We start from the raw sequence: 144179 nt of genomic DNA, 5'->3' as shown, positions 1-144179 counted from the left end.
TTATGAAATGATAAAACTATTCATTTCATTATGTATGAGTTAAGTTCTTTTCATTTTAGTTAAAACTAATGTAGATATATAACCGAACCTAACCAACCCTAAAATGGTTAACATAAATTGATTGGAATATGTATGTGGACGCTCAGTTAGTGTTACTGTAATTTATATGGTTAACGTTTGAATGACATAGTTTACCCTCATTGTCACATTTTTTGTTACTATTTCGCTGTTCATTCTCACTCTCTCTGAATCCCGTGGACTAATTGTGCTCTCGAGTGTTTCTTTAAGGTACGGTAACCATAGGCTTTTCACACAATAATTTGCAACTATTTAAGAAGAAACATTTCTAAAGATTATCTAAGTTTCTAATAAATATTCTTTTTCCTAACATACAAGTCAATCACACAGTACCTAACTTCAGTCAGAAACACTTTTCTTACTATATCTCGCAACGTCTTTTGCATATATATCCTATCTTAAAAAATAACAATTTTAATTCATAACTGGCCACCCCCCTCCCCTCCAGAGCTTTCAAGGCCACCAAACGTCATTCCTTTCCCTTAACCTCTCCCAAATTATCTTTTGCACCAATACACAAACTAGGGGGCTTTATTGCTGAGTGGACGTCGCTCCCGACTCGTAATCCTAGCTCATTCGATCCCCCGGTGATGGCACAAACGGAAATCAGCAGAGTTTCTATCATTCTGATGCCCTCTGTTACTTACCAGTAAATATGTAAATGAGCGTTAGACAGCTGTTGCGGGCTGCTTCCTAGGTGTGTGTGTGTGTGGAATTTTTTTTTATTAGTTATTAATAATGGATTGATTGGCAGTTGAGAGGCGGGCCGAAAGAGCAGAGCTCAACCCTCGCAAGCACAACTAGGTGAACACAACTAGATAAATACTAACAAACCACGATCTCGTACAATCCACTACACACACAACCCGACCTCCCCCCCAACTCCCTAAATCACTCTACCTAAGTCATTAAAAAATTAAAACAAATCAATTAATACACCAGAAATACTAACTATAAATAAAGGAACCAAATTTGAGACATACAGCGACTCCAGCGTGGTCTAGTCGGAAGAGAACGTGTTCTCATCTGGATAGATTGCGATCGAGCCTGTCGGAACGGGTGTGTAACTGCAGGGCACAAATATTTGTGTGTCCCCTCCTGTAGCTGCCTCTGTTTCGACAGGTTTCCTGGATAGCTAGAATTGACCTGGCCCTTGGAAAGTGGGGAAGGGGTGAAATCCGTTGGGCCCACGGATGGATACCTTGGATCCATGGACTTAGGGCAGGTCTAATCACCTGGGATTCGAACCCACGGTGGGAATAAGGGAGGAGATATGGGGAGTGGAAGGGGAAGGATGTTTCCTGGAACCAAACCTCACATAAACCCGGACACTCACACACACACACACACCCTCACCCGAACACTCACAGGGGCACTCACACTCACACACACCCATAGACTGTGATAAGGGAGACCATCTGAGGGGACACAGATGGCCTCGTGGACCCACAGGCATAACCGGACACACACGCAATCGGACTCTCACACACTCACAGGGATAAACACACACACAGACACACATCCATAGACACAAACTGTGATAAGGGAGACCATCTGAGGGGACACAGATGGCCTCCTGAACCCACAGGTATATATCAATATTTAAATATACATACATATTTATAAATATAACATATTTTTAAAAAATAAATAAATAAAATAAAATATATATATATATATATATATATATATATATATATATATATATATATATATATATATATATATATATATATATATATATATATATATATATATATATATATATATATGTCGTACCTAGTAGACAGAACGCACTTCTCAGCCTACTATGCAAGGCCCGATTTGCCTAATAAGCCAAGTTTTCCTGAATTAATATATTTTCTCTAATTTTTTTCTTATGAAATGATAAAACTATTCATTTCATTATGTATGAGTTAAGTTCTTTTCATTTTAGTTAAAACTAATGTAGATATATAACCGAACCTAACCAACCCTAAAATGGTTAACATAAATTGATTGGAATATGTATGTGGACGCTCAGTTAGTGTTACTGTAATTTATATGGTTAACGTTTGAATGACATAGTTTACCCTCATTGTCACATTTTTTGTTACTATTTCGCTGTTCATTCTCACTCTCTCTGAATCCCGTGGACTAATTGTGCTCTCGAGTGTTTCTTTAAGGTACGGTAACCATAGGCTTTTCACACAATAATTTGCAACTATTTAAGAAGAAACATTTCTAAAGATTATCTAAGTTTCTAATAAATATTCTTTTTCCTAACATACAAGTCAATCACACAGTACCTAACTTCAGTCAGAAACACTTTTCTTACTATATCTCGCAACGTCTTTTGCATATATATCCTATCTTAAAAAATAACAATTTTAATTCATAACTGGCCACCCCCCTCCCCTCCAGAGCTTTCAAGGCCACCAAACGTCATTCCTTTCCCTTAACCTCTCCCAAATTATCTTTTGCACCAATACACAAACTAGGGGGCTTTATTGCTGAGTGGACGTCGCTCCCGACTCGTAATCCTAGCTCATTCGATCCCCCGGTGATGGCACAAACGGAAATCAGCAGAGTTTCTATCATTCTGATGCCCTCTGTTACTTACCAGTAAATATGTAAATGAGCGTTAGACAGCTGTTGCGGGCTGCTTCCTAGGTGTGTGTGTGTGTGGAATTTTTTTTTATTAGTTATTAATAATGGATTGATTGGCAGTTGAGAGGCGGGCCGAAAGAGCAGAGCTCAACCCTCGCAAGCACAACTAGGTGAACACAACTAGATAAATACTAACAACCACGATCTCGTACAATCCACTACACACACAACCCGACCTCCCCCCCAACTCCCTAAATCACTCTACCTAAGTCATTAAAAAATTAAAACAAATCAATTAATACACCAGAAATACTAACTATAAATAAAGGAACCAAATTTGAGACATACAGCGACTCCAGCGTGGTCTAGTCGGAAGAGAACGTGTTCTCATCTGGATAGATTGCGATCGAGCCTGTCGGAACGGGTGTGTAACTGCAGGGCACAAATATTTGTGTGTCCCCTCCTGTAGCTGCCTCTGTTTCGACAGGTTTCCTGGATAGCTAAAATTGACCTGGCCCTTGGAAAGTGGGGAAGGGGTGAAATCCGTTGGGCCCACGGATGGATACGTTGGATCCATGGACTTAGGGCAGGTCTAATCACCTGGGATTCGAACCCACGGTGGGAATAAGGGAGGAGATATGGGGAGTGGAAGGGGAAGGATGTTTCCTGGAACCAAACCTCATATAAACCCGGACACTCACACACACACACACACCCTCACCCGAACACTCACAGGGGCACTCACACTCACACACACCCATAGACTGTGATAAGGGAGACCATCTGAGGGGACACAGATGGCCTCGTGGACCCACAGGCATAACCGGACACACACGCAATCGGACTCTCACACACTCACACGGACACTCACAGGGATAAACACACACACAGACACACATCCATAGACACAAACTGTGATAAGGGAGACCATCTGAGGGGACACAGATGGCCTCCTGGACCCACAGGTATATATCAATATTTAAATATACATACATATTTATAAATATAACATATTTTTAAAAAATAAATAAATAAAATAAAATATATATATATATATATATATATATATATATATATATATATATATATATATATATATATATATATATATATATATATATATATGTCGTACCTAGTAGCCAGAACGCACTTCTCAGCCTACTATGCAAGGCCCGATTTGCCTAATAAGCCAAGTTTTCCTGAATTAATATATTTTCTCTAATTTTTTTCTTATGAAATGATAAAACTATTCATTTCATTATGTATGAGTTAAGTTCTTTTCATTTTAGTTAAAACTAATGTAGATATATAACCGAACCTAACCAACCCTAAAATGGTTAACATAAATTGATTGGAATATGTATGTGGACGCTCAGTTAGTGTTACTGTAATTTATATGGTTAACGTTTGAATGACATAGTTTACCCTCATTGTCACATTTTTTGTTACTATTTCGCTGTTCATTCTCACTCTCTCTGAATCCCGTGGACTAATTGTGCTCTCGAGTGTTTCTTTAAGGTACGGTAACCATAGGCTTTTCACACAATAATTTGCAACTATTTAAGAAGAAACATTTCTAAAGATTATCTAAGTTTCTAATAAATATTCTTTTTCCTAACATACAAGTCAATCACACAGTACCTAACTTCAGTCAGAAACACTTTTCTTACTATATCTCGCAACGTCTTTTGCATATATATCCTATCTTAAAAAATAACAATTTTAATTCATAACTGGCCACCCCCCTCCCCTCCAGAGCTTTCAAGGCCACCAAACGTCATTCCTTTCCCTTAACCTCTCCCAAATTATCTTTTGCACCAATACACAAACTAGGGGGCTTTATTGCTGAGTGGACGTCGCTCCCGACTCGTAATCCTAGCTCATTCGATCCCCCGGTGATGGCACAAACGGAAATCAGCAGAGTTTCTATCATTCTGATGCCCTCTGTTACTCACCAGTAAATATGTAAATGAGCGTTAGACAGCTGTTGCGGGCTGCTTCCTAGGTGTGTGTGTGTGTGGAATTTTTTTTTATTAGTTATTAATAATGGATTGATTGGCAGTTGAGAGGCGGGCCGAAAGAGCAGAGCTCAACCCTCGCAAGCACAACTAGGTGAACACAACTAGATAAATACTAACAAACCACGATCTCGTACAATCCACTACACACACAACCCGACCTCCCCCCCAACTCCCTAAATCACTCTACCTAAGTCATTAAAAAATTAAAACAAATCAATTAATACACCAAAAATACTAACTATAAATAAAGGAACCAAATTTGAGACATACAGCGACTCCAGCGTGGTCTAGTCGGAAGAGAACGTGTTCTCATCTGGATAGATTGCGATCGAGCCTGTCGGAACGGGTGTGTAACTGCAGGGCACAAATATTTGTGTGTCCCCTCCTGTAGCTGCCTCTGTTTCGACAGGTTTCCTGGATAGCTAGAATTGACCTGGCCCTTGGAAAGTGGGGAAGGGGTGAAATCCGTTGGGCCCACGGATGGATACCTTGGATCCATGGACTTAGGGCAGGTCTAATCACCTGGGATTCGAACCCACGGTGGGAATAAGGGAGGAGATATGGGGAGTGGAAGGGGAAGGATGTTTCCTGGAACCAAACCTCACATAAACCCGGACACTCACACACACACACACACCCTCACCCGAACACTCACAGGGGCACTCACACTCACACACACCCATAGACTGTGATAAGGGAGACCATCTGAGGGGACACAGATGGCCTCGTGGACCCACAGGCATAACCGGACACACACGCAATCGGACTCTCACACACTCACAGGGATAAACACACACACAGACACACATCCATAGACACAAACTGTGATAAGGGAGACCATCTGAGGGGACACAGATGGCCTCCTGAACCCACAGGTATATATCAATATTTAAATATACATACATATTTATAAATATAACATATTTTTAAAAAATAAATAAATAAAATAAAATATATATATATATATATATATATATATATATATATATATATATATATATATATATATATATATATATATATATATGTCGTACCTAGTAGCCAGAACTCACTTCTCAGCCTACTATTCAAGGCCCGATTTGCCTAATAAGCCAAGTTTTCCTGAATTAATATATTTACTATAATTTTTTTCTTATGAAATGATAAAGCAACCCTTTTCTCTATGTATGAGGTCATTTTTTTTTTATTGGAGTTAAAATTAACGTAGATATATGACCGAACCTAACCAACCCTACCTAACCTAACCTAACCTATATTTATAGGTAAGGTTAGGTTAGGTAGCGAAAAAAAGCTAGGTTAGGTTAGGTTAGGTAGGTTCGGTAGACGAAAAAAACATTAATTCATGAAAACTTGGCTTATTAGGCAAATCGGGCCTTGAATAGTAGGCTGAGAAGTGCGTTCTGGCTATTAGGTACGACATATATATATATATATATATATATATATATATATATATATATATATATATATATATATATATATATATATATATATATATATATATATATATATGTCGTACCTAGTAGACAGAACGCACTTCTCAGCCTACTATGCAAGGCCCGATTTGCCTAATAAGCCAAGTTTTCCTGAATTAATATATTTTCTCTAATTTTTTTCTTATGAAATGATAAAACTACTCATTTCATTATGTATGAGTTAAGTTCTTTTCATTTTAGTTAAAACTAATGTAGATATATAACCGAACCTAACCAACCCTAAAATGGTTAACATAAATTGATTGGAATATGTATGTGGACGCTCAGTTAGTGTTACTGTAATTTATATGGTTAACGTTTGAATGACATAGTTTACCCTCATTGTCACATTTTTTGTTACTATTTCGCTGTTCATTCTCACTCTCTCTGAATCCCGTGGACTAATTGTGCTCTCGAGTGTTTCTTTAAGGTACGGTAACCATAGGCTTTTCACACAATAATTTGCAACTATTTAAGAAGAAACATTTCTAAAGATTATCTAAGTTTCTAATAAATATTCTTTTTCCTAACATACAAGTCAATCACACAGTACCTAACTTCAGTCAGAAACACTTTTCTTACTATATCTCGCAACGTCTTTTGCATATATATCCTATCTTAAAAAATAACAATTTTAATTCATAACTGGCCACCCCCCTCCCCTCCAGAGCTTTCAAGGCCACCAAACGTCATTCCTTTCCCTTAACCTCTCCCAAATTATCTTTTGCACCAATACACAAACTAGGGGGCTTTATTGCTAAGTGGACGTCGCTCCCGACTCGTAATCCTAGCTCATTCGATCCCCCGGTGATGGCACAAACGGAAATCAGCAGAGTTTCTATCATTCTGATGCCCTCTGTTACTTACCAGTAAATATGTAAATGAGCGTTAGACAGCTGTTGCGGGCTGCTTCCTAGGTGTGTGTGTGTGTCTGTGTGTGTGTGGAATTTTTTTTATTAGTTATTAATAATGGATTGATTGGCAGTTGAGAGGCGGGCCGAAAGAGCAGAGCTCAACCCTCGCAAGCACAACTAGGTGAACACAACTAGATAAGTACTAACAAACCACGATCTCGTACAATCCACTACACACACAACCCGACCTCCCCCCCAACTCCCTAAATCACTCTACCTAAGTCATTAAAAAATTAAAACAAATCAATTAATACACCAAAAATACTAACTATAAATAAAGGAACCAAATTTGAGACATACAGCGACTCCAGCGTGGTCTAGTCGGAAGAGAACGTGTTCTCATCTGGATAGATTGCGATCGAGCCTGTCGGAACGGGTGTGTAACTGCAGGGCACAAATATTTGTGTGTCCCCTCCTGTAGCTGCCTCTGTTTCGACAGGTTTCCTGGATAGCTAGAATTGACCTGGCCCTTGGAAAGTGGGGAAGGGGTGAAATCCGTTGGGCCCACGGATGGATACCTTGGATCCATGGACTTAGGGCAGGTCTAATCACCTGGGATTCGAACCCACGGTGGGAATAAGGGAGGAGATATGGGGAGTGGAAGGGGAAGGATGTTTCCTGGAACCATACCTCACATAAACCCGGACACTCACACACACACACACGCCCTCACCCGAACACTCACAGGGGCACTCACACTCACACACACCCATAGACTGTGATAAGGGAGACCATCTGAGGGGACACAGATGGCCTCGTGGACCCACAGGCATAACCGGACACACACGCAATCGGACTCTCACACACTCACACGGACACTCACAGGGATAAACACACACACAGACACACATCCATAGACACAAACTGTGATAAGGGAGACCATCTGAGGGGACACAGATGGCCTCCTGAACCCACAGGTATATATCAATATTTAAATATACATACATATTTATAAATATAACATATTTTTAAAAAATAAATAAATAAAATAAAATATATATATATATATATATATATATATATATATATATATATATATATATATATATGTCGTACCTAGTAGCCAGAACGCACTTCTCAGCCTACTATGCAAGGCCCGATTTGCCTAATAAGCCAAGTTTTCCTGAATTAATATATTTTCTCTAATTTTTTTCTTATGAAATGATAAAACTATTCATTTCATTATGTATGAGTTAAGTTCTTTTCATTTTAGTTAAAACTAATGTAGATATATAACCGAACCTAACCAACCCTAAAATGGTTAACATAAATTGATTGGAATATGTATGTGGACGCTCAGTTAGTGTTACTGTAATTTATATGGTTAACGTTTGAATGACATAGTTTACCCTCATTGTCACATTTTTTGTTACTATTTCGCTGTTCATTCTCACTCTCTCTGAATCCCGTGGACTAATTGTGCTCTCGAGTGTTTCTTTAAGGTACGGTAACCATAGGCTTTTCACACAATAATTTGCAACTATTTAAGAAGAAACATTTCTAAAGATTATCTAAGTTTCTAATAAATATTCTTTTTCCTAACATACAAGTCAATCACACAGTACCTAACTTCAGTCAGAAACACTTTTCTTACTATATCTCGCAACGTCTTTTGCATATATATCCTATCTTAAAAAATAACAATTTTAATTCATAACTGGCCACCCCCCTCCCCTCCAGAGCTTTCAAGGCCACCAAACGTCATTCCTTTCCCTTAACCTCTCCCAAATTATCTTTTGCACCAATACACAAACTAGGGGGCTTTATTGCTGAGTGGACGTCGCTCCCGACTCGTAATCCTAGCTCATTCGATCCCCCGGTGATGGCACAAACGGAAATCAGCAGAGTTTCTATCATTCTGATGCCCTCTGTTACTTACCAGTAAATATGTAAATGAGCGTTAGACAGCTGTTGCGGGCTGCTTCCTAGGTGTGTGTGTGTGTGGAATTTTTTTTTATTAGTTATTAATAATGGATTGATTGGCAGTTGAGAGGCGGGCCGAAAGAGCAGAGCTCAACCCTCGCAAGCACAACTAGGTGAACACAACTAGATAAATACTAACAAACCACGGTCTCGTACAATCCACTACACACACAACGCGACCTCCCCCCCAACTCCCTAAATCACTCTACCTAAGTCATTAAAAAATTAAAACAAATCAATTAATACACCAAAAATACTAACTATAAATAAAGGAACCAAATTTGAGACATACAGCGACTCCAGCGTGGTCTAGTCGGAAGAGAACGTGTTCTCATCTGGATAGATTGCGATCGAGCCTGTCGGAACGGGTGTGTAACTGCAGGGCACAAATATTTGTGTGTCCCCTCCTGTAGCTGCCTCTGTTTCGACAGGTTTCCTGGATAGCTAGAATTGACCTGGCCCTTGGAAAGTGGGGAAGGGGTGAAATCCGTTGGGCCCACGGATGGATACCTTGGATCCATGGACTTAGGGCAGGTCTAATCACCTGGGATTCGAACCCACGGTGGGAATAAGGGAGGAGATATGGGGAGTGGAAGGGGAAGGATGTTTCCTGGAACCAAACCTCACATAAACCCGGACACTCACACACACACACACACCCTCACCCGAACACTCACAGGGGCACTCACACTCACACACACCCATAGACTGTGATAAGGGAGACCATCTGAGGGGACACAGATGGCCTCGTGGACCCACAGGCATAACCGGACACACACGCAATCGGACTCTCACACACTCACACGGACACTCACAGGGATAAACACACACACAGACACACATCCATAGACACAAACTGTGATAAGGGAGACCATCTGAGGGGACACAGATGGCCTCCTGAACCCACAGGTATATATCAATATTTAAATATACATACATATTTATAAATATAACATATTTTTAAAAAATAAATAAATAAAATAAAATATATATATATATATATATATATATATATATATATATATATATATATATATATATATATATATATATATATATATATATATGTCGTACCTAGTAGCCAGAACGCACTTCTCAGCCTACTATGCAAGGCCCGATTTGCCTAATAAGCCAAGTTTTCCTGAATTAATATATTTTCTCTAATTTTTTTCTTATGAAATGATAAAACTATTCATTTCATTATGTATGAGTTAAGTTCTTTTCATTTTAGTTAAAACTAATGTAGATATATAACCGAACCTAACCAACCCTAAAATGGTTAACATAAATTGATTGGAATATGTATGTGGACGCTCAGTTAGTGTTACTGTAATTTATATGGTTAACGTTTGAATGACATAGTTTACCCTCATTGTCACATTTTTTGTTACTATTTCGCTGTTCATTCTCACTCTCTCTGAATCCCGTGGACTAATTGTGCTCTCGAGTGTTTCTTTAAGGTACGGTAACCATAGGCTTTTCACACAATAATTTGCAACTATTTAAGAAGAAACATTTCTAAAGATTATCTAAGTTTCTAATAAATATTCTTTTTCCTAACATACAAGTCAATCACACAGTACCTAACTTCAGTCAGAAACACTTTTCTTACTATATCTCGCAACGTCTTTTGCATATATATCCTATCTTAAAAAATAACAATTTTAATTCATAACTGGCCACCCCCCTCCCCTCCAGAGCTTTCAAGGCCACCAAACGTCATTCCTTTCCCTTAACCTCTCCCAAATTATCTTTTGCACCAATACACAAACTAGGGGGCTTTATTGCTGAGTGGACGTCGCTCCCGACTCGTAATCCTAGCTCATTCGATCCCCCGGTGATGGCACAAACGGAAATCAGCAGAGTTTCTATCATTCTGATGCCCTCTGTTACTTACCAGTAAATATGTAAATGAGCGTTAGACAGCTGTTGCGGGCTGCTTCCTAGGTGTGTGTGTGTGTGGAATTTTTTTTTATTAGTTATTAATAATGGATTGATTGGCAGTTGAGAGGCGGGCCGAAAGAGCAGAGCTCAACCCTCGCAAGCACAACTAGGTGAACACAACTAGATAAATACTAACAAACCACGATCTCGTACAATCCACTACACACACAACCCGACCTCCCCCCCAACTCCCTAAATCACTCTACCTAAGTCATTAAAAAATTAAAACAAATCAATTAATACACCAGAAATACTAACTATAAATAAAGGAACCAAATTTGAGACATACAGCGACTCCAGCGTGGTCTAGTCGGAAGAGAACGTGTTCTCATCTGGATAGATTGCGATCGAGCCTGTCGGAACGGGTGTGTAACTGCAGGGCACAAATATTTGTGTGTCCCCTCCTGTAGCTGCCTCTGTTTCGACAGGTTTCCTGGATAGCTAGAATTGACCTGGCCCTTGGAAAGTGGGGAAGGGGTGAAATCCGTTGGGCCCACGGATGGATACCTTGGATCCATGGACTTAGGGCAGGTCTAATCACCTGGGATTCGAACCCACGGTGGGAATAAGGGAGGAGATATGGGGAGTGGAAGGGGAAGGATGTTTCCTGGAACCAAACCTCACATAAACCCGGACACTCACACACACACACACACCCTCACCCGAACACTCACAGGGGCACTCACACTCACACACACCCATAGACTGTGATAAGGGAGACCATCTGAGGGGACACAGATGGCCTCGTGGACCCACAGGCATAACCGGACACACACGCAATCGGACTCTCACACACTCACACGGACACTCACAGGGATAAACACACACACAGACACACATCCATAGACACAAACTGTGATAAGGGAGACCATCTGAGGGGACACAGATGGCCTCCTGGACCCACAGGTATATATCAATATTTAAATATACATACATATTTATAAATATAACATATTTTTAAAAAATAAATAAATAAAATAAAATATATATATATATATATATATATATATATATATATATATATATATATGTCGTACCTAATAGCCAGAACGCACTTCTCAGCCTACTATTCAAGGCCCGATTTGCCTAATAAGACAAGTTTTCATGAATTAATGTTTTTTCGTCTACCTAACCTACCTAACCTAACCTAACCTAGCTTTTTTTGGCTACCTAACCTAACCTTACCTATAAATATAGGTTAGGTTAGGTTAGGTAGGGTTGGTTAGGTTCGGTCACATATCTACGTTAATTTTAACTCCCATAAAAAAAAATTGACCTCATACATAGAGAAAAGGGTTGCTTTATCATTTCATAAGAAAAAAATTATAGTAAATATATTAATTCAGGAAAACTTGGCTTATTAGGCAAATCGGGCCATGAATAGTAGGCTGAGAAGAGAGTTCTGGCTACTAGGTACGACATATATATATATATATATATATATATATATATATGTCGTACCTAGTAGCCAGAACGCACTTCTCAGCCTACTATGCAAGGCCCGATTTGCCTAATAAGCCAAGTTTTCCTGAATTAATATATTTTCTCTAATTTTTTTCTTATGAAATGATAAAACTATTCATTTCATTATGTATGAGTTAAGTTCTTTTCATTTTAGTTAAAACTAATGTAGATATATAACCAAACCTAACCAACCCTAAAATGGTTAACATAAATTGATTGGAATATGTATGTGGACGCTCAGTTAGTGTTACTATAATTTATATGGTTAACGTTTGAATGACATAGTTTACCCTCATTGTCACACTTTTTGTTACTATTTCGCTGTTCATTCTCACTCTCTCTGAATCCCGTGGACTAATTGTGCTCTCGAGTGTTTCTTTAAGGTACGGTAACCATAGGCTTTTCACACAATAATTTGCAACTATTTAAGAAGAAACATTTCTAAAGATTATCTAAGTTTCTAATAAATATTCTTTTTCCTAACATACAAGTCAATCACACAGTACCTAACTTCAGTCAGAAACACTTTTCTTACTATATCTCGCAACGTCTTTTGCATATATATCCTATCTTAAAAAATAACAATTTTAATTCATAACTGGCCACCCCCCTCCCCTCCAGAGCTTTCAAGGCCACCAAACGTCATTCCTTTCCCTTAACCTCTCCCAAATTATCTTTTGCACCAATACACAAACTAGGGGGCTTTATTGCTGAGTGGACGTCGCTCCCGACTCGTAATCCTAGCTCATTCGATCCCCTGGTGATGGCACAAACGGAAATCAGCAGAGTTTCTATCATTCTGATGCCCTCTGTTACTTACCAGTAAATATGTAAATGAGCGTTAGACAGCTGTTGCGGGCTGCTTCCTAGGTGTGTGTGTGTGTGGAATTTTTTTTTATTAGTTATTAATAATGGATTGATTGGCAGTTGAGAGGCGGGCCGAAAGAGCAGAGCTCAACCCTCGCAAGCACAACTAGGTGAACACAACTAGATAAATACTAACAAACCACGATCTCGTACAATCCACTACACACACAACCCGACCTCCCCCCCAACTCCCTAAATCACTCTACCTAAGTCATTAAAAAATTAAAACAAATCAATTAATACACCAAAAATACTAACTATAAATAAAGGAACCAAATTTGAGACATACAGCGACTCCAGCGTGGTCTAGTCGGAAGAGAACGTGTTCTCATCTGGATAGATTGCGATCGAGCCTGTCGGAACGGGTGTGTAACTGCAGGGCACAAATATTTGTGTGTCCCCTCCTGTAGCTGCCTCTGTTTCGACAGGTTTCCTGGATAGCTAGAATTGACCTGGCCCTTGGAAAGTGGGGAAGGGGTGAAATCCGTTGGGCCCACGGATGGATACCTTGGATCCATGGACTTAGGGCAGGTCTAATCACCTGGGATTCGAACCCACGGTGGGAATAAGGGAGGAGATATGGGGAGTGGAAGGGGAAGGATGTTTCCTGGAACCAAACCTCACATAAACCCGGACACTCACACACACACACACACCCTCACCCGAACACTCACAGGGGCACTCACACTCACACACACCCATAGACTGTGATAAGGGAGACCATCTGAGGGGACACAGATGGCCTCGTGGACCCACAGGCATAACCGGACACACACGCAATCGGACTCTCACACACTCACACGGACACTCACAGGGATAAACACACACACAGACACACATCCATAGACACAAACTGTGATAAGGGAGACCATCTGAGGGGACACAGATGGCCTCCTGGACCCACAGGTATATATCAATATTTAAATATACATACATATTTATAAATATAACATATTTTTAAAAAATAAATAAATAAAATAAAATATATATATATATATATATATATATATATATATATATATATATATATATATATGTCGTACCTAGTAGCCAGAACGCACTTCTCAGCCTCCTATGCAAGGCCCGATTTGCCTAATAAGCCAAGTTTTCCTGAATTAATATATTTTCTCTAATTTTTTTCTTATGAAATGATAAAACTATTCATTTCATTATGTATGAGTTAAGTTCTTTTCATTTTAGTTAAAACTAATGTAGATATATAACCGAACCTAACCAACCCTAAAATGGTTAACATAAATTGATTGGAATATGTATGTGGACGCTCAGTTAGTGTTACTGTAATTTATATGGTTAACGTTTGAATGACATAGTTTACCCTCATTGTCACATTTTTTGTTACTATTTCGCTGTTCATTCTCACTCTCTCTGAATCCCGTGGACTAATTGTGCTCTCGAGTGTTTCTTTAAGGTACGGTAACCATAGGCTTTTCACACAATAATTTGCAACTATTTAAGAAGAAACATTTCTAAAGATTATCTAAGTTTCTAATAAATATTCTTTTTCCTAACATACAAGTCAATCACACAGTACCTAACTTCAGTCAGAAACACTTTTCTTACTATATCTCGCAACGTCTTTTGCATATATATCCTATCTTAAAAAATAACAATTTTAATTCATAACTGGCCACCCCCCTCCCCTCCAGAGCTTTCAAGGCCACCAAACGTCATTCCTTTCCCTTAACCTCTCCCAAATTATCTTTTGCACCAATACACAAACTAGGGGGCTTTATTGCTGAGTGGACGTCGCTCCCGACTCGTAATCCTAGCTCATTCGATCCCCCGGTGATGGCACAAACGGAAATCAGCAGAGTTTCTATCATTCTGATGCCCTCTGTTACTTACCAGTAAATATGTAAATGAGCGTTAGACAGCTGTTGCGGGCTGCTTCCTAGGTGTGTGTGTGTGTCTGTGTGTGTGTGGAATTTTTTTTATTAGTTATTAATAATGGATTGATTGGCAGTTGAGAGGCGGGCCGAAAGAGCAGAGCTCAACCCTCGCAAGCACAACTAGGTGAACACAACTAGATAAATACTAACAAACCACGATCTCGTACAATCCACTACACACACAACCCGACCTCCCCCCCAACTCCCTAAATCACTCTACCTAAGTCATTAAAAAATTAAAACAAATCAATTAATACACCAAAAATACTAACTATAAATAAAGGAACCAAATTTGAGACATACAGCGACTCCAGCGTGGTCAAGTCGGAAGAGAACGTGTTCTCATCTGGATAGATTGCGATCGAGCCTGTCGGAACGGGTGTGTAACTGCAGGGCACAAATATTTGTGTGTCCCCTCCTGTAGCTGCCTCTGTTTCGACAGGTTTCCTGGATAGCTAGAATTGACCTGGCCCTTGGAAAGTGGGGAAGGGGTGAAATCCGTTGGGCCCACGGATGGATACCTTGGATCCATGGACTTAGGACAGGTCTAATCACCTGGGATTCGAACCCACGGTGGGAATAAGGGAGGAGATATGGGGAGTGGAAGGGGAAGGATGTTTCCTGGAACCAAACCTCACATAAACCCGGACACTCACACACACACACACGCCCTCACACGAACACTCACAGGGGCACTCACACTCACACACACCCATAGACTGTGATAAGGGAGACCATCTGAGGGGACACAGATGGCCTCGTGGACCCACAGGCATAACCGGACACACACGCAATCGGACTTTCACACACTCACACGGACACTCACAGGGATAAACACACACACAGACACACATCCATAGACACAAACTGTGATAAGGGAGACCATCTGAGGGGACACAGATGGCCTCCTGGACCCACAGGTATATATCAATATTTAAATATACATACATATTTATAAATATAACATATTTTTAAAAAATAAATAAATAAAATAAAATATATATATATATATATATATATATATATATATATATATATATATATATATATATATATATATATATATATATATATATATATATATATGTCGTACCTAGTAGCCAGAACTCACTTCTCAGCCTACTATGCAAGGCCCGATTTGCCTAATAAGCCAAGTTTTCATGAATTAATGTTTTTGCGTCTACCTAACCTACCTAACCTAAACTAACCTAGCTTTTTTTGGCTACCTAACCTAACCTTACCTATATATATAGGTTAGGTTAGGTTAGGTAGGGTTGGTTAGGTTCGGTCATATATCTACGTTAATTTTAACTCCAATAAAAAAAATTGACCTCATACATAGTGAAAAGTTTAGGTGTATCATTTCATAAGAAAAAAATTATAGTAAATATATTAATTCATGAAAACTTGGCTTATTAGGCAAATCGGGCCTTGAATAGTAGGCTGAGAAGTGAGTTCTGGCTACTAGGTACGACATATATATATATATATATATATGTCGTACCTAATAGCCAGAACGCACTTCTCAGCCTACTATTCAAGGCCCGATTTGCCTAATAAGCCAAGTTTTCATGAATTAATGCTTTTTCGTCTACCTAACCTACCTAACCTAACCTAACCTAGCTTTTTTTGGCTACCTAACCTAACCTTACCTATAAATATAGGTTAGGTTAGGTTAGGTAGGGTTGGTTAGGTTCGGTCATATATCTACGTCAATTTTAACTCCAATAAAAAGAAATTGACCTCATACATAGAGAAAAGGGTTGCTTTATCATTTCATAAGAAAAAAATTATAGTAAATATATTAATTCAGGAAAACTTGGCTTATTAGGCAAATTGGGCCTTGAATAGTAGGCTGAGAAGTGAGTTCTGGCTACTAGGTACGACATATATATATATATATATATATATATATATGTCGTACCTAGTAGCCAGAACTCACTTCTCAGCCTACTATTCAAGGCCCGATTTGCCTAATAAGCCAAGTTTTCCTGAATTAATATATTTACTATAATTTTTTTCTTATGAAATGATAAAGCTACCTTTTCTCTATGTATGAGGTCAATTTTTTTTTATTGGAGTTAAAATTAACGTAGATATATGACAGAACCTAACCAACCCTACCTAACCTAACCTAACCTATATATATAGGTAAGGTTAGGTTAGGTAGCCAAAAAAAGCTAGGTTAGGTTAGGTTAGGTAGGTTAGGTAGACGAAAAAACATTAATTCATGAAAACTTGGCTTATTAGGCAAATCGGGCCTTGAATAGTTGGCTGAGAAGTGCGTTCTGGCTATTAGGTACGACATATATATATATATATATATATATATATATATATATATATATATATATATATATATATATATCGTACCTAGTAGCCAATACGCACTTCTCAGCCTACTATGCAAGGCCCGATTTGCCTAATAAGCCAAGTTTTCCTGAATTAATATATTTTCTCTAATTTTTTTCTTATGAAATGATAAAACTATTCATTTCATTATGTATGAGTTAAGTTCTTTTCATTTTAGTTAAAACTAATGTAGATATATAACCGAACCTAACCAACCCTAAAATGGTTAACATAAATTGATTGGAATATGTATGTGGACGCTCAGTTAGTGTTACTGTAATTTATATGGTTAACGTTTGAATGACATAGTTTACCCTCATTGTCACATTTTTTGTTACTATTTCGCTGTTCATTCTCACTCTCTCTGAATCCCGTGGACTAATTGTGCTCTCGAGTGTTTGTTCAAGGTACGGTAACCATAGGCTTTTAACACAATAATTTGCAACTATTTAAGAAGAAACATTTCTAAAGATTATCTAAGTTTCTAATAAATATTCTTTTTCCTAACATACAAGTCAATCACACAGTACCTAACTTCAGTCAGAAACACTTTTCTTACTATATCTCGCAACGTCTTTTGCATATATATCCTATCTTAAAAAATAACAATTTTAATTCATAACTGGCCACCCCCCTCCCCTCCAGAGCTTTCAAGGCCACCAAACGTCATTCCTTTCCCTTAACCTCTCCCAAATTATCTTTTGCACCAATACACAAACTAGGGGGCTTTATTGCTGAGTGGACGTCGCTCCCGACTCGTAATCCTAGCTCATTCGATCCCCCGGTGATGGCACAAACGGAAATCAGCAGAGTTTCTATCATTCTGATGCCCTCTGTTACTTACCAGTAAATATGTAAATGAGCGTTAGACAGCTGTTGCGGGCTGCTTCCTAGGTGTGTGTGTGTGGAATTTTTTTTTTATTAGTTATTAATAATGGATTGATTGGCAGTTGAGAGGCGGGCCGAAAGAGCAGAGCTCAACCCTCGCAAGCACAACTAGGTGAACACAACTAGATAAATACTAACAAACCACGATCTCGTACAATCCACTACACACACAACCCGACCTCCCCCCCAACTCCCTAAATCACTCTACCTAAGTCATTAAAAAATTAAAACAAATCAATTAATACACCAGAAATACTAACTATAAATAAAGGAACCAAATTTGAGACATACAGCGACTCCAGCGTGGTCTAGTCGGAAGAGAACGTGTTCTCATCTGGATAGATTGCGATCGAGCCTGTCGGAACGGGTGTGTAACTGCAGGGCACAAATATTTGTGTGTCCCCTCCTGTAGCTGCCTCTGTTTCGACAGGTTTCCTGGATAGCTAGAATTGACCTGGCCCTTGGAAAGTGGGGAAGGGGTGAAATCCGTTGGGCCCACGGATGGATACCTTGGATCCATGGACTTAGGGCAGGTCTAATCACCTGGGATTCGAACCCACGGTGGGAATAAGGGAGGAGATATGGGGAGTGGAAGGGGAAGGATGTTTCCTGGAACCAAACCTCACATAAACCCGGACACTCACACACACACACACACCCTCACCCGACCACTCACAGGGGCACTCACACTCACACACACCCATAGACTGTGATAAGGGAGACCATCTGAGGGGACACAGATGGCCTCGTGGACCCACAGGCATAACCGGACACACACGCAATCGGACTCTCACACACTCACACGGACACTCACAGGGATAAACACACACACAGACACACATCCATAGACACAAACTGTGATAAGGGAGACCATCTGAGGGGACACAGATGGCCTCCTGGACCCACAGGCATAACCGGACACACACGCAATCGGACTTTCACACACTCACACGGACACTCACAGGGATAAACACACACACAGACACACATCCATAGACACAAACTGTGATAAGGGAGACCATCTGAGGGGACACAGATGGCCTCCTGGACCCACAGGTATATATCAATATTTAAATATACATACATATTTATAAATATAACATATTTTTAAAAAATGAATAAATAAAATAAAATATATATATATATATATATATATATATATATATATATATATATATATATATATATATATATATATATATATATATATATATATATATATATATATATATATATATATATATATGTCGTACCTAGTAGCCAGAACTCACTTCTCAGCCTACTATGCAAGGCCCGATTTGCCTAATAAGCCAAGTTTTCATGAATTAATGTTTTTGCGTCTACCTAACCTACCTAACCTAAACTAACCTAGCTTTTTTTGGCTACCTAACCTAACCTTACCTATATATATAGGTTAGGTTAGGTTAGGTAGGGTTGGTTAGGTTCGGTCATATATCTACGTTAATTTTAACTCCAATAAAAAAAATTGACCTCATACATAGTGAAAAGGGTAGCTGTATCATTTCATAAGAAAAAAATTATAGTAAATATATTAATTCATGAAAACTTGGCTTATTAGGCAAATCGGGCCTTGAATAGTAGGCTGAGAAGTGAGTTCTGGCTACTAGGTACGACATATATATATATATATATATATATATATATATATATATATATATATATATATATATATATATATATATATATATATATATATATATATATATATATATATATATATCGTACCTAGTAGCCAGAACGCACTTCTCAGCCTACTATGCAAGGCCCGATTTGCCTAATAAGCCAAGTTTTCCTGAATTAATATATTTTCTCTAATTTTTTTCTTATGAAATGATAAAACTATTCATTTCATTATGTATGAGTTAAGTTCTTTTCATTTTAGTTAAAACTAATGTAGATATATAACCGAACCTAACCAACCCTAAAATGGTTAACATAAATTGATTGGAATATGTATGTGGACGCTCAGTTAGTGTTACTGTAATTTATATGGTTAACGTTTGAATGACATAGTTTACCCTCATTGTCACATTTTTTGTTACTATTTCGCTGTTCATTCTCACTCTCTCTGAATCCCGTGGACTAATTGTGCTCTCGAGTGTTTGTTCAAGGTACGGTAACCATAGGCTTTTCACACAATAATTTGCAACTATTTAAGAAGAAACATTTCTAAAGATTATCTAAGTTTCTAATAAATATTCTTTTTCCTAACATACAAGTCAATCACACAGTACCTAACTTCAGTCAGAAACACTTTTCTTACTATATCTCGCAACGTCTTTTGCATATATATCCTATCTTAAAAAATAACAATTTTAATTCATAACTGGCCACCCCCCTCCCCTCCAGAGCTTTCAAGGCCACCAAACGTCATTCCTTTCCCTTAACCTCTCCCAAATTATCTTTTGCACCAATACACAAACTAGGGGGCTTTATTGCTGAGTGGACGTCGCTCCCGACTCGTAATCCTAGCTCATTCGATCCCCCGGTGATGGCACAAACGGAAATCAGCAGAGTTTCTATCATTCTGATGCCCTCTGTTACTTACCAGTAAATATGTAAATGAGCGTTAGACAGCTGTTGCGGGCTGCTTCCTAGGTGTGTGTGTGTGTCTGTGTGTGTGTGAAATTTTTTTTTATTAGTTATTAATAATGGATTGATTGGCAGTTGAGAGGCGGGCCGAAAGAGCAGAGCTCAACCCTCGCAAGCACAACTAGGTGAACACAACTAGATAAATACTAACAAACCACGATCTCGTACAATCCACTACACACACAACCCGACCTCCCCCCCCAACTCCCTAAATCACTCTACCTAAGTCATTAAAAAATTAAAACAAATCAATTAATACACCAAAAATACTAACTATAAATAAAGGAACCAAATTTGAGACATACAGCGACTCCAGCGTGGTCTAGTCGGAAGAGAACGTGTTCTCATCTGGATAGATTGCGATCGAGCCTGTCGGAACGGGTGTGTAACTGCAGGGCACAAATATTTGTGTGTCCCCTCCTGTAGCTGCCTCTGTTTCGACAGGTTTCCTGGATAGCTAGAATTGACCTGGCCCATGGAAAGTGGGGAAGGGGTGAAATCCGTTGGGCCCACGGATGGATACCTTGGATCCATGGACTTAGGGCAGGTCTAATCACCTGGGAATCGAACCCACGGTGGGAATAAGGGAGGAGATATGGGGAGTGGAAGGGGAAGGATGTTTCCTGGAACCAAACCTCACATAAACCCGGACACTCACACACACACACACCCTCACCCGAACACTCTCAGGGGCACTCACACTCACACACACCCATAGACTGTGATAAGGGAGACCATCTGAGGGGACACAGATGGCCTCGTGGACCCACAGGCATAACCGGACACACACGCAATCGGACTCTCACACACTCACACGGACACTCACAGGGATAAACACACACACAGACACACATCCATAGACACAAACTGTGATAAGGGAGACCATCTGAGGGGACACAGATGGCCTCCTGGACCCACAGGTATATATCAATATTTAAATATACATACATATTTATAAATATAACATATTTTTAAAAAATAAATAAATAAAATAAAATATATATATATATATATATATATATATATATATATATATATATATATATATATATATATATATATATATATATATATATGTCGTACCTAGTAGCCAGAACGCACTTCTCAGCCTACTATGCAAGGCCCGATTTGCCTAATAAGCCAAGTTTTCCTGAATTAATATATTTTCTCTAATTTTTTTCTTATGAAATGATAAAACTATTCATTTCATTATGTATGAGTTAAGTTCTTTTCATTTTAGTTAAAACTAATGTAGATATATAACCGAACCTAACCAACCCTAAAATGGTTAACATAAATTGATTGGAATATGTATGTGGACGCTCAGTTAGTGTTACTGTAATTTATATGGTTAACGTTTGAATGACATAGTTTACCCTCATTGTCACATTTTTTGTTACTATTTCGCTGTTCATTCTCACTCTCTCTGAATCCCGTGGACTAATTGTGCTCTCGAGTGTTTGTTCAAGGTACGGTAACCATAGGCTTTTCACACAATAATTTGCAACTATTTAAGAAGAAACATTTCTAAAGATTATCTAAGTTTCTAATAAATATTCTTTTTCCTAACATACAAGTCAATCACACAGTACCTAACTTCAGTCAGAAACACTTTTCTTACTATATCTCGCAACGTCTTTTGCATATATATCCTATCTTAAAAAATAACAATTTTAATTCATAACTGGCAACCCCCCTCCCCTCCAGAGCTTTCAAGGCCACCAAACGTCATTCCTTTCCCTTAACCTCTCCCAAATTATCTTTTGCACCAATACACAAACTAGGGGGCTTTATTGCTGAGTGGACGTCGCTCCCGACTCGTAATCCTAGCTCATTCGATCCCCCGGTGATGGCACAAACGGAAATCAGCAGAGTTTCTATCATTCTGATGCCCTCTGTTACTTACCAGTAAATATGTAAATGAGCGTTAGACAGCTGTTGCGGGCTGCTTCCTAGGTGTGTGTGTGTGTCTGTGTGTGTGTGAAATTTTTTTTTATTAGTTATTAATAATGGATTGATTGGCAGTTGAGAGGCGGGCCGAAAGAGCAGAGCTCAACCCTCGCAAGCACAACTAGGTGAACACAACTAGATAAATACTAACAAACCACGATCTCGTACAATCCACTACACACACAACCCGACCTCCCCCCCCAACTCCCTAAATCACTCTACCTAAGTCATTAAAAAATTAAAACAAATCAATTAATACACCAAAAATACTAACTATAAATAAAGGAACCAAATTTGAGACATACAGCGACTCCAGCGTGGTCTAGTCGGAAGAGAACGTGTTCTCATCTGGATAGATTGCGATCGAGCCTGTCGGAACGGGTGTGTAACTGCAGGGCACAAATATTTGTGTGTCCCCTCCTGTAGCTGCCTCTGTTTCGACAGGTTTCCTGGATAGCTAGAATTGACCTGGCCCATGGAAAGTGGGGAAGGGGTGAAATCCGTTGGGCCCACGGATGGATACCTTGGATCCATGGACTTAGGGCAGGTCTAATCACCTGGGAATCGAACCCACGGTGGGAATAAGGGAGGAGATATGGGGAGTGGAAGGGGAAGGATGTTTCCTGGAACCAAACCTCACATAAACCCGGACACTCACACACACACACACCCTCACCCGAACACTCTCAGGGGCACTCACACTCACACACACCCATAGACTGTGATAAGGGAGACCATCTGAGGGGACACAGATGGCCTCGTGGACCCACAGGCATAACCGGACACACACGCAATCGGACTCTCACACACTCACACGGACACTCACAGGGATAAACACACACACAGACACACATCCATAGACACAAACTGTGATAAGGGAGACCATCTGAGGGGACACAGATGGCCTCCTGGACCCACAGGTATATATCAATATTTAAATATACATACATATTTATAAATATAACATATTTTTAAAAAATAAATAAATAAAATAAAATATATATATATATATATATATATATATATATATATATATATATATATATATATATATATATATATATATATATATATGTCGTACCTAGTAGCCAGAACGCACTTCTCAGCCTACTATGCAAGGCCCGATTTGCCTAATAAGCCAAGTTTTCCTGAATTAATATATTTTCTCTAATTTTTTTCTTATGAAATGATAAAACTATTCATTTCATTATGTATGAGTTAAGTTCTTTTCATTTTAGTTAAAACTAATGTAGATATATAACCGAACCTAACCAACCCTAAAATGGTTAACATAAATTGATTGGAATATGTATGTGGACGCTCAGTTAGTGTTACTGTAATTTATATGGTTAACGTTTGAATGACATAGTTTACCCTCATTGTCACATTTTTTGTTACTATTTCGCTGTTCATTCTCACTCTCTCTGAATCCCGTGGACTAATTGTGCTCTCGAGTGTTTGTTCAAGGTACGGTAACCATAGGCTTTTCACACAATAATTTGCAACTATTTAAGAAGAAACATTTCTAAAGATTATCTAAGTTTCTAATAAATATTCTTTTTCCTAACATACAAGTCAATCACACAGTACCTAACTTCAGTCAGAAACACTTTTCTTACTATATCTCGCAACGTCTTTTGCATATATATCCTATCTTAAAAAATAACAATTTTAATTCATAACTGGCCACCCCCCTCCCCTCCAGAGCTTTCAAGGCCACCAAACGTCATTCCTTTCCCTTAACCTCTCCCAAATTATCTTTTGCACCAATACACAAACTAGGGGGCTTTATTGCTGAGTGGACGTCGCTCCCGACTCGTAATCCTAGCTCATTCGATCCCCCGGTGATGGCACAAACGGAAATCAGCAGAGTTTCTATCATTCTGATGCCCTCTGTTACTTACCAGTAAATATGTAAATGAGCGTTAGACAGCTGTTGCGGGCTGCTTCCTAGGTGTGTGTGTGTGTCTGTGTGTGTGTGAAATTTTTTTTTATTAGTTATTAATAATGGATTGATTGGCAGTTGAGAGGCGGGCCGAAAGAGCAGAGCTCAACCCTCGCAAGCACAACTAGGTGAACACAACTAGATAAATACTAACAAACCACGATCTCGTACAATCCACTACACACACAACCCGACCTCCCCCCCCAACTCCCTAAATCACTCTACCTAAGTCATTAAAAAATTAAAACAAATCAATTAATACACCAAAAATACTAACTATAAATAAAGGAACCAAATTTGAGACATACAGCGACTCCAGCGTGGTCTAGTCGGAAGAGAACGTGTTCTCATCTGGATAGATTGCGATCGAGCCTGTCGGAACGGGTGTGTAACTGCAGGGCACAAATATTTGTGTGTCCCCTCCTGTAGCTGCCTCTGTTTCGACAGGTTTCCTGGATAGCTAGAATTGACCTGGCCCTTGGAAAGTGGGGAAGGGGTGAAATCCGTTGGGCCCACGGATGGATACCTTGGATCCATGGACTTAGGGCAGGTCTAATCACCTGGGAATCGAACCCACGGTGGGAATAAGGGAGGAGATATGGGGAGTGGAAGGGGAAGGATGTTTCCTGGAACCAAACCTCACATAAACCCGGACACTCACACACACACACACCCTCACCCGAACACTCTCAGGGGCACTCACACTCACACACACCCATAGACTGTGATAAGGGAGACCATCTGAGGGGACACAGATGGCCTCGTGGACCCACAGGCATAACCGGACACACACGCAATCGGACTCTCACACACTCACACGGACACTCACAGGGATAAACACACACACAGACACACATCCATAGACACAAACTGTGATAAGGGAGACCATCTGAGGGGACACAGATGGCCTCCTGGACCCACAGGTATATATCAATATTTAAATATACATACATATTTATAAATATAACATATTTTTAAAAAATAAATAAATAAAATAAAATATATATATATATATATATATATATATATATATATATATATATATATATATATATATATATATATATATATATATATATATATATATATGTCGTACCTAGTAGCCAGAACGCACTTCTCAGCCTACTATGCAAGGCCCGATTTGCCTAATAAGCCAAGTTTTCCTGAATTAATATATTTTCTCTAATTTTTTTCTTATGAAATGATAAAACTATTCATTTCATTATGTATGAGTTAAGTTCTTTTCATTTTAGTTAAAACTAATGTAGATATATAACCGAACCTAACCAACCCTAAAATGGTTAACATAAATTGATTGGAATATGTATGTGGACGCTCAGTTAGTGTTACTGTAATTTATATGGTTAACGTTTGAATGACATAGTTTACCCTCATTGTCACATTTTTTGTTACTATTTCGCTGTTCATTCTCACTCTCTCTGAATCCCGTGGACTAATTGTGCTCTCGAGTGTTTGTTCAAGGTACGGTAACCATAGGCTTTTCACACAATAATTTGCAACTATTCAAGAAGAAACATTTCTAAAGATTATCTAAGTTTCTAATAAATATTCTTTTTCCTAACATACAAGTCAATCACACAGTACCTAACTTCAGTCAGAAACACTTTTCTTACTATATCTCGCAACGTCTTTTGCATATATATCCTATCTTAAAAAATAACAATTTTAATTCATAACTGGCAACCCCCCTCCCCTCCAGAGCTTTCAAGGCCACCAAACGTCATTCCTTTCCCTTAACCTCTCCCAAATTATCTTTTGCACCAATACACAAACTAGGGGGCTTTATTGCTGAGTGGACGTCGCTCCCGACTCGTAATCCTAGCTCATTCGATCCCCCGGTGATGGCACAAACGGAAATCAGCAGAGTTTCTATCATTCTGATGCCCTCTGTTACTTACCAGTAAATATGTAAATGAGCGTTAGACAGCTGTTGCGGGCTGCTTCCTAGGTGTGTGTGTGTGTGGAATTTTTTTTTATTAGTTATTAATAATGGATTGATTGGCAGTTGAGAGGCGGGCCGAAAGAGCAGAGCTCAACCCTCGCAAGCACAACTAGGTGAACACAACTAGATAAATACTAACAAACCACGATCTCGTACAATCCACTACACACACAACCCGACCTCCCCCCCAACTCCCTAAATCACTCTACCTAAGTCATTAAAAAATTAAAACAAATCAATTAATACACCAGAAATACTAACTATAAATAAAGGAACCAAATTTGAGACATACAGCGACTCCAGCGTGGTCTAGTCGGAAGAGAACGTGTTCTCATCTGGATAGATTGCGATCGAGCCTGTCGGAACGGGTGTGTAACTGCAGGGCACAAATATTTGTGTGTCCCCTCCTGTAGCTGCCTCTGTTTCGACAGGTTTCCTGGATAGCTAGAATTGACCTGGCCCTTGGAAAGTGGGGAAGGGGTGAAATCCGTTGGGCCCACGGATGGATACCTTGGATCCATGGACTTAGGGCAGGTCTAATCACCTGGGATTCGAACCCACGGTGGGAATAAGGGAGGAGATATGGGGAGTGGAAGGGGAAGGATGTTTCCTGGAACCAAACCTCACATAAACCCGGACACTCACACACACACACACACCCTCACCCGAACACTCACAGGGGCACTCACACTCACACACACCCATAGACTGTGATAAGGGAGACCATCTGAGGGGACACAGATGGCCTCGTGGACCCACAGGCATAACCGGACACACACGCAATCGGACTCTCACACACTCACACGGACACTCACAGGGATAAACACACACACAGACACACATCCATAGACACAAACTGTGATAAGGGAGACCATCTGAGGGGACACAGATGGCCTCCTGGACCCACAGGCATAACCGGACACACACGCAATCGGACTTTCACACACTCACACGGACACTCACAGGGATAAACACACACACAGACACACATCCATAGACACAAACTGTGATAAGGGAGACCATCTGAGGGGACACAGATGGCCTCCTGGACCCACAGGTATATATCAATATTTAAATATACATACATATTTATAAATATAACATATTTTTAAAAAATAAATAAATAAAATAAAATATATATATATATATATATATATATATATATATATATATATATATATATATATATATATATATATATATATATATATATATATATATATATGTCGTACCTAGTAGCCAGAACTCACTTCTCAGCCTACTATGCAAGGCCCGATTTGCCTAATAAGCCAAGTTTTCATGAATTAATGTTTTTGCGTCTACCTAACCTACCTAACCTAAACTAACCTAGCTTTTTTTGGCTACCTAACCTAACCTTACCTATATATATAGGTTAGGTTAGGTTAGGTAGGGTTGGTTAGGTTCGGTCATATATCTACGTTAATTTTAACTCCAATAAAAAAAATTGACCTCATACATAGTGAAAAGGGTAGCTGTATCATTTCATAAGAAAAAAATTATAGTAAACATATTAATTCATGAAAACTTGGCTTATTAGGCAAATCGGGCCTTGAATAGTAGGCTGAGAAGTGAGTTCTGGCTACTAGGTACGACATATATATATATATATATATATATATATATATATATATATATATATATATATATATATATATATATATATATATATATATATATATATATATATATATATATAACTGAAAACTCACACCCCAGAAGTGACTCGAACCCATACTCCCAGAAGCAACGCATCTGGTATGTACAAGACGCCTTAATCCACTTGACCATCACGACCGGACATAATGAGGTGATAGCCGAGGCTATATGAACCACCCCACCGCCGGCACTCGGATAGTTATCTTGGGCATAGCATTTTACCAAATCACCTCATTCTTTGGGGCACACGTGAGGAACACAAATGCGAACAAGCCTGAATGGTCCCCAGGACATATGCAACTGAAAACTCACACCCCAGAAGTGACTCGAACCCATACTCCCAGAAGCAACGCATCTGGTATGTACAAGACGCCTTAATCCACTTGACCATCACGACCGGACATAATGAGGTGATAGCCGAGGCTATATGAACCACCCCACCGCCGGCACTCGGATAGTTATCTTGGGCATAGCATTTTACCAAATCACCTCATTCTTTGGGGCACACGTGAGGAACACAAATGCGAACAAGCCTGAATGGTCCCCAGGACATATGCAACTGAAAACTCACACCCCAGAAGTGACTCGAACCCATACTCCCAGAAGCAACGCATCTGGTATGTACAAGACGCCTTAATCCACTTGACCATCACGACCGGACATAATGAGGTGATAGCCGAGGCTATATGAACCACCCCACCGCCGGCACTCGGATAGTTATCTTGGGCATAGCATTTTACCAAATCACCTCATTCTTTGGGGCACACGTGAGGAACACAAATGCGAACAAGCCTGAATGGTCCCCAGGACCATTCAGGTCCATTCAGGTGATGGTCAAGTGGATTAAGGCGTCTTGTACATACCAGATGCGTTGCTTCTGGGAGTATGGGTTCGAGTCACTTCTGGGGTGTGAGTTTTCAGTTGCATATGTCCTGGGGACCATTCAGGCTTGTTCGCATTTGTGTTCCTCACGTGTGCCCCAAAGAATGAGGTGATTTGGTAAAATGCTATGCCCAAGATAACTATCCGAGTGCCGGCGGGGGGGTGGTTCATATAGCCTCGGCTATCACCTCATTATGTCCGGTCGTGATGGTCAAGTGGATTAAGGCGTCTTGTACATACCAGATGCGTTGCTTCTGGGAGTATGGGTTCGAGTCACTTCTGGGGTGTGAGTTTTCAGTTGCATATGTCCTGGGGACCATTCAGGCTTGTTCGCATTTGTGTTCCTCACGTGTGCCCCAAAGAATGAGGTGATTTGGTAAAATGCTATGCCCAAGATAACTATCCGAGTGCCGGCGGTGGGGTGGTTCATATAGCCTCGGCTATCACCTCATTATGTCCGGTCGTGATGGTCAAGTGGATTAAGGCGTCTTGTACATACCAGATGCGTTGCTTCTGGGAGTATGGGTTCGAGTCACTTCTGGGGTGTGAGTTTTCAGTTGCATATGTCCTGGGGACCATTCAGGCTTGTTCGCATTTGTGTTCCTCACGTGTGCCCCAAAGAATGAGGTGATTTGGTAAAATGCTATGCCCAAGATAACTATCCGAGTGCCGGCGGTGGGGTGGTTCATATAGCCTCGGCTATCACCTCATTATGTCCGGTCGTGATGGTCAAGTGGATTAAGGCGTCTTGTACATACCAGATGCGTTGCTTCTGGGAGTATGGGTTCGAGTCACTTCTGGGGTGTGAGTTTTCAGTTGCATATGTCCTGGTGACCATTCAGGCTTGTTCGCATTTGTGTTCCTCACGTGTGCCCCAAAGAATGAGGTGATTTGGTAAAATGCTATGCCCAAGATAACTATCCGAGTGCCGGCGGTGGGGTGGTTCATATAGCCTCGGCTATCACCTCATTATGTCCGGTCGTGATGGTCAAGTGGATTAAGGCGTCTTGTACATACCAGATGCGTTGCTTCTGGGAGTATGGGTTCGAGTCACTTCTGGGGTGTGAGTTTTCAGTTGCATATGTCCTGGGGACCATTCAGGCTTGTTCGCATTTGTGTTCCTCACGTGTGCCCCAAAGAATGAGGTGATTTGGTAAAATGCTATGCCCAAGATAACTATCCGAGTGCCGGCGGTGGGGTGGTTCATATAGCCTCGGCTATCACCTCATTATGTCCGGTCGTGATGGTCAAGTGGATTAAGGCGTCTTGTACATACCAGATGCGTTGCTTCTGGGAGTATGGGTTCGAGTCACTTCTGGGGTGTGAGTTTTCAGTTGCATATGTCCTGGGGACCATTCAGGCTTGTTCGCATTTGTGTTCCTCACGTGTGCCCCAAAGAATGAGGTGATTTGGTAAAATGCTATGCCCAAGATAACTATCCGAGTGCCGGCGGTGGGGTGGTTCATATAGCCTCGGCTATCACCTCATTATGTCCGGTCGTGATGGTCAAGTGGATTAAGGCGTCTTGTACATACCAGATGCGTTGCTTCTGGGAGTATGGGTTCGAGTCACTTCTGGGGTGTGAGTTTTCAGTTGCATATGTCCTGGGGACCATTCAGGCTTGTTCGCATATATATATATATATATATATATATATATATATATATATATATATATATATATATATATATATATATATATATGTCGTACCTAGTAGCCAGAACGCACTTCTCAGCCTACTATGCAAGGCCCGATTTGCCTAATAAGCCAAGTTTTCCTGAATTAATATATTTTCTCTAATTTTTTTCTTATGAAATGATAAAACTATTCATTTCATTATGTATGAGTTAAGTTCTTTTCATTTTAGTTAAAACTAATGTAGATATATAACCGAACCTAACCAACCCTAAAATGGTTAACATAAATTGATTGGAATATGTATGTGGACGCTCAGTTAGTGTTACTGTAATTTATATGGTTAACGTTTGAATGACATAGTTTACCCTCATTGTCACATTTTTTGTTACTATTTCGCTGTTCATTCTCACTCTCTCTGAATCCCGTGGACTAATTGTGCTCTCGAGTGTTTGTTCAAGGTACGGTAACCATAGGCTTTTCACACAATAATTTGCAACTATTTAAGAAGAAACATTTCTAAAGATTATCTAAGTTTCTAATAAATATTCTTTTTCCTAACATACAAGTCAATCACACAGTACCTAACTTCAGTCAGAAACACTTTTCTTACTATATCTCGTAACGTCTTTTGCATATATATCCTATCTTAAAAAATAACAATTTTAATTCATAACTGGCAACCCCCCTCCCCTCCAGAGCTTTCAAGGCCACCAAACGTCATTCCTTTCCCTTAACCTCTCCCAAATTATCTTTTGCACCAATACACAAACTAGGGGGCTTTATTGCTGAGTGGACGTCGCTCCCGACTCGTAATCCTAGCTCATTCGATCCCCCGGTGATGGCACAAACGGAAATCAGCAGAGTTTCTATCATTCTGATGCCCTCTGTTACTTACCAGTAAATATGTAAATGAGCGTTAGACAGCTGTTGCGGGCTGCTTCCTAGGTGTGTGTGTGTGTCTGTGTGTGTGTGAATTTTTTTTTTATTAGTTATTAATAATGGATTGATTGGCAGTTGAGAGGCGGGCCGAAAGAGCAGAGCTCAACCCTCGCAAGCACAACTAGGTGAACACAACTAGATAAATACTAACAAACCACGATCTCGTACAATCCACTACACACACAACCCGACCTCCCCCCCAACTCCCTAAATCACTCTACCTAAGTCATTAAAAAATTAAAACAAATCAATTAATACACCAAAAATACTAACTATAAATAAAGGAACCAAATTTGAGACATACAGCGACTCCAGCGTGGTCTAGTCGGAAGAGAACGTGTTCTCATCTGGATAGATTGCGATCGAGCCTGTCGAAACGGGTGTGTAACTGCAGGGCACAAATATTTGTGTGTCCCCTCCTGTAGCTGCCTCTGTTTCGACAGGTTTCCTGGATAGCTAGAATTGACCTGGCCCTTGGAAAGTGGGGAAGGGGTGAAATCCGTTGGGCCCACGGATGGATACCTTGGATCCATGGACTTAGGGCAGGTCTAATCACCTGGGAATCGAACCCACGGTGGGAATAAGGGAGGAGATATGGGGAGTGGAAGGGGAAAGATGTTTCCTGGAACCAAACCTCACATAAACCCGGACACTCACACACACACACACCCTCACCCGAACACTCTCAGGGGCACTCACACTCACACACACCCATAGACTGTGATAAGGGAGACCATCTGAGGGGACACAGATGGCCTCGTGGACCCACAGGCATAACCGGACACACACGCAATCGGACTCTCACACACTCACACGGACACTCACAGGGATAAACACACACACAGACACACATCCATAGACACAAACTGTGATAAGGGAGACCATCTGAGGGGACACAGATGGCCTCCTGGACCCACAGGTATATATCAATATTTAAATATACATACATATTTATAAATATAACATATTTTTAAAAAATAAATAAATAAAATAAAATATATATATATATATATATATATATATATATATATATATATATATATATATATATATATATATATATATATATATATATATATATATATATATGTCGTACCTAGTAGCCAGAACGCACTTCTCAGCCTACTATGCAAGGCCCGATTTGCCTAATAAGCCAAGTTTTCCTGAATTAATATATTTTCTCTAATTTTTTTCTTATGAAATGATAAAACTATTCATTTCATTATGTATGAGTTAAGTTCTTTTCATTTTAGTTAAAACTAATGTAGATATATAACCGAACCTAACCAACCCTAAAATGGTTAACATAAATTGATTGGAATATGTATGTGGACGCTCAGTTAGTGTTACTGTAATTTATATGGTTAACGTTTGAATGACATAGTTTACCCTCATTGTCACATTTTTTGTTACTATTTCGCTGTTCATTCTCACTCTCTCTGAATCCCGTGGACTAATTGTGCTCTCGAGTGTTTGTTCAAGGTACGGTAACCATAGGCTTTTCACACAATAATTTGCAACTATTTAAGAAGAAACATTTCTAAAGATTATCTAAGTTTCTAATAAATATTCTTTTTCCTAACATACAAGTCAATCACACAGTACCTAACTTCAGTCAGAAACACTTTTCTTACTATATCTCGCAACGTCTTTTGCATATATATCCTATCTTAAAAAATAACAATTTTAATTCATAACTGGCAACCCCCCTCCCCTCCAGAGCTTTCAAGGCCACCAAACGTCATTCCTTTCCCTTAACCTCTCCCAAATTATCTTTTGCACCAATACACAAACTAGGGGGCTTTATTGCTGAGTGGACGTCGCTCCCGACTCGTAATCCTAGCTCATTCGATCCCCCGGTGATGGCACAAACGGAAATCAGCAGAGTTTCTATCATTCTGATGCCCTCTGTTACTTACCAGTAAATATGTAAATGAGCGTTAGACACCTGTTGCGGGCTGCTTCCTAGGTGTGTGTGTGTGTGGAATTTTTTTTTATTAGTTATTAATAATGGATTGATTGGCAGTTGAGAGGCGGGCCGAAAGAGCAGAGCTCAACCCTCGCAAGCACAACTAGGTGAACACAACTAGATAAATACTAACAAACCACGATCTCGTACAATCCACTACACACACAACCCGACCTCCCCCCCAACTCCCTAAATCACTCTACCTAAGTCATTAAAAAATTAAAACAAATCAATTAATACACCAGAAATACTAACTATAAATAAAGGAACCAAATTTGAGACATACAGCGACTCCAGCGTGGTCTAGTCGGAAGAGAACGTGTTCTCATCTGGATAGATTGCGATCGAGCCTGTCGGAACGGGTGTGTAACTGCAGGGCACAAATATTTGTGTGTCCCCTCCTGTAGCTGCCTCTGTTTCGACAGGTTTCCTGGATAGCTAGAATTGACCTGGCCCTTGGAAAGTGGGGAAGGGGTGAAATCCGTTGGGCCCACGGATGGATACCTTGGATCCATGGACTTAGGGCAGGTCTAATCACCTGGGATTCGAACCCACGGTGGGAATAAGGGAGGAGATATGGGGAGTGGAAGGGGGAAGGATGTTTCCTGGAACCAAACCTCACATAAACCCGGACACTCACACACACACACACACCCTCACCCGAACACTCACAGGGGCACTCACACTCACACACACCCATAGACTGTGATAAGGGAGACCATCTGAGGGGACACAGATGGCCTCGTGGACCCACAGGCATAACCGGACACACACGCAATCGGACTCTCACACACTCACACGGACACTCACAGGGATAAACACACACACAGACACACATCCATAGACACAAACTGTGATAAGGGAGACCATCTGAGGGGACACAGATGGCCTCCTGGACCCACAGGTATATATCAATATTTAAATATACATACATATTTATAAATATAACATATTTTTAAAAAATAAATAAATAAAATAAAATATATATATATATATATATATATATATATATATATATATATATATATATATATATATATATATATATATATATATATATATATATATATATATATATATATATATATATATATATATATATATGTCGTACCTAGTAGCCAGAACGCACTTCTCAGCCTACTATGCAAGGCCCGATTTGCCTAATAAGCCAAGTTTTCATGAATTAATTGTTTTTCGGCTACCTAACCTACCTAACCTAACCTAACCTAACGTTTTCGGCTACCTAACCTAACTTAACCTATAAAGATAGGTTAGGTTAGGTTAGGTAGGGTTGATTAGGTTCGGTCATATATCTACGTTAATTTTAACTCCAATAAAAAAAAATGAACTCATACATAATGAAATGGGTAGGTTTATCATTTCATAAGAAAAAAATTAGAGAAAATATATTAATTCATGAAAACTTGGCTTATTAGGCAAATCGGGCCTTGCATAGTAGGCTAAGAAGTGCGTTCTGGCTACTAGGTACGACATATATATATATATATATATATATTTATATATATATATATATATATATATATATATATATATATATATATATATATATATATATATATATATGTCGTACCTAGTAGCCAGAACTCACTTCTCAGCCTACTATGCAAGGCCCGATTTGCCTAATAAGCCAAGTTTTCATGAATTAATGTTTTTGCGTCTACCTAACCTACCTAACCTAAACTAACCTAGCTTTTTTTGGCTACCTAACCTAACCTTACCTATATATATAGGTTAGGTTAGGTTAGGTAGGGTTGGTTAGGTTCGGTCATATATCTACGTTAATTTTAACTCCAATAAAAAAAATTGACCTCATACATAGTGAAAAGGGTAGCTTTATCATTTCATAAGAAAAAAATTATAGTAAATATATTAATTCATGAAAACTTGGCTTATTAGGCAAATCGGGCCTTGAATAGTAGGCTGAAAAGTGAGTTCTGGCTACTAGGTACGACATATATATATATATATATATATATATATATATATATATATATATATATATATATATATATATATATATATATATATATATATATATATATATATATGTCGTACCTAGTAGCCAGAACGCACTTCTCAGCCTACTATGCAAGGCCCGATTTGCCTAATAAGCCAAGTTTTCCTGAATTAATATATTTTCTCTAATTTTTTTCTTATGAAATGATAAAACTATTCATTTCATTATGTATGAGTTAAGTTCTTTTCATTTTAGTTAAAACTAATGTAGATATATAACCGAACCTAACCAACCCTAAAATGGTTAACATAAATTGATTGGAATATGTATGTGGACGCTCAGTTAGTGTTACTGTAATTTATATGGTTAACGTTTGAATGACATAGTTTACCCTCATTGTCACATTTTTTGTTACTATTTCGCTGTTCATTCTCACTCTCTCTGAATCCCGTGGACTAATTGTGCTCTCGAGTGTTTGTTCAAGGTACGGTAACCATAGGCTTTTCACACAATAATTTGCAACTATTTAAGAAGAAACATTTCTAAAGATTATCTAAGTTTCTAATAAATATTCTTTTTCCTAACATACAAGTCAATCACACAGTACCTAACTTCAGTCAGAAACACTTTTCTTACTATATCTCGCAACGTCTTTTGCATATATATCCTATCTTAAAAAATAACAATTTTAATTCATAACTGGCCACCCCCCTCCCCTCCAGAGCTTTCAAGGCCACCAAACGTCATTCCTTTCCCTTAACCTCTCCCAAATTATCTTTTGCACCAATACACAAACTAGGGGGCTTTATTGCTGAGTGGACGTCGCTCCCGACTCGTAATCCTAGCTCATTCGATCCCCCGGTGATGGCACAAACGGAAATCAGCAGAGTTTCTATCATTCTGATGCCCTCTGTTACTTACCAGTAAATATGTAAATGAGCGTTAGACAGCTGTTGCGGGCTGCTTCCTAGGTGTGTGTGTGTGTGGAATTTTTTTTTATTAGTTATTAATAATGGATTGATTGGCAGTTGAGAGGCGGGCCGAAAGAGCAGAGCTCAACCCTCGCAAGCACAACTAGGTGAACACAACTAGATAAATACTAACAAACCACGATCTCGTACAATCCACTACACACACAACCCGACCTCCCCCCCAACTCCCTAAATCACTCTACCTAAGTCATTAAAAAATTAAAACAAATCAATTAATACACCAGAAATACTAACTATAAATAAAGGAACCAAATTTGAGACATACAGCGACTCCAGCGTGGTCTAGTCGGAAGAGAACGTGTTCTCATCTGGATAGATTGCGATCGAGCCTGTCGGAACGGGTGTGTAACTGCAGGGCACAAATATTTGTGTGTCCCCTCCTGTAGCTGCCTCTGTTTCGACAGGTTTCCTGGATAGCTAGAATTGACCTGGCCCTTGGAAAGTGGGGAAGGGGTGAAATCCGTTGGGCCCACGGATGGATACCTTGGATCCATGGACTTAGGGCAGGTCTAATCACCTGGGATTCGAACCCACGGTGGGAATAAGGGAGGAGATATGGGGAGTGGAAGGGGGAAGGATGTTTCCTGGAACCAAACCTCACATAAACCCGGACACTCACACACACACACACACCCTCACCCGAACACTCACAGGGGCACTCACACTCACACACACCCATAGACTGTGATAAGGGAGACCATCTGAGGGGACACAGATGGCCTCGTGGACCCACAGGCATAACCGGACACACACGCAATCGGACTCTCACACACTCACACGGACACTCACAGGGATAAACACACACACAGACACACATCCATAGACACAAACTGTGATAAGGGAGACCATCTGAGGGGACACAGATGGCCTCCTGGACCCACAGGTATATATCAATATTTAAATATACATACATATTTATAAATATAACATATTTTTAAAAAATAAATAAATAAAATAAAATATATATATATATATATATATATATATATATATATATATATATATATATATGTCGTACCTAGTAGCCAGAACGCACTTCTCAGCCTACTATGCAAAGCCCGATTTGCCTAATAAGCCAAGTTTTCATGAACTAATTGTTTTTCGACTACCTAACCTACCTAACCTAACCTAACCTAACTTTTTCGGCTACCTAACCTAACCTAACCTATAAAGATAGGTTAGGTTAGGTTAGGTAGGGTTGGTTAGGTTCGGTCATATATCTACGTTAATTTTAACTAAAATAAAAAAAAATTGACCTCATACATAATGAAACGGGTAGCTTTATCTTTTCATAAGAAAAAAATTAGAGAAAATATATTAATTCAGGAAAACTTGGCTTATTAGGCAAATTTGGCCTTGCATAGTAGGCTGACAAGTGCGTTCTGGCTACTAGGTACGACATATATATATATATATATATATATATATATATATATATATATATATATATATATATATATATATATATATATATATATATATATATATATATATATATATATATGTCGTACCTAGTAGCCAGAACGCACTTCTCAGCCTACTATGCAAGGCCCGATTTGCCTAATAAGCCAAGTTTTCCTGAATTAATATATTTTCTCTAATTTTTTTCTTATGAAATGATAATAGATATATCTACATTAGTTTTAACTAAAATGAAAAGAACTTAACTCATACATAATGAAATGAATAGCTTTATCTTTTCATAAGAAAAAAATTAGAGAAAATATATTAATTCAGGAAAACTTGGCTTATTAGGCAAATTTGGCCTTGCATAGTAGGCTGACAAGTGCGTTCTGGCTACTAGGTACGACATATATATATATATATATATATATATATATATATATATATATATATATATATATATATATATATATATATATATATATATATATATATATATATATATATATATGTCGTACCTAGTAGCCAGAACGCACTTCTCAGCCTACTATGCAAGGCCCGATTTGCCTAATAAGCCAAGTTTTCCTGAATTAATATATTTTCTCTAATTTTTTTCTTATGAAATGATAAAACTATTCATTTCATTATGTATGAGTTAAGTTCTTTTCATTTTAGTTAAAACTAATGTAGATATATAACCGAACTTAACCAACCCTAAAACGGTTAACATAAATTGATTGGAATATGTATGTGGACGCTCAGTTAGTGTTACTGTAATTTATATGGTTAACGTTTGAATGACATAGTTTACCCTCATTGTCACATTTTTTGTTACTATTTCGCTGTTCATTCTCACTCTCTCTGAATCCCGTGGACTAATTGTGCTCTCGAGTGTTTCTTTAAGGTACGGTAACCATAGGCTTTTCACACAATAATTTGCAACTATTTAAGAAGAAACATTTCTAAAGATTATCTAAGTTTCTAATAAATATTCTTTTTCCTAACATACAAGTCAATCACACAGTACCTAACTTCAGTCAGAAACACTTTTCTTACTATATCTCGCAACGTCTTTTGCATATATATCCTATCTTAAAAAATAACAATTTTAATTCATAACTGGCCACCCCCCTCCCCTCCAGAGCTTTCAAGGCCACCAAACGTCATTCCTTTCCCTTAACCTCTCCCAAATTATCTTTTGCACCAATACACAAACTAGGGGGCTTTATTGCTGAGTGGACGTCGCTCCCGACTCGTAATCCTAGCTCATTCGATCCCCCGGTGATGGCACAAACGGAAATCAGCAGAGTTTCTATCATTCTGATGCCCTCTGTTACTTACCAGTAAATATGTAAATGAGCGTTAGACAGCTGTTGCGGGCTGCTTCCTAGGTGTGTGTGTGTGTCTGTGTGTGTGTGGAATTTTTTTTATTAGTTATTAATAATGGATTGATTGGCAGTTGAGAGGCGGGCCGAAAGAGCAGAGCTCAACCCTCGCAAGCACAACTAGGTGAACACAACTAGATAAATACTAACAAACCACGATCTCGTACAATCCACTACACACACAACCCGACCTCCCCCCCAACTCCCTAAATCACTCTACCTAAGTCATTAAAAAATTAAAACAAATCAATTAATACACCAAAAATACTAACTATAAATAAAGGAACCAAATTTGAGACATACAGCGACTCCAGCGTGGTCTACTCGGAAGAGAACGTGTTCTCATCTGGATAGATTGCGATCGAGCCTGTCGGAACGGGTGTGTAACTGCAGGGCACAAATATTTGTGTGTCCCCTCCTGTAGCTGCCTCTGTTTCGACAGGTTTCCTGGATAGCTAGAATTGACCTGGCCCTTGGAAAGTGGGGAAGGGGTGAAATCCGTTGGGCCCACGGATGGATACCTTGGATCCATGGACTTAGGGCAGGTCTAATCACCTGGGATTCGAACCCACGGTGGGAATAAGGGAGGAGATATGGGGAGTGGAAGGGGAAGGATGTTTCCTGGAACCAAAACTCACATAAACCCGGACACTCACACACACACACACGCCCTCACACGTACACTCACAGGGGCACTCACACTCACACACACCCATAGACTGTGATAAGGGAGACCATCTGAGGGGACACAGATGGCCTCGTGGACCCACAGGCATAACCGGACACACACGCAATCTGACTTTCACACACTCACACGGACACTCACAGGGATAAACACACACACAGACACACATCCATAGACACAAACTGTGATAAGGGAGACCATCTGAGGGGACACAGATGGCCTCCTGGACCCACAGGTATATATCAATATTTAAATATACATACATATTTATAAATATAACATATTTTTAAAAAATAAATAAATAAAATAAAATATATATATATATATATATATATATATATATATATATATATATATATATATATATATATATATATATATGTCGTACCTAGTAGCCAGAACGCACTTCTCAGCCTACTATGCAAGGCCCGATTTGCCTAATAAGCCAAGTTTTCATGAATTAATTGTTTTTCGGCTACCTAACCTACCTAACCTAACCTAACCTAACGTTTTCGGCTACCTAACCTACCTAACCTAACCTAACCTAACGTTTTCGGCTACCTAACCTAACCTAACCTATAAAGATAGGTTAGGTTAGGTTAGGTAGGGTTGATTAGGTTCGGTCATATATCTACGTTAATTTTAACTCCAATAAAAAAAAATGAACTCATACATAATGAAATGGGTAGGTTTATCATTTCATAAGAAAAAAATTAGAGAAAATATATTAATTCAGGAAAACTTGGCTTATTAGGCAAATCGGGCCTTGCATAGTAGGCTGAGAAGTGCGTTCTGGCTACTAGGTACGACATATATATATATATATATATATATATATATATATATATATATATATATATATATATATATATATATATATATATATATATGTCGTACCTAGTAGCCAGAACTCACTTCTCAGCCTACTATGCAAGGCCCGATTTGCCTAATAAGCCAAGTTTTCATGAATTAATGTTTTTGCGTCTACCTAACCTACCTAACCTAAACTAACCTAGCTTTTTTTGGCTACCTAACCTAACCTTACCTATATATATAGGTTAGGTTAGGTTAGGTAGGGTTGGTTAGGTTCGGTCATATATCTACGTTAATTTTAACTCCAATAAAAAAAATTGACCTCATACATAGTGAAAAGGGTAGCTTTATCATTTCATAAGAAAAAAATTATAGTAAATATATTAATTCATGAAAACTTGGCTTATTAGGCAAATCGGGCCTTGAATAGTAGGCTGAAAAGTGAGTTCTGGCTACTAGGTACGACATATATATATATATATATATATATATATATATATATATATATATATATATATATATATATATATATATATATATATATATATATATATATATATATATGTCGTACCTAGTAGCCAGAACGCACTTCTCAGCCTACTATGCAAGGCCCGATTTGCCTAATAAGCCAAGTTTTCCTGAATTAATATATTTTCTCTAATTTTTTTCTTATGAAATGATAAAACTATTCATTTCATTATGTATGAGTTAAGTTCTTTTCATTTTAGTTAAAACTAATGTAGATATATAACCGAACCTAACCAACCCTAAAATGGTTAACATAAATTGATTGGAATATGTATGTGGACGCTCAGTTAGTGTTACTGTAATTTATATGGTTAACGTTTGAATGACATAGTTTACCCTCATTGTCACATTTTTTGTTACTATTTCGCTGTTCATTCTCACTCTCTCTGAATCCCGTGGACTAATTGTGCTCTCGAGTGTTTGTTCAAGGTACGGTAACCATAGGCTTTTCACACAATAATTTGCAACTATTTAAGAAGAAACATTTCTAAAGATTATCTAAGTTTCTAATAAATATTCTTTTTCCTAACATACAAGTCAATCACACAGTACCTAACTTCAGTCAGAAACACTTTTCTTACTATATCTCGCAACGTCTTTTGCATATATATCCTATCTTAAAAAATAACAATTTTAATTCATAACTGGCCACCCCCCTCCCCTCCAGAGCTTTCAAGGCCACCAAACGTCATTCCTTTCCCTTAACCTCTCCCAAATTATCTTTTGCACCAATACACAAACTAGGGGGCTTTATTGCTGAGTGGACGTCGCTCCCGACTCGTAATCCTAGCTCATTCGATCCCCCGGTGATGGCACAAACGGAAATCAGCAGAGTTTCTATCATTCTGATGCCCTCTGTTACTTACCAGTAAATATGTAAATGAGCGTTAGACAGCTGTTGCGGGCTGCTTCCTAGGTGTGTGTGTGTGTGGAATTTTTTTTTATTAGTTATTAATAATGGATTGATTGGCAGTTGAGAGGCGGGCCGAAAGAGCAGAGCTCAACCCTCGCAAGCACAACTAGGTGAACACAACTAGATAAATACTAACAAACCACGATCTCGTACAATCCACTACACACACAACCCGACCTCCCCCCCAACTCCCTAAATCACTCTACCTAAGTCATTAAAAAATTAAAACAAATCAATTAATACACCAGAAATACTAACTATAAATAAAGGAACCAAATTTGAGACATACAGCGACTCCAGCGTGGTCTAGTCGGAAGAGAACGTGTTCTCATCTGGATAGATTGCGATCGAGCCTGTCGGAACGGGTGTGTAACTGCAGGGCACAAATATTTGTGTGTCCCCTCCTGTAGCTGCCTCTGTTTCGACAGGTTTCCTGGATAGCTAGAATTGACCTGGCCCTTGGAAAGTGGGGAAGGGGTGAAATCCGTTGGGCCCACGGATGGATACCTTGGATCCATGGACTTAGGGCAGGTCTAATCACCTGGGATTCGAACCCACGGTGGGAATAAGGGAGGAGATATGGGGAGTGGAAGGGGGAAGGATGTTTCCTGGAACCAAACCTCACATAAACCCGGACACTCACACACACACACACACCCTCACCCGAACACTCACAGGGGCACTCACACTCACACACACCCATAGACTGTGATAAGGGAGACCATCTGAGGGGACACAGATGGCCTCGTGGACCCACAGGCATAACCGGACACACACGCAATCGGACTCTCACACACTCACACGGACACTCACAGGGATAAACACACACACAGACACACATCCATAGACACAAACTGTGATAAGGGAGACCATCTGAGGGGACACAGATGGCCTCCTGGACCCACAGGTATATATCAATATTTAAATATACATACATATTTATAAATATAACATATTTTTAAAAAATAAATAAATAAAATAAAATATATATATATATATATATATATATATATATATATATATATATATATATTTATATATGTCGTACCTAGTAGCCAGAACGCACTTCTCAGCCTACTATGCAAAGCCCGATTTGCCTAATAAGCCAAGTTTTCATGAACTAATTGTTTTTCGACTACCTAACCTACCTAACCTAACCTAACCTAACTTTTTCGGCTACCTAACCTAACCTAACCTATAAAGATAGGTTAGGTTAGGTTAGGTAGGGTTGGTTAGGTTCGGTCATATATCTACGTTAATTTTAACTAAAATAAAAAAAAATTGACCTCATACATAATGAAACGGGTAGCTTTATCTTTTCATAAGAAAAAAATTAGAGAAAATATATTAATTCAGGAAAACTTGGCTTATTAGGCAAATTTGGCCTTGCATAGTAGGCTGACAAGTGCGTTCTGGCTACTAGGTACGACATATATATATATATATATATATATATATATATATATATATATATATATATATATATATATATATATATATATATATATGTCGTACCTAGTAGCCAGAACGCACTTCTCAGCCTACTATGCAAGGCCCGATTTGCCTAATAAGCCAAGTTTTCCTGAATTAATATATTTTCTCTAATTTTTTTCTTATGAAATGATAATAGATATATCTACATTAGTTTTAACTAAAATGAAAAGAACTTAACTCATACATAATGAAATGAATAGCTTTATCTTTTCATAAGAAAAAAATTAGAGAAAATATATTAATTCAGGAAAACTTGGCTTATTAGGCAAATTTGGCCTTGCATAGTAGGCTGACAAGTGCGTTCTGGCTACTAGGTACGACATATATATATATATATATATATATATATATATATATATATATATATATATATATATATATATATATATATATATATATATATATATATATATGTCGTACCTAGTAGCCAGAACGCACTTCTCAGCCTACTATGCAAGGCCCGATTTGCCTAATAAGCCAAGTTTTCCTGAATTAATATATTTTCTCTAATTTTTTTCTTATGAAATGATAAAACTATTCATTTCATTATGTATGAGTTAAGTTCTTTTCATTTTAGTTAAAACTAATGTAGATATATAACCGAACTTAACCAACCCTAAAACGGTTAACATAAATTGATTGGAATATGTATGTGGACGCTCAGTTAGTGTTACTGTAATTTATATGGTTAACGTTTGAATGACATAGTTTACCCTCATTGTCACATTTTTTGTTACTATTTCGCTGTTCATTCTCACTCTCTCTGAATCCCGTGGACTAATTGTGCTCTCGAGTGTTTCTTTAAGGTACGGTAACCATAGGCTTTTCACACAATAATTTGCAACTATTTAAGAAGAAACATTTCTAAAGATTATCTAAGTTTCTAATAAATATTCTTTTTCCTAACATACAAGTCAATCACACAGTACCTAACTTCAGTCAGAAACACTTTTCTTACTATATCTCGCAACGTCTTTTGCATATATATCCTATCTTAAAAAATAACAATTTTAATTCATAACTGGCCACCCCCCTCCCCTCCAGAGCTTTCAAGGCCACCAAACGTCATTCCTTTCCCTTAACCTCTCCCAAATTATCTTTTGCACCAATACACAAACTAGGGGGCTTTATTGCTGAGTGGACGTCGCTCCCGACTCGTAATCCTAGCTCATTCGATCCCCCGGTGATGGCACAAACGGAAATCAGCAGAGTTTCTATCATTCTGATGCCCTCTGTTACTTACCAGTAAATATGTAAATGAGCGTTAGACAGCTGTTGCGGGCTGCTTCCTAGGTGTGTGTGTGTGTCTGTGTGTGTGTGGAATTTTTTTTATTAGTTATTAATAATGGATTGATTGGCAGTTGAGAGGCGGGCCGAAAGAGCAGAGCTCAACCCTCGCAAGCACAACTAGGTGAACACAACTAGATAAATACTAACAAACCACGATCTCGTACAATCCACTACACACACAACCCGACCTCCCCCCCAACTCCCTAAATCACTCTACCTAAGTCATTAAAAAATTAAAACAAATCAATTAATACACCAAAAATACTAACTATAAATAAAGGAACCAAATTTGAGACATACAGCGACTCCAGCGTGGTCTACTCGGAAGAGAACGTGTTCTCATCTGGATAGATTGCGATCGAGCCTGTCGGAACGGGTGTGTAACTGCAGGGCACAAATATTTGTGTGTCCCCTCCTGTAGCTGCCTCTGTTTCGACAGGTTTCCTGGATAGCTAGAATTGACCTGGCCCTTGGAAAGTGGGGAAGGGGTGAAATCCGTTGGGCCCACGGATGGATACCTTGGATCCATGGACTTAGGGCAGGTCTAATCACCTGGGATTCGAACCCACGGTGGGAATAAGGGAGGAGATATGGGGAGTGGAAGGGGAAGGATGTTTCCTGGAACCAAAACTCACATAAACCCGGACACTCACACACACACACACGCCCTCACACGTACACTCACAGGGGCACTCACACTCACACACACCCATAGACTGTGATAAGGGAGACCATCTGAGGGGACACAGATGGCCTCGTGGACCCACAGGCATAACCGGACACACACGCAATCTGACTTTCACACACTCACACGGACACTCACAGGGATAAACACACACACAGACACACATCCATAGACACAAACTGTGATAAGGGAGACCATCTGAGGGGACACAGATGGCCTCCTGGACCCACAGGTATATATCAATATTTAAATATACATACATATTTATAAATATAACATATTTTTAAAAAATAAATAAATAAAATAAAATATATATATATATATATATATATATATATATATATATATATATATATATATATATATATATATATGTCGTACCTAGTAGCCAGAACGCACTTCTCAGCCTACTATGCAAGGCCCGATTTGCCTAATAAGCCAAGTTTTCATGAATTAATTGTTTTTCGGCTACCTAACCTACCTAACCTAACCTAACCTAACGTTTTCGGCTACCTAACCTACCTAACCTAACCTAACCTAACGTTTTCGGCTACCTAACCTAACCTAACCTATAAAGATAGGTTAGGTTAGGTTAGGTAGGGTTGATTAGGTTCGGTCATATATCTACGTTAATTTTAACTCCAATAAAAAAAAATGAACTCATACATAATGAAATGGGTAGGTTTATCATTTCATAAGAAAAAAATTAGAGAAAATATATTAATTCAGGAAAACTTGGCTTATTAGGCAAATCGGGCCTTGCATAGTAGGCTGAGAAGTGCGTTCTGGCTACTAGGTACGACATATATATATATATATATATATATATATATGTCGTACCTAGTAGCCAGAACTCACTTCTCAGCCTACTATTCAAGGCCCGATTTGCCTAATAAGCCAAGTTTTCCTGAATTAATATATTTACTATAATTTTTTTCTTATGAAATGATAAAGCAACCCTTTTCTCTATGTATGAGGTCAATTTTTTTTATTGGAGTTAAAATTAACGTAGATATATGACCGAACCTAACCAACCCTACCTAACCTAACCTAACCTATATTTATAGGTAAGGTTAGGTTAGGTAGCCAAAAAAAGCTAGGTTAGGTTAGGTTAGGTAGGTTAGGTAGACGAAAAAACATTAATTCATGAAAACTTGGCTTATTAGGCAAATCGGGCCTTGAATAGTAGGCTGAGAAGTGCGTTCTGGCTATTAGGTACGACATATATATATATATATATATATATATATATATATATATATATATATATATATATGTCGTACCTAGTAGCCAGAACTCACTTCTCAGCCTACTATGCAAGGCCCGATTTGCCTAATAAGCCAAGTTTTCATGAATTAATGTTTTTGCGTCTACCTAACCTACCTAACCTAAACTAACCTAGCTTTTTTTGGCTACCTAACCTAACCTTACCTATATATATAGGTTAGGTTAGGTTAGGTAGGGTTGGTTAGGTTCGGTCATATATCTACGTTAATTTTAACTCCAATAAAAAAAATTGACCTCATACATAGTGAAAAGGGTAGCTTTATCATTTCATAAGAAAAAAATTATAGTAAATATATTAATTCATGAAAACTTGGCTTATTAGGCAAATCGGGCCTTGAATAGTAGGCTGAAAAGTGAGTTCTGGCTACTAGGTACGACATATATATATATATATATATATATATATATATATATATATATATATATATATATATATATATATATATATATATATATATATATATATATATATATATGTCGTACCTAGTAGCCAGAACGCACTTCTCAGCCTACTATGCAAGGCCCGATTTGCCTAATAAGCCAAGTTTTCCTGAATTAATATATTTTCTCTAATTTTTTTCTTATGAAATGATAAAACTATTCATTTCATTATGTATGAGTTAAGTTCTTTTCATTTTAGTTAAAACTAATGTAGATATATAACCGAACCTAACCAACCCTAAAATGGTTAACATAAATTGATTGGAATATGTATGTGGACGCTCAGTTAGTGTTACTGTAATTTATATGGTTAACGTTTGAATGACATAGTTTACCCTCATTGTCACATTTTTTGTTACTATTTCGCTGTTCATTCTCACTCTCTCTGAATCCCGTGGACTAATTGTGCTCTCGAGTGTTTGTTCAAGGTACGGTAACCATAGGCTTTTCACACAATAATTTGCAACTATTTAAGAAGAAACATTTCTAAAGATTATCTAAGTTTCTAATAAATATTCTTTTTCCTAACATACAAGTCAATCACACAGTACCTAACTTCAGTCAGAAACACTTTTCTTACTATATCTCGCAACGTCTTTTGCATATATATCCTATCTTAAAAAATAACAATTTTAATTCATAACTGGCCACCCCCCTCCCCTCCAGAGCTTTCAAGGCCACCAAACGTCATTCCTTTCCCTTAACCTCTCCCAAATTATCTTTTGCACCAATACACAAACTAGGGGGCTTTATTGCTGAGTGGACGTCGCTCCCGACTCGTAATCCTAGCTCATTCGATCCCCCGGTGATGGCACAAACGGAAATCAGCAGAGTTTCTATCATTCTGATGCCCTCTGTTACTTACCAGTAAATATGTAAATGAGCGTTAGACAGCTGTTGCGGGCTGCTTCCTAGGTGTGTGTGTGTGTGGAATTTTTTTTTATTAGTTATTAATAATGGATTGATTGGCAGTTGAGAGGCGGGCCGAAAGAGCAGAGCTCAACCCTCGCAAGCACAACTAGGTGAACACAACTAGATAAATACTAACAAACCACGATCTCGTACAATCCACTACACACACAACCCGACCTCCCCCCCAACTCCCTAAATCACTCTACCTAAGTCATTAAAAAATTAAAACAAATCAATTAATACACCAGAAATACTAACTATAAATAAAGGGACCAAATTTGAGACATACAGCGACTCCAGCGTGGTCTAGTCGGAAGAGAACGTGTTCTCATCTGGATAGATTGCGATCGAGCCTGTCGGAACGGGTGTGTAACTGCAGGGCACAAATATTTGTGTGTCCCCTCCTGTAGCTGCCTCTGTTTCGACAGGTTTCCTGGATAGCTAGAATTGACCTGGCCCTTGGAAAGTGGGGAAGGGGTGAAATCCGTTGGGCCCACGGATGGATACCTTGGATCCATGGACTTAGGGCAGGTCTAATCACCTGGGATTCGAACCCACGATGGGAATAAGGGAGGAGATATGGGGAGTGGAAGGGGAAGGATGTTTCCTGGAACCAAACCTCACATAAACCCGGACACTCACACACACACACACACCCTCACCCGAACACTCACAGGGGCACTCACACTCACACACACCCATAGACTGTGATAAGGGAGACCATCTGAGGGGACACAGATGGCCTCGTGGACCCACAGGCATAACCGGACACACACGCAATCGGACTCTCACACACTCACACGGACACTCACAGGGATAAACACACACACAGACACACATCCATAGACACAAACTGTGATAAGGGAGACCATCTGAGGGGACACAGATGGCCTCCTGGACCCACAGGCATAACCGGACACACACGCAATCGGACTTTCACACACTCACACGGACACTCACAGGGATAAACACACACACAGACACACATCCATAGACACAAACTGTGATAAGGGAGACCATCTGAGGGGACACAGATGGCCTCCTGGACCCACAGGTATATATCAATATTTAAATATACATACATATTTATAAATATAACATATTTTTAAAAAATAAATAAATAAAATAAAATATATATATATATATATATATATATATATATATATATATATATATATATATATATATATATATATATATATATATATATATATATATATATATATATATATATATATATATATATATGTCGTACCTAGTAGCCAGAACTCACTTCTCAGCCCACTATGCAAGGCCCGATTTGCCTAATAAGCCAAGTTTTCATGAATTAATGTTTTTGCGTCTACCTAACCTACCTAACCTAAACTAACCTAGCTTTTTTTGGCTACCTAACCTAACCTTACCTATATATATAGGTTAGGTTAGGTTAGGTAGGGTTGGTTAGGTTCGGTCATATATCTACGTTAATTTTAACTCCAATAAAAAAAATTGACCTCATACATAGTGAAAAGGGTAGCTGTATCATTTCATAAGAAAAAAATTATAGTAAATATATTAATTCATGAAAACTTGGCTTATTAGGCAAATCGGGCCTTGAATAGTAGGCTGAGAAGTGAGTTCTGGCTACTAGGTACGACATATATATATATATATATATATATATATATATATATATATATATATATATATATATATATATATATATATATATATGTCGTACCTAGTAGCCAGAACGCACTTCTCAGCCTACTATGCAAGGCCCAATTTGCCTAATAAGCCAAGTTTTCATGAATTAATATATTTTCTCTAATTTTTTTCTTATGAAATAATAAAGCTACCCATTTCATTATGTATAAGGTCAATTTTTTGTTATTGGAGTTAAAATTAACGTAGGTATATGACCGAACCTAAGCAACCCTACCTAACCTAACCTAACCTATCTCTATAGGTTAGGTTAGGTTAGGTAGCCGAAAAAGTTAGGTTAGGTTAGGTTAGGTAGGTTAGGTAGTCGAAAAACAATTAATTCATGAAAACTTGGCTTATTAGGCAAATTGGGCCTTGCATAGTAGGCCTAGAAGTGCATTCTGGCTACTAGGTACGACATATATATATATATATATATATATATATATATCGAGTCACTTCTGGGTTGTTCGCATATATATATATATATATATATATATATATATATATATATATATATATATATATATATATATATATATATATATATATATATGTCGTACCTAATAGCCAGAACGCACTTCTCAGCCTACTATTCAAGGCCCGATTTGCCTAATAAGCCAAGTTTTCATGAATTAATGTTTTTTCGTCTACCTAACCTACCTAACCTAACCTAACCTAGCTTTTTTTGGCTACCTAACCTAACCTTACCTATAAATATAGGTTAGGTTAGGTTAGGTAGGGTTGGTTAGGTTCGGTCATATATCTACGTTAATTTTAACTCCAATAAAAAAAAATTGACCTCATACATAGAGAAAAGGGTTGCTTTATCATTTCATAAGAAAAAAATTATAGTAAATATATTAATTCAGGAAAACTTGGCTTATTAGGCAAATCGGGCCTTGAATAGTAGGCTGAGAAGTGAGTTCTGGCTACTAGGTACGACATATATATATATATATATATATATATATATATATATATATATATATATATATATATATATATATATATATATATATGTCGTACCTAGTAGCCAGAACGCACTTCTCAGCCTACTATGCAAGGCCCGATTTGCCTAATAAGCCAAGTTTTCCTGAATTAATATATTTTCTCTAATTTTTTTCTTATGAAATGATAAAACTATTCATTTCATTATGTATGAGTTAAGTTCTTTTCATTTTAGTTAAAACTAATGTAGATATATAACCGAACCTAACCAACCCTAAAATGGTTAACATAAATTGATTGGAATATGTATGTGGACGCTCAGTTAGTGTTACTGTAATTTATATGGTTAACGTTTGAATGACATAGTTTACCCTCATTGTCACATTTTTTGTTACTATTTCGCTGTTCATTCTCACTCTCTCTGAATCCCGTGGACTAATTGTGCTCTCGAGTGTTTGTTCAAGGTACGGTAACCATAGGCTTTTCACACAATAATTTGCAACTATTTAAGAAGAAACATTTCTAAAGATTATCTAAGTTTCTAATAAATATTCTTTTTCCTAACATACAAGTCAATCACACAGTACCTAACTTCAGTCAGAAACACTTTTCTTACTATATCTCGCAACGTCTTTTGCATATATATCCTATCTTAAAAAATAACAATTTTAATTCATAACTGGCAACCCCCCTCCCCTCCAGAGCTTTCAAGGCCACCAAACGTCATTCCTTTCCCTTAACCTCTCCCAAATTATCTTTTGCACCAATACACAAACTAGGGGGCTTTATTGCTGAGTGGACGTCGCTCCCGACTCGTAATCCTAGCTCATTCGATCCCCCGGTGATGGCACAAACGGAAATCAGCAGAGTTTCTATCATTCTGATGCCCTCTGTTACTTACCAGTAAATATGTAAATGAGCGTTAGACAGCTGTTGCGGGCTGCTTCCTAGGTGTGTGTGTGTGTGGAATTTTTATTTATTAGTTATTAATAATGGATTGATTGGCAGTTGAGAGGCGGGCCGAAAGAGCAGAGCTCAACCCTCGCAAGCACAACTAGGTGAACACAACTAGATAAATACTAACAAACCACGATCTCGTACAATCCACTACACACACAACCCGACCTCCCCCCCAACTCCCTAAATCACTCTACCTAAGTCATTAAAAAATTAAAACAAATCAATTAATACACCAGAAATACTAACTATAAATAAAGGAACCAAATTTGAGACATACAGCGACTCCAGCGTGGTCTAGTCGGAAGAGAACGTGTTCTCATCTGGATAGATTGCGATCGAGCCTGTCGGAACGGGTGTGTAACTGCAGGGCACAAATATTTGTGTGTCCCCTCCTGTAGCTGCCTCTGTTTCGACAGGTTTCCTGGATAGCTAGAATTGACCTGGCCCTTGGAAAGTGGGGAAGGGGTGAAATCCGTTGGGCCCACGGATGGATACCTTGGATCCATGGACTTAGGGCAGGTCTAATCACCTGGGAATCGAACCCACGGTGGGAATAAGGGAGGAGATATGGGGAGTGGAAGGGGAAGGATGTTTCCTGGAACCAAACCTCACATAAACCCGGACACTCACACACACACACACCCTCACCCGAACACTCACAGGGGCACTCACACTCACACACACCCATAGACTGTGATAAGGGAGACCATCTGAGGGGACACAGATGGCCTCGTGGACCCACAGGCATAACCGGACACACACGCAATCGGACTCTCACACACTCACACGGACACTCACAGGGATAAACACACACACAGACACACATCCATAGACACAAACTGTGATAAGGGAGACCATCTGAGGGGACACAGATGGCCTCCTGGACCCACAGGTATATATCAATATTTAAATATACATAGATATTTATAAATATAAGATTTTTAAAAAATAAATAAATAAAATAAAATATATATATATATATATATATATATATATATATATATATATATATATATATATATATATATATATATATATATATATATATATATATATATATGTCGTACCTAGTAGCCAGAACGCACTTCTCAGCCTACTATGCAAGGCCCGATTTGCCTAATAAGCCAAGTTTTCCTGAATTAATATATTTTCTCTAATTTTTTTCTTATGAAATGATAAAACTATTCATTTCATTATGTATGAGTTAAGTTCTTTTCATTTTAGTTAAAACTAATGTAGATATATAACCGAACCTAACCAACCCTAAAATGGTTAACATAAATTGATTGGAATATGTATGTGGACGCTCAGTTAGTGTTACTGTAATTTATATGGTTAACGTTTGAATGACATAGTTTACCCTCATTGTCACATTTTTTGTTACTATTTCGCTGTTCATTCTCACTCTCTCTGAATCCCGTGGATTAATTGTGCTCTCGAGTGTTTGTTCAAGGTACGGTAACCATAGGCTTTTCACACAATAATTTGCAACTATTTAAGAAGAAACATTTCTAAAGATTATCTAAGTTTCTAATAAATATTCTTTTTCCTAACATACAAGTCAATCACACAGTACCTAACTTCAGTCAGAAATACTTTTCTTACTATATCTCGCAACGTCTTTTGCATATATATCCTATCTTAAAAAATAACAATTTTAATTCATAACTGGCAACCCCCCTCCCCTCCAGAGCTTTCAAGGCCACCAAACGTCATTCCTTTCCCTTAACCTCTCCCAAATTATCTTTTGCACCAATACACAAACTAGGGGGCTTTATTGCTGAGTGGACGTCGCTCCCGACTCGTAATCCTAGCTCATTCGATCCCCCGGTGATGGCACAAACGGAAATCAGCAGAGTTTCTATCATTCTGATGCCCTCTGTTACTTACCAGTAAATATGTAAATGAGCGTTAGACAGCTGTTGCGGGCTGCTTCCTAGGTGTGTGTGTGTGTCTGTGTGTGTGTGAAATTTTTTTTTATTAGTTATTAATAATGGATTGATTGGCAGTTGAGAGGCGGGCCGAAAGAGCAGAGCTCAACCCTCGCAAGCACAACTAGGTGAACACAACTAGATAAATACTAACAAACCACGATCTCGTACAATCCACTACACACACAACCCGACCTCCCCCCCCAACTCCCTAAATCACTCTACCTAAGTCATTAAAAAATTAAAACAAATCAATTAATACACCAAAAATACTAACTATAAATAAAGGAACCAAATTTGAGACATACAGCGACTCCAGCGTGGTCTAGTCGGAAGAGAACGTGTTCTCATCTGGATAGATTGCGATCGAGCCTGTCGGAACGGGTGTGTAACTGCAGGGCACAAATATTTGTGTGTCCCCTCCTGTAGCTGCCTCTGTTTCGACAGGTTTCCTGGATAGCTAGAATTGACCTGGCCCTTGGAAAGTGGGGAAGGGGTGAAATCCGTTGGGCCCACGGATGGATACCTTGGATCCATGGACTTAGGGCAGGTCTAATCACCTGGGAATCGAACCCACGGTGGGAATAAGGGAGGAGATATGGGGAGTGGAAGGGGAAGGATGTTTCCTAGAACCAAACCTCACATAAACCCGGACACTCACACACACACACACCCTCACCCGAACACTCACAGGGGCACTCACACTCACACACACCCATAGACTGTGATAAGGGAGACCATCTGAGGGGACACAGATGGCCTCGTGGACCCACAGGCATAACCGGACACACACGCAATCGGACTCTCACACACTCACACGGACACTCACAGGGATAAACACACACACAGACACACATCCATAGACACAAACTGTGATAAGGGAGACCATCTGAGGGGACACAGATGGCCTCCTGGACCCACAGGTATATATCAATATTTAAATATACATACATATTTATAAATATAACATATTTTTAAAAAATAAATAAATAAAATAATATATATATATATATATATATATATATATATATATATATATATATATATATATATATATATATATATATATATATATATATATATATATATATATATATATATATATGTCGTACCTAGTAGCCAGAACGCACTTCTCAGCCTACTATGCAAGGCCCGATTTGCCTAATAAGCCAAGTTTTCCTGAATTAATATATTTTCTCTAATTTTTTTCTTATGAAATGATAAAACTATTCATTTCATTATGTATGAGTTAAGTTCTTTTCATTTTAGTTAAAACTAATGTAGATATATAACCGAACCTAACCAACCCTAAAATGGTTAACATAAATTGATTGGAATATGTATGTGGACGCTCAGTTAGTGTTACTGTAATTTATATGGATAACGTTTGAATGACATAGTTTACCCTCATTGTCACATTTTTTGTTACTATTTCGCTGTTCATTCTCACTCTCTCTGAATCCCGTGGACTAATTGTGCTCTCGAGTGTTTGTTCAAGGTACGGTAACCATAGGCTTTTCACACAATAATTTGCAACTATTTAAGAAGAAACATTTCTAAAGATTATCTAATTTTCTAATAAATATTCTTTTTCCTAACATACAAGTCAATCACACAGTACCTAACTTCAGTCAGAAACACTTTTCTTACTATATCTCGCAACGTCTTTTGCATATATATCCTATCTTAAAAAATAACAATTTTAATTCATAACTGGCAACCCCCCTCCCCTCCAGAGCTTTCAAGGCCACCAAACGTCATTCCTTTCCCTTAACCTCTCCCAAATTATCTTTTGCACCAATACACAAACTAGGGGGCTTTATTGCTGAGTGGACGTCGCTCCCGACTCGTAATCCTAGCTCATTCGATCCCCCGGTGATGGCACAAACGGAAATCAGCAGAGTTTCTATCATTCTGATGCCCTCTGTTACTTACCAGTAAATATGTAAATGAGCGTTAGACAGCTGTTGCGGGCTGCTTCCTAGGTGTGTGTGTGTGTCTGTGTGTGTGTGAAATTTTTTTTTATTAGTTATTAATAATGGATTGATTGGCAGTTGAGAGGCGGGCCGAAAGAGCAGAGCTCAACCCTCGCAAGCACAACTAGGTGAACACAACTAGATAAATACTAACAAACCACGATCTCGTACAATCCACTACACACACAACCCGACCTCCCCCCCCAACTCCCTAAATCACTCTACCTAAGTCATTAAAAAATTAAAACAAATCAATTAATACACCAAAAATACTAACTATAAATAAAGGAACCAAATTTGAGACATACAGCGACTCCAGCGTGGTCTAGTCGGAAGAGAACGTGTTCTCATCTGGATAGATTGCGATCGAGCCTGTCGGAACGGGTGTGTAACTGCAGGGCACAAATATTTGTGTGTCCCCTCCTGTAGCTGCCTCTGTTTCGACAGGTTTCCTGGATAGCTAGAATTGACCTGGCCCTTGGAAAGTGGGGAAGGGGTGAAATCCGTTGGGCCCACGGATGGATACCTTGGATCCATGGACTTAGGGCAGGTCTAATCACCTGGGAATCGAACCCACGGTGGGAATAAGGGAGGAGATATGGGGAGTGGAAGGGGAAGGATGTTTCCTGGAACCAAACCTCACATAAACCCGGACACTCACACACACACACACCCTCACCCGAACACTCACAGGGGCACTCACACTCACACACACCCATAGACTGTGATAAGGGAGACCATCTGAGGGGACACAGATGGCCTCGTGGACCCACAGGCATAACCGGACACACACGCAATCGGACTCTCACACACTCACACGGACACTCACAGGGATAAACACACACACAGACACACATCCATAGACACAAACTGTGATAAGGGAGACCATCTGAGGGGACACAGATGGCCTCCTGGACCCACAGGTATATATCAATATTTAAATATACATACATATTTATAAATATAACATTTTTAAAAAATAAATAAATAAAATAAAATATATATATATATATATATATATATATATATATATATATATATATATATATATATATATATATATATATATATATATATGTCGTACCTAGTAGCCAGAACGCACTTCTCAGCCTACTATGCAAGGCCCGATTTGCCTAATAAGCCAAGTTTTCCTGAATTAATATATTTTCTCTAATTTTTTTCTTATGAAATGATAAAACTATTCATTTCATTATGTATGAGTTAAGTTCTTTTCATTTTAGTTAAAACTAATGTAGATATATAACCGAACCTAACCAACCCTAAAATGGTTAACATAAATTGATTGGAATATGTATGTGGACGCTCAGTTAGTGTTACTGTAATTTATATGGTTAACGTTTGAATGACATAGTTTACCCTCATTGTCACATTTTTTGTTACTATTTCGCTGTTCATTCTCACTCTCTCTGAATCCCGTGGATTAATTGTGCTCTCGAGTGTTTGTTCAAGGTACGGTAACCATAGGCTTTTCACACAATAATTTGCAACTATTTAAGAAGAAACATTTCTAAAGATTATCTAAGTTTCTAATAAATATTCTTTTTCCTAACATACAAGTCAATCACACAGTACCTAACTTCAGTCAGAAATACTTTTCTTACTATATCTCGCAACGTCTTTTGCATATATATCCTATCTTAAAAAATAACAATTTTAATTCATAACTGGCAACCCCCCTCCCCTCCAGAGCTTTCAAGGCCACCAAACGTCATTCCTTTCCCTTAACCTCTCCCAAATTATCTTTTGCACCAATACACAAACTAGGGGGCTTTATTGCTGAGTGGACGTCGCTCCCGACTCGTAATCCTAGCTCATTCGATCCCCCGGTGATGGCACAAACGGAAATCAGCAGAGTTTCTATCATTCTGATGCCCTCTGTTACTTACCAGTAAATATGTAAATGAGCGTTAGACAGCTGTTGCGGGCTGCTTCCTAGGTGTGTGTGTGTGTCTGTGTGTGTGTGAAATTTTTTTTTATTAGTTATTAATAATGGATTGATTGGCAGTTGAGAGGCGGGCCGAAAGAGCAGAGCTCAACCCTCGCAAGCACAACTAGGTGAACACAACTAGATAAATACTAACAAACCACGATCTCGTACAATCCACTACACACACAACCCGACCTCCCCCCCCAACTCCCTAAATCACTCTACCTAAGTCATTAAAAAATTAAAACAAATCAATTAATACACCAAAAATACTAACTATAAATAAAGGAACCAAATTTGAGACATACAGCGACTCCAGCGTGGTCTAGTCGGAAGAGAACGTGTTCTCATCTGGATAGATTGCGATCGAGCCTGTCGGAACGGGTGTGTAACTGCAGGGCACAAATATTTGTGTGTCCCCTCCTGTAGCTGCCTCTGTTTCGACAGGTTTCCTGGATAGCTAGAATTGACCTGGCCCTTGGAAAGTGGGGAAGGGGTGAAATCCGTTGGGCCCACGGATGGATACCTTGGATCCATGGACTTAGGGCAGGTCTAATCACCTGGGAATCGAACCCACGGTGGGAATAAGGGAGGAGATATGGGGAGTGGAAGGGGAAGGATGTTTCCTAGAACCAAACCTCACATAAACCCGGACACTCACACACACACACACCCTCACCCGAACACTCACAGGGGCACTCACACTCACACACACCCATAGACTGTGATAAGGGAGACCATCTGAGGGGACACAGATGGCCTCGTGGACCCACAGGCATAACCGGACACACACGCAATCGGACTCTCACACACTCACACGGACACTCACAGGGATAAACACACACACAGACACACATCCATAGACACAAACTGTGATAAGGGAGACCATCTGAGGGGACACAGATGGCCTCCTGGACCCACAGGTATATATCAATATTTAAATATACATACATATTTATAAATATAACATATTTTTAAAAAATAAATAAATAAAATAATATATATATATATATATATATATATATATATATATATATATATATATATATATATATATATATATATATATATATATATATATATATGTCGTACCTAGTAGCCAGAACGCACTTCTCAGCCTACTATGCAAGGCCCGATTTGCCTAATAAGCCAAGTTTTCCTGAATTAATATATTTTCTCTAATTTTTTTCTTATGAAATGATAAAACTATTCATTTCATTATGTATGAGTTAAGTTCTTTTCATTTTAGTTAAAACTAATGTAGATATATAACCGAACCTAACCAACCCTAAAATGGTTAACATAAATTGATTGGAATATGTATGTGGACGCTCAGTTAGTGTTACTGTAATTTATATGGATAACGTTTGAATGACATAGTTTACCCTCATTGTCACATTTTTTGTTACTATTTCGCTGTTCATTCTCACTCTCTCTGAATCCCGTGGACTAATTGTGCTCTCGAGTGTTTGTTCAAGGTACGGTAACCATAGGCTTTTCACACAATAATTTGCAACTATTTAAGAAGAAACATTTCTAAAGATTATCTAATTTTCTAATAAATATTCTTTTTCCTAACATACAAGTCAATCACACAGTACCTAACTTCAGTCAGAAACACTTTTCTTACTATATCTCGCAACGTCTTTTGCATATATATCCTATCTTAAAAAATAACAATTTTAATTCATAACTGGCAACCCCCCTCCCCTCCAGAGCTTTCAAGGCCACCAAACGTCATTCCTTTCCCTTAACCTCTCCCAAATTATCTTTTGCACCAATACACAAACTAGGGGGCTTTATTGCTGAGTGGACGTCGCTCCCGACTCGTAATCCTAGCTCATTCGATCCCCCGGTGATGGCACAAACGGAAATCAGCAGAGTTTCTATCATTCTGATGCCCTCTGTTACTTACCAGTAAATATGTAAATGAGCGTTAGACAGCTGTTGCGGGCTGCTTCCTAGGTGTGTGTGTGTGTCTGTGTGTGTGTGAAATTTTTTTTTATTAGTTATTAATAATGGATTGATTGGCAGTTGAGAGGCGGGCCGAAAGAGCAGAGCTCAACCCTCGCAAGCACAACTAGGTGAACACAACTAGATAAATACTAACAAACCACGATCTCGTACAATCCACTACACACACAACCCGACCTCCCCCCCCAACTCCCTAAATCACTCTACCTAAGTCATTAAAAAATTAAAACAAATCAATTAATACACCAAAAATACTAACTATAAATAAAGGAACCAAATTTGAGACATACAGCGACTCCAGCGTGGTCTAGTCGGAAGAGAACGTGTTCTCATCTGGATAGATTGCGATCGAGCCTGTCGGAACGGGTGTGTAACTGCAGGGCACAAATATTTGTGTGTCCCCTCCTGTAGCTGCCTCTGTTTCGACAGGTTTCCTGGATAGCTAGAATTGACCTGGCCCTTGGAAAGTGGGGAAGGGGTGAAATCCGTTGGGCCCACGGATGGATACCTTGGATCCATGGACTTAGGGCAGGTCTAATCACCTGGGAATCGAACCCACGGTGGGAATAAGGGAGGAGATATGGGGAGTGGAAGGGGAAGGATGTTTCCTGGAACCAAACCTCACATAAACCCGGACACTCACACACACACACACCCTCACCCGAACACTCACAGGGGCACTCACACTCACACACACCCATAGACTGTGATAAGGGAGACCATCTGAGGGGACACAGATGGCCTCGTGGACCCACAGGCATAACCGGACACACACGCAATCGGACTCTCACACACTCACACGGACACTCACAGGGATAAACACACACACAGACACACATCCATAGACACAAACTGTGATAAGGGAGACCATCTGAGGGGACACAGATGGCCTCCTGGACCCACAGGTATATATCAATATTTAAATATACATACATATTTATAAATATAACATATTTTTAAAAAATAAATAAATAAAATAAAATATATATATATATATATATATATATATATATATATATATATATATATATATATATATATATATATATATATATATATATATATATATATATATATATATATATATATATATATATATATATATATATATGTCGTACCTAGTAGCCAGAACTCACTTCTCAGCCTACTATTCAAGGCCCGATTTGCCTAATAAGCCAAGTTTTCCTGAATTAATATATTTACTATAATTTTTTTCTTATGAAATGATAAAGCAACCCTTTTCTCTATGTATGAGGTCAATTTTTTTTATTGGAGTTAAAATTAACGTAGATATATGACCGAACCTAACCAACCCTACCTAACCTAACCTAACCTATATTTATAGGTAAGGTTAGGTTAGGTAGCCAAAAAAAGCTAGGTTAGGTTAGGTTAGGTAGGTTAGGTAGACGAAAAAACATTAATTCATGAAAACTTGGCTTATTAGGCAAATCGGGCCTTGAATAGTAGGCTGAGAAGTGCGTTCTGGCTATTAGGTACGACATATATATATATATATATATATATATATATATATATATATGTCGTACCTAGTAGCCAGAACGCACTTCTCAGCCTACTATGCAAGGCCCGATTTGCCTAATAAGCCAAGTTTTCCTGAATTAATATATTTTCTCTAATTTTTTTCTTATGAAATGATAAAACTATTCATTTCATTATGTATGAGTTAAGTTCTTTTCATTTTAGTTAAAACTAATGTAGATATATAACCGAACCTAACCAACCCTAAAATGGTTAACATAAATTGATTGGAATATGTATGTGGACGCTCAGTTAGTGTTACTGTAATTTATATGGTTAACGTTTGAATGACATAGTTTACCCTCATTGTCACATTTTTTGTTACTATTTCGCTGTTCATTCTCACTCTCTCTGAATCCCGTGGATTAATTGTGCTCTCGAGTGTTTGTTCAAGGTACGGTAACCATAGGCTTTTCACACAATAATTTGCAACTATTTAAGAAGAAACATTTCTAAAGATTATCTAAGTTTCTAATAAATATTCTTTTTCCTAACATACAAGTCAATCACACAGTACCTAACTTCAGTCAGAAATACTTTTCTTACTATATCTCGCAACGTCTTTTGCATATATATCCTATCTTAAAAAATAACAATTTTAATTCATAACTGGCAACCCCCCTCCCCTCCAGAGCTTTCAAGGCCACCAAACGTCATTCCTTTCCCTTAACCTCTCCCAAATTATCTTTTGCACCAATACACAAACTAGGGGGCTTTATTGCTGAGTGGACGTCGCTCCCGACTCGTAATCCTAGCTCATTCGATCCCCCGGTGATGGCACAAACGGAAATCAGCAGAGTTTCTATCATTCTGATGCCCTCTGTTACTTACCAGTAAATATGTAAATGAGCGTTAGACAGCTGTTGCGGGCTGCTTCCTAGGTGTGTGTGTGTGTCTGTGTGTGTGTGAAATTTTTTTTTATTAGTTATTAATAATAAATTGATTGGCAGTTGAGAGGCGGGCCGAAAGAGCAGAGCTCAACCCTCGCAAGCACAACTAGGTGAACACAACTAGATAAATACTAACAAACCACGATCTCGTACAATCCACTACACACACAACCCGACCTCCCCCCCCAACTCCCTAAATCACTCTACCTAAGTCATTAAAAAATTAAAACAAATCAATTAATACACCAAAAATACTAACTATAAATAAAGGAACCAAATTTGAGACATACAGCGACTCCAGCGTGGTCTAGTCGGAAGAGAACGTGTTCTCATCTGGATAGATTGCGATCGAGCCTGTCGGAACGGGTGTGTAACTGCAGGGCACAAATATTTGTGTGTCTCCTCCTGTAGCTGCCTCTGTTTCGACAGGTTTCCTGGATAGCTAGAATTGACCTGGCACTTGGAAAGTGGGGAAGGGGTGAAATCCGTTGGGCCCACGGATGGATACCTTGGATCCATGGACTTAGGGCAGGTCTAATCACCTGGGAATCGAACCCACGGTGGGAATAAGGGAGGAGATATGGGGAGTGGAAGGGGAAGGATGTTTCCTGGAACCAAACCTCACATAAACCCGGACACTCACACACACACACACCCTCACCCGAACACTCACAGGGGCACTCACACTCACACACACCCATAGACTGTGATAAGGGAGACTATCTGAGGGGACACAGATGGCCTCGTGGACCCACAGGCATAACCGGACACACACGCAATCGGACTCTCACACACTCACACGGACACTCACAGGGATAAACACACACACAGACACACATCCATAGACACAAACTGTGATAAGGGAGACCATCTGAGGGGACACAGATGGCCTCCTGGACCCACAGGTATATATCAATATTTAAATATACATACATATTTATAAATATAACATATTTTTAAAAAATAAATAAATAAAATAAAATATATATATATATATATATATATATATATATATATATATATATATATATATATATATATATATATATATATATATATGTCGTACCTAGTAGCCAGAACGTAATTCTCAGCCTACTATGCAAGGCCCGATTTGCCTAATAAGCCAAGTTTTCATGAATTAATTGTTTTTCGACTACCTAACCTACCTAACCTAACCTAACCTAACTTTTTCGGCTACCTAACCTAACCTAACCTAAAAAGATAGGTTAGGTTAGGTTAGGTAGGGTTGGTTAGGTTCGGTCATATATCTACGTTAATTTTAACTCCAATAAAAAAAAATTGACCTCATACATAATGAAATGAGTAGCTTTATCATTTCATAAGAAAAAAATTAGAGAAAATATATTAATTCATGAAAACTTGGCTTAGTAGGCAAATCGGGCCTTGCATAGTAGGCTGAGAAGTGCGTTCTGGCTATTAGGTACGACATATATATATATATATATATATATATATATATATATATATATATATATATATATATATATATATATATATATATATATATGTCGTACCTAGTAGCCAGAACGCACTTCTCAGCCTACTATGCAAGGCCCGATTTGCCTAATAAGCCAAGTTTTCCTGAATTAATATATTTTCTCTAATTTTTTTCTTATGAAATGATAAAACTATTCATTTCATTATGTATGAGTTAAGTTCTTTTCATTTTAGTTAAAACTAATGTAGATATATAACCGAACCTAACCAACCCTAAAATGGTTAACATAAATTGATTGGAATATGTATGTGGACGCTCAGTTAGTGTTACTGTAATTTATATGGTTAACGTTTGAATGACATAGTTTACCCTCATTGTCACATTTTTTGTTACTATTTCGCTGTTCATTCTCACTCTCTCTGAATCCCGTGGACTAATTGTGCTCTCGAGTGTTTGTTCAAGGTACGGTAACCATAGGCTTTTCACACAATAATTTGCAACTATTTAAGAAGAAACATTTCTAAAGATTATCTAAGTTTCTAATAAATATTCTTTTTCCTAACATACAAGTCAATCACACAGTACCTAACTTCAGTCAGAAACACTTTTCTTACTATATCTCGCAACGTCTTTTGCATATATATCCTATCTTAAAAAATAACAATTTTAATTCATAACTGGCAACCCCCCTCCCCTCCAGAGCTTTCAAGGCCACCAAACGTCATTCCTTTCCCTTAACCTCTCCCAAATTATCTTTTGCACCAATACACAAACTAGGGGGCTTTATTGCTGAGTGGACGTCGCTCCCGACTCGTAATCCTAGCTCATTCGATCCCCCGGTGATGGCACAAACGGAAATCAGCAGAGTTTCTATCATTCTGATGCCCTCTGTTACTTACCAGTAAATATGTAAATGAGCGTTAGACAGCTGTTGCGGGCTGCTTCCTAGGTGTGTGTGTGTGTCTGTGTGTGTGTGAAATTTTTTTTTATTAGTTATTAATAATGGATTGATTGGCAGTTGAGAGGCGGGCCGAAAGAGCAGAGCTCAACCCTCGCAAGCACAACTAGGTGAACACAACTAGATAAATACTAACAAACCACGATCTCGTACAATCCACTACACACACAACCCGACCTCCCCCCCCAACTCCCTAAATCACTCTACCTAAGTCATTAAAAAATTAAAACAAATCAATTAATACACCAAAAATACTAACTATAAATAAAGGAACCAAATTTGAGACATACAGCGACTCCAGCGTGGTCTAGTCGGAAGAGAACGTGTTCTCATCTGGATAGATTGCGATCGAGCCTGTCGGAACGGGTGTGTAACTGCAGGGCACAAATATTTGTGTGTCCCCTCCTGTAGCTGCCTCTGTTTCGACAGGTTTCCTGGATAGCTAGAATTGACCTGGCCCTTGGAAAGTGGGGAAGGGGTGAAATCCGTTGGGCCCACGGATGGATACCTTGGATCCATGGACTTAGGGCAGGTCTAATCACCTGGGAATCGAACCCACGGTGGGAATAAGGGAGGAGATATGGGGAGTGGAAGGGGAAGGATGTTTCCTGGAACCAAACCTCACATAAACCCGGACACTCACACACACACACACCCTCACCCGAACACTCACAGGGGCACTCACACTCACACACACCCATAGACTGTGATAAGGGAGACCATCTGAGGGGACACAGATGGCCTCGTGGACCCACAGGCATAACCGGACACACACGCAATCGGACTCTCACACACTCACACGGACACTCACAGGGATAAACACACACACAGACACACATCCATAGACACAAACTGTGATAAGGGAGACCATCTGAGGGGACACAGATGGCCTCCTGGACCCACAGGTATATATCAATATTTAAATATACATGCATATTTATAAATATAACATATTTTTAAAAAATAAATAAATAAAATAAAATATATATATATATATATATATATATATATATATATATATATATATATGTCGTACCTAGTAGCCAGAACTCACTTCTCAGCCTACTATTCAAGGCCCGATTTGCCTAATAAGCCAAGTTTTCCTGAATTAATATATTTACTATAATTTTTTTCTTATGAAATGATAAAGCAACCCTTTTCTCTATGTATGAGGTCAATTTTTTTTTATTGGAGTTAAAATTAACGTAGATATATGACCGAACCTAACCAACCCTACCTAACCTAACCTAACCTATATTTATAGGTAAGGTTAGGTTAGGTAGCCAAAAAAAGCTAGGTTAGGTTAGGTTAGGTAGGTTAGGTAGACGAAAAAACATTAATTCATGAAAACTTGGCTTATTAGGCAAATCGGGCCTTGAATAGTAGGCTGAGAAGTGCGTTCTGGCTATTAGGTACGACATATATATATATATATATATATATATATATATATATATATATATGTCGTACCTAGTAGCCAGAACGCACTTCTCAGCCTACTATGCAAGGCCCGATTTGCCTAATAAGCCAAGTTTTCCTGAATTAATATATTTTCTCTAATTTTTTTCTTATGAAATGATAAAACTATTCATTTCATTATGTATGAGTTAAGTTCTTTTCATTTTAGTTAAAACTAATGTAGATATATAACCGAACCTAACCAACCCTAAAATGGTTAACATAAATTGATTGGAATATGTATGTGGACGCTCAGTTAGTGTTACTGTAATTTATATGGTTAACGTTTGAATGACATAGTTTACCCTCATTGTCACATTTTTTGTTACTATTTCGCTGTTCATTCTCACTCTCTCTGAATCCCGTGGATTAATTGTGCTCTCGAGTGTTTGTTCAAGGTACGGTAACCATAGGCTTTTCACACAATAATTTGCAACTATTTAAGAAGAAACATTTCTAAAGATTATCTAAGTTTCTAATAAATATTCTTTTTCCTAACATACAAGTCAATCACACAGTACCTAACTTCAGTCAGAAATACTTTTCTTACTATATCTCGCAACGTCTTTTGCATATATATCCTATCTTAAAAAATAACAATTTTAATTCATAACTGGCAACCCCCCTCCCCTCCAGAGCTTTCAAGGCCACCAAACGTCATTCCTTTCCCTTAACCTCTCCCAAATTATCTTTTGCACCAATACACAAACTAGGGGGCTTTATTGCTGAGTGGACGTCGCTCCCGACTCGTAATCCTAGCTCATTCGATCCCCCGGTGATGGCACAAACGGAAATCAGCAGAGTTTCTATCATTCTGATGCCCTCTGTTACTTACCAGTAAATATGTAAATGAGCGTTAGACAGCTGTTGCGGGCTGCTTCCTAGGTGTGTGTGTGTGTCTGTGTGTGTGTGAAATTTTTTTTTATTAGTTATTAATAATGGATTGATTGGCAGTTGAGAGGCGGGCCGAAAGAGCAGAGCTCAACCCTCGCAAGCACAACTAGGTGAACACAACTAGATAAATACTAACAAACCACGATCTCGTACAATCCACTACACACACAACCCGACCTCCCCCCCCAACTCCCTAAATCACTCTACCTAAGTCATTAAAAAATTAAAACAAATCAATTAATACACCAAAAATACTAACTATAAATAAAGGAACCAAATTTGAGACATACAGCGACTCCAGCGTGGTCTAGTCGGAAGAGAACGTGTTCTCATCTGGATAGATTGCGATCGAGCCTGTCGGAACGGGTGTGTAACTGCAGGGCACAAATATTTGTGTGTCCCCTCCTGTAGCTGCCTCTGTTTCGACAGGTTTCCTGGATAGCTAGAATTGACCTGGCCCTTGGAAAGTGGGGAAGGGGTGAAATCCGTTGGGCCCACGGATGGATACCTTGGATCCATGGACTTAGGGCAGGTCTAATCACCTGGGAATCGAACCCACGGTGGGAATAAGGGAGGAGATATGGGGAGTGGAAGGGGAAGGATGTTTCCTGGAACCAAACCTCACATAAACCCGGACACTCACACACACACACACCCTCACCCGAACACTCACAGGGGCACTCACACTCACACACACCCATAGACTGTGATAAGGGAGACCATCTGAGGGGACACAGATGGCCTCGTGGACCCACAGGCATAACCGGACACACACGCAATCGGACTCTCACACACTCACACGGACACTCACAGGGATAAACACACACACAGACACACATCCATAGACACAAACTGTGATAAGGGAGACCATCTGAGGGGACACAGATGGCCTCCTGGACCCACAGGTATATATCAATATTTAAATATACATACATATTTATAAATATAACATATTTTTAAAAAATAAATAAATAAAATAAAATATATATATATATATATATATATATATATATATATATATATATATATATATATATATATATATATATATATATATATATATATATATATATATATATATATATATATATATATATGTCGTACCTAGTAGCCAGAACTCACTTCTCAGCCTACTATTCAAGGCCCGATTTGCCTAATAAGCCAAGTTTTCCTGAATTAATATATTTACTATAATTTTTTTCTTATGAAATGATAAAGCAACCCTTTTCTCTATGTATGAGGTCAATTTTTTTTATTGGAGTTAAAATTAACGTAGATATATGACCGAACCTAACCAACCCTACCTAACCTAACCTAACCTATATTTATAGGTAAGGTTAGGTTAGGTAGCCAAAAAAAGCTAGGTTAGGTTAGGTTAGGTAGGTTAGGTAGACGAAAAAACATTAATTCATGAAAACTTGGCTTATTAGGCAAATCGGGCCTTGAATAGTAGGCTGAGAAGTGCGTTCTGGCTATTAGGTACGACATATATATATATATATATATATATATATATATATATATGTCGTACCTAGTAGCCAGAACGCACTTCTCAGCCTACTATGCAAGGCCCGATTTGCCTAATAAGCCAAGTTTTCCTGAATTAATATATTTTCTCTAATTTTTTTCTTATGAAATGATAAAACTATTCATTTCATTATGTATGAGTTAAGTTCTTTTCATTTTAGTTAAAACTAATGTAGATATATAACCGAACCTAACCAACCCTAAAATGGTTAACATAAATTGATTGGAATATGTATGTGGACGCTCAGTTAGTGTTACTGTAATTTATATGGTTAACGTTTGAATGACATAGTTTACCCTCATTGTCACATTTTTTGTTACTATTTCGCTGTTCATTCTCACTCTCTCTGAATCCCGTGGATTAATTGTGCTCTCGAGTGTTTGTTCAAGGTACGGTAACCATAGGCTTTTCACACAATAATTTGCAACTATTTAAGAAGAAACATTTCTAAAGATTATCTAAGTTTCTAATAAATATTCTTTTTCCTAACATACAAGTCAATCACACAGTACCTAACTTCAGTCAGAAATACTTTTCTTACTATATCTCGCAACGTCTTTTGCATATATATCCTATCTTAAAAAATAACAATTTTAATTCATAACTGGCAACCCCCCTCCCCTCCAGAGCTTTCAAGGCCACCAAACGTCATTCCTTTCCCTTAACCTCTCCCAAATTATCTTTTGCACCAATACACAAACTAGGGGGCTTTATTGCTGAGTGGACGTCGCTCCCGACTCGTAATCCTAGCTCATTCGATCCCCCGGTGATGGCACAAACGGAAATCAGCAGAGTTTCTATCATTCTGATGCCCTCTGTTACTTACCAGTAAATATGTAAATGAGCGTTAGACAGCTGTTGCGGGCTGCTTCCTAGGTGTGTGTGTGTGTCTGTGTGTGTGTGAAATTTTTTTTTATTAGTTATTAATAATAAATTGATTGGCAGTTGAGAGGCGGGCCGAAAGAGCAGAGCTCAACCCTCGCAAGCACAACTAGGTGAACACAACTAGATAAATACTAACAAACCACGATCTCGTACAATCCACTACACACACAACCCGACCTCCCCCCCCAACTCCCTAAATCACTCTACCTAAGTCATTAAAAAATTAAAACAAATCAATTAATACACCAAAAATACTAACTATAAATAAAGGAACCAAATTTGAGACATACAGCGACTCCAGCGTGGTCTAGTCGGAAGAGAACGTGTTCTCATCTGGATAGATTGCGATCGAGCCTGTCGGAACGGGTGTGTAACTGCAGGGCACAAATATTTGTGTGTCTCCTCCTGTAGCTGCCTCTGTTTCGACAGGTTTCCTGGATAGCTAGAATTGACCTGGCACTTGGAAAGTGGGGAAGGGGTGAAATCCGTTGGGCCCACGGATGGATACCTTGGATCCATGGACTTAGGGCAGGTCTAATCACCTGGGAATCGAACCCACGGTGGGAATAAGGGAGGAGATATGGGGAGTGGAAGGGGAAGGATGTTTCCTGGAACCAAACCTCACATAAACCCGGACACTCACACACACACACACCCTCACCCGAACACTCACAGGGGCACTCACACTCACACACACCCATAGACTGTGATAAGGGAGACTATCTGAGGGGACACAGATGGCCTCGTGGACCCACAGGCATAACCGGACACACACGCAATCGGACTCTCACACACTCACACGGACACTCACAGGGATAAACACACACACAGACACACATCCATAGACACAAACTGTGATAAGGGAGACCATCTGAGGGGACACAGATGGCCTCCTGGACCCACAGGTATATATCAATATTTAAATATACATACATATTTATAAATATAACATATTTTTAAAAAATAAATAAATAAAATAAAATATATATATATATATATATATATATATATATATATATATATATATATATATATATATATATATATATATATATATATGTCGTACCTAGTAGCCAGAACGTAATTCTCAGCCTACTATGCAAGGCCCGATTTGCCTAATAAGCCAAGTTTTCATGAATTAATTGTTTTTCGACTACCTAACCTACCTAACCTAACCTAACCTAACTTTTTCGGCTACCTAACCTAACCTAACCTAAAAAGATAGGTTAGGTTAGGTTAGGTAGGGTTGGTTAGGTTCGGTCATATATCTACGTTAATTTTAACTCCAATAAAAAAAAATTGACCTCATACATAATGAAATGAGTAGCTTTATCATTTCATAAGAAAAAAATTAGAGAAAATATATTAATTCATGAAAACTTGGCTTAGTAGGCAAATCGGGCCTTGCATAGTAGGCTGAGAAGTGCGTTCTGGCTATTAGGTACGACATATATATATATATATATATATATATATATATATATATATATATATATATATATATATATATATATATATATATATATATATATATATATATGTCGTACCTAGTAGCCAGAACGCACTTCTCAGCCTACTATGCAAGGCCCGATTTGCCTAATAAGCCAAGTTTTCCTGAATTAATATATTTTCTCTAATTTTTTTCTTATGAAATGATAAAACTATTCATTTCATTATGTATGAGTTAAGTTCTTTTCATTTTAGTTAAAACTAATGTAGATATATAACCGAACCTAACCAACCCTAAAATGGTTAACATAAATTGATTGGAATATGTATGTGGACGCTCAGTTAGTGTTACTGTAATTTATATGGTTAACGTTTGAATGACATAGTTTACCCTCATTGTCACATTTTTTGTTACTATTTCGCTGTTCATTCTCACTCTCTCTGAATCCCGTGGACTAATTGTGCTCTCGAGTGTTTGTTCAAGGTACGGTAACCATAGGCTTTTCACACAATAATTTGCAACTATTTAAGAAGAAACATTTCTAAAGATTATCTAAGTTTCTAATAAATATTCTTTTTCCTAACATACAAGTCAATCACACAGTACCTAACTTCAGTCAGAAACACTTTTCTTACTATATCTCGCAACGTCTTTTGCATATATATCCTATCTTAAAAAATAACAATTTTAATTCATAACTGGCAACCCCCCTCCCCTCCAGAGCTTTCAAGGCCACCAAACGTCATTCCTTTCCCTTAACCTCTCCCAAATTATCTTTTGCACCAATACACAAACTAGGGGGCTTTATTGCTGAGTGGACGTCGCTCCCGACTCGTAATCCTAGCTCATTCGATCCCCCGGTGATGGCACAAACGGAAATCAGCAGAGTTTCTATCATTCTGATGCCCTCTGTTACTTACCAGTAAATATGTAAATGAGCGTTAGACAGCTGTTGCGGGCTGCTTCCTAGGTGTGTGTGTGTGTCTGTGTGTGTGTGAAATTTTTTTTTATTAGTTATTAATAATGGATTGATTGGCAGTTGAGAGGCGGGCCGAAAGAGCAGAGCTCAACCCTCGCAAGCACAACTAGGTGAACACAACTAGATAAATACTAACAAACCACGATCTCGTACAATCCACTACACACACAACCCGACCTCCCCCCCCAACTCCCTAAATCACTCTACCTAAGTCATTAAAAAATTAAAACAAATCAATTAATACACCAAAAATACTAACTATAAATAAAGGAACCAAATTTGAGACATACAGCGACTCCAGCGTGGTCTAGTCGGAAGAGAACGTGTTCTCATCTGGATAGATTGCGATCGAGCCTGTCGGAACGGGTGTGTAACTGCAGGGCACAAATATTTGTGTGTCCCCTCCTGTAGCTGCCTCTGTTTCGACAGGTTTCCTGGATAGCTAGAATTGACCTGGCCCTTGGAAAGTGGGGAAGGGGTGAAATCCGTTGGGCCCACGGATGGATACCTTGGATCCATGGACTTAGGGCAGGTCTAATCACCTGGGAATCGAACCCACGGTGGGAATAAGGGAGGAGATATGGGGAGTGGAAGGGGAAGGATGTTTCCTGGAACCAAACCTCACATAAACCCGGACACTCACACACACACACACCCTCACCCGAACACTCACAGGGGCACTCACACTCACACACACCCATAGACTGTGATAAGGGAGACCATCTGAGGGGACACAGATGGCCTCGTGGACCCACAGGCATAACCGGACACACACGCAATCGGACTCTCACACACTCACACGGACACTCACAGGGATAAACACACACACAGACACACATCCATAGACACAAACTGTGATAAGGGAGACCATCTGAGGGGACACAGATGGCCTCCTGGACCCACAGGTATATATCAATATTTAAATATACATGCATATTTATAAATATAACATATTTTTAAAAAATAAATAAATAAAATAAAATATATATATATATATATATATATATATATATATATATATATATATGTCGTACCTAGTAGCCAGAACTCACTTCTCAGCCTACTATTCAAGGCCCGATTTGCCTAATAAGCCAAGTTTTCCTGAATTAATATATTTACTATAATTTTTTTCTTATGAAATGATAAAGCAACCCTTTTCTCTATGTATGAGGTCAATTTTTTTTTATTGGAGTTAAAATTAACGTAGATATATGACCGAACCTAACCAACCCTACCTAACCTAACCTAACCTATATTTATAGGTAAGGTTAGGTTAGGTAGCCAAAAAAAGCTAGGTTAGGTTAGGTTAGGTAGGTTAGGTAGACGAAAAAACATTAATTCATGAAAACTTGGCTTATTAGGCAAATCGGGCCTTGAATAGTAGGCTGAGAAGTGCGTTCTGGCTATTAGGTACGACATATATATATATATATATATATATATATATATATATATATATATGTCGTACCTAGTAGCCAGAACGCACTTCTCAGCCTACTATGCAAGGCCCGATTTGCCTAATAAGCCAAGTTTTCCTGAATTAATATATTTTCTCTAATTTTTTTCTTATGAAATGATAAAACTATTCATTTCATTATGTATGAGTTAAGTTCTTTTCATTTTAGTTAAAACTAATGTAGATATATAACCGAACCTAACCAACCCTAAAATGGTTAACATAAATTGATTGGAATATGTATGTGGACGCTCAGTTAGTGTTACTGTAATTTATATGGTTAACGTTTGAATGACATAGTTTACCCTCATTGTCACATTTTTTGTTACTATTTCGCTGTTCATTCTCACTCTCTCTGAATCCCGTGGATTAATTGTGCTCTCGAGTGTTTGTTCAAGGTACGGTAACCATAGGCTTTTCACACAATAATTTGCAACTATTTAAGAAGAAACATTTCTAAAGATTATCTAAGTTTCTAATAAATATTCTTTTTCCTAACATACAAGTCAATCACACAGTACCTAACTTCAGTCAGAAATACTTTTCTTACTATATCTCGCAACGTCTTTTGCATATATATCCTATCTTAAAAAATAACAATTTTAATTCATAACTGGCAACCCCCCTCCCCTCCAGAGCTTTCAAGGCCACCAAACGTCATTCCTTTCCCTTAACCTCTCCCAAATTATCTTTTGCACCAATACACAAACTAGGGGGCTTTATTGCTGAGTGGACGTCGCTCCCGACTCGTAATCCTAGCTCATTCGATCCCCCGGTGATGGCACAAACGGAAATCAGCAGAGTTTCTATCATTCTGATGCCCTCTGTTACTTACCAGTAAATATGTAAATGAGCGTTAGACAGCTGTTGCGGGCTGCTTCCTAGGTGTGTGTGTGTGTCTGTGTGTGTGTGAAATTTTTTTTTATTAGTTATTAATAATAAATTGATTGGCAGTTGAGAGGCGGGCCGAAAGAGCAGAGCTCAACCCTCGCAAGCACAACTAGGTGAACACAACTAGATAAATACTAACAAACCACGATCTCGTACAATCCACTACACACACAACCCGACCTCCCCCCCCAACTCCCTAAATCACTCTACCTAAGTCATTAAAAAATTAAAACAAATCAATTAATACACCAAAAATACTAACTATAAATAAAGGAACCAAATTTGAGACATACAGCGACTCCAGCGTGGTCTAGTCGGAAGAGAACGTGTTCTCATCTGGATAGATTGCGATCGAGCCTGTCGGAACGGGTGTGTAACTGCAAGGCACAAATATTTGTGTGTCTCCTCCTGTAGCTGCCTCTGTTTCGACAGGTTTCCTGGATAGCTAGAATTGACCTGGCACTTGGAAAGTGGGGAAGGGGTGAAATCCGTTGGGCCCACGGATGGATACCTTGGATCCATGGACTTAGGGCAGGTCTAATCACCTGGGAATCGAACCCACGGTGGGAATAAGGGAGGAGATATGGGGAGTGGAAGGGGAAGGATGTTTCCTGGAACCAAACCTCACATAAACCCGGACACTCACACACACACACACCCTCACCCGAACACTCACAGGGGCACTCACACTCACACACACCCATAGACTGTGATAAGGGAGACTATCTGAGGGGACACAGATGGCCTCGTGGACCCACAGGCATAACCGGACACACACGCAATCGGACTCTCACACACTCACACGGACACTCACAGGGATAAACACACACACAGACACACATCCATAGACACAAACTGTGATAAGGGAGACCATCTGAGGGGACACAGATGGCCTCCTGGACCCACAGGTATATATCAATATTTAAATATACATACATATTTATAAATATAACATATTTTTAAAAAATAAATAAATAAAATAAAATATATATATATATATATATATATATATATATATATATATATATATATATATATATATATATATATATATATATATATATATATGTCGTACCTAGTAGCCAGAACGTAATTCTCAGCCTACTATGCAAGGCCCGATTTGCCTAATAAGCCAAGTTTTCATGAATTAATTGTTTTTCGACTACCTAACCTACCTAACCTAACCTAACCTAACTTTTTCGGCTACCTAACCTAACCTAACCTAAAAAGATAGGTTAGGTTAGGTTAGGTAGGGTTGGTTAGGTTCGGTCATATATCTACGTTAATTTTAACTCCAATAAAAAAAAATTGACCTCATACATAATGAAATGAGTAGCTTTATCATTTCATAAGAAAAAAATTAGAGAAAATATATTAATTCATGAAAACTTGGCTTAGTAGGCAAATCGGGCCTTGCATAGTAGGCTGAGAAGTGCGTTCTGGCTATTAGGTACGACATATATATATATATATATATATATATATATATATATATATATATATATATATATATATATATATATATATATATATATATATATATGTCGTACCTAGTAGCCAGAACGCACTTCTCAGCCTACTATGCAAGGCCCGATTTGCCTAATAAGCCAAGTTTTCCTGAATTAATATATTTTCTCTAATTTTTTTCTTATGAAATGATAAAACTATTCATTTCATTATGTATGAGTTAAGTTCTTTTCATTTTAGTTAAAACTAATGTAGATATATAACCGAACCTAACCAACCCTAAAATGGTTAACATAAATTGATTGGAATATGTATGTGGACGCTCAGTTAGTGTTACTGTAATTTATATGGTTAACGTTTGAATGACATAGTTTACCCTCATTGTCACATTTTTTGTTACTATTTCGCTGTTCATTCTCACTCTCTCTGAATCCCGTGGACTAATTGTGCTCTCGAGTGTTTGTTCAAGGTACGGTAACCATAGGCTTTTCACACAATAATTTGCAACTATTTAAGAAGAAACATTTCTAAAGATTATCTAAGTTTCTAATAAATATTCTTTTTCCTAACATACAAGTCAATCACACAGTACCTAACTTCAGTCAGAAACACTTTTCTTACTATATCTCGCAACGTCTTTTGCATATATATCCTATCTTAAAAAATAACAATTTTAATTCATAACTGGCAACCCCCCTCCCCTCCAGAGCTTTCAAGGCCACCAAACGTCATTCCTTTCCCTTAACCTCTCCCAAATTATCTTTTGCACCAATACACAAACTAGGGGGCTTTATTGCTGAGTGGACGTCGCTCCCGACTCGTAATCCTAGCTCATTCGATCCCCCGGTGATGGCACAAACGGAAATCAGCAGAGTTTCTATCATTCTGATGCCCTCTGTTACTTACCAGTAAATATGTAAATGAGCGTTAGACAGCTGTTGCGGGCTGCTTCCTAGGTGTGTGTGTGTGTCTGTGTGTGTGTGAAATTTTTTTTTATTAGTTATTAATAATGGATTGATTGGCAGTTGAGAGGCGGGCCGAAAGAGCAGAGCTCAACCCTCGCAAGCACAACTAGGTGAACACAACTAGATAAATACTAACAAACCACGATCTCGTACAATCCACTACACACACAACCCGACCTCCCCCCCCCAACTCCCTAAATCACTCTACCTAAGTCATTAAAAAATTAAAACAAATCAATTAATACACCAAAAATACTAACTATAAATAAAGGAACCAAATTTGAGACATACAGCGACTCCAGCGTGGTCTAGTCGGAAGAGAACGTGTTCTCATCTGGATAGATTGCGATCGAGCCTGTCGGAACGGGTGTGTAACTGCAGGGCACAAATATTTGTGTGTCCCCTCCTGTAGCTGCCTCTGTTTCGACAGGTTTCCTGGATAGCTAGAATTGACCTGGCCCTTGGAAAGTGGGGAAGGGGTGAAATCCGTTGGGCCCACGGATGGATACCTTGGATCCATGGACTTAGGGCAGGTCTAATCACCTGGGAATCGAACCCACGGTGGGAATAAGGGAGGAGATATGGGGAGTGGAAGGGGAAGGATGTTTCCTGGAACCAAACCTCACATAAACCCGGACACTCACACACACACACACCCTCACCCGAACACTCACAGGGGCACTCACACTCACACACACCCATAGACTGTGATAAGGGAGACCATCTGAGGGGACACAGATGGCCTCGTGGACCCACAGGCATAACCGGACACACACGCAATCGGACTCTCACACACTCACACGGACACTCACAGGGATAAACACACACACAGACACACATCCATAGACACAAACTGTGATAAGGGAGACCATCTGAGGGGACACAGATGGCCTCCTGGACCCACAGGTATATATCAATATTTAAATATACATACATATTTATAAATATAACATATTTTTAAAAAATAAATAAATAAAATAAAATATATATATATATATATATATATATAACTGAAAACTCACACCCCAGAAGTGACTCGAACCCATACTCCCACAACTGGTATGTACAGGGACGCCTTAATCCGCTTGACCATCACGACCGGACATAAGGAAGTGATAGCCGAGGCTATATGAACCACTTCCCCGCCGGCACTCGGATGGTAATCTTGGGCATAGCATTTTATCAAATCACCTCATTCTTTGGGGAACACGTGAGGAACACAAATGCAAACAAGCCTGAATGGTCCCCAGGACTATATACAACTGAAAACTCACACCCCAGAAGTGACTCGAACCCATACTCCCACAACTGGTATGTACAGGGACGCCTTAATCCGCTTGACCATCACGACCGGACATAAGGAAGTGATAGCCGAGGCTATATGAACCACTTCCCCGCCGGCACTCGGATGGTAATCTTGGGCATAGCATTTTATCAAATCACCTCATTCTTTGGGGCACACGTGAGGAACACAAATGCAAACAAGCCTGAATGGTCCCCAGGACTATATACAACTGAAAACTCACACCCCAGAAGTGACTCGAACCCATACTCCCACAACTGGTATGTACAGGGACGCCTTAATCCGCTTGACCATCACGACCGGACATAAGGAAGTGATAGCCGAGGCTATATGAACCACTTCCCCGCCGGCACTCGGATGGTAATCTTGGGCATAGCATTTTATCAAATCACCTCATTCTTTGGGGCACACGTGAGGAACACAAATGCAAACAAGCCTGAATGGTCCCCAGGACTATATACAACTGAAAACTCACACCCCAGAAGTGACTCGAACCCATACTCCCACAACTGGTATGTACAGGGACGCCTTAATCCGCTTGACCATCACGACCGGACATAAGGAAGTGATAGCCGAGGCTATATGAACCACTTCCCCGCCGGCACTCGGATGGTAATCTTGGGCATAGCATTTTATCAAATCACCTCATTCTTTGGGGCACACGTGAGGAACACAAATGCAAACAAGCCTGAATGGTCCCCAGGACTATATACAACTGAAAACTCACATTATGCCCAAGATTACCATCCGAGTGCCGGCGGGGAAGTGGTTCATATAGCCTCGGCTATCACTTCCTTATGTCCGGTCGTGATGGTCAAGCGGATTAAGGCGTCCCTGTACATACCAGTTGTGGGAGTATGGGTTCGAGTCACTTCTGGGGTGTGAGTTTTCAGTTGTATATAGTCCTGGGGACCATTCAGGCTTGTTTGCATTTGTGTTCCTCACGTGTGCCCCAAAGAATGAGGTGATTTGATAAAATGCTATGCCCAAGATTACCATCCGAGTGCCGGCGGGGAAGTGGTTCATATAGCCTCGGCTATCACTTCCTTATGTCCGGTCGTGATGGTCAAGCGGATTAAGGCGTCCCTGTACATACCAGTTGTGGGAGTATGGGTTCGAGTCACTTCTGGGGTGTGAGTTTTCAGTTGTATATAGTCCTGGGGACCATTCAGGCTTGTTTGCATATATATATATATATATATATATATATATATATATATATATATATATATATATATATATATATATATATATATATATATATATATATATATATATATGTCGTACCTAGTAGCCAGAACGCACTTCTCAGCCTACTATGCAAGGCCCGATTTGCCTAATAAGCCAAGTTTTCCTGAATTAATATATTTTCTCTAATTTTTTTCTTATGAAATGATAAAACTATTCATTTCATTATGTATGAGTTAAGTTCTTTTCATTTTAGTTAAAACTAATGTAGATATATAACCGAACCTAACCAACCCTAAAATGGTTAACATAAATTGATTGGAATATGTATGTGGACGCTCAGTTAGTGTTACTGTAATTTATATGGTTAACGTTTGAATGACATAGTTTACCCTCATTGTCACATTTTTTGTTACTATTTCGCTGTTCATTCTCACTCTCTTTGAATCCCGTGGACTAATTGTGCTCTCGAGTGTTTGTTTAAGGTACGGTAACCATAGGCTTTTCACACAATAATTTGCAACTATTTAAGAAGAAACATTTCTAAAGATTATCTAAGTTTCTAATAAATATTCTTTTTCCTAACATACAAGTCAATCACACAGTACCTAACTTCAGTCAGAAACACTTTTCTTAGTATATCTCGCAACGTCTTTTGCATATATATCCTATCTTAAAAAATAACAATTTTAATTCATAACTGGCAACCCCCCTCCCCTCCAGAGCTTTCAAGGCCACCAAACGTCATTCCTTTCCCTTAACCTCTCCCAAATTTTCTTTTGCACCAATACACAAACTAGGGGGCTTTATTGCTGAGTGGACGTCGCTCCCGACTCGTAATCCTAGCTCATTCGATCCCCCGGTGATGGCACAAACGGAAATCAGCAGAGTTTCTATCATTCTGATGCCCTCTGTTACTTACCAGTAAATATGTAAATGAGCGTTAGACAGCTGTTGCGGGCTGCTTCCTAGGTGTGTGTGTGTGTCTGTGTGTGTGTGGAATTTTTTTTATTAGTTATTAATAATGGATTGATTGGCAGTTGAGAGGCGGGCCGAAAGAGCAGAGCTCAACCCTCGCAAGCACAACTAGGTGAACACAACTAGATAAATACTAACAAACCACGATCTCGTACAATCCACTACACACACAACCCGACCTCCCCCCCAACTCCCTAAATCACTCTACCTAAGTCATTAAAAAATTAAAACAAATCAATTAATACACCAAAAATACTAACTATAAATAAAGGAACCAAATTTGAGACATACAGCGACTCCAGCGTGGTCTAGTCGGAAGAGAACGTGTTCTCATCTGGATAGATTGCGATCGAGCCTGTCGGAACGGGTGTGTAACTGCAGGGCACAAATATTTGTGTGTCCCCTCCTGTAGCTGCCTCTGTTTCGACAGGTTTCCAGGATAGCTAGAATTGACCTGGCCCTTGGAAAGTGGGGAAGGGGTGAAATCCGTTGGGCCCACGGATGGATACCTTGGATCCATGGACTTAGGGCAGGCCTAATCACCTGGGATTCGAACCCACGGTGGGAATAAGGGAGGAGATATGGGGAGTGGAAGGGGAAGGATGTTTCCAGGAACCAAACCTCACATAAACCCGGACACTCACACACACACACACGCCCTCACACGAACACTCACAGGGGCACTCACACTCACACACACCCATAGACTGTGATAAGGGAGACCATCTGAGGGGACACAGATGGCCTCGTGGACCCACAGGCATAGCCGGACACACACGCAATCGGACTCTCACACACTCACACGGACACTCACAGGGATAAACACACACACAGACACACATCCATAGACACAAACTGTGATAAGGGAGACCATCTGAGGGGACACAGATGGCCTCCTGGACCCACAGGTATATATCAATATTTAAATATACATACATATTTATAACATATTAATAACATATTTTTAAAAAATAAATAAATAAAATAAAAAAAATATATATATATATATATATATATATATATATATATATATATATATATATATATATATATATATATATATATATATATATATATATATATATATGTCGTACCTAGTAGCCAGAACTCACTTCTCAGCCTACTATGCAAGGCCCGATTTGCCTAATAAGCCAAGTTTTCATGAATTAATGTTTTTGCGTCTACCTAACCTACCTAACCTAAACTAACCTAGCTTTTTTTGGCTACCTAACCTAACCTAACCTATATATATAGGTTAGGTTAGGTTAGGTAGGGTTGGTTAGGTTCGGTCATATATCTACATTAATTTTAACTCCAATAAAAAAAATTGACCTCATACATAGTGAAAAGGGTAGCTTTATCATTTCATAAGAAAAAAATTATAGTAAATATATTAATTCATGAAAACTTGGCTTATTAGGCAAATCGGGCCTTGAATAGTAGGCTGAGAAGTGAGTTCTGGCTACTAGGTACGACATATATATATATATATATATATATATATATATATATATATATATATATATATATATATATATATATATATATATATATATATATATATATATATGTCGTACCTAGTAGCCAGAACGCACTTCTCAGCCTACTATGCAAGGCCCGATTTGCCTAATAAGCCAAGTTTTCCTGAATTAATATATTTTCTCTAATTTTTTTCTTATGAAATGATAAAACTATTCATTTCATTAAGTATGAGTTAAGTTCTTTTCATTTTAGTTAAAACTAATGTAGATATATAACCGAACCTAACCAACCCTAAAATGGTTAACATAAATTGATTGGAATATGTATGTGGACGCTCAGTTAGTGTTACTGTAATTTATATGGTTAACGTTTGAATGACATAGTTTACCCTCATTGTCACATTTTTTGTTACTATTTCGCTGTTCATTCTCACTCTCTCTGAATCCCGTGGACTAATTGTGCTCTCGAGTGTTTGTTCAAGGTACGGTAACCATAGGCTTTTCACACAATAATTTGCAACTATTTAAGAAGAAACATTTCTAAAGATTATCTAAGTTTCTAATAAATATTCTTTTTCCTAACATACAAGTCAATCACACAGTACCTAACTTCAGTCAGAAACACTTTTCTTACTATATCTCGCAACGTCTTTTGCATATATATCCTATCTTAAAAAATAACAATTTTAATTCATAACTGGCAACCCCCCTCCCCTCCAGAGCTTTCAAGGCCACCAAACGTCATTCCTTTCCCTTAACCTCTCCCAAATTATCTTTTGCACCAATACACAAACTAGGGGGCTTTATTGCTGAGTGGACGTCGCTCCCGACTCGTAATCCTAGCTCATTCGATCCCCCGGTGATGGCACAAACGGAAATCAGCAGAGTTTCTATCATTCTGATGCCCTCTGTTACTTACCAGTAAATATGTAAATGAGCGTTAGACAGCTGTTGCGGGCTGCTTCCTAGGTGTGTGTGTGTGTCTGTGTGTGTGTGAAATTTTTTTTATTAGTTATTAATAATGGATTGATTGGCAGTTGAGAGGCGGGCCGAAAGAGCAGAGCTCAACCCTCGCAAGCACAACTAGGTGAACACAACTAGATAAATACTAACAAACCACGATCTCGTACAATCCACTACACACACAAACCCGACCTCCCCCCCCAACTCCCTAAATCACTCTACCTAAGTCATTAAAAAATTAAAACAAATCAATTAATACACCAAAAATACTAACTATAAATAAAGGAACCAAATTTGAGACATACAGCGACTCCAGCGTGGTCTAGTCGGAAGAGAACGTGTTCTCATCTGGATAGATTGCGATCGAGCCTGTCGGAACGGGTGTGTAACTGCAGGGCACAAATATTTGTGTGTCCCCTCCTGTAGCTGCCTCTGTTTCGACAGGTTTCCTGGATAGCTAGAATTGACCTGGCCCTTGGAAAGTGGGAAAGGGGTGAAATCCGTTGGGCCCACGGATGGATACCTTGGATCCATGGACTTAGGGCAGGTCTAATCACCTGGGAATCGAACCCACGGTGGGAATAAGGGAGGAGATATGGGGAGTGGAAGGGGAAGGATGTTTCCTGGAACCAAACCTCACATAAACCCGGACACTCACACACACACACACCCTCACTCGAACACTCACAGGGGCACTCACACTCACACACACCCATAGACTGTGATAAGGGAGACCATCTGAGGGGACACAGATGGCCTCGTGGACCCACAGGCATAACCGGACACACACGCAATCGGACTCTCACACACTCACACGGACACTCACAGGGATAAACACACACACAGACACACATCTGTAATCTGTACACCTGTTGATTGACGGTTGAGAGGCGGGACCAAAGAGCCAGAGCTCAACCCCCGCAAACACAACTAGGTGAGTACAACTAGGTGAGTACATCCATAGACACAAACTGTGATAAGGGAGACCATCTGAGGGGACACAGATGGCCTCCTGGACCCACAGGTATATATCAATATTTAAATATACATACATATTTATAAATATAACATATTTTTAAAAAATAAATAAATAAAATAAAATATATATATATATATATATATATATATATATATATATATATATATATATATATATATATATATATATATGTCGTACCTAGTAGCCAGAACGCACTTCTCAGCCTACTATGCAAGGCCCGATTTGCCTAATAAGCCAAGTTTTCCTGAATTAATATATTTTCTCTAATTTTTTTCTTATGAAATGATAAAACTATTCATTTCATTATGTATGAGTTAAGTTCTTTTCATTTTAGTTAAAACTAATGTAGATATATAACCGAACCTAACCAACCCTAAAATGGTTAACATAAATTGATTGGAATATGTATGTGGACGCTCAGTTAGTGTTACTGTAATTTATATGGTTAACGTTTGAATGACATAGTTTACCCTCATTGTCACATTTTTTGTTACTATTTCGCTGTTCATTCTCACTCTCTCTGAATCCCGTGGACTAATTGTGCTCTCGAGTGTTTGTTTAAGGTACGGTAACCATAGGCTTTTCACACAATAATTTGCAACTATTTAAGAAGAAACATTTCTAAAGATTATCTAAGTTTCTAATAAATATTCTTTTTCCTAACATACAAGTCAATCACACAGTACCTAACTTCAGTCAGAAACACTTTTCTTAGTATATCTCGCAACGTCTTTTGCATATATATCCTATCTTAAAAAATAACAATTTTAATTCATAACTGGCAACCCCCCTCCCCTCCAGAGCTTTCAAGGCCACCAAACGTCATTCCTTTCCCTTAACCTCTCCCAAATTTTCTTTTGCACCAATACACAAACTAGGGGGCTTTATTGCTGAGTGGACGTCGCTCCCGACTCGTAATCCTAGCTCATTCGATCCCCCGGTGATGGCACAAACGGAAATCAGCAGAGTTTCTATCATTCTGATGCCCTCTGTTACTTACCAGTAAATATGTAAATGAGCGTTAGACAGCTGTTGCGGGCTGCTTCCTAGGTGTGTGTGTGTGTCTGTGTGTGTGTGGAATTTTTTTTATTAGTTATTAATAATGGATTGATTGGCAGTTGAGAGGCGGGCCGAAAGAGCAGAGCTCAACCCTCGCAAGCACAACTAGGTGAACACAACTAGATAAATACTAACAAACCACGATCTCGTACAATCCACTACACACACAACCCGACCTCCCCCCCAACTCCCTAAATCACTCTACCTAAGTCATTAAAAAATTAAAACAAATCAATTAATACACCAAAAATACTAACTATAAATAAAGGAACCAAATTTGAGACATACAGCGACTCCAGCGTGGTCTAGTCGGAAGAGAACGTGTTCTCATCTGGATAGATTGCGATCGAGCCTGTCGGAACGGGTGTGTAACTGCAGGGCACAAATATTTGTGTGTCCCCTCCTGTAGCTGCCTCTGTTTCGACAGGTTTCCTGGATAGCTAGAATTGACCTGGCCCTTGGAAAGTGGGGAAGGGGTGAAATCCGTTGGGCCCACGGATGGATACCTTGGATCCATGGACTTAGGGCAGGCCTAATCACCTGGGATTCGAACCCACGGTGGGAATAAGGGAGGAGATATGGGGAGTGGAAGGGGAAGGATGTTTCCAGGAACCAAACCTCACATAAACCCGGACACTCACACACACACACACGCCCTCACACGAACACTCACAGGGGCACTCACACTCACACACACCCATAGACTGTGATAAGGGAGACCATCTGAGGGGACACAGATGGCCTCGTGGACCCACAGGCATAGCCGGACACACACGCAATCGGACTCTCACACACTCACACGGACACTCACAGGGATAAACACACACACAGACACACATCCATAGACACAAACTGTGATAAGGGAGACCATCTGAGGGGACACAGATGGCCTCCTGGACCCACAGGTATATATCAATATTTAAATATACATACATATTTATAAATATAACATATTTTTAAAAAATAAATAAATAAAATAAAATATATATATATATATATATATATATATATATATATATATATATATATATATATATATATATATATGTCGTACCTAGTAGCCAGAACTCACTTCTCAGCCTACTATGCAAGGCCCGATTTGCCTAATAAGCCAAGTTTTCATGAATTAATGTTTTTGCGTCTACCTAACCTACCTAACCTAAACTAACCTAGCTTTTTTTGGCTACCTAACCTAACCTTACCTATATATATAGGTTAGGTTAGGTTAGGTAGGGTTGGTTAGGTTCGGTCATATATCTACATTAATTTTAACTCCAATAAAAAAAATTGACCTCATACATAGTGAAAAGGGTAGCTTTATCATTTCATAAGAAAAAAATTATAGTAAATATATTAATTCATGAAAACTTGGCTTATTAGGCAAATCGGGCCTTGAATAGTAGGCTGAGAAGTGAGTTCTGGCTACTAGGTACGACATATATATATATATATATATATATATATATATATATATATATATATATATATATATATATATATATATATATATGTCGTACCTAGTAGCCAGAACGCACTTCTCAGCCTACTATGCAAGGCCCGATTTGCCTAATAAGCCAAGTTTTCCTGAATTAATATATTTTCTCTAATTTTTTTCTTATGAAATGATAAAACTATTCATTTCATTATGTATGAGTTAAGTTCTTTTCATTTTAGTTAAAACTAATGTAGATATATAACCGAACCTAACCAACCCTAAAATGGTTAACATAAATTGATTGGAATATGTATGTGGACGCTCAGTTAGTGTTACTGTAATTTATATGGTTAACGTTTGAATGACATAGTTTACCCTCATTGTCACATTTTTTGTTACTATTTCGCTGTTCATTCTCACTCTCTCTGAATCCCGTGGACTAATTGTGCTCTCGAGTGTTTGTTCAAGGTACGGTAACCATAGGCTTTTCACACAATAATTTGCAACTATTTAAGAAGAAACATTTCTAAAGATTATCTAAGTTTCTAATAAATATTCTTTTTCCTAACATACAAGTCAATCACACAGTACCTAACTTCAGTCAGAAACACTTTTCTTACTATATCTCGCAACGTCTTTTGCATATATATCCTATCTTAAAAAATAACAATTTTAATTCATAACTGGCAACCCCCCTCCCCTCCAGAGCTTTCAAGGCCACCAAACGTCATTCCTTTCCCTTAACCTCTCCCAAATTATCTTTTGCACCAATACACAAACTAGGGGGCTTTATTGCTGAGTGGACGTCGCTCCCGACTCGTAATCCTAGCTCATTCGATCCCCCGGTGATGGCACAAACGGAAATCAGCAGAGTTTCTATCATTCTGATGCCCTCTGTTACTTACCAGTAAATATGTAAATGAGCGTTAGACAGCTGTTGCGGGCTGCTTCCTAGGTGTGTGTGTGTGTCTGTGTGTGTGTGAAATTTTTTTTATTAGTTATTAATAATGGATTGATTGGCAGTTGAGAGGCGGGCCGAAAGAGCAGAGCTCAACCCTCGCAAGCACAACTAGGTGAACACAACTAGATAAATACTAACAAACCACGATCTCGTACAATCCACTACACACACAACCCGACCTCCCCCCCCCAACTCCCTAAATCACTCTACCTAAGTCATTAAAAAATTAAAACAAATCAATTAATACACCAAAAATACTAACTATAAATAAAGGAACCAAATTTGAGACATACAGCGACTCCAGCGTGGTCTAGTCGGAAGAGAACGTGTTCTCATCTGGATAGATTGCGATCGAGCCTGTCGGAACGGGTGTGTAACTGCAGGGCACAAATATTTGTGTGTCCCCTCCTGTAGCTGCCTCTGTTTCGACAGGTTTCCTGGATAGCTAGAATTGACCTGGCCCTTGGAAAGTGGGGAAGGGGTGAAATCCGTTGGGCCCACGGATGGATACCTTGGATCCATGGACTTAGGGCAGGTCTAATCACCTGGGAATCGAACCCACGGTGGGAATAAGGGAGGAGATATGGGGAGTGGAAGGGGAAGGATGTTTCCTGGAACCAAACCTCACATAAACCCGGACACTCACACACACACACACCCTCACCCGAACACTCACAGGGGCACTCACACTCACACACACCCATAGACTGTGATAAGGGAGACCATCTGAGGGGACACAGATGGCCTCGTGGACCCACAGGCATAACCGGACACACACGCAATCGGACTCTCACACACTCACACGGACACTCACAGGGATAAACACACACACAGACACACATCTGTAATCTGTACACCTGTTGATTGACGGTTGAGAGGCGGGACCAAAGAGCCAGAGCTCAACCCCCGCAAACACAACTAGGTGAGTACAACTAGGTGAGTACATCCATAGACACAAACTGTGATAAGGGAGACCATCTGAGGGGACACAGATGGCCTCCTGGACCCACAGGTATATATCAATATTTAAATATACATACATATTTATAAATATAACATATTTTTAAAAAATAAATAAATAAAATAAAATATATATATATATATATATATATATATATATATATATATATATATATATATATATATATATATATATATATATATATATATATATATATATATATATATATATATATATGTCGTACCTAGTAGCCAGAACGCACTTCTCAGCCTACTATGCAAGGCCCGATTTGCCTAATAAGCCAAGTTTTCCTGAATTAATATATTTTCTCTAATTTTTTTCTTATGAAATGATAAAACTATTCATTTCATTATGTATGAGTTAAGTTCTTTTCATTTTAGTTAAAACTAATGTAGATATATAACCGAACCTAACCAACCCTAAAATGGTTAACATAAATTGATTGGAATATGTATGTGGACGCTCAGTTAGTGTTACTGTAATTTATATGGTTAACGTTTGAATGACATAGTTTACCCTCATTGTCACATTTTTTGTTACTATTTCGCTGTTCATTCTCACTCTCTTTGAATCCCGTGGACTAATTGTGCTCTCGAGTGTTTGTTTAAGGTACGGTAACCATAGGCTTTTCACACAATAATTTGCAACTATTTAAGAAGAAACATTTCTAAAGATTATCTAAGTTTCTAATAAATATTCTTTTTCCTAACATACAAGTCAATCACACAGTACCTAACTTCAGTCAGAAACACTTTTCTTAGTATATCTCGCAACGTCTTTTGCATATATATCCTATCTTAAAGGAGATGGTCTCCACACGGACACTCACAGGGATAAACACACACACAGACACACATCCATAGACACAAACTGTGATAAGGGAGACCATCTGAGGGGACACAGATGGCCTCCTGGACCCACAGGTATATATCAATATTTAAATATACATACATATTTATAAATATAACATATTTTTAAAAAATAAATAAATAAAATAAAATATATATATATATATATATATATATATATATATATATATATATATATATATATATATATATATATATATTTATATATATATATATATATATATATATATATATATATATATATATATATATATATATATATATATATATATATATATATATATATATATATATATATATATATGTCGTACCTAGTAGCCAGAACGCACTTCTCAGCCTACTATGCAGTAGTAGGGAGTAAGTGCCACAGGCAACTTTTTTTTTGGGGGAGAGGACCCCTGTGGGATGTAAGCGCCACAGGCAACTTTTTTTTTCTGGCCAGAGGACCCCTGTGGGGTGTAAGCGCCACAGGCAACTTTTTTTTTTTTCTGGAAATTCGTGTGTAGCGCCTTAGGGTTTTCAGGTGAATTTGGGGAGTCACAGATTTGGAATTAGGGAATTCTTATAATGAAAAATAATGGCATACGAGTTTGTTAAAGTTCTTATGAGAAAAATAATTTCCGAGACTTAGAAGTTTGTTAAGGCCTTATGGGAGAAATAGCAATCTGTCGTCTCACCTGTGTTTACTTTAGACGTCAGCCAGACGCGGCCTTCAGGTCACCTCGGTAATCGTATCTTATCTTCTCCATAATAATATCTCGACCGTCCCTCCTCTCTCGCTCTCTCCTCCTCCTATTTCCTTACAACTATTTTCAGAGTTTCAAATAATCATAGAAGTTTATTTATATGTTTATGACCGAATTTGTAAAAGGACCATTTTCAGAGAATATTGTCTTAGATGTTTTGTTAAGGAAAACAGACAACTTATCCATAACATTTAGTTTTATATCCATTTACGGCTATTTCATCTGTAAAGACCAAATTGAACAGAGCCCAGTTTTAAGCTCATATTTCATCAGAGTCCAGTTCTTGATCGAAATTCATCAGAGTCCACTTTGAGAGCAAAATTCGTCAGAGTCTACTTTGTGAGCAAAATTAGTCAGAGACAGTATTTAGCTCATATTTCATCAGAGTCCAATTATCAACAGAAATTCGCCAGAGTCTACTTTGAGATCAAATTAGTCAGAGACAGTTTTAGCTCATATTTCATCAGAGTCCATTTTATACCTAAAAATGAACAGAGTCCACTTTGTGAGCAAAATTAGTCAGAGACAGTTTTAAGCTCATATTTCATCAGAGTCCAATTTATACCTAAAAATGAACAGAGTCTACTTTGAGAGCAAATTTCATCAGTGTCCTGTAATCTGAGAAAATTTGACAGAGTCCATTTTATACCCAATTTTCGGCAGAGTCCAGTTTATGCTCAAATTCGCCAGAGTCTACTTTAATAGCAAAATTCATCAGAGTCCAGTTTTCTAGCAAATTTCATCAGTGTCCTGTAATCTGTGAAAATTTGACAGAGTCCAGTTCTTGATCGAAATTCATCAGAGTCCAGTTTTCTAGCAAAATTCGCCAGAGTCTACTTTGTGCCAAAATATTCAGAGTCCAGTTCATGATCGAAATTAATCAGAGTCCAATTAAAGACCCAAATTTGACAGAGACCACATTTTCGCTACTAACAGTCCAATCCCCCTGAAATTTTAAACAGTCATATTTCAGACGTAGTAAATAAGATCAAGTCAGTTACAGAGCTCCAGCTCTTGTCCCCCTGTATTTGCATATTTTCTCTATATTCAGCTGTGTTCTTCACATTTTTTCCATGTTTTCTGTGTTCATTCCATGTTCTATAAATGTTCACAGCAAGCTCAGTTCAAATTTTTTCTGCCATTTTTCCCCGTATGTTCACTATGTTCTTTGTCATATTTTCATGTGCATCATATGTTCTCTGTATAACTTTTTATACTCAATATTCATGTTCTCAATGTTCTTAGCTTGTTCTTCACATGTTCAGTGTTCATTCTTTGTATTCCCTATGTTCCTTATCATGTCTTCATATTCTCTATAAGTTCATATTCCCTGCTTGTTCACTCTATTCATCAACTTTTTCTTACATGTTTTCTGTGTTCACCGTATGTTCACTGTGTTCATTCCCTTACTTAACCTCATTTTTTTTATGTTCTTTGTTTCTTCCATTCACTAACTAGTTCTTTGTCAAATAATAGCATCAGCAATACAGTTCCCTCAACAATTTTAGTCACCAAGTTTTATTTTCAAAACTATATCAAAGTAATTCTCGTTGTCAACTTAATAGTTCTACCAACCCCGTTCTTAAACAAATCTACACTTTATTCAGTTCCAAATTTACAAAAGACAAACCTTTCTTGTAACTTCTTAACTAAAAATCTTTCGCCAATCAACTAAAAACATAGTCACTTTCCTCATTTCTCAACTAACTTATTATCCAATCAACCAAAAATTGTCAAAGGAATCTTTCCAACACTGTTCATAACTAAACTTATTCCCTAGTCATCAGAAAATAACCATGTTCTTCATGTTTCATTGTCATTTCATAACTAAAAAAATCTTTCGCCAATCAACTAAAACATAGTCACTTTCGTCATTTCTCAACTAAACTTATTATCCAGTCAACTAAAAATAGTCAGAAATAGCCTCGTTCAACAATGTTCTTAACTAAAACAACCTTTCTCTTAGCTAAAAATTGTCAAAGGAAACTTTTTTCAGCACTTTCTTAACAGGCGCTATGTTTCATCAAGAAAAAATTGTCAAAGGAAACTTTCCAAAACTGTTCATAACTAGTTTTTATCCATCGTCAATCAACTAAAATAATAACTTTCATCATTTCTTAACTAAACATATTCCCCATTCATCAGAAAATAACCGTGTTCATCATGTTTCATTGTCATTTCATAACTAAAATTATCTGCCAATCATCAGAAAAAGTCACTTTCATCATTTCTTAACTAAACTTATTCCCCAGTCATCAGAAAATAACCGTGTTCTTCATGTTTCATTGTCATTTCTTATCTAAAAATTATCCGCCAATCATCAGAAAAAGTCATGTTCATCATGTTTTGTCTTTTGCTCAACTAAAAGTATTCATCGGTCAACTAAAAATAGTCTCGTTCATCATTTCGTAACAACCATTATGTTTTCGTCAAATAAGAAAATATAGTCACAGATATCTATCATCGTCATTCTTAACTGACATTTTATACTTTGTTGAGCACTAAAATAGCCACTTTCGTCATGTCTTGTCTTTTTCCATAACTAAAAGTATTCATCGGTCAACTAAAAAATAGTTACTTCATCATGTTTCCTTGTCATTTCTTAACTGAAATATCACTTCTCTCATTTTAAAATAGTCAGAAATAGCCTCGTTCAACACTGTTCTTAACTAAAGTAACCTTTCACTTCGCTAGAATAGTCATATTCATCGTTGTTCCTAACTAAATTATAAGTCGTTAAGTAAGAAATATAGTCAAAGACACTCTTCGAGACATCAAGGACTTACTCAAAGACATCAAAGTTGCACTCAAAGACATCCTTTTCATTCATCAGAGAAACTTTCTAAGACGTCTTTGTTCATCAAAGTTAATCTCTTGTCCACAAAGTTATTCTGAGCTATCAAAATTATTCTCAAAGACATCAAATGTTATTCACAGAGTCATCAAAGTTACTTTGTAACTCACTTTGTCCACAAAGTTATTCTGAGCTATCAAACTTGTTCTCAAAGTCATCAAATGTTATTCACAGAGTCATCAAAGTTATTTTGTAACTCACTTTGTTCATAAAAGTTATTCTCAGTCATGTTATGTTATTCTCTAACTCACTTCCATTCATCAAAGACATTCTCTAACTCCTCAAAGTTAATCTCTAAGACAACAAAGTCTTTCTCAGAGCTAACAAACTTGTTCTCAAAGTCATCAAAGTTATTCTAAGACATCATCTTTCATCAAAGATATTCTCATCAAAGTATCTTGATGAGAATACTGAGATAGTATACTGAGATAGATACTGAGATAGTATCTCAGTATCTTTGATGACTTTGAAGTCATCAAAGTTACTTTTCATTACATCAAAGACGCATTCAAATACTACCCATGTTCTCAGAAGTCATTCTCAAAGGCATCAAAGTTATTCTCAGAGTTAACAAAGGTAATCTCTAACTCACTCTCAGTCATCAAAGTTAATCCAAGAGACGTCAAAGTTAATCCAAGACATCATCTTTCATCAAAGATATTCTCTCTAAGCCATCAATGTTCTTCTCTAAGACATCAAAGTTATTCTCTATGTCATCAAAAAGTTATTCTCTGAGCTAACAAAATACTACTCATGTTCTCAAAGACATTCTCCAATTCATCAATCTTGTTTCAAAGACATCAAAGTTAATCTCAGAGTTATCCAAAGACATTCTCAAAGTCATCTAAAGTTATTCTCTAAGACATCAAAGTTATTCTAAGAGTTATCCAAAGTTATTCTCAGTCATGTTATGTTATTCTCTAACTCACTTCCATTCATCAAAGACATTCTCTAAGCCCTCAAAGTTATTCCCAGAGTCATCAAAAAGTTATTCTTCAAAACATAAAATTTGCTCTGTAAGATATCTTCGTTCATCAAACTTATTCTCAGAGATATCTAAAGTTATTCTCAGAACAATCAAAAGTTATTCTAAGACAACAAAGTCTTTCTCAGAGTCATCAAAGTTATTCTCAGAGTCACCTTTGTTATTCAAAGAAGCCTTCTGAGACATCCTCGTTCAACAAAAACTGTCCTCAGAGCCATCAAAAAGTTAAATACAGTCGTCAAAGTTATTCTCTAAGTATCTTTTCGTTCATCAGAGAAGCTTTCTAAGACATCTTTGTTCATCCAAGTTATTCTCAGAGACATCTAAAGTTAATCTTGCTCATCAAAGTTGTTCTCTAAGACATAAAAGTTATTCTCAGAGTCATCAAAGTGATCTCTAACTCACCTTCGTTCATTAGAGAAACTTTCCAATCCATATTCTTTGACCAGAGGTATTCTCAGAGTCATCAAAGCGATCTCTAATTCACCTTTGTTCTCCCAAAGTTGTTCTCTAAGACACCTTCATTCATCAAAGAAACTCTCCTTCTTCCATCATGTTATTCTTTAAGACATCTTCAGTCATAAAATTTTCTCTCCAAAATGTAACTAGTTCAGCTTTTCATACCAAACCTGCATTTCTGTTAAAACATATTTTCTTAGTTGCTTTACCCTAAAACTGTTCTCTGAACTACACTGTTCAAACCTACGTAACCTATCCTCTCCACCCAATGTTACTTAGTTAACGTAACGTTCCTAAACCTAGCTTTACCTATCCTAACATACCTTACCTTACCTATCTTACCTAACTTTACCTATCCTAACATAACTTACCTTACCTTCCCTAACTTAACCTAACTTTACCTATCCTAACTTAACTTGCCTTTCATAACCTAACTTTACCTATCCTAACATAACTTACCTTACCTTCCCTATCTTACCTAACTTTACCTATCCTAACATAACTTACCTTACCTTCCCTAACTTAACCTAACTTTACCTATCCTAACTTAACTTACCTTTCATAACCTAACTTTACCTAACATAACTTACCTTACCTTCCCTATCTTACCTAACTTTACCTATCCTAACATAACTTACCTTACCTTCCCTAACTTAACCTAACTTTACCTATCCTAACTTAACTTACCTTTCATAACCTAACTTTACCTAACATAACTTACCTTACCTTCCCTAACTTAACCTAACTTTACCTATCCTAACTTAACTTACCTAACTTATTCTGCTTAACATAACTTACCTTACCTTCCCTATCTTACCTAACTTTACCTATCCTATCCTAACCTAACTTGTCTTACCTAACTTAATCTTACTTTCCCAAACTGATGTATCCTAACTTATCTAGTCCAACCAGACATGATCTAACTTAAGTATTCCTTCTTGTCTTTGTGTTTCGTCAATCATTGTCTCATATTCATTTACTCATTTCATTAGTTAATTTCTCAAATGGTCACTTTTGCATTTCAAGTGCTATTTGTTAGAGATTGGATATTTAAGCATTTCAAAGAATTTTTGTTATATATGGGCATTTACTCATTTCAAGGGATAATTTCTCAAATGGACGTTTTTGCATTTCAAGTGTTATTTGTTTAAGATTGGGTATTTAACCATTTCAAAGGATTTTGTTATATATGGGAACTTACTCGTTTCAAGGGCTAATTTCTCAAATGGTCATTTTTGCAGATCAAGGGTTATTTGTTAAAGTTCATCAAGTTGCCCATAAGTTGTATTAGTAGGTTCTATCTTATGTTCTTATTCCCCAACCCCTTAACCTAACCTCTTGTAATCTTAGTGTATTTAGTAGGTTCTATCTTATGTTCTTATTCCCCAACCCCTTAACCTAACCTCTTGTAATCGTAGTGTATTTGGTAGGTTCTATCATATGTTCTTATTCCCCAACCCTTTAACCTAACCTTTCAGATGTAGTTTTGTTTCTCCTTTTTGTATATTTTTACCCAAACCATCTTTCCTTCTTTACTTTGATTCTCCTACTCCTTCTAACCCTCCTTTTCTATCTCTCTCCCTTATTCTCTCTTTTCCTCCCCCTCTCTCTCCCTCATTTGCTCAAATGCTCTCTTGTTTCTCAAATTCAAGTCTTAGTTCCCCCATGCCCACACTCTCTCTCTCATTCTCTCTTCTTTGGTCCCATTTTCTTCCGCCCCCTCTCTCTTACTCCTTGCTCTTCTTTCATGCTCTCACTCCCTTGAGCTCTTGTTTCTCAATTTCAAGTCTTAGTAGATCTGATTCTTTACTATTGTAATTTTTTATTATTACTATGATAAAGAATGAACTTATATGTGAAAACAAAGTAAAGAAGGAAAGAAGGTTTGGGTAAAAATATACAAAAAGGAAAAACAAAACTACATCTGAAAGGTTAGGAAACGGATAATATATTCAACAAACTACATCTGAAAGGTTAGGTTAAAGGGTTGGGGAATAAGAACATATGATAGAACCTACCAAATACACTACGATTACAAGAGGTTAGGTTAAGGGGTTGGGGAATAAGAACATAAGATAGAACCTACTAAATACACTAAGATTACAAGAGGTTAGGTTAAGGGGTTGGGGAATAAGAACATAAGATAGAACCTACTAATACAACTTATGGGCAACTTGATGAACTTTAACAAATAACTCTTGATCTGCAAAAATGACCATTTGAGAAATTAGCCCTTGAAACGAGTAAGTTCCCATATATAACAAAATCCTTTGAAATGGTTAAATACCCAATCTTAAACAAATAACACTTGAAATGCAAAAACGTCCATTTGAGAAATTATCCCTTGAAATGAGTAAATGCCCATATATAACAAAAATTCTTTGAAATGCTTAAATATCCAATCTCTAACAAATAGCACTTGAAATGCAAAAGTGACCATTTGAGAAATTAACTAATGAAATGAGTAAATGAATATGAGACAATGATTGACGAAACACAAAGACAAGAAGGAATACTTAAGTTAGATCATGTCTGGTTGGACTAGATAAGTTAGGATACATCAGTTTGGGAAAGTAAGATTAAGTTAGGTAAGACAAGTTAGGTTAGGATAGGATAGGTAAAGTTAGGTAAGATAGGGAAGGTAAGGTAAGTTATGTTAAGCAGAATAAGTTAGGTAAGTTAAGTTAGGATAGGTAAAGTTAGGTTAAGTTAGGGAAGGTAAGGTAAGTTATGTTAGGTAAAGTTAGGTTATGAAAGGTAAGTTAAGTTAGGATAGGTAAAGTTAGGTTAAGTTAGGGAAGGTAAGGTAAGTTATGTTAGGATAGGTAAAGTTAGGTAAGATAGGGAAGGTAAGGTAAGTTATGTTAGGTAAAGTTAGGTTATGAAAGGTAAGTTAAGTTAGGATAGGTAAAGTTAGGTTAAGTTAGGGAAGGTAAGGTAAGTTATGTTAGGATAGGTAAAGTTAGGTAAGATAGGGAAGGTAAGGTAAGTTATGTTAGGATAGGTAAAGTTAGGTTATGAAAGGCAAGTTAAGTTAGGATAGGTAAAGTTAGGTTAAGTTAGGGAAGGTAAGGTAAGTTATGTTAGGATAGGTAAAGTTAGGTAAGATAGGTAAGGTAAGGTATGTTAGGATAGGTAAAGCTAGGTTTAGGAACGTTACGTTAACTAAGTAACATTGGGTGGAGAGGATAGGTTACGTAGGTTTGAACAGTGTAGTTCAGAGAACAGTTTTAGGGTAAAGCAACTAAGAAAATATGTTTTAACAGAAATGCAGGTTTGGTATGAAAAGCTGAACTAGTTACATTTTGGAGAGAAAATTTTATGACTGAAGATGTCTTAAAGAATAACATGATGGAAGAAGGAGAGTTTCTTTGATGAATGAAGGTGTCTTAGAGAACAACTTTGGGAGAACAAAGGTGAATTAGAGATCGCTTTGATGACTCTGAGAATACCTCTGGTCAACGAATATGGATTGGAAAGTTTCTCTAATGAACGAAGGTGAGTTAGAGATCACTTTGATGACTCTGAGAATAACTTTTATGTCTTAGAGAACAACTTTGATGAGCAAGATTAACTTTAGATGTCTCTGAGAATAACTTGGATGAACAAAGATGTCTTAGAAAGCTTCTCTGATGAACGAAAAGATACTTAGAGAATAACTTTGACGACTGTATTTAACTTTTTGATGGCTCTGAGGACAGTTTTTGTTGAACGAGGATGTCTCAGAAGGCTTCTTTGAATAACAAAGGTGACACTGAGAATAACTTTGATGACTCTGAGAAAGACTTTGTTGTCTTAGAATAACTTTTGATTGTTCTGAGAATAACTTTAGATATCTCTGAGAATAAGTTTGATGAACGAAGATATCTTACAGAGCAAATTTTATGTTTTGAAGAATAACTTTTTGATGACTCTGGGAATAACTTTGAGGGCTTAGAGAATGTCTTTGATGAATGGAAGTGAGTTAGAGAATAACATAACATGACTGAGAATAACTTTGGATAACTCTTAGAATAACTTTGATGTCTTAGAGAATAACTTTAGATGACTTTGAGAATGTCTTTGGATAACTCTGAGATTAACTTTGATGTCTTTGAAACAAGATTGATGAATTGGAGAATGTCTTTGAGAACATGAGTAGTATTTTGTTAGCTCAGAGAATAACTTTTTGATGACATAGAGAATAACTTTGATGTCTTAGAGAAGAACATTGATGGCTTAGAGAGAATATCTTTGATGAAAGATGATGTCTTGGATTAACTTTGACGTCTCTTGGATTAACTTTGATGACTGAGAGTGAGTTAGAGATTACCTTTGTTAACTCTGAGAATAACTTTGATGCCTTTGAGAATGACTTCTGAGAACATGGGTAGTATTTGAATGCGTCTTTGATGTAATGAAAAGTAACTTTGATGACTTAGAGAGAATATCTTTGATGAAAGATGATGTCTTAGAATAACTTTGATGACTTTGAGAACAAGTTTGTTAGCTCTGAGAAAGACTTTGTTGTCTTAGAGATTAACTTTGAGGAGTTAGAGAATGTCTTTGATGAATGGAAGTGAGTTAGAGAATAACATAACATGACTGAGAATAACTTTTATGAACAAAGTGAGTTACAAAATAACTTTGATGACTCTGTGAATAACATTTGATGACTTTGAGAACAAGTTTGATAGCTCAGAATAACTTTGTGGACAAAGTGAGTTACAAAGTAACTTTGATGACTCTGTGAATAACATTTGATGTCTTTGAGAATAATTTTGATAGCTCAGAATAACTTTGTGGACAAGAGATTAACTTTGATGAACAAAGACGTCTTAGAAAGTTTCTCTGATGAATGAAAAGGATGTCTTTGAGTGCAACTTTGATGTCTTTGAGTAAGTCCTTGATGTCTCGAAGAGTGTCTTTGACTATATTTCTTACTTAACGACTTATAATTTAGTTAGGAACAACGATGAATATGACTATTCTAGCGAAGTGAAAGGTTACTTTAGTTAAGAACAGTGTTGAACGAGGCTATTTCTGACTATTTTAAAATGAGAGAAGTGATATTTCAGTTAAGAAATGACAAGGAAACATGATGAAGTAACTATTTTTTAGTTGACCGATGAATACTTTTAGTTATGGAAAAAGACAAGACATGACGAAAGTGGCTATTTTAGTGCTCAACAAAGTATAAAATGTCAGTTAAGAATGACGATGATAGATATCTGTGACTATATTTTCTTATTTGACGAAAACATAATGGTTGTTACGAAATGATGAACGAGACTATTTTTAGTTGACCGATGAATACTTTTAGTTGAGCAAAAGACAAAACATGATGAACATGACTTTTTCTGATGATTGGCGGATAATTTTTAGATAAGAAATGACAATGAAACATGAAGAACACGGTTATTTTCTGATGACTGGGGAATAAGTTTAGTTAAGAAATGATGAAAGTGACTTTTTCTGATGATTGGCAGATAATTTTAGTTATGAAATGACAATGAAACATGATGAACACGGTTATTTTCTGATGAATGGGGAATATGTTTAGTTAAGAAATGATGAAAGTTATTATTTTAGTTGATTGACGATGGATAAAAACTAGTTATGAACAGTTTTGGAAAGTTTCCTTTGACAATTTTTTCTTGATGAAACATAGCGCCTGTTAAGAAAGTGCTGAAAAAAGTTTCCTTTGACAATTTTTAGCTAAGAGAAAGGTTGTTTTAGTTAAGAACATTGTTGAACGAGGCTATTTCTGACTATTTTTAGTTGACTGGATAATAAGTTTAGTTGAGAAATGACGAAAGTGACTATGTTTTAGTTGATTGGCGAAAGATTTTTTTAGTTATGAAATGACAATGAAACATGAAGAACATGGTTATTTTCTGATGACTAGGGAATAAGTTTAGTTATGAACAGTGTTGGAAAGATTCCTTTGACAATTTTTGGTTGATTGGATAATAAGTTAGTTGAGAAATGAGGAAAGTGACTATGTTTTTAGTTGATTGGCGAAAGATTTTTAGTTAAGAAGTTACAAGAAAGGTTTGTCTTTTGTAAATTTGGAACTGAATAAAGTGTAGATTTGTTTAAGAACGGGGTTGGTAGAACTATTAAGTTGACAACGAGAATTACTTTGATATAGTTTTGAAAATAAAACTTGGTGACTAAAATTGTTGAGGGAACTGTATTGCTGATGCTATTATTTGACAAAGAACTAGTTAGTGAATGGAAGAAACAAAGAACATAAAAAAAATGAGGTTAAGTAAGGGAATGAACACAGTGAACATACGGTGAACACAGAAAACATGTAAGAAAAAGTTGATGAATAGAGTGAACAAGCAGGGAATATGAACTTATAGAGAATATGAAGACATGATAAGGAACATAGGGAATACAAAGAATGAACACTGAACATGTGAAGAACAAGCTAAGAACATTGAGAACATGAATATTGAGTATAAAAAGTTATACAGAGAACATATGATGCACATGAAAATATGACAAAGAACATAGTGAACATACGGGGAAAAATGGCAGAAAAAATTTGAACTGAGCTTGCTGTGAACATTTATAGAACATGGAATGAACACAGAAAACATGGAAAAAATGTGAAGAACACAGCTGAATATAGAGAAAATATGCAAATACAGGGGGACAAGAGCTGGAGCTCTGTAACTGACTTGATCTTATTTACTACGTCTGAAATATGACTGTTTAAAATTTCAGGGGGATTGGACTGTTAGTAGCGAAAATGTGGTCTCTGTCAAATTTGGGTCTTTAATTGGACTCTGATTAATTTCGATCATGAACTGGACTCTGAATATTTTGGCACAAAGTAGACTCTGGCGAATTTTGCTAGAAAACTGGACTCTGATGAATTTCGATCAAGAACTGGACTCTGTCAAATTTTCACAGATTACAGGACACTGATGAAATTTGCTAGAAAACTGGACTCTGATGAATTTTGCTATTAAAGTAGACTCTGGCGAATTTGAGCATAAACTGGACTCTGCCGAAAATTGGGTATAAAATGGACTCTGTCAAATTTTCTCAGATTACAGGACACTGATGAAATTTGCTCTCAAAGTAGACTCTGTTCATTTTTAGGTATAAATTGGACTCTGATGAAATATGAGCTTAAAACTGTCTCTGACTAATTTTGCTCACAAAGTGGACTCTGTTCATTTTTAGGTATAAAATGGACTCTGATGAAATATGAGCTAAAACTGTCTCTGACTAATTTAATCTCAAAGTAGACTCTGGCGAATTTCTGTTGATAATTGGACTCTGATGAAATATGAGCTAAATACTGTCTCTGACTAATTTTGCTCACAAAGTAGACTCTGACGAATTTTGCTCTCAAAGTGGACTCTGATGAATTTCGATCAAGAACTGGACTCTGATGAAATATGAGCTTAAAACTGGGCTCTGTTCAATTTGGTCTTTACAGATGAAATAGCCGTAAATGGATATAAAACTAAATGTTATGGATAAGTTGTCTGTTTTCCTTAACAAAACATCTAAGACAATATTCTCTGAAAATGGTCCTTTTACAAATTCGGTCATAAACATATAAATAAACTTCTATGATTATTTGAAACTCTGAAAATAGTTGTAAGGAAATAGGAGGAGGAGAGAGCGAGAGAGGAGGGACGGTCGAGATATTATTATGGAGAAGATAAGATACGATTACCGAGGTGACCTGAAGGCCGCGTCTGGCTGACGTCTAAAGTAAACACAGGTGAGACGACAGATTGCTATTTCTCCCACAAGGCCTTAACAAACTTCTAAGTCTCGGAAATTATTTTTCTCATAAGAACTTTAACAAACTCGTATGCCATTATTTTTCATTATAAGAATTCCCTAATTCCAAATCTGTGACTCCCCAAATTCACCTGAAAACCCTAAGGCGCTACACACGAATTTCCAGAAAAAAAAAAAAAGTTGCCTGTGGCGCTTACACCCCACAGGGGTCCTCTGGCCAGAAAAAAAAAGTTGCCTGTGGCGCTTACATCCCACAGGGGTCCTCTCCCCAAAAAAAAAAGTTGCCTGTGGCACTTACTCCCTACTACTCTATGCAAGGCCCGATTTGCCTAATAAGCCAAGTTTTCCTGAATTAATATATTTTCTCTAATTTTTTTCTTATGAAATGATAAAACTATTCATTTCATTATGTATGAGTTAAGTTCTTTTCATTTTAGTTAAAACGAATGTAGATATATAACCGAACCTAACCAACCCTAAAATGGTTAACATAAATTGATTGGAATATGTATGTGGACGCTCAGTTAGTGTTACTGTAATTTATATGGTTAACGTTTGAATGACATAGTTTACCCTCATTGTCACATTTTTTGTTACTATTTCGCTGTTCATTCTCACTCTCTCTGAATCCCGTGGACTAATTGTGCTCTCGAGTGTTTGTTCAAGGTACGGTAACCATAGGCTTTTCACACAATAATTTGCAACTATTTAAGAAGAAACATTTCTAAAGATTATCTAAGTTTCTAATAAATATTCTTTTTCCTAACATACAAGTCAATCACACAGTACCTAACTTCAGTCAGAAACACTTTTCTTACTATATCTCGCAACGTCTTTTGCATATATATCCTATCTTAAAAAATAACAATTTTAATTCATAACTGGCAACCCCCCTCCCCTCCAGAGCTTTCAAGGCCACCAAACGTCATTCCTTTCCCTTAACCTCTCCCAAATTATCTTTTGCACCAATACACAAACTAGGGGGCTTTATTGCTGAGTGGATGTCGCTCCCGACTCGTAATCCTAGCTCATTCGATCCCCCGGTGATGGCACAAACGGAAATCAGCAGAGTTTCTATCATTCTGATGCCCTCTGTTACTTACCAGTAAATATGTAAATGAGCGTTAGACAGCTGTTGCGGGCTGCTTCCTAGGTGTGTGTGTGTGTCTGTGTGTGTGTGAAATTTTTTTTTATTAGTTATTAATAATGGATTGATTGGCAGTTGAGAGGCGGGCCGAAAGAGCAGAGCTCAACCCTCGCAAGCACAACTAGGTGAACACAACTAGATAAATACTAACAAACCACGATCTCGTACAATCCACTACACACACAACCCGACCTCCCCCCCCCAACTCCCTAAATCACTCTACCTAAGTCATTAAAAAATTAAAACAAATCAATTAATACACCAAAAATACTAACTATAAATAAAGGAACCAAATTTGAGACATACAGCGACTCCAGCGTGGTCTAGTCGGAAGAGAACGTGTTCTCATCTGGATAGATTGCGATCGAGCCTGTCGGAACGGGTGTGTAACTGCAGGGCACAAATATTTGTGTGTCCCCTCCTGTAGCTGCCTCTGTTTCGACAGGTTTCCTGGATAGCTAGAATTGACCTGGCCCTTGGAAAGTGGGGAAGGGGTGAAATCCGTTGGGCCCACGGATGGATACCTTGGATCCATGGACTTAGGGCAGGTCTAATCACCTGGGAATCGAACCCACGGTGGGAATAAGGGAGGAGATATGGGGAGTGGAAGGGGAAGGATGTTTCCTGGAACCAAACCTCACATAAACCCGGACACTCACACACACACACACCCTCACCCGAACACTCACAGGGGCACTCACACTCACACACACCCATAGACTGTGATAAGGGAGACCATCTGAGGGGACACAGATGGCCTCGTGGACCCACAGGCATAACCGGACACACACGCAATCGGACTCTCACACACTCACACGGACACTCACAGGGATAAACACACACACAGACACACATCCATAGACACAAACTGTGATAAGGGAGACCATCTGAGGGGACACAGATGGCCTCCTGGACCCACAGGTATATATCAATATTTAAATATACATACATATTTATAAATATAACATATTTTTAAAAAATAAATAAATAAAATAAAATATATATATATATATATATATATATATATATATATATATATATATATATATATATATATATATATATACATATATATATATATATATATATATATATATATATATATATATATATATATGTCGTACCTAGTAGCCAGAACTCACTTCTCAGCCTACTATGCGAGGCCCGATTTGCCTAATAAGCCAAGTTTTACTGAATTAATATATTTTCTCTAATTTTTTTCTTATGAAATGATAAAGCTACCCATTTCATTATGTATGAGGTCAATTTTTTTTTATTGGAGTTAAAATTAACGTAGATATATGACCGAACCTAACCAACCCTACCTAACCTAACCTAACCTATCTTTATAGGTTAGTTTAGGTTAGGTAGCCGAAAACTTTAGGTTAGGTTAGGTTAGGTAGGTTAGGTTGTCTAAAAAACATTAATTCATGAAAACTAGGCTTATTAGGCAAATCGGGCCATGCATAGTAGGCTGAGAAGTGAGTTCTGGCTACTAGGTACGACATATATATATATATATATATATATATATATATGTCGTACCTAGTAGCCAGAACGCACTTCTCAGCCTACTATGCAAGGCCCGATTTGCCTAATAAGCCAATTTTTCATCAATTAATATATTTTCTCAAATTTTTTTCTTATGAAATGATAAAGCCACCCATTTCTTTATGTATGAGGTCAATTTTTTTTTATTGGAGTTAAAATTAACGTAGATATATGACCGAACCTAACCAACCCTACCTAACCTAACCTAACCTATCTTTATAGGTTAGGTTAGGTTAGGTAGCCGAAAAAGTTAGGTTAGGTTAGGTTAGGTATGTTAGGTAGTCGAAAAAACATTAATTCATGAAAACTTGGCTTATTAGGCAAATCGGGCCTTGCATAGTAGGCTGAGAAGTGCGTTCTGGCTAATAGGTACGACATATATATATATATATATATATATATATATATATATATATATATATATATATGTCGTACCTAGTAGCCAGAACGCACTTCTCAGCCTACTATGCAAGGCCCGATTTGCCTAATAAGCCAAGTTTTCCTGAATTAATATATTTTCTCTAATTTTTTTCTTATGAAATGATAAAACTATTCATTTCATTATGTATGAGTTAAGTTCTTTTCATTTTAGTTAAAACTAATGTAGATATATAACCGAACCTAACCAACCCTAAAATGGTTAACATAAATTGATTGGAATATGTATGTGGACGCTCAGTTAGTGTTACTGTAATTTATATGGTTAACGTTTGAATGACATAGTTTACCCTCATTGTCACATTTTTTGTTACTATTTCGCTGTTCATTCTCACTCTCTCTGAATCCCGTGGACTAATTGTGCTCTCGAGTGTTTGTTCAAGGTACGGTAACCATAGGCTTTTCACACAATAATTTGCAACTATTTAAGAAGAAACATTTCTAAAGATTATCTAAGTTTCTAATAAATATTCTTTTTCCTAACATACAAGTCAATCACACAGTACCTAACTTCAGTCAGAAACACTTTTCTTACTATATCTCGCAACGTCTTTTGCATATATATCCTATCTTAAAAAATAACAATTTTAATTCATAACTGGCAACCCACCTCCCCTCCAGAGCTTTCAAGGCCACCAAACGTCATTCCTTTCCCTTAACCTCTCCCAAATTATCTTTTGCACCAATACACAAACTAGGGGGCTTTATTGCTGAGTGGACGTCGCTCCCGACTCGTAATCCTAGCTCATTCGATCCCCCGGTGATGGCACAAACGGAAATCAGCAGAGTTTCTATCATTCTGATGCCCTCTGTTACTTACCAGTAAATATGTAAATGAGCGTTAGACAGCTGTTGCGGGCTGCTTCCTAGGTGTGTGTGTGTGTCTGTGTGTGTGTGAAATTTTTTTTTATTAGTTATTAATAATGGATTGATTGGCAGTTGAGAGGCGGGCCGAAAGAGCAGAGCTCAACCCTCGCAAGCACAACTAGGTGAACACAACTAGATAAATACTAACAAACCACGATCTCGTACAATCCACTACACACACAACCCGACCTCCCCCCCCCAACTCCCTAAATCACTCTACCTAAGTCATTAAAAAATTAAAACAAATCAATTAATACACCAAAAATACTAACTATAAATAAAGGAACCAAATTTGAGACATACAGCGACTCCAGCGTGGTCTAGTCGGAAGAGAACGTGTTCTCATCTGGATAGATTGCGATCGAGCCTGTCGGAACGGGTGTGTAACTGCAGGGCACAAATATTTGTGTGTCCCCTCTTGTAGCTGCCTCTGTTTCGACAGGTTTCCTGGATAGCTAGAATTGACCTGGCCCTTGGAAAGTGGGGAAGGGGTGAAATCCGTTGGGCCCACGGATGGATACCTTGGATCCATGGACTTAGGGCAGGTCTAATCACCTGGGAATCGAACCCACGGTGGGAATAAGGGAGGAGATATGGGGAGTGGAAGGGGAAGGATGTTTCCTGGAACCAAACCTCACATAAACCCGGACACTCACACACACACACACCCTCACCCGAACACTCACAGGGGCACTCACACTCACACACACCCATAGACTGTGATAAGGGAGACCATCTGAGGGGACACAGATGGCCTCGTGGACCCACAGGCATAACCGGACACACACGCAATCGGACTCTCACACACTCACACGGACACTCACAGGGATAAACACACACACAGACACACATCCATAGACACAAACTGTGATAAGGGAGACCATCTGAGGGGACACAGATGGCCTCCTGGACCCACAGGTATATATCAATATTTAAATATACATACATATTTATAAATATATCATATTTTTAAAAAATAAATAAATAAAATAAAATATATATATATATATATATATATATATATATATATATATATATATATATATATATATATATATATATATATATATATGTCGTACCTAGTAGCCAGAACTCACTTCTCAGCCTACTATTCAAGGCCCAATTTGCCTAATAAGCCAAGTTTTTCTGAATTAATATATTTACTATAATTTTTTTCTTATGAAATGATAAAGCAACCCTTTTCTCTATGTATGAGGTCAATTTTTTTTTATTGGAGTTAAAATTAACGTAGATATATGACCGAACCTAACCAACCCTACCTAACCTAACCTAACCTATATTTATAGGTAAGGTTAGGTTAGGTAGCCAAAAAAAGCTAGGTTAGGTTAGGTTAGGTAGGTTAGGTAGACGAAAAAACTTTAATTCATGAAAACTTGGCTTATTAGGCAAATCGGGCCTTGAATAGTAGGCTGAGAAGTGCGTTCTGGCTATTAGGTACGACATATATATATATATATATATATATATATATATATATGTCGTACCTAGTAGCCAGAACGCACTTCTCAGCCTACTATGCAAGGCCCGATTTGCCTAATAAGCCAAGTTTTCCTGAATTAATATATTTTCTCTAATTTTTTTCTTATGAAATGATAAAACTATTCATTTCATTATGTATGAGTTAAGTTCTTTTCATTTTAGTTAAAACTAATGTAGATATATAACCGAACCTAACCAACCCTAAAATGGTTAACATAAATTGATTGGAATATGTATGTGGACGCTCAGTTAGTGTTACTGTAATTTATATGGTTAACGTTTGAATGACATAGTTTACCCTCATTGTCACATTTTTTGTTACTATTTCGCTGTTCATTCTCACTCTCTCTGAATCCCGTGGACTAATTGTGCTCTCGAGTGTTTGTTCAAGGTACGGTAACCATAGGCTTTTCACACAATAATTTGCAACTATTTAAGAAGAAACATTTCTAAAGATTATCTAAGTTTCTAATAAATATTCTTTTTCCTAACATACAAGTCAATCACACAGTACCTAACTTCAGTCAGAAACACTTTTCTTACTATATCTCGCAACGTCTTTTGCATATATATCCTATCTTAAAAAATAACAATTTTAATTCATAACTGGCAACCCACCTCCCCTCCAGAGCTTTCAAGGCCACCAAACGTCATTCCTTTCCCTTAACCTCTCCCAAATTATCTTTTGCACCAATACACAAACTAGGGGGCTTTATTGCTGAGTGGACGTCGCTCCCGACTCGTAATCCTAGCTCATTCGATCCCCCGGTGATGGCACAAACGGAAATCAGCAGAGTTTCTATCATTCTGATGCCCTCTGTTACTTACCAGTAAATATGTAAATGAGCGTTAGACAGCTGTTGCGGGCTGCTTCCTAGGTGTGTGTGTGTGTCTGTGTGTGTGTGAAATTTTTTTTTATTAGTTATTAATAATGGATTGATTGGCAGTTGAGAGGCGGGCCGAAAGAGCAGAGCTCAACCCTCGCAAGCACAACTAGGTGAACACAACTAGATAAATACTAACAAACCACGATCTCGTACAATCCACTACACACACAACCCGACCTCCCCCCCCCAACTCCCTAAATCACTCTACCTAAGTCATTAAAAAATTAAAACAAATCAATTAATACACCAAAAATACTAACTATAAATAAAGGAACCAAATTTGAGACATACAGCGACTCCAGCGTGGTCTAGTCGGAAGAGAACGTGTTCTCATCTGGATAGATTGCGATCGAGCCTGTCGGAACGGGTGTGTAACTGCAGGGCACAAATATTTGTGTGTCCCCTCTTGTAGCTGCCTCTGTTTCGACAGGTTCCCTGGATAGCTAGAATTGACCTGGCCCTTGGAAAGTGGGGAAGGGGTGAAATCCGTTGGGCCCACGGATGGATACCTTGGATCCATGGACTTAGGGCAGGTCTAATCACCTGGGAATCGAACCCACGGTGGGAATAAGGGAGGAGATATGGGGAGTGGAAGGGGAAGGATGTTTCCTGGAACCAAACCTCACATAAACCCGGACACTCACACACACACACACCCTCACCCGAACACTCACAGGGGCACTCACACTCACACACACCCATAGACTGTGATAAGGGAGACCATCTGAGGGGACACAGATGGCCTCGTGGACCCACAGGCATAACCGGACACACACGCAATCGGACTCTCACACACTCACACGGACACTCACAGGGATAAACACACACACAGACACACATCCATAGACACAAACTGTGATAAGGGAGACAATCTGAGGGGACACAGATGGCCTCCTGGACCCACAGGTATATATCAATATTTAAATATACATACATATTTATAAATATATCATATTTTTAAAAAATAAATAAATAAAATAAAATATATATATATATATATATATATATATATATATATATATATATATATATATATATATATATATATATATATATATATATATATATATATATATATATATATATGTCGTACCTAGTAGCCAGAACGCACTTCTCAGCCTACTATGCAAGGCCCGATTTGCCTAATAAGCCAAGTTTTCCTGAATTAATATATTTTCTCTAATTTTTTTCTTATGAAATGATAAAACTATTCATTTCATTATGTATGAGTTAAGTTCTTTTCATTTTAGTTAAAACTAATGTAGATATATAACCGAACCTAACCAACCCTAAAATGGTTAACATAAATTGATTGGAATATGTATGTGGACGCTCAGTTAGTGTTACTGTAATTTATATGGTTAACGTTTGAATGACATAGTTTACCCTCATTGTCACATTTTTTGTTACTATTTCGCTGTTCATTCTCACTCTCTCTGAATCCCGTGGACTAATTGTGCTCTCGAGTGTTTGTTTAAGGTACGGTAACCATAGGCTTTTCACACAATAATTTGCAACTATTTAAGAAGAAACATTTCTAAAGATTATCTAAGTTTCTAATAAATATTCTTTTTCCTAACATACAAGTCAATCACACAGTACCTAACTTCAGTCAGAAACACTTTTCTTACTATACCTCGCAACGTCTTTTGCATATATATCCTATCCTAAAAAATAACAATTTTAATTCATAACTGGCAACCCCCCTCCCCTCCAGAGCTTTCAAGGCCACCAAACGTCATTCCTTTCCCTTAACCTCTCCCAAATTATCTTTTGCACCAATACACAAACTAGGGGGCTTTATTGCTGAGTGGACGTCGCTCCCGACTCGTAATCCTAGCTCATTCGATCCCCCGGTGATGGCACAAACGGAAATCAGCAGAGTTTCTATCATTCTGATGCCCTCTGTTACTTACCAGTAAATATGTAAATGAGCGTTAGACAGCTGTTGCGGGCTGCTTCCTAGGTGTGTGTGTGTGTCTGTGTGTGTGTGAAATTTTTTTTTATTAGTTATTAATAATGGATTGATTGGCAGTTGAGAGGCGGGCCGAAAGAGCAGAGCTCAACCCTCGCAAGCACAACTAGGTGAACACAACTAGATAAATACTAACAAACCACGATCTCGTACAATCCACTACACACACAACCCGACCTCCCCCCCCCCAACTCCCTAAATCACTCTACCTAAGTCATTAAAAAATTAAAACAAATCAATTAATACACCAAAAATACTAACTATAAATAAAGGAACCAAATTTGAAACATACAGCGACTCCAGCGTGGTCTAGTCGGAAGAGAACGTGTTCTCATCTGGATAGATTGCGATCGAGCCTGTCGGAACGGGTGTGTAACTGCAGGGCACAAATATTTGTGTGTCCCCTCCTGTAGCTGCCTCTGTTTCGACAGGTTTCCTGGATAGCTAGAATTGACCTGGCCCTTGGAAAGTGGGGAAGGGGTGAAATCCGTTGGGCCCACGGATGGATACCTTGGATCCATGGACTTAGGGCAGGTCTAATCACCTGGGAATCGAACCCACGGTGGGAATAAGGGAGGAGATATGGGGAGTGGAAGGGGAAGGATGTTTCCTGGAACCAAACCTCACATAAACCCGGACACTCACACACACACACACCCTCACCCGAACACTCACAGGGGCACTAACACTCACACACACCCATAGACTGTGATAAGGGAGACCATCTGAGGGGACACAGATGGCCTCGTGGACCCACAGGCATAACCGGACACACACGCAATCGGACTCTCACACACTCACACGGACACTCACAGGGATAAACACACACACAGACACACATCCATAGACACAAACTGTGATAAGGGAGACCATCTGAGGGGACACAGATGGCCTCCTGGACCCACAGGTATATATCAATATTTAAATATACATACATATTTATAAATATAACATATTTTTAAAAAATAAATAAATAAAATAAAATATATATATATATATATATATATATATATATATATATATATATATATATATATATATATATATATGTCGTACCTAGTAGCCAGAACTCACTTTTTGGCCTACTATTCAAGGCCCGATTTGCCTAATAAGCCAAGTTTTCCTGAATTAATATATTTTTTCTAATTTTTTTCTTATGAAATGATAAAGCTACCCATTTCATTATGTATGAGGTCAATTTTTTTTTATTGGAGTTAAAATTAACGTAGATATATGACCGAACCTAACCAACCCTACCTAACCTAACCTAACCTATCTTTATAGGTTAGGTTTGGTTAGGTAGCCGAAAAAGTTAGGTTAGGTTAGGTTAGGTAGGTTAGGTAGTCGAAAAACAATTAATTCATGAAAACTTGGCTTACTAGGCAAATTTGGCCTTGCATAGTAGGCTGAGAAGTGAGTTCTGGCTACTAGGTACGACATATATATATATATATATATATATATATATATATATATATATATATATATATATATATATATATATATATATATATATATATATATATATATATATATATATATATATATATATATGTCGTACCTAGTAGCCAGAACGCACTTCTCAGCCTACTATGCAAGGCCCGATTTGCCTAATAAGCCAAGTTTTCCTGAATAAATATATTTTCTCAAATTTTTTTCTTATGAAATTATAAAGCTACCCATTTCATAATGTATGAGGTCATTTTTTTTTATTGGAGTTAAAATTAACGTAGATATATGACCGAACCTAACCAACCCTACCTAACCTAACCTAACCTATCTTTATAGGTTAGGTTAGGTTAGGTAGCCGAAAAAGTTAGGTTAGGTTAGGTTAGGTAGGTTAGGTAGTCGAAAAACAATTAATTCATTAAAACTTGGCTTATTAGGCAAATCGGGCCTTGCATAGTAGGCTGAGAAGTGCGTTCTGGCTACTAGGTACGACATATATATATATATATATATATATATATATATATATATATATATATATATATATATATATATATATATATATATATATATATATATATATGTCGTACCTAGTAGCCAGAACTCACTTTTTGGCCTACTATTCAAGGCCCGATTTGCCTAATAAGCCAAGTTTTCCTGAATTAATATATTTTTTCTATTTTTTTTCTTATGAAATGATAAAGCTACCCATTTCATTATGTATGAGGTCAATTTTTTTTTATTGGAGTTAAAATTACCGTAGATATATGACCGAACCTAACCAACCCTACCTAACCTAACCTAACCTATCTTTATAGGTTAGGTTTGGATAGGTAGCCGAAAAAGTTAGGTTAGGTTAGGTTAGGTAGGTTAGGTAGTCGAAAAACAATTAATTCATGAAAACTTGGCTTATTAGGCAAATCGGGCCTTGAATAGTAGGCCAAAAAGTGAGTTCTGGCTACTAGGTACGACATATATATATATATATATATATATATATATATATATATATATATATATATATATATATATATATATATATATATATATATATATATATATATATATATATATAAAAGTTTGTGAGGGTACCACCTCTGGTGCCAATGTGGGGACCCATAGCCTCGGAGAAGAAAATAAAAAGTATTCAGAGGAGACCTTGTGGTCTCTCACTGAACACTAATATTATCTTCTCCTACCACCCCCATTCTTTTGTATGTACACATATATATTTACTTTATTTGAACTTTGTTACAAAAAAGGAGTTACATATGGGTTACAAAGATGGTTGTCATAGGTTGTCGAGTTCCTCCAGCTCCTCAGATGGCGGGCAGGAACCCTGGATGCAGTGCGCATTTCCCCTCTGTATCGCCACACTGAGGCGCTGGAAAAGAAAGCTTGCAGCTCTCGGGTCCCTTGTTGTTTCAATGAGCCTAGAACCCAGTTCCTTCAAAAAAATATATATATATATATATATATATATATATATATATATATATATATATATATGTCGTACCTAGTAGCCAGAACGCACTTCTCAGCCTACTATGCAAGGCCCGATTTGCCTAATAAGCCAAGTTTTCCTGAATTAATATATTTTCTCTAATTTTTTTCTTATGAAATGATAAAACTATTCATTTCATTATGTATGAGTTAAGTTCTTTTCATTTTAGTTAAAACTAATGTAGATATATAACCGAACCTAACCAACCCTAAAATGGTTAACATAAATTGATTGGAATATGTATGTGGACGCTCAGTTAGTGTTACTGTAATTTATATGGTTAACGTTTGAATGACATAGTTTACCCTCATTGTCACATTTTTTGTTACTATTTCGCTGTTCATTCTCACTCTCTCTGAATCCCGTGGACTAATTGTGCTCTCGAGTGTTTGTTCAAGGTACGGTAACCATAGGCTTTTCACACAATAATTTGCAACTATTTAAGAAGAAACATTTCTAAAGATTATCTAAGTTTCTAATAAATATTCTTTTTCCTAACATACAAGTCAATCACACAGTACCTAACTTCAGTCAGAAACACTTTTCTTACTATATCTCGCAACGTCTTTTGCATATATATCCTATCTTAAAAAATAACAATTTTAATTCATAACTGGCAACCCCCCTCCCCTCCAGAGCTTTCAAGGCCACCAAACGTCATTCCTTTCCCTTAACCTCTCCCAAATTATCTTTTGCACCAATACACAAACTAGGGGGCTTTATTGCTGAGTGGACGTCGCTCCCGACTCGTAATCCTAGCTCATTCGATCCCCCGGTGATTGCACAAACGGAAATCAGCAGAGTTTCTATCATTCTGACGCCCTCTGTTACTTACCAGTAAATATGTAAATGAGCGTTAGACAGCTGTTGCGGGCTGCTTCCTAGGTGTGTGTGTGTGTCTGTGTGTGTGTGAAATTTTTTTTTATTAGTTATTAATAATGGATTGATTGGCAGTTGAGAGGCGGGCCGAAAGAGCAGAGCTCAACCCTCGCAAGCACAACTAGGTGAACACAACTAGATAAATACTAACAAACCACGATCTCGTACAATCCACTACACACACAACCCGACCTCCCCCCCCAACTCCCTAAATCACTCTACCTAAGTCATTAAAAAATTAAAACAAATCAATTAATACACCAAAAATACTAACTATAAATAAAGGAACCAAATTTGAAACATACAGCGACTCCAGCGTGGTCTAGTCGGAAGAGAACGTGTTCTCATCTGGATAGATTGCGATCGAGCCTGTCGGAACGGGTGTGTAACTGCAGGGCACAAATATTTGTGTGTCCCCTCCTGTAGCTGCCTCTGTTTCGACAGGTTTCCTGGATAGCTAGAATTGACCTGGCCCTTGGAAAGTGGGGAAGGGGTGAAATCCGTTGGGCCCACGGATGGATACCTTGGATCCATGGACTTAGGGCAGGTCTAATCACCTGGGAATCGAACCCACGGTGGGAATAAGGGAGGAGATATGGGGAGTGGAAGGGGAAGGATGTTTCCTGGAACCAAACCTCACATAAACCCGGACACTCACACACACACACACCCTCACCCGAACACTCACAGGGGCACTAACACTCACACACACCCATAGACTGTGATAAGGGAGACCATCTGAGGGGACACAGATGGCCTCGTGGACCCACAGGCATAACCGGACACACACGCAATCGGACTCTCACACACTCACACGGACACTCACAGGGATAAACACACACACAGACACACATCCATAGACACAAACTGTGATAAGGGAGACCATCTGAGGGGACACAGATGGCCTCCTGGACCCACAGGTATATATCAATATTTAAATATACATACATATTTATAAATATAACATATTTTTAAAAATAAATAAATAAAATAAAATATATATATATATATATATATATATATATATATATATATATATATATATATATATATATATATATATATATATATATACATATATATATATATATATATATATATATATATATATATATATATATATATAGTACCTAGTAGCCAGAACTCACTTCTCAGCCTACTATGCGAGGCCCGATTTGCCTAATAAGCCAAGTTTTACTGAATTAATATATTTTCTCTAATTTTTTTCTTATGAAATGATAAAGCTACCCATTTCATTATGTATGAGGTCAATTTTTTTTTATTGGAGTTAAAATTAACGTAGATATATGACCGAACCTAACCAACCCTACCTAACCTAACCTAACCTATCTTTATAGGTTAGTTTAGGTTAGGTAGCCGAAAACTTTAGGTTAGGTTAGGTTAGGTAGGTTAGGTTGTCTAAAAAACATTAATTCATGAAAACTAGGCTTATTAGGCAAATCGGGCCATGCATAGTAGGCTGAGAAGTGAGTTCTGGCTACTAGGTACGACATATATATATATATATATATATATATATATATATATATATATGTCGTACCTAGTAGCCAGAACGCACTTCTCAGCCTACTATGCAAGGCCCGATTTGCCTAATAAGCCAATTTTTCATCAATTAATATATTTTCTCAAATTTTTTTCTTATGAAATGATAAAGCCACCCATTTCTTTATGTATGAGGTCAATTTTTTTTTATTGGAGTTAAAATTAACGTAGATATATGACCGAACCTAACCAACCCTACCTAACCTAACCTAACCTATCTTTATAGGTTAGGTTAGGTTAGGTAGCCGAAAAAGTTAGGTTAGGTTAGGTTAGGTATGTTAGGTAGTCGAAAAAACATTAATTCATGAAAACTTGGCTTATTAGGCAAATCGGGCCTTGCATAGTAGGCTGAGAAGTGCGTTCTGGCTAATAGGTACGACATATATATATATATATATATATATATATATATATATATATATATATGTCGTACCTAGTAGCCAGAACGCACTTCTCAGCCTACTATGCAAGGCCCGATTTGCCTAATAAGCCAAGTTTTCCTGAATTAATATATTTTCTCTAATTTTTTTCTTATGAAATGATAAAACTATTCATTTCATTATGTATGAGTTAAGTTCTTTTCATTTTAGTTAAAACTAATGTAGATATATAACCGAACCTAACCAACCCTAAAATGGTTAACATAAATTGATTGGAATATGTATGTGGACGCTCAGTTAGTGTTACTGTAATTTATATGGTTAACGTTTGAATGACATAGTTTACCCTCATTGTCACATTTTTTGTTACTATTTCGCTGTTCATTCTCACTCTCTCTGAATCCCGTGGACTAATTGTGCTCTCGAGTGTTTGTTCAAGGTACGGTAACCATAGGCTTTTCACACAATAATTTGCAACTATTTAAGAAGAAACATTTCTAAAGATTATCTAAGTTTCTAATAAATATTCTTTTTCCTAACATACAAGTCAATCACACTGTACCTAACTTCAGTCAGAAACACTTTTCTTACTATATCTCGCAACGTCTTTTGCATATATATCCTATCTTAAAAAATAACAATTTTAATTCATAACTGGCAACCCACCTCCCCTCCAGAGCTTTCAAGGCCACCAAACGTCATTCCTTTCCCTTAACCTCTCCCAAATTATCTTTTGCACCAATACACAAACTAGGGGGCTTTATTGCTGAGTGGACGTCGCTCCCGACTCGTAATCCTAGCTCATTCGATCCCCCGGTGATGGCACAAACGGAAATCAGCAGAGTTTCTATCATTCTGATGCCCTCTGTTACTTACCAGTAAATATGTAAATGAGCGTTAGACAGCTGTTGCGGGCTGCTTCCTAGGTGTGTGTGTGTGTCTGTGTGTGTGTGAAATTTTTTTTTATTAGTTATTAATAATGGATTGATTGGCAGTTGAGAGGCGGGCCGAAAGAGCAGAGCTCAACCCTCGCAAGCACAACTAGGTGAACACAACTAGATAAATACTAACAAACCACGATCTCGTACAATCCACTACACACACAACCCGACCTCCCCCCCCCAACTCCCTAAATCACTCTACCTAAGTCATTAAAAAATTAAAACAAATCAATTAATACACCAAAAATACTAACTATAAATAAAGGAACCAAATTTGAGACATACAGCGACTCCAGCGTGGTCTAGTCGGAAGAGAACGTGTTCTCATCTGGATAGATTGCGATCGAGCCTGTCGGAACGGGTGTGTAACTGCAGGGCACAAATATTTGTGTGTCCCCTCTTGTAGCTGCCTCTGTTTCGACAGGTTTCCTGGATAGCTAGAATTGACCTGGCCCTTGGAAAGTGGGGAAGGGGTGAAATCCGTTGGGCCCACGGATGGATACCTTGGATCCATGGACTTAGGGCAGGTCTAATCACCTGGGATTCGAACCCACGGTGGGAATAACTGAGGAGATATGGGGAGGGGAAGGGGAAGGATGTTTCCTAGAACCAAACCTCACATAAACCCGGACACTCACACACACACACACACCCTCACCCGAACACTCACAGGGGCACTCACACTCACACACACCCATAGACTGTGATAAGGGAGACCATCTGAGGGGACACAGATGGCCTCGTGGACCCACAGGCATAACCGGACACACACGCAACCGGACTCTCACACACTCACACGGACACTCACAGGGATAAACACACACACAGACACACATCCATAGACACAAACTGTGATAAGGGAGACCATCTGAGGGGACACAGATGGCCTCCTGAACCCACAGGTATATATCAATATTTAAATATACATACATATTTATAAATATAACATTTTTAAAAAATAATTAAATAAAATAAAAATATATATATATATATATATATATATATATATGTCGTACCTAGTAGCAAGAACGCACTTCTCAGCCTACTATGCAAGGCCCGATTTGCCTAATAAGCCAAGTTTTCCTGAATTAATATATTTTCTCTAATTTTTTTCTTATGAAATGATAAAACTGTTCATTTCATTATGTATGAGTTAAGTTCTTTTCATTTGAGTTAAAACTAATGTAGATATATAACCGAACCTAACCAACCCTAAAATGGTTAACATAAATTGATAGGAATATGTATGTAGACGCTCAGTTAGTGTTACTGTAATTTATATGGTTAACGTTTGAATGACATAGTTTCCCCTCATTGTCACATTTTTTGTTACTATTTCGCTGTTCATTCTCACTCTCTCTGAATCCCGTGGACTAATTGTGCTCACGAGTGTTTGTTTAAGGTACGGTAACCATAGGCTTTTCACACAATAATTTGCAACTATTTAAGAAGAAACATTTCTAAAGATTATCTAAGTTTCTAATAAATATTCTTTTTCCTAACATACATGTCAATCACACAGTACCTAACTTCAGTCAGAAACACTTTTCTTACTATATACCGCAACGTCTTTTGCATATATATCCTATCTTAAAAAATAACAATTTTAATTCATAACTGGCAACCCCCCTCCCCTCCAGAGCTTTCAAGGCCACCAAACGTCATTCCTTTCCCTTAACTCCTCCCAAATTATCTTTTGCACCAATACACAAACTAGGGGGCTTTATTGCTGAGTGGACGTCGCTCCCGACTCGTAATCCTAGCTCATTCGATCCCCCGGTGATGGCACAAACGGAAATCAGCAGAGTTTCTATCATTCTGATGCCCTCTGTTACTTAGCAGTAAATATGTAAATGAGCGTTAGACAGCTGTTGCGGGCTGCTTCCTGGGTGTGTGTGTGTATGTCGAATTTTTTTTTATTAGTTATTAATAATTGATTGATTGGCAGTTGAGAGGCGGGCCGAAAGAGCAGAGCTCAACCCTCGCAAGCACAACTAGGTGAACACACCTAGATAAATACTAACAAACCACGATCTCGTACAATCCACTACACACACAACCCGACCTCCCCCCCAACTCCCTAAATCACTCTACCTAAGTCATTAAAAAATTAAAACAAATCAATTAATACACCAAAAATACTAACTATAAATAAAGGAACCAAATTTGAGACATACAGCGACTCCAGTGTGGTCTAGTCGGAAGAGAACGTGTTCTGATCTGGATAGATTGCGATCGAGCCTGTCGGAACGGGTGTGTAACTGCAGGGCACAAATATTTGTGTGTCCCCTCCTGTAGCTGCCTCTGTTTCGACAGGTTTCCTGGATAGCTAGAATTGACCTGGCCCTTGGAAAGTGGGGAAGGGGTGAAATCCGTTGGGCCCACGGATGGATACCTTGGATCCATGGACTTAGGGCAGGTCTAATCACCTGGGATTCGAACCCACGGTGGGAATAAGGGAGGAGATATAGGGAGGGGAAGGGGAAGGATGTTCCCTAGAACCAAACCTCACATAAACCCGGACACTCACACACACACACACACCCTCACCCGAACACTCACAGGGGCACTCACACTCACACACACCCATAAACTGTGATAAGGGAGACCATCTGAGGGGACACAGATGGCCTCGTGGACCCACAGGCATAACCGGACACACACGCAACCGGACTCTCACACACTCACACGGACACTCACAGGGATAAACACACACACAGACACACATCCATAGACACAAACTGTGATAAGGGAGACCATCTGAGGGGACACAGATGGCCTCCTGAACCCACAGGTATATATCAATATTTAAATATACATACATATTTATAAATATAACATTTTTAAAAAATAATTAAATAAAATAAAAAAAAAATATATATATATATATATATATGTCGTACCTAGTAGCAAGAACGCACTTCTCAGCCTACTATGCAAGGCCCGATTTGCCTAATAAGCCAAGTTTTCCTGAATTAATATATTTTCTCTAATTTTTTTCTTATGAAATGATAAAACTGTTCATTTCATTATGTATGAGTTAAGTTCTTTTCATTTGAGTTAAAACTAATGTAGATATATAACCGAACCTAACCAACCCTAAAATGGTTAACATAAATTGATAGGAATATGTATGTAGACGCTCAGTTAGTGTTACTGTAATTTATATGGTTAACGTTTGAATGACATAGTTTCCCCTCATTGTCACATTTTTTGTTACTATTTCGCTGTTCATTCTCACTCTCTCTGAATCCCGTGGACTAATTGTGCTCACGAGTGTTTGTTTAAGGTACGGTAACCATAGGCTTTTCACACAATAATTTGCAACTATTTAAGAAGAAACATTTCTAAAGATTATCTAAGTTTCTAATAAATATTCTTTTTCCTAACATACATGTCAATCACACAGTACCTAACTTCAGTCAGAAACACTTTTCTTACTATATACCGCAACGTCTTTTGCATATATATCCTATCTTAAAAAATAACAATTTTAATTCATAACTGGCAACCCCCCTCCCCTCCAGAGCTTTCAAGGCCACCAAACGTCATTCCTTTCCCTTAACTCCTCCCAAATTATCTTTTGCACCAATACACAAACTAGGGGGCTTTATTGCTGAGTGGACGTCGCTCCCGACTCGTAATCCTAGCTCATTCGATCCCCCGGTGATGGCACAAACGGAAATCAGCAGAGTTTCTATCATTCTGATGCCCTCTGTTACTTAGCAGTAAATATGTAAATGAGCGTTAGATAGCTGTTGCGGGCTGCTTCCTGGGTGTGTGTGTGTATGTCGAATTTTTTTTTATTAGTTATTAATAATTGATTGATTGGCAGTTGAGAGGCGGGCCGAAAGAGCAGAGCTCAACCCTCGCAAGCACAACTAGGTGAACACACCTAGATAAATACTAACAAACCACGATCTCGTACAATCCACTACACACACAACCCGACCTCCCCCCCAACTCCCTAAATCACTCTACCTAAGTCATTAAAAAATTAAAACAAATCAATTAATACACCAAAAATACTAACTATAAATAAAGGAACCAAATTTGAGACATACAGCGACTCCAGTGTGGTCTAGTCGGAAGAGAACGTGTTCTGATCTGGATAGATTGCGATCGAGCCTGTCGGAACGGGTGTGTAACTGCAGGGCACAAATATTTGTGTGTCCCCTCCTGTAGCTGCCTCTGTTTCGACAGGTTTCCTGGATAGCTAGAATTGACCTGGCCCTTGGAAAGTGGGGAAGGGGTGAAATCCGTTGGGCCCACGGATGGATACCTTGGATCCATGGACTTAGGGCAGGTCTAATCACCTGGGATTCGAACCCACGGTGGGAATAAGGGAGGAGATATAGGGAGGGGAAGGGGAAGGATGTTCTCTAGAACCAAACCTCACATAAACCCGGACACTCACACACACACACACACCCTCACCCGAACACTCACAGGGGCACTCACACTCACACACACCCATAAACTGTGATAAGGGAGACCATCTGAGGGGACACAGATGGCCTCGTGGACCCACAGGCATAACCGGACACACACGCAACCGGACTCTCACACACTCACACGGACACTCACAGGGATAAACACACACACAGACACACATCCATAGACACAAACTGTGATAAGGGAGACCATCTGAGGGGACACAGATGGCCTCCTGAACCCACAGGTATATATCAATATTTAAATATACATACATATTTATAAATATAACATTTTTAAAAAATAATTAAATAAAATAAAAAAAAAATATATATATATATATATATATGTCGTACCTAGTAGCAAGAACGCACTTCTCAGCCTACTATGCAAGGCCCGATTTGCCTAATAAGCCAAGTTTTCCTGAATTAATATATTTTCTCTAATTTTTTTCTTATGAAATGATAAAACTGTTCATTTCATTATGTATGAGTTAAGTTCTTTTCATTTGAGTTAAAACTAATGTAGATATATAACCGAACCTAACCAACCCTAAAATGGTTAACATAAATTGATAGGAATATGTATGTAGACGCTCAGTTAGTGTTACTGTAATTTATATGGTTAACGTTTGAATGACATAGTTTCCCCTCATTGTCACATTTTTTGTTACTATTTCGCTGTTCATTCTCACTCTCTCTGAATCCCGTGGACTAATTGTGCTCACGAGTGTTTGTTTAAGGTACGGTAACCATAGGCTTTTCACACAATAATTTGCAACTATTTAAGAAGAAACATTTCTAAAGATTATCTAAGTTTCTAATAAATATTCTTTTTCCTAACATACATGTCAATCACACAGTACCTAACTTCAGTCAGAAACACTTTTCTTACTATATACCGCAACGTCTTTTGCATATATATCCTATCTTAAAAAATAACAATTTTAATTCATAACTGGCAACCCCCCTCCCCTCCAGAGCTTTCAAGGCCACCAAACGTCATTCCTTTCCCTTAACTCCTCCCAAATTATCTTTTGCACCAATACACAAACTAGGGGGCTTTATTGCTGAGTGGACGTCGCTCCCGACTCGTAATCCTAGCTCATTCGATCCCCCGGTGATGGCACAAACGGAAATCAGCAGAGTTTCTATCATTCTGATGCCCTCTGTTACTTAGCAGTAAATATGTAAATGAGCGTTAGACAGCTGTTGCGGGCTTCTTGCTGGGTGTGTGTGTGTATGTCGAATTTTTTTTTATTAGTTATTAATAATTGATTGATTGGCAGTTGAGAGGCGGGCCGAAAGAGCAGAGCTCAACCCTCGCAAGCACAACTAGGTGAACACAACTAGATAAATACTAACAAACCACGATCTCGTACAATCCACTACACACACAACCCGACCTCCCCCCCAACTCCCTAAATCACTCTACCTAAGTCATTAAAAAATTAAAACAAATCAATTAATACACCAAAAATACTAACTATAAATAAAGGAACCAAATTTGAGACATACAGCGACTCCAGTGTGGTCTAGTCGGAAGAGAACGTGTTCTCATCTGGATAGATTGCGATCGAGCCTGTCGGAACGGGTGTGTAACTGCAGGGCACAAATATTTGTGTGTCCCCTCCTGTAGCTGCCTCTGTTTCGACAGGTTTCCTGGATAGCTAGAATTGACCTGGCCCTTGGAAAGTGGGGAAGGGGTGAAATCCGTTGGGCCCACGGATGGATACCTTGGATCCATGGACTTAGGGCAGGTCTAATCACCTGGGATTCGAACCCACGGTGGGAATAAGGGAGGAGATATAGGGAGGGGAAGGGGAAGGATGTTCCCTAGAACCAAACCTCACATAAACCCGGACACTCACACACACACACACACCCTCACCCGAACACTCACAGGGGCACTCACACTCACACACACCCATAGACTGTGATAAGGGAGACCATCTGAGGGGACACAGATGGCCTCGTGGACCCACAGGCATAACCGGACACACACGCAACCGGACTCTCACACACTCACACGGACACTCACAGGGATAAACACACACACAGACACACATCCATAGACACAAACTGTGATAAGGGAGACCATCTGAGGGGACACAGATGGCCTCCTGAACCCACAGGTATATATCAATATTTAAATATACATACATATTTATAAATATAACATTTTTAAAAAATAATTAAATAAAATAAATATATATATATATATATATATATATATATATATATATATATATATATATATATATATATATATATATATATATATATATGTCGTACCTAGTAGCAAGAACGCACTTCTCAGCCTACTATGCAAGGCCCGATTTGCCTAATAAGCCAAGTTTTCCTGAATTAATATATTTTCTCTAATTTTTTTCTGATGAAATGATAAAACTGTTCATTTCATTATGTATGAGTTAAGTTCTTTTCATTTGAGTTAAAACTAATGTAGATATATAACCGAACCTAACCAACCCTAAAATGGTTAACATAAATTGATAGGAATATGTATGTAGACGCTCAGTTAGTGTTACTGTAATTTATATGGTTAACGTTTGAATGACATAGTTTCCCCTCATTGTCACATTTTTTGTTACTATTTCGCTGTTCATTCTCACTCTCTCTGAATCCCGTGGACTAATTGTGCTCACGAGTGTTTGTTTAAGGTACGGTAACCATAGGCTTTTCACACAATAATTTGCAACTATTTAAGAAGAAACATTTCTAAAGATTATCTAAGTTTCTAATAAATATTCTTTTTCCTAACATACATGTCAATCACACAGTACCTAACTTCAGTCAGAAACACTTTTCTTACTATATACCGCAACGTCTTTTGCATATATATCCTATCTTAAAAAATAACAATTTTAATTCATAACTGGCAACCCCCCTCCCCTCCAGAGCTTTCAAGGCCACCAAACGTCATTCCTTTCCCTTAACTCCTCCCAAATTATCTTTTGCACCAATACACAAACTAGGGGGCTTTATTGCTGAGTGGACGTCGCTCCCGACTCGTAATCCTAGCTCATTCGATCCCCGGTGATGGCACAAACGGAAATCAGCAGAGTTTCTATCATTCTGATGCCCTCTGTTACTTAGCAGTAAATATGTAAATGAGCGTTAGACAGCTGTTGCGGGCTTCTTGCTGGGTGTGTGTGTGTATGTCGAATTTTTTTTTATTAGTTATTAATAATTGATTGATTGGCAGTTGAGAGGCGGGCCGAAAGAGCAGAGCTCAACCCTCGCAAGCACAACTAGGTGAACACAACTAGATAAATACTAACAAACCACGATCTCGTACAATCCACTACACACACAACCCGACCTCCCCCCCAACTCCCTAAATCACTCTACCTAAGTCATTAAAAAATTAAAACAAATCAATTAATACACCAAAAATACTAACTATAAATAAAGGAACCAAATTTGAGACATACAGCGACTCCAGTGTGGTCTAGTCGGAAGAGAACGTGTTCTGATCTGGATAGATTGCGATCGAGCCTGTCGGAACGGGTGTGTAACTGCAGGGCACAAATATTTGTGTGTCCCCTCCTGTAGCTGCCTCTGTTTCGACAGGTTTCCTGGATAGCTAGAATTGACCTGGCCCTTGGAAAGTGGGGAAGGGGTGAAATCCGTTGGGCCCACGGATGGATACCTTGGATCCATGGACTTAGGGCAGGTCTAATCACCTGGGATTCGAACCCACGGTGGGAATAAGGGAGGAGATATAGGGAGGGGAAGGGGAAGGATGTTCCCTAGAACCAAACCTCACATAAACCCGGACACTCACACACACACACACACCCTCACCCGAACACTCACAGGGGCACTCACACTCACACACACCCATAGACTGTGATAAGGGAGACCATCTGAGGGGACACAGATGGCCTCGTGGACCCACAGGCATAACCGGACACACACGCAACCGGACTCTCACACACTCACACGGACACTCACAGGGATAAACACACACACAGACACACATCCATAGACACAAACTGTGATAAGGGAGACCATCTGAGGGGACACAGATGGCCTCCTGAACCCACAGGTATATATCAATATTTAAATATACATACATATTTATAAATATAACATTTTTAAAAAATAATTAAATAAAATAAATATATATATATATATATATATATATATATATATATATATATATATATATATATATATATATATATATATATATGTCGTACCTAGTAGCAAGAACGCACTTCTCAGCCTACTATGCAAGGCCCGATTTGCCTAATAAGCCAAGTTTTCCTGAATTAATATATTTTCTCTAATTTTTTTCTTATGAAATGATAAAACTGTTCATTTCATTATGTATGAGTTAAGTTCTTTTCATTTGAGTTAAAACTAATGTAGATATATAACCGAACCTAACCAACCCTAAAATGGTTAACATAAATTGATAGGAATATGTATGTAGACGCTCAGTTAGTGTTACTGTAATTTATATGGTTAACGTTTGAATGACATAGTTTCCCCTCATTGTCACATTTTTTGTTACTATTTCGCTGTTCATTCTCACTCTCTCTGAATCCCGTGGACTAATTGTGCTCACGAGTGTTTGTTTAAGGTACGGTAACCATAGGCTTTTCACACAATAATTTGCAACTATTTAAGAAGAAACATTTCTAAAGATTATCTAAGTTTCTAATAAATATTCTTTTTCCTAACATACATGTCAATCACACAGTACCTAACTTCAGTCAGAAACACTTTTCTTACTATATACCGCAACGTCTTTTGCATATATATCCTATCTTAAAAAATAACAATTTTAATTCATAACTGGCAACCCCCCTCCAGAGCTTTCCAGGCCACCAACAAACACTCCAGAGCTTTCAAGGCCACCAAACGTCATTCCTTTCCCTTAACTCCTCCCAAATTATCTTTTGCACCAATACACAAACTAGGGGGCTTTATTGCTGAGTGGACGTCGCTCCCGACTCGTAATCCTAGCTCATTCGATCCCCCGGTGATGGCACAAACGGAAATCAGCAGAGTTTCTATCATTCTGATGCCCTCTGTTACTTAGCAGTAAATATGTAAATGAGCGTTAGACAGCTGTTGCGGGCTGCTTGCTGGGTGTGTGTGTGTATGTCGAATTTTTTTTTATTAGTTATTAATAATTGATTGATTGGCAGTTGAGAGGCGGGCCGAAAGAGCAGAGCTCAACCCTCGCAAGCACAACTAGGTGAACACAACTAGATAAATACTAACAAACCACGATCTCGTACAATCCACTACACACACAACCCGACCTCCCCCCCAACTCCCTAAATCACTCTACCTAAGTCATTAAAAATTAAAACAAATCAATTAATACACCAAAAATACTAACTATAAATAAAGGAACCAAATTTGAGACATACAGCGACTCCAGTGTGGTCTAGTCGGAAGAGAACGTGTTCTGATCTGGATAGATTGCGATCGAGCCTGTCGGAACGGGTGTGTAACTGCAGGGCACAAATATTTGTGTGTCCCCTCCTGTAGCTGCCTCTGTTTCGACAGGTTTCCTGGATAGCTAGAATTGACCTGGCCCTTGGAAAGTGGGGAAGGGGTGAAATCCGTTGGGCCCACGGATGGATACCTTGGATCCATGGACTTAGGGCAGGTCTAATCACCTGGGATTCGAACCCACGGTGGGAATAAGGGAGGAGATATAGGGAGGGGAAGGGGAAGGATGTTTCCCTAGAACCAAACCTCACATAAACCCGGACACTCACACACACACACACACCCTCACCCGAACACTCACAGGGGCACTCACACTCACACACACCCATAGACTGTGATAAGGGAGACCATCTGAGGGGACACAGATGGCCTCGTGGACCCACAGGCATAACCGGACACACACGCAACCGGACTCTCACACACTCACACGGACACTCACAGGGATAAACACACACACAGACACACATCCATAGACACAAACTGTGATAAGGGAGACCATCTGAGGGGACACAGATGGCCTCCTGAACCCACAGGTATATATCAATATTTAAATATACATACATATTTATAAATATAACATTTTTAAAAAATAAATAAATAAAATAAAATATATATATATATATATATATGTCGTACCTAGTAGCAAGAACGCACTTCTCAGCCTACTATGCAAGGCCCGATTTGCCTAATAAGCCAAGTTTTCCTGAATTAATATATTTTCTCTAATTTTTTTCTTATGAAATGATAAAACTGTTCATTTCATTATGTATGAGTTAAGTTCTTTTCATTTGAGTTAAAACTAATGTAGATATATAACCGAACCTAACCAACCCTAAAATGGTTAACATAAATTGATAGGAATATGTATGTAGACGCTCAGTTAGTGTTACTGTAATTTATATGGTTAACGTTTGAATGACATAGTTTCCCCTCATTGTCACATTTTTTGTTACTATTTCGCTGTTCATTCTCACTCTCTCTGAATCCCGTGGACTAATTGTGCTCACGAGTGTTTGTTTAAGGTACGGTAACCATAGGCTTTTCACACAATAATTTGCAACTATTTAAGAAGAAACATTTCTAAAGATTATCTAAGTTTCTAATAAATATTCTTTTCCTAACATACAAGTCAATCACACAGTACCTAACTTCAGTCAGAAACACTTTTCTTACTATATACCGCAACGTCTTTTGCATATATATCCTATCTTAAAAAATAACAATTTTAATTCATAACTGGCAACCCCCCTCCCCTCCAGAGCTTTCAAGGCCACCAAACGTCATTCCTTTCCCTTAACTCCTCCCAAATTATCTTTTGCACCAATACACAAACTAGGGGCTTTATTGCTGAGTGGACGTCGCTCCCGACTCGTAATCCTAGCTCATTCGATCCCCCGGTGATGGCACAAACGGAAATCAGCAGAGTTTCTATCATTCTGATGCCCTCTGTTACTTAGCAGTAAATATGTAAATGAGCGTTAGACAGCTGTTGCGGGCTGCTTCCTGGGTGTGTGTGTGTATGTCGAATTTTTTTTTATTAGTTATTAATAATTGATTGATTGGCAGTTGAGAGGCGGGCCGAAAGAGCAGAGCTCAACCCTCGCAAGCACAACTAGGTGAACACAACTAGATAAATACTAACAAACCACGATCTCGTACAATCCACTACACACACAACCCGACCTCCCCCCCCAACTCCCTAAATCACTCTACCTAAGTCATTAAAAAATTAAAACAAATCAATTAATACACCAAAAATACTAACTATAAATAAAGGAACCAAATTTGAGACATACAGCGACTCCAGTGTGGTCTAGTCGGAAGAGAACGTGTTCTCGATCTGGATAGATTGCGATCGAGCCTGTCGGAACGGGTGTGTAACTGCAGGGCACAAATATTTGTGTGTCCCCTCCTGTAGCTGCCTCTGTTTCGACAGGTTTCCTGGATAGCTAGAATTGACCTGGCCCTTGGAAAGTGGGGAAGGGGTGAAATCCGTTGGGCCCACGGATGGATACCTTGGATCCATGGACTTAGGGCAGGTCTAATCACCTGGGATTCGAACCCACGGTGGGAATAAGGGAGGAGATATAGGGAGGGGAAGGGGAAGGATGTTCCTAGAACCAAACCTCACATAAACCCGGACACTCACACACACACACACACCCTCACCCGAACACTCACAGGGGCACTCACACTCACACACACCCATAGACTGTGATAAGGGAGACCATCTGAGGGGACACAGATGGCCTCGTGGACCCACAGGCATAACCGGACACACACGCAACCGGACTCTCACACACTCACACGGACACTCACAGGGATAAACACACACACAGACACACATCCATAGACACAAACTGTGATAAGGGAGACCATCTGAGGGGACACAGATGGCCTCCTGAACCCACAGGTATATATCAATATTTAAATATACATACATATTTATAAATATAACATTTTAAAAAATAAATAAATAAAATAAAAATATATATATAATATATATGTCGTACCTAGTAGCAAGAACGCACTTCTCAGCCTACTATGCAAGGCCCGATTTGCCTAATAAGCCAAGTTTTCCTGAATTAATATATTTTCTCTAATTTTTTTCTTATGAAATGATAAAACTGTTCATTTCATTATGTATGAGTTAAGTTCTTTTCATTTGAGTTAAAACTAATGTAGATATATAACCGAACCTAACCAACCCTAAAATGGTTAACATAAATTGATAGGAATATGTATGTAGACGCTCAGTTAGTGTTACTGTAATTTATATGGTTAACGTTTGAATGACATAGTTTCCCCTCATTGTCACATTTTTTGTTACTATTTCGCTGTTCATTCTCACTCTCTCTGAATCCCGTGGACTAATTGTGCTCACGAGTGTTTGTTTAAGGTACGGTAACCATAGGCTTTTCACACAATAATTTGCAACTATTTAAGAAGAAACATTTCTAAAGATTATCTAAGTTTCTAATAAATATTCTTTTTCCTAACATACATGTCAATCACACAGTACCTAACTTCAGTCAGAAACACTTTTCTTACTATATACCGCAACGTCTTTTGCATATATATCCTATCTTAAAAATAACAATTTTAATTCATAACTGGCAACCCCCCTCCCCTCCAGAGCTTTCAAGGCCACCAAACGTCATTCCTTTCCCTTAACTCCTCCCAAATTATCTTTTGCACCAATACACAAACTAGGGGGCTTTATTGCTGAGTGGACGTCGCTCCCGACTCGTAATCCTAGCTCATTCGATCCCCCGGTGATGGCACAAACGGAAATCAGCAGAGTTTCTATCATTCTGATGCCCTCTGTTACTTAGCAGTAAATATGTAAATGAGCGTTAGACAGCTGTTGCGGGCTGCTTCCTGGGTGTGTGTGTGTATGTCGAATTTTTTTTTATTAGTTATTAATAATTGATTGATTGGCAGTTGAGAGGCGGGCCGAAAGAGCAGAGCTCAACCCTCGCAAGCACAACTAGGTGAACACAACTAGATAAATACTAACAAACCACGATCTCGTACAATCCACTACACACACAACCCGACCTCCCCCCCAACTCCCTAAATCACTCTACCTAAGTCATTAAAAAATTAAAACAAATCAATTAATACACCAAAAATACTAACTATAAATAAAGGAACCAAATTTGAGACATACAGCGACTCCAGTGTGGTCTAGTCGGAAGAGAACGTGTTCTCATCTGGATAGATTGCGATCGAGCCTGTCGGAACGGGTGTGTAACTGCAGGGCACAAATATTTGTGTGTCCCCTCCTGTAGCTGCCTCTGTTTCGACAGGTTTCCTGGATAGCTAGAATTGACCTGGCCCTTGGAAAGTGGGGAAGGGGTGAAATCCGTTGGGCCCACGGATGGATACCTTGGATCCATGGACTTAGGGCAGGTCTAATCACCTGGGATTCGAACCCACGGTGGGAATAAGGGAGGAGATATGGGGAGGGGAAGGGGAAGGATGTTTCCTAGAACCAAACCTCACATAAACCCGGACACTCACACACACACACACACCCTCACCCGAACACTCACAGGGCACTCACACTCACACACACCCATAGACTGTGATAAGGGAGACCATCTGAGGGGACACAGATGGCCTCGTGGACCCACAGGCATAACCGGACACACACGCAACCGGACTCTCACACACTCACACGGACACTCACAGGGATAAACACACACACAGACACACATCCATAGACACAAACTGTGATAAGGGAGACCATCTGAGGGGACACAGATGGCCTCCTGAACCCACAGGTATATATCAATATTTAAATATACATACATATTTATAAATATAACATTTTTAAAAAATAAATAAATAAAATAAAATATATATATATATATATATATATGTCGTACCTAGTAGCAAGAACGCACTTCTCAGCCTACTATGCAAGGCCCGATTTGCCTAATAAGCCAAGTTTTCCTGAATTAATATATTTTCTCTAATTTTTTTCTTATGAAATGATAAAACTGTTCATTTCATTATGTATGAGTTAAGTTCTTTTCATTTGAGTTTAAAACTAATGTAGATATATAACCGAACCTAACCAACCCTAAAATGGTTAACATAAATTGATAGGAATATGTATGTAGACGCTCAGTTAGTGTTACTGTAATTTATATGGTTAACGTTTGAATGACATAGTTTCCCCTCATTGTCACATTTTTTGTTACTATTTCGCTGTTCATTCTCACTCTCTCTGAATCCCGTGGACTAATTGTGCTCACGAGTGTTTGTTTAAGGTACGGTAACCATAGGCTTTTCACACAATAATTTGCAACTATTTAAGAAGAAACATTTCTAAAGATTATCTAAGTTTCTAATAAATATTCTTTTTCCTAACATACAAGTCAATCACACAGTACCTAACTTCAGTCAGAAACACTTTTCTTACTATATACCGCAACGTCTTTTGCATATATATCCTATCTTAAAAAATAACAATTTTAATTCATAACTGGCAACCCCCCTCCCCTCCAGAGCTTTCAAGGCCACCAAACGTCATTCCTTTCCCTTAACTCCTCCCAAATTATCTTTTGCACCAATACACAAACTAGGGGGCTTTATTGCTGAGTGGACGTCGCTCCCGACTCGTAATCCTAGCTCATTCGATCCCCCGGTGATGGCACAAACGGAAATCAGCAGAGTTTCTATCATTCTGATGCCCTCTGTTACTTAGCAGTAATATGTAAATGAGCGTTAGACAGCTGTTGCGGGCTGCTTCCTGGGTGTGTGTGTGTATGTCGAATTTTTTTTTATTAGTTATTAATAATTGATTGATTGGCAGTTGAGAGGCGGGCCGAAAGAGCAGAGCTCAACCCTCGCAAGCACAACTAGGTGAACACAACTAGATAAATACTAACAAACCACGATCTCGTACAATCCACTACACACACAACCCGACCTCCCCCCCAACTCCCTAAATCACTCTACCTAAGTCATTAAAAAATTAAAACAAATCAATTAATACACCAAAAATACTAACTATAAATAAAGGAACCAAATTTGAGACATACAGCGACTCCAGTGTGGTCTAGTCGGAAGAGAACGTGTTCTCATCTGGATAGATTGCGATCGAGCCTGTCGGAACGGGGTGTGTAACTGCAGGGCACAAATATTTGTGTGTCCCCTCCTGTAGCTGCCTCTGTTTCGACAGGTTTCCTGGATAGCTAGAATTGACCTGGCCCTTGGAAAGTGGGGAAGGGGTGAAATCCGTTGGGCCCACGGATGGATACCTTGGATCCATTGGACTTAGGGCAGGTCTAATCACCTGGGATTCGAACCCACGGTGGGAATACGGAGGAGATATGGGGAGGGGAAGGGGACGGATGTTTCCTAGAACCAAACCTCACATAAACCCGGACACTCACACACACACACACACCCTCACCCGAACACTCACAGGGGCACTCACACTCACACACACCCATAGACTGTGATAAGGGGAGACCATCTGAGGGGACACAGATGGCCTCGTGGACCCACAGGCATAACCGGACACACACGCAACCGGACTCTCACACACTCACACGGACACTCACAGGGATAAACACACACACAGACAAACATCCATAGACACAAACTGTGATAAGGGAGACCATCTGAGGGGGACACAGATGGCCTCCTGAACCCACAGGTATATATCAATATTTAAATATACATACATATTTATAAATATAACATTTTTAAAAAATAAATAATAAAATAAAAAAATATATATATATATTGTCGTACCTAGTAGCAAGAACGCACTTCTCAGCCTACTATGCAAGGGCCCGATTTGCCTAATAAGCCAAGTTTTCCTGAATTAATATATTTTCTCTAATTTTTTTCTTATGAAATGATACAAACTGTTCATTTCATTATGTATGAGTTAAGTTCTTTTCATTTGAGTTAAAACTAATGTAGATATATAACCGAACCTAACCAACCCTAAAATGGTTAACATAAATTGATAGGAATATGTATGTAGACGCTCAGTTAGTGTTACTGTAATTTATATGGTTAACGTTTGAATGACATAGTTTCCCCTCATTGTCACATTTTTTGTTACTATTTCGCTGTTCATTCTCACTCTCTCTGAATCCCGTGGACTAATTGTGCTCACGAGTGTTTGTTTAAGGTACGGTAACCATAGGCTTTTCACACAATAATTTGCAACTATTTAAGAAGAAACATTTCTAAAGATTATCTAAGTTTCTAATAAATATTCTTTTTCCTAACATACAAGTCAATCACACAGTACCTAACTTCAGTCAGAAACACTTTTCTTACTATATACCGCAACGTCTTTTGCATATATATCCTATCTTAAAAAATAACAATTTTAATTCATAACTGGCAACCCCCCTCCCCTCCAGAGCTTTCAAGGCCACCAAACGTCATTCCTTTCCCTTAACTCCTCCCAAATTATCTTTTGCACCAATACACAAACTAGGGGGCTTTATTGCTGAGTGGACGTCGCTCCCGACTCGTAATCCTAGCTCATTCGATCCCCCGGTGATGGCACAAACGGAAATCAGCAGAGTTTCTATCATTCTGATGCCCTCTGTTACTTAGCAGTAAATATGTAAATGAGCGTTAGACAGCTGTTGCGGGCTGCTTCCTGGGTGTGTGTGTGTATGTCGAATTTTTTTTTATTAGTTATTAATAATTGATTGATTGGCAGTTGAGAGGCGGGCCGAAAGAGCAGAGCTCAACCCTCGCAAGCACAACTAGGTGAACACAACTAGATAAATACTAACAAACCACGATCTCGTACAATCCACTACACACACAACCCGACCTCCCCCCCAACTCCCTAAATCACTCTACCTAAGTCATTAAAAAATTAAAACAAATCAATTAATACACCAAAAATACTAACTATAAATAAAGGAACCAAATTTGAGACATACAGCGACTCCAGTGTGGTCTAGTCGGAAGAGAACGTGTTCTCATCTGGATAGATTGCGATCGAGCCTGTCGGAACGGGTGTGTAACTGCAGGGCACAAATATTTGTGTGTCCCCTCCTGTAGCTGCCTCTGTTTCGACAGGTTTCCTGGATAGCTAGAATTGACCTGGCCCTTGGAAAGTGGGGAAGGGGTGAAATCCGTTGGGCCCACGGATGGATACCTTGGATCCATGGACTTAGGGCAGGTCTAATCACCTGGGATTCGAACCCACGGTGGGAATAAGGGAGGAGATATGGGGAGGGAAGGGGAAGGATGTTTCCTAGAACCAAACCTCACATAAACCCGGACACTCACACACACACACACACCCTCACCCGAACACTCACAGGGGCACTCACACTCACACACACCCATAGACTGTGATAAGGGAGACCATCTGAGGGGACACAGATGGCCTCGTGGACCCACAGGCATAACCGGACACACACGCAACCGGACTCTCACACACTCACACGGACACTCACAGGGATAAACACACACACAGACACACATCCATAGACACAAACTGTGATAAGGGAGACCATCTGAGGGGACACAGATGGCCTCCTGAACCCACAGGTATATATCAATATTTAAATATACATACATATTTATAATATAACATTTTTAAAAAATATAATAATAATATATATATATATATATATATATATATTATATAATATTATATATATATATATATATATATATATGTCGTACCTAGTAGCAAGAACGCACTTCTCAGCCTACTATGCAAGGCCCGATTTGCCTAATAAGCCAAGTTTTCCTGAATTAATATATTTTCTCTAATTTTTTTCTTATGAAATGATAAAACTGTTCATTTCATTATGTATGAGTTAAGTTCTTTTCATTTGAGTTAAAACTAATGTAGATATATAACCGAACCTAACCAACCCTAAAATGGTTAACATAAATTGATAGGAATATGTATGTAGACGCTCAGTTAGTGTTACTGTAATTTATATGGTTAACGTTTGAATGACATAGTTTCCCCTCATTGTCACATTTTTTGTTACTATTTCGCTGTTCATTCTCACTCTCTCTGAATCCCGTGGACTAATTGTGCTCACGAGTGTTTGTTTAAGGTACGGTAACCATAGGCTTTTCACACAATAATTTGCAACTATTTAAGAAGAAACATTTCTAAAGATTATCTAAGTTTCTAATAAATATTCTTTTTCCTAACATACAAGTCAATCACACAGTACCTAACTTCAGTCAGAAACACTTTTCTTACTATATACCGCAACGTCTTTTGCATATATATCCTATCTTAAAAAATAACAATTTTAATTCATAACTGGCAACCCCCCTCCCCTCCAGAGCTTTCAAGGCCACCAAACGTCATTCCTTTCCCTTAACTCCTCCCAAATTATCTTTTGCACCAATACACAAACTAGGGGGCTTTATTGCTGAGTGGACGTCGCTCCCGACTCGTAATCCTAGCTCATTCGATCCCCCGGTGATGGCACAAACGGAAATCAGCAGAGTTTCTATCATTCTGATGCCCTCTGTTACTTAGCAGTAAATATGTAAATGAGCGTTAGACAGCTGTTGCGGGCTGCTTCCTGGGTGTGTGTGTGTATGTCGAATTTTTTTTTATTAGTTATTAATAATTGATTGATTGGCAGTTGAGAGGCGGGCCGAAAGAGCAGAGCTCAACCCTCGCAAGCACAACTAGGTGAACACAACTAGATAAATACTAACAAACCACGATCTCGTACAATCCACTACACACACAACCCGACCTCCCCCCCAACTCCCTAAATCACTCTACCTAAGTCATTAAAAAATTAAAACAAATCAATTAATACACCAAAAATACTAACTATAAATAAAGGAACCAAATTTGAGACATACAGCGACTCCAGTGTGGTCTAGTCGGAAGAGAACGTGTTCTCATCTGGATAGATTGCGATCGAGCCTGTCGGAACGGGTGTGTAACTGCAGGGCACAAATATTTGTGTGTCCCCTCCTGTAGCTGCCTCTGTTTCGACAGGTTTCCTGGATAGCTAGAATTGACCTGGCCCTTGGAAAGTGGGGAAGGGGTGAAATCCGTTGGGCCCACGGATGGATACCTTGGATCCATGGACTTAGGGCAGGTCTAATCACCTGGGATTCGAACCCACGGTGGGAATAAGGGAGGAGATATGGGGAGGGGAAGGGGAAGGATGTTTCCTAGAACCAAACCTCACATAAACCCGGACACTCACACACACACACACACCCTCACCCGAACACTCACAGGGGCACTCACACTCACACACACCCATAGACTGTGATAAGGGAGACCATCTGAGGGGACACAGATGGCCTCGTGGACCCACAGGCATAACCGGACACACACGCAACCGGACTCTCACACACTCACACGGACACTCACAGGGATAAACACACACACAGACACACATCCATAGACACAAACTGTGATAAGGGAGACCATCTGAGGGGACACAGATGGCCTCCTGAACCCACAGGTATATATCAATATTTAAATATACATACATATTTATAAATATAACATTTTTAAAAAATAAATAAAAAAAAAAAAAATATATATATATATATTATATATATATATATATAATATATATATATATATATATATATATATATATATGTCGTACCTAGTAGCAAGAACGCACTTCTCAGCCTACTATGCAAGGCCCGATTTGCCTAATAAGCCAAGTTTTCCTGAATTAATATATTTTCTCTAATTTTTTTCTTATGAAATGATAAAACTGTTCATTTCATTATGTATGAGTTAAGTTCTTTTCATTTGAGTTAAAACTAATGTAGATATATAACCGAACCTAACCAACCCTAAAATGGTTAACATAAATTGATAGGAATATGTATGTAGACGCTCAGTTAGTGTTACTGTAATTTATATGGTTAACGTTTGAATGACATAGTTTCCCCTCATTGTCACATTTTTTGTTACTATTTCGCTGTTCATTCTCACTCTCTCTGAATCCCGTGGACTAATTGTGCTCACGAGTGTTTGTTTAAGGTACGGTAACCATAGGCTTTTCACACAATAATTTGCAACTATTTAAGAAGAAACATTTCTAAAGATTATCTAAGTTTCTAATAAATATTCTTTTTCCTAACATACAAGTCAATCACACAGTACCTAACTTCAGTCAGAAACACTTTTCTTACTATATACCGCAACGTCTTTTGCATATATATCCTATCTTAAAAAATAACAATTTTAATTCATAACTGGCAACCCCCCTCCCCTCCAGAGCTTTCAAGGCCACCAAACGTCATTCCTTTCCCTTAACTCCTCCCAAATTATCTTTTGCACCAATACACAAACTAGGGGGCTTTATTGCTGAGTGGACGTCGCTCCCGACTCGTAATCCTAGCTCATTCGATCCCCCGGTGATGGCACAAACGGAAATCAGCAGAGTTTCTATCATTCTGATGCCCTCTGTTACTTAGCAGTAAATATGTAAATGAGCGTTAGACAGCTGTTGCGGGCTGCTTCCTGGGTGTGTGTGTGTATGTCGAATTTTTTTTTATTAGTTATTAATAATTGATTGATTGGCAGTTGAGAGGCGGGCCGAAAGAGCAGAGCTCAACCCTCGCAAGCACAACTAGGTGAACACAACTAGATAAATACTAACAAACCACGATCTCGTACAATCCACTACACACACAACCCGACCTCCCCCCCAACTCCCTAAATCACTCTACCTAAGTCATTAAAAAATTAAAACAAATCAATTAATACACCAAAAATACTAACTATAAATAAAGGAACCAAATTTGAGACATACAGCGACTCCAGTGTGGTCTAGTCGGAAGAGAACGTGTTCTCATCTGGATAGATTGCGATCGAGCCTGTCGGAACGGGTGTGTAACTGCAGGGCACAAATATTTGTGTGTCCCCTCCTGTAGCTGCCTCTGTTTCGACAGGTTTCCTGGATAGCTAGAATTGACCTGGCCCTTGGAAAGTGGGGAAGGGGTGAAATCCGTTGGGCCCACGGATGGATACCTTGGATCCATGGACTTAGGGCAGGTCTAATCACCTGGGATTCGAACCCACGGTGGGAATAAGGGAGGAGATATGGGGAGGGGAAGGGGAAGGATGTTTCCTAGAACCAAACCTCACATAAACCCGGACACTCACACACACACACACACCCTCACCCGAACACTCACAGGGGCACTCACACTCACACACACCCATAGACTGTGATAAGGGAGACCATCTGAGGGGACACAGATGGCCTCGTGGACCCACAGGCATAACCGGACACACACGCAACCGGACTCTCACACACTCACACGGACACTCACAGGGATAAACACACACACAGACACACATCCATAGACACAAACTGTGATAAGGGAGACCATCTGAGGGGACACAGATGGCCTCCTGAACCCACAGGTATATATCAATATTTAAATATACATACATATTTATAAATATAACATTTTTAAAAAATAATAAATAAATAAAAAAAAATATATATATATATATATATATATATATATATATATATATATATATATATATATATATATATATATATATATATATATATATATATATATATATATGTCGTACCTAGTAGCAAGAACGCACTTCTCAGCCTACTATGCAAGGCCCGATTTGCCTAATAAGCCAAGTTTTCCTGAATTAATATATTTTCTCTAATTTTTTTCTTATGAAATGATAAAACTGTTCATTTCATTATGTATGAGTTAAGTTCTTTTCATTTGAGTTAAAACTAATGTAGATATATAACCGAACCTAACCAACCCTAAAATGGTTAACATAAATTGATAGGAATATGTATGTAGACGCTCAGTTAGTGTTACTGTAATTTATATGGTTAACGTTTGAATGACATAGTTTCCCCTCATTGTCACATTTTTTGTTACTATTTCGCTGTTCATTCTCACTCTCTCTGAATCCCGTGGACTAATTGTGCTCACGAGTGTTTGTTTAAGGTACGGTAACCATAGGCTTTTCACACAATAATTTGCAACTATTTAAGAAGAAACATTTCTAAAGATTATCTAAGTTTCTAATAAATATTCTTTTTCCTAACATACAAGTCAATCACACAGTACCTAACTTCAGTCAGAAACACTTTTCTTACTATATACCGCAACGTCTTTTGCATATATATCCTATCTTAAAAAATAACAATTTTAATTCATAACTGGCAACCCCCCTCCCCTCCAGAGCTTTCAAGGCCACCAAACGTCATTCCTTTCCCTTAACTCCTCCCAAATTATCTTTTGCACCAATACACAAACTAGGGGGCTTTATTGCTGAGTGGACGTCGCTCCCGACTCGTAATCCTAGCTCATTCGATCCCCCGGTGATGGCACAAACGGAAATCAGCAGAGTTTCTATCATTCTGATGCCCTCTGTTACTTAGCAGTAAATATGTAAATGAGCGTTAGACAGCTGTTGCGGGCTGCTTCCTGGGTGTGTGTGTGTATGTCGAATTTTTTTTTATTAGTTATTAATAATTGATTGATTGGCAGTTGAGAGGCGGGCCGAAAGAGCAGAGCTCAACCCTCGCAAGCACAACTAGGTGAACACAACTAGATAAATACTAACAAACCACGATCTCGTACAATCCACTACACACACAACCCGACCTCCCCCCCAACTCCCTAAATCACTCTACCTAAGTCATTAAAAAATTAAAACAAATCAATTAATACACCAAAAATACTAACTATAAATAAAGGAACCAAATTTGAGACATACAGCGACTCCAGTGTGGTCTAGTCGGAAGAGAACGTGTTCTCATCTGGATAGATTGCGATCGAGCCTGTCGGAACGGGTGTGTAACTGCAGGGCACAAATATTTGTGTGTCCCCTCCTGTAGCTGCCTCTGTTTCGACAGGTTTCCTGGATAGCTAGAATTGACCTGGCCCTTGGAAAGTGGGGAAGGGGTGAAATCCGTTGGGCCCACGGATGGATACCTTGGATCCATGGACTTAGGGCAGGTCTAATCACCTGGGATTCGAACCCACGGTGGGAATAAGGGAGGAGATATGGGGAGGGGAAGGGGAAGGATGTTTCCTAGAACCAAACCTCACATAAACCCGGACACTCACACACACACACACACCCTCACCCGAACACTCACAGGGGCACTCACACTCACACACACCCATAGACTGTGATAAGGGAGACCATCTGAGGGGACACAGATGGCCTCGTGGACCCACAGGCATAACCGGACACACACGCAACCGGACTCTCACACACTCACACGGACACTCACAGGGATAAACACACACACAGACACACATCCATAGACACAAACTGTGATAAGGGAGACCATCTGAGGGGACACAGATGGCCTCCTGAACCCACAGGTATATATCAATATTTAAATATACATACATATTTATAAATATAACATTTTTAAAAATAAATAAATAAATAAAATATATATATATATATATATATATATATATATATATATATATATATATATTATATATATATATATATATATATATATATGTCGTACCTAGTAGCAAGAACGCACTTCTCAGCCTACTATGCAAGGCCCGATTTGCCTAATAAGCCAAGTTTTCCTGAATTAATATATTTTCTCTAATTTTTTTCTTATGAAATGATAAAACTGTTCATTTCATTATGTATGAGTTAAGTTCTTTTCATTTGAGTTAAAACTAATGTAGATATATAACCGAACCTAACCAACCCTAAAATGGTTAACATAAATTGATAGGAATATGTATGTAGACGCTCAGTTAGTGTTACTGTAATTTATATGGTTAACGTTTGAATGACATAGTTTCCCCTCATTGTCACATTTTTTGTTACTATTTCGCTGTTCATTCTCACTCTCTCTGAATCCCGTGGACTAATTGTGCTCACGAGTGTTTGTTTAAGGTACGGTAACCATAGGCTTTTCACACAATAATTTGCAACTATTTAAGAAGAAACATTTCTAAAGATTATCTAAGTTTCTAATAAATATTCTTTTTCCTAACATACAAGTCAATCACACAGTACCTAACTTCAGTCAGAAACACTTTTCTTACTATATACCGCAACGTCTTTTGCATATATATCCTATCTTAAAAAATAACAATTTTAATTCATAACTGGCAACCCCCCTCCCCTCCAGAGCTTTCAAGGCCACCAAACGTCATTCCTTTCCCTTAACTCCTCCCAAATTATCTTTTGCACCAATACACAAACTAGGGGGCTTTATTGCTGAGTGGACGTCGCTCCCGACTCGTAATCCTAGCTCATTCGATCCCCCGGTGATGGCACAAACGGAAATCAGCAGAGTTTCTATCATTCTGATGCCCTCTGTTACTTAGCAGTAAATATGTAAATGAGCGTTAGACAGCTGTTGCGGGCTGCTTCCTGGGTGTGTGTGTGTATGTCGAATTTTTTTTTATTAGTTATAATAATTGATTGATTGGCAGTTGAGAGGCGGGCCGAAAGAGCAGAGCTCAACCCTCGCAAGCACAACTAGGTGAACACAACTAGATAAATACTAACAAACCACGATCTCGTACAATCCACTACACACACAACCCGACCTCCCCCCAACTCCCTAAATCACTCTACCTAAGTCATTAAAAAATTAAAACAAATCAATTAATACACCAAAAATACTAACTATAAATAAAGGAACCAAATTTGAGACATACAGCGACTCCAGTGTGGTCTAGTCGGAAGAGAACGTGTTCTCATCTGGATAGATTGCGATCGAGCCTGTCGGAACGGGTGTGTAACTGCAGGGCACAAATATTTGTGTGTCCCCTCCTGTAGCTGCCTCTGTTTCGACAGGTTTCCTGGATAGCTAGAATTGACCTGGCCCTTGGAAAGTGGGGAAGGGGTGAAATCCGTTGGGCCCACGGATGGATACCTTGGATCCATGGACTTAGGGCAGGTCTAATCACCTGGGATTCGAACCCACGGTGGGAATAAGGGAGGAGATATGGGGAGGGGAAGGGGAAGGATGTTTCCTAGAACCAAACCTCACATAAACCCGGACACTCACACACACACACACACCCTCACCCGAACACTCACAGGGGCACTCACACTCACACACATAGACTGTGATAAGGGAGACCATCTGAGGGGACACAGATGGCCTCGTGGACCCACAGGCATAACCGGACACACACGCAACCGGACTCTCACACACTCACACGGACACTCACAGGGATAAACCACACACAGACACACATCCATAGACACAAACTGTGATAAGGGAGACCATCTGAGGGGACACAGATGGCCTCCTGAACCCACAGGTATATATCAATATTTAAATATACATACATATTTATAAATATAACATTTTTTAAAAATAAATAATATATATATATATATATATATATATATATATATATATATATATATATATATATGTCGTACCTAGTAGCAAGAACGCACTTCTCAGCCTACTATGCAAGGCCCGATTTGCCTAATAAGCCAAGTTTTCCTGAATTAATATATTTTCTCTAATTTTTTTCTTATGAAATGATAAAACTGTTCATTTCATTATGTATGAGTTAAGTTCTTTTCATTTGAGTTAAAACTAATGTAGATATATAACCGAACCTAACCAACCCTAAAATGGTTAACATAAATTGATAGGAATATGTATGTAGACGCTCAGTTAGTGTTACTGTAATTTATATGGTTAACGTTTGAATGACATAGTTTCCCCTCATTGTCACATTTTTTGTTACTATTTCGCTGTTCATTCTCACTCTCTCTGAATCCCGTGGACTAATTGTGCTCACGAGTGTTTGTTTAAGGTACGGTAACCATAGGCTTTTCACACAATAATTTGCAACTATTTAAGAAGAAACATTTCTAAAGATTATCTAAGTTTCTAATAAATATTCTTTTTCCTAACATACAAGTCAATCACACAGTACCTAACTTCAGTCAGAAACACTTTTCTTACTATATACCGCAACGTCTTTTGCATATATATCCTATCTTAAAAAATAACAATTTTAATTCATAACTGGCAACCCCCCTCCCCTCCAGAGCTTTCAAGGCCACCAAACGTCATTCCTTTCCCTTAACTCCTCCCAAATTATCTTTTGCACCAATACACAAACTAGGGGGCTTTATTGCTGAGTGGACGTCGCTCCCGACTCGTAATCCTAGCTCATTCGATCCCCCGGTGATGGCACAAACGGAAATCAGCAGAGTTTCTATCATTCTGATGCCCTCTGTTACTTAGCAGTAAATATGTAAATGAGCGTTAGACAGCTGTTGCGGGCTGCTTCCTGGGTGTGTGTGTGTATGTCGAATTTTTTTTTATTAGTTATTAATAATTGATTGATTGGCAGTTGAGAGGCGGGCCGAAAGAGCAGAGCTCAACCCTCGCAAGCACAACTAGGTGAACACAACTAGATAAATACTAACAAACCACGATCTCGTACAATCCACTACACACACAACCCGACCTCCCCCCCAACTCCCTAAATCACTCTACCTAAGTCATTAAAAAATTAAAACAAATCAATTAATACACCAAAAATACTAACTATAAATAAAGGAACCAAATTTGAGACATACAGCGACTCCAGTGTGGTCTAGTCGGAAGAGAAC

This window comes from Procambarus clarkii, chromosome 35 (assembly GCF_040958095.1).
Source record: "Procambarus clarkii isolate CNS0578487 chromosome 35, FALCON_Pclarkii_2.0, whole genome shotgun sequence".
Classification (NCBI taxonomy): domain Eukaryota; kingdom Metazoa; phylum Arthropoda; class Malacostraca; order Decapoda; family Cambaridae; genus Procambarus; species Procambarus clarkii.
Note: the sequence above shows the minus strand (reverse complement) of the source record.